At 32.9% G+C, this 144179-nt stretch overlaps 6 protein-coding genes, 4 long non-coding RNA genes and 1 pseudogene across 21 annotated transcripts in view; 6 read left to right on the top strand and 5 right to left on the bottom strand.

The window, feature by feature from the left end:
• Positions 1-18803, top strand: part of LOC148625287 (tumor necrosis factor ligand superfamily member 6-like) — a 23807-nt gene extending 5004 nt beyond the window's left edge. For both annotated transcript variants that reach the window (XM_088568754.1, XM_088568756.1), the window contains exons 2-5: positions 6856-7265; positions 8095-8128; positions 12610-12714; positions 13884-18803. In XM_088568754.1, the coding sequence (XP_088424880.1) occupies positions 6879-7265; positions 8095-8128; positions 12610-12714; positions 13884-14287 (930 nt within the window). In that variant the 5' untranslated portion in view covers positions 6856-6878 and the 3' untranslated portion in view covers positions 14288-18803. The remainder of the gene's footprint in view (positions 1-6855; positions 7266-8094; positions 8129-12609; positions 12715-13883) is intronic.
• A 17143-nt stretch (positions 18804-35946) lies between these two features.
• LOC148625286 (uncharacterized) lies at positions 35947-38294 on the top strand. Its single transcript, XR_015919895.1, has 3 exons — positions 35947-36112; positions 37396-37471; positions 38101-38294. It is a non-coding gene; the product is annotated as an uncharacterized LOC148625286 (long non-coding RNA).
• An 11771-nt stretch (positions 38295-50065) lies between these two features.
• LOC148625284 (uncharacterized) lies at positions 50066-63395 on the top strand. Of its 2 annotated transcripts, none has more exons than XR_015919893.1 (4): positions 50066-50155; positions 50370-50422; positions 54662-54704; positions 57242-57339. XR_015919893.1 is itself a non-coding variant. In XM_088568753.1 (4 exons), exons 3-4 carry the CDS (start codon positions 54689-54691, stop codon positions 62908-62910), a joined length of 420 nt encoding a protein of 139 aa, XP_088424879.1. In that variant the 5' UTR covers positions 50086-50155; positions 50370-50420; positions 54661-54688; the 3' UTR covers positions 62911-63395. The 2 variants fall into 2 exon arrangements, 1 of the variants encoding a protein (XP_088424879.1); XM_088568753.1 differs by lacking the exon at positions 57242-57339 and adding an exon at positions 62507-63395 and having other exon boundaries at positions 50086-50155; positions 50370-50420; positions 54661-54704.
• Positions 52523-59861, bottom strand: LOC148625285 (uncharacterized). Its single transcript, XR_015919894.1, has 3 exons — positions 58139-59861; positions 57375-57513; positions 52523-54200 (listed from the first exon to the last, which is right to left on the bottom strand). It is a non-coding gene; the product is annotated as an uncharacterized LOC148625285 (long non-coding RNA).
• A 4385-nt stretch (positions 63396-67780) lies between the features above and the next one.
• On the bottom strand, positions 67781-88401 carry LOC148625283 (uncharacterized; annotated as a pseudogene). Its single transcript, XR_015919892.1, has 6 exons — positions 88178-88401; positions 78799-79306; positions 77621-77809; positions 73013-73060; positions 71984-72142; positions 67781-70547 (listed from the first exon to the last, which is right to left on the bottom strand). The product of XR_015919892.1 is annotated as an uncharacterized LOC148625283 (transcript).
• Positions 88402-88557: 156 nt separating this feature from the next.
• Positions 88558-95683, bottom strand: LOC148625282 (deacylase AADAC-like). Of its 4 annotated transcripts, none has more exons than XM_088568750.1 (7): positions 95622-95683; positions 93172-93384; positions 92421-92516; positions 91313-91433; positions 90271-90334; positions 89578-89699; positions 88558-89242 (listed from the first exon to the last, which is right to left on the bottom strand). In XM_088568750.1, the coding sequence occupies exons 2-7, from the start codon at positions 93310-93312 to the stop codon at positions 88584-88586; spliced, it is 1203 nt and encodes a 400-aa protein (XP_088424876.1). In that variant the 5' UTR covers positions 93313-93384; positions 95622-95683; the 3' UTR covers positions 88558-88583. The 4 variants fall into 4 exon arrangements, with proteins under 4 accessions (XP_088424876.1, XP_088424878.1, XP_088424874.1 ...); XM_088568752.1 differs by having other exon boundaries at positions 95627-95656; XM_088568748.1 differs by lacking the exon at positions 95622-95683 and adding an exon at positions 94739-94881.
• A 2237-nt stretch (positions 95684-97920) lies between these two features.
• On the bottom strand, positions 97921-102211 carry LOC148625281 (uncharacterized). The gene is made up of 4 exons (XR_015919890.1): positions 102033-102211; positions 99476-99578; positions 98864-98939; positions 97921-98160 (listed from the first exon to the last, which is right to left on the bottom strand). It is a non-coding gene; the product is annotated as an uncharacterized LOC148625281 (long non-coding RNA).
• A 36-nt stretch (positions 102212-102247) lies between these two features.
• Positions 102248-108722, top strand: LOC148625280 (uncharacterized). Its single transcript, XR_015919891.1, has 4 exons — positions 102248-102387; positions 105605-105710; positions 106221-108234; positions 108572-108722. It is a non-coding gene; the product is annotated as an uncharacterized LOC148625280 (long non-coding RNA).
• LOC148625279 (monocarboxylate transporter 13-like) lies at positions 107963-122590 on the bottom strand. Of its 3 annotated transcripts, none has more exons than XM_088568744.1 (6): positions 122403-122590; positions 114141-114338; positions 112907-113050; positions 110734-110880; positions 108979-110088; positions 107963-108160 (listed from the first exon to the last, which is right to left on the bottom strand). In XM_088568744.1, exons 2-6 carry the CDS (start codon positions 114334-114336, stop codon positions 108018-108020), a joined length of 1740 nt encoding a protein of 579 aa, XP_088424870.1. In that variant the 5' UTR covers positions 114337-114338; positions 122403-122590; the 3' UTR covers positions 107963-108017. The 3 variants fall into 3 exon arrangements, with proteins under 3 accessions (XP_088424870.1, XP_088424871.1, XP_088424869.1); XM_088568745.1 differs by lacking the exon at positions 122403-122590 and adding an exon at positions 118739-119812; XM_088568743.1 differs by lacking the exon at positions 122403-122590 and adding an exon at positions 118334-118357.
• Positions 122589-129388, top strand: LOC148625278 (uncharacterized). 2 transcript variants are annotated; one of them, XM_088568746.1, is made up of 4 exons: positions 122589-122770; positions 126030-126143; positions 126914-127021; positions 128298-129388. In XM_088568746.1, exons 1-4 carry the CDS (start codon positions 122678-122680, stop codon positions 128592-128594), a joined length of 612 nt encoding a protein of 203 aa, XP_088424872.1. In that variant the 5' UTR covers positions 122589-122677; the 3' UTR covers positions 128595-129388. The 2 variants fall into 2 exon arrangements, with proteins under 2 accessions (XP_088424872.1, XP_088424873.1); XM_088568747.1 differs by lacking the exon at positions 122589-122770 and adding an exon at positions 124756-124953.
• Positions 129389-131667: 2279 nt separating this feature from the next.
• LOC148625277 (uncharacterized) lies at positions 131668-141842 on the top strand. Of its 3 annotated transcripts, none has more exons than XM_088568739.1 (4): positions 131668-131969; positions 135888-135993; positions 137129-137288; positions 139445-141842. In XM_088568739.1, exons 2-4 carry the CDS (start codon positions 135922-135924, stop codon positions 140713-140715), a joined length of 1503 nt encoding a protein of 500 aa, XP_088424865.1. In that variant the 5' UTR covers positions 131668-131969; positions 135888-135921; the 3' UTR covers positions 140716-141842. The 3 variants fall into 3 exon arrangements, with proteins under 3 accessions (XP_088424865.1, XP_088424867.1, XP_088424866.1); XM_088568741.1 differs by having other exon boundaries at positions 131865-131921; XM_088568740.1 differs by having other exon boundaries at positions 131872-131979.
• Positions 141843-144179: the final 2337 nt, after the last annotated feature.

The raw sequence follows: 144179 nt of genomic DNA, 5'->3' as shown, positions 1-144179 counted from the left end.
CGCAAATCTGCCACCAACTTGTCCTGAATGCTGTCTGTTTTATTAAAAACTTCTTGGGCTGTGACAGAGAACACCTCCTTCATAATGAATGGGAAGGCTGTACTGGCAGACTTGGCTAACAACTCCAGCTCCCGACCTTTCCTTGGTTGCTTCTGAATATCAGTGTGCGGCACTGGGATGATAAAAAGTCTGCTGAAGTACCTTTAATGCAAAATAGGAGTCAGTGAATATTACTGGTGTCAGTTTTTCGAATTATGATTTATTATTTTGTCAGAATTGCTATGGTTAGAATGAGACCACTCACTTTGTTGCATGTAAATTGGTGAATTTATCAACTTATTGACATTAAAGGTTTTTGTATTATATCATATTAGAATACAGAACTGTTGGATTTTCTAAAATTGGGTCAATTATCCATTCCTGTCACATGAAATGAGTGATTTAAAATATATATATGGGCCAATATTATGATTAATGCATTATTTTCCCACCCAAATGGTCCATGCCTCCCTACTTTTTGACTCATTTTATACATTATAGGGCCAGTGGCCTTTGATTTCCTCTTAAAGTGATCCCTAGAATACCCAATTACAATTTGCAAAAGAGAGAGAATAAATTACTATATTTGGATTACTTAATGCCCAAGACACTCATACCATTCTAATTGCCACCTTACCTTATTAAGTTGCTGAGGTCGAAATCGGCTGTAACAAGGCAGCCAGAGAGTGGGGGTCTGGGATTGTCGGTGGACTTCCCTCTGATTGCTCTCCCACCAAGGTCTACGGACAGCTGTGCCACATCTTCTTCTGTTGATGGGTCATCCCAAACAAATGGCAACCGTCAACCAGTTAGTAATAAAGGGGAGGGTACACCTGAAATTATATCAACTACAGACGTAATGCTGAAAATAAAAGATGAAAAGATATCTTGTTTTGTGAATTATTACAAGGAGATAACTGTACTCTGCTTAATAAAATAAACACATTTGTAATTGTATTGATTATGTGTCAAATTTATTTGAATCTTTGTTTTTAAAGCATATTAATAATCCAGTGAAAAACTTCTTTACAAGTTCACAATATCACAAGTCATACTTCAGTGTAACCTTATGGTTACATGAATAGGGGGATTAGATGAGCAAGGAAGGCAGTCTGCATATTTAAAAGTTGGATGTCTCAGACTAGTCAAATTCGATTCATACTTGTAATTTACTTTTGCCACTGGTCCATTTGGACAAGTATCTTTTTTTTATTCTAATGGCTAATTTTTAGCTTGGCAGGACAGATAGTAATCAGCAATAAATTCTTGTTAACAATAAATCGTTGAGTTGTTTAGAGAATAAGTAAAATTATAAACTATGCAAGTATTATTATATTTTGGGCTATCAACTCAATTTTCATACTGGTGAAAAATTTTGTATACTTGTCCTTCAGACTATTTGCCCAAAAAAGTTTTCAGTGCATAATGCAACGTGAGAAAATGAATGTTAAGACTTCAAAAATAAGATTGTTTTATAAATAAGAATTGATCATTTAAAGCCATACATGGAATTGAGTGAAAATGATTTATTTCTCTCATCTCTTTTCCTCTTTTTTTAAATCAGTATAAATTAATTGCATCAGAATTTAATCATATACAATGATATGTAAGTACTATAATATACCTGGAAGCAATATGAGTTTCGGTGCAACCATTTAACCAAGCAGCTCATGAAGCTATCAAGGTCTTTCCAGCCATCGGTTCACCATAAAGTATTGGTATGTTGAAGTTACATAGGTGCTCCACTGTCCACTGGTAGTTATTAATACTATACATTGCTGACCAGGCTAGGAGTGCTAGGGCAAGGTTTGCTTGAAGGATTTCCTCAGCAGCTGTTAGAAATCTTCTGAATGGCTCCAAGGATATTGGTTGGTTGATGTGGTGATAGCAATCTTCTTTTGGCATTAACCTGAGGTTGAACTCTGGAATCCATGCTATTGGACACTCTAGGTGGCCTGTGACAACATTTTGAGCATAATATAACATTATATACATATTAAGGTATCAGGTTTCTGATTGTTTTCCTTTGCATTTGTGTATTATGTTATGAGAATATTCTTCATTCTCTATTTGAAATTCTTAAGTTAAGAATAAGAATCTGTATTGTGCATTCGTAGATTTCGAGAAGGCATTTGATACTGTAAAGAGAGACGCCCTTTGGCAAAAAAATGATACTTAAATGTTAATGTAAACGGGAAAATGTTTCGAGTTATACATTATATGTATCAAATTATCAAATCTCGTATAAATTATAAATCAGACTATTTCTTAGCGAGAGAAATGTTATGGGCTTAAATACAATAACTAGTGCAATTGAAAAAGAATTGGAATTATTTTAAAAACTTTTTGTCATTATGGCTGAATCGACAAGTGATCTGCAATACTCATTGAAAAGATTAAAGGAGTACTGTGACACATGGAAATTAAGAATTAATGTCGACAAAACAAAATTATTAATTTTTTCACGAAAAAGACAAATAAAAAATATGAATTTTGTCTACAACAATTCTGCTGTAGTAATCATAAATAACTTTAACTACCAGGGTGCATATTTTTATAAGAGTTGAAACTTTACAATCTGCAAACAACATTTAGCTGAAAAGGCAAATAAAGCCATGTATAGTCTTTTGCAAAAAGGTCGAGTCCATAATCTTTCAATTAAATGCCAGCTGGATCTGTTTGATAAACTTGTCAAGCCAATCTTACTGCATGGTTGTTAAATATGGGGCTTTCGTAATAATGAAATTATAGAAAAAATCCATTTGAAGTTTTGTAAACTTCTACCGAAAGTTAAATCAACAACGCCTAGCTCCATGGTTTATGGGGAACTAGGAAAATGTCCTTTCGTCTTAGATATTAAAGTAAGAATGCTTTCTTTTTTAATGAAATTCTTAAACGGTCCAGAACAAAAATTTAGTACCATGACTTATAAGCTGATAATAAACCTACCAAACACGATATCTTTTTCGTCATCTTGGCTTAAAGGTATTAAAAACATTTTGAATGAATGTAGCCTGCAATACATATGGCTCAATCAATTTGTCTACAATGGTAAATGGCTAAAAAGCACTGTTGAAAAAACTCTTCATGACCAATTCATCCAAAGTTGGTATTCAAATATTGAAAATGGTGCTAAAACATTAAATTACTGACTATTCAAAAAAGATCATGGTATTGGAAAATATTTTCATATACTTAATGATAAAAATATTGCAACGTTATGTAAATTTCGACTCATAAATCATAAACTTCCTGTTGAAAGTGAGAGACGGAAAAACATATCAAGAGATAACAGAATCCGCCCTTTTTGCAGGGATGGAGATATAGGTGATGAATGTCATTATATACTAAAATGCATGTCTTTCATGATTGATAGAAAAATATTTATAGATAAGAAGTTTTTAATGAATTGCAATGTTTTAAAGTTCAATAAACTAATGAATACCACAAAAATGTCTGCACTATCAAGTTGTGTCAATTTATTAGAATTATCAATAAAAACATGGATTCTCTCATTTAGCCATTTACTCATCACCCTGATTGTATCCATCTTTTTATATGCTACCTTGTATTTATCTCTCTTACTTTTTTGTTACTATGTCATTTATACTTCAAACTTCGTTCATCACTGTATTTATCTTTCTTACTTTTTTTTTGTCTGTTGGTTATTTGTACTTCAATCTTTGTTCCTCAACAACTGTACATTAATATTGTAAAATGTGCACGTTTATCTGTATACCAAAGTTTATTCATAGGTTTAGCAGAAGTAATGTATATAACAATTTTACCTGTACCTATCTTGTAATATGGCTGGGTTTATATTTTATGACCCTTGACCCACACCTGAGGCTGTCCAGGTAATTTATCATTTCCAGTTCAATACTCGTATGTTTAATTGAATTAACAGATTAATTTTAGCAATTAACAGCTGCTTCACAGTTTTGCATGGGCTTACAGTAAAGAGCTGGGCCTAATGTAGAAGGAGAAATGAGCAAAAACCTCTCTATGTTTGTGATCATTTCTCCCATTTGTCTTTGACAGGGAGATGTACATTGACAAATAATTATGAAACATGATTAACTATATTATATGGCCCTGAAAGAGCCTATTTTAGAATGTGAAAATCTAGTATTTTTACCCAAAGCTCTGATTGGCAAAAGGTCACTCCTTTCTTGTAATGATTCTAAATAAAGTATTATAATATAATTTAAAGTTTTTTTTATGATTTAATCACCAGTTGTGGAGGTTTATTTTTAGTTTGACAAACTTGATTTAATACAGAAACACAACTTTGTAGAAAATTTAAAGTAAAAATTGAAGGCTTTCAATAGTTATGGTTGAACAAATTAAAAGTTCTGTAGAATGTTTTCCTGTTGTCAATAATCTAAAATCTCTACTACACAAAAGGTAGCCTGTTTCATTAAGTGAATTAAATATTGAGTGTGTCCATAGCCGTTCTTTAGATTTACAACCTTAGCTAAGTAAATCAAGAACTATTTTCATGTAAAAGGGTCTACTTGTCCTTCTAAAAGTGATGTATGACCTTGAGCTGACATTTTTCATCACAGTGAAATTGTTATCTCTTTGACATATTCATCTTATCCATTCTCCTTATATTATGTCGTTAAAAAGGGAAAAAAAAGAAAGGAAATTTTACTTTGTACAACCTTCAACACTATCATGCAATCTACGGTTTGAAGCTGTTAAAGACAATACATAACTGATATTCAAAATTGATCAAAATGAATTTTGTCCTTCAGGCCAAGGGAGCTCCCTATTTGTATGTTAGCATAATAAGGTATTATGCCAATGGAAATCAAGCAAAACAACTTTGAAAGAAAAAACTCATTGCACAAATTTTTAACATTTTTGTAGAAATTTAATGAATCAATTTTCGTTCCTCTTGTCTATATCATTTTTGTAAGCAATTAAGGAATTAGACCTGAGATTAATATGTCAAATGTCACAGATGGATTAAAGTTACTCTCTTTTAATTATTATTGTTCAGTTGCTTAATTAGAATGACAAATGTTTTTCATCTTTCATTTAATTAATATCTCATAATTAGCATTTGGCATTTTTCGAACAAATGTTAATATTGCTCAAATACATATCAGTCTTGAGCAATTGTCAGTTTTGGACCATAAATAGACTGAAGAAAGTAAACAAACAGTTGATAGGGTAAAATATAGAATAGAGTTAGAAACAGTAACAGTGAAGTTAACATCAGTACAGAAGGAATACAGTAGAACCTACAGAGTCATCTAGTTCCAGTCACTCCGAATCATCTGTAACCAGCTATCTGCAAACGTTACTGATTCATTAGACTTCCAAGGAACAGATTCCAGTACTTGCCGGATCAGAACTTAACCTTCTGGACTTTATCAAAATTCATTCAGATTTGGATTTAGTGAATTTAGACGTTGTTAAAATTTGAAAATTAACATTATAGAACCAGAAACTGTGACAATCTTAATAGTGCATTTTATATTTTGGTTACTGTTGGCTTGTTGAAACTTCATTTGTAGTTACTTTGCCACATATCAGTAAAAGAGTCTTAACCTACACACATACCCCGAGTCACTGGAGCCAAGCATACAGAGTTAGTTCCTCTAACCTCATGCTCAACTGGCTCTTGGTGACAGATATATATGTAGATATAATTATGGTAAGATAAATATGAAACATTTATTACTCAATAAAAACTGAAAAACTGTCCAAGGAAAATATTAAATCTTCAGATGTAACCCATGTAACCATTGTAACCAGTGTAAAGAAAAAAAATTATGAAAAAGGTGAAATGAAATTAAATTTGTAATTATGTGTGAAGTTGGATGTATAGATCTATACCTGTCAATCCTCCCACATTAGAGGGGAACTCCAAAACAATCTATGAAAAAAAAGAATCTTTCTCATAATTTTGATATGTAACATTTGTGGCAATTTTGTTTGTTAAAATTACTGTATTTCTGTAAAAAGTATGAAATAATTTAATTTCTACATAAAAAATTGTGTTCATGTAAAACTCTCCCACATGAGACAGTGTCAGTTTTTGAACTGTTAAAAAAATTTACAGGTTATCATATCTCTGAATCAGTATTAAAGATTAACATTCAGTTTAATTATTTAAGAAAAAAACAGTTCTATATACGGGAAATGCAAATTTATAATTACTTTTTTATTTTACATCATGTTATCTTTGAGATTGAATGATTTGTACAATTTTTACAAGAATCAAAAACCTTCACTGCTAACAGCATTTTTCATTATTTTGCTAGGTCGGCTTCTAGTGAAATGAACATAGGATTAAAAAAAATGCATCTTTTATAAATTCTAAAAAATATAGTACAAAAGTAGTGCATACATGCATGTAGAGTAAAACCCTGATTTAATGTCCCTCAAATTATCATTGAACCTGCATATCATATATATGGTTGAATTAGGTTGATAACAACCTGTCAAGAGGACTACAATATGCTGTCAGAGTAATTAATATATTGTTGTGCAAATACACTTTTATTTTCTTTGTAATAAAAATTTACAACCCCAGACTGATCAGTTTTCATTCTGAATAAAGTTGGATAAATAAAATTCATGTTGTTTATTTGATCAACATGTCTACACATAAAAGAAAGCAAAATATTTTGGATTTTTGTCAAAGAGAAATTGTAGTATATGCTGCTAAACATCATTAAAGCACACAGCATGGTATTGTCAGTATGCCCTTATCTGGTATACATGTAAGGATATCAGCCTGTAGGGTATTTTGAGTATGCCCTTTTAGGTTCAGTAATTGATTGAACAAAATTTTTTCAGGTTCAACACTCAGATTCTAAAAGATGTCAAATGAAGGAGAAGCAGCACCCACTGACACCTTGCTTCCAAGTGGAAACGATGGAGGGAGGACAGAAAATAAAGAAGTGATTTCAAGCAAAAAAAAAGAGTCAACTAGATACATGAAGAGAACCACCTTAGTTATTCTTTTGGGAATTCTTAATGTTTTCTTGTTAGCCATTCTGATCTTTATAAGTGCTTTCTTTGCTAAGGATAAATCGCAGAGAGTTACAATCAACCCTTCACAGACCTTCTGTTTACCATGTAATGAGGTTTCTATCCATCCTGATGATGATCCAATCAACTTTCAGTACTTTACAGAGCGTAAGGAAAATGGCAAAGAAATATGCTGTGCAGATCATGGACAATATCTTGATAAACTAATGCAGTTGGTAGGTCATATTTTCTTTTTATTTGGAATTTTTGCATTTGTCAGTCAATGTTTATTATTAAACTGATATTCCTGATGAATGCTGAATCTTACAATAATACTAAATCTGTGTTATTCAGTGCAATATTACACATATACATGTACATATGTATGTACTAGACAAAACAATGATAATGTAACATAGATTAGTGATTCTATAAGCACTGTCATTAAAGTTCTGACAATGTCTGATGCAACACTTAAAATAATAAAAATACTTAATTCCTTTAATAGTCTCTGTTCCACGGTAAACATTATCTGAATCTTGGGATTGTTTGATATTATAACAGGGCCTAATCGTGATATTGATGACAAGGTCTTAGAAGAAGTTTTAGTAAATTCTGAAAAATAACTATATTGACATTTTTGTCTTTGCAATCCATTATACATATATGTACATGTACGTCTCCATGTCAAAGACAAATAGGAGAAGTGAGCACAAGCAAGAAATGTTTGCTTATTTCTCCCTTTAGATTAGGCCCAGCATAAACAGGTTAGAAAATTTTAAGACTTCACTTAAATCATTCAGTCTTTATGGTGCTTTGGATAGTTTAACCTTTTTGTTTATAATACAAGGTAGTAGTTGAACTACTCACAGAAATTATACAATCATATTTCGGTCATTTCCGCTACACTAAAAAATTTTAAAACTTTTTTTTTTGTAACTAGAAAGGCTGAGGAGTTTGATTGGAAAAATATTCATTGAATACACACTGTCTCTTATATATATTGATAATAGTGATTAAATGTGAAATGAGGTCATTTTAAATATTTTTGGGTTTTTTTTTCAGTATGTTGAAAGAAAGCATTCCATTAAGGCTTCAGGTATGTATTCATTAGCATTTGTGAGTATGAACAGAATTTTGGTTCATCTCGTAAAAAAATTCAAAAAAAAAATACTTAAAACTTTGATAAATTTTATTGATATTCATCTTGGAATAAAGGAAGTATAAGAAGAAATTCACTGTGACTAAAATGAAAATTACTGTTTTTTTAATTTTTTTAATTTGCTATTTATATGCTTTATTTATGCTTTATTCTTTTTTGCAATAAAACCATATACATGGTAATCAGTTTTAAAATCCATGTCATAGATTAGATATTCAAATATGTGAATTTAACTTTAGGGTTATATTGATTATGTTTGCCTTTAATTAGCTCCTACATATTATTAGTTAATACATGTACCCACAATAAAAGTTTACCAATTTATCAAGAAAATGTTTGTGCAATGTTTAGCCAAAGTGCTGAGTAAAGTATTTTAGCTTTCTTGTTATTTATTATACATGTAATATAAAATACAAAATAAAGACCAATCATAAAAATTGCAAATATCGATATGCTTTGCACATGTTTGAAGGAGTAACCTTTCATCAGCAGCATTAGAATCAAAGTTATAGGAAGATATCAATCCAAAAAATATTGTATACACGAAGTATCTAAAACCAAATTCATTGAAATTGGTTGCCACATCCATCACTGAGAGGTTCTACCATGTGCAATACAAGGAATGAAGCCTCAGTGTTTTAGATAAGCTTTGAAATTTATAATACTGCAAAATTTGATAAATATCATTTATAAGATGAATAAAATCTGATATAATTCAGGGTCAGAGAAGTCTGACTACTAGATTGGTGAATACCCTTGGAGACCTTAGGTCCACTAAGCAGTGGCATCGATTCAGTGGTTATAAAATACAAAAAATACCAATCATATATATTGCAAATTTCAATACGTTGTACATCTGTTTCAGGGAGTAACATATCGTTAACAATTTAAATGCAGAATGAAGGTTTTTAATATTAGCATTTCCATTAAAAATGTTGCATTTTTTTCTCAATAAAAGGGAATGGGGGTACTTAAACCGCTGCTTAAAAAGTGGGAGTTAACGGTATATAGGGATAATTCTGTTCCATTTCTGATGTGCAGCTCCTCTCAAACTACTGAATTGAATATGATGAAACTTTTGTGCATTCTTTATCACATAATGAAATTGTGCACCTTCTATTTTGTTTTCTCCAAATTAGTGACTTTTGGGGTTTCCTAAATGGTTTCTAGTGAGGGGAGCTAGGGATACTCACAGTTTTTCCAGTTTTTGAAAAAGTAAATATCACTGAAGGTTTAGGTTCAAAAACTATCTGAAATGATGGCACTGGGTAATCTTGGTTAGCACAATAATCCAGGTATGTCAGTAGTATTTTAAGTAGCAGGTAAACTGATGAAGATTTGCAAGAGTTCAATCATTTTTGAAAATAGAGTAGCCTTCAAAAGATAAGCTAGTTGCCATCCAATTTTGTTGGTTGACCTCTTCTGATGACATCCCTAAATACTGTACTTAATTTGCAATAAGTGATATACATGTCTGTAATAACATTCAAAGTCTATCAGCCAGTGACTCATACTAACAATCAAGATTACAGTTTGTCTTTCATCATAGAAATAATGTATGTCATATACCTACTGAAGGTTACGATTGTACCTAGGCCGATAGGCTATTTCTTTCAGCTTTTAAGTGATAAAAACAGTTTGAAATTATTTCCAAATATAATCCATGTTTCATTCAATTACTAATAAAGTAATGAAGCAAAATATGTTTAACAATGACCAGTGCTAGTTTGACATCGCTAAACTGAAAAAAAAATAAAAATACATGTTTGGAAACATTTCATCCCCAAAAAAATATTTAAAAGATCTACCCTGTTCTTAGTTCTTAATCTTCATAGCATCAATTACAAGAAGACCAAATTGATTTGTACCAATTCAGGTATAGAATTATTTAATTTCAGTGAAACTTGTCTAAACTGAACTTCTTCAGACTTAAGGAGGTAGACACAACTTTTAAAAATCACTGGAAAATTTGTATTCAGCATTTTACATCAATCTCATGTAAGCATTTAAGTAACTTGGGTTGATTTTATTCTGCTTCAAATAAAAGCTTGTGAGGCTTTGGTGAAATTGATTATGAAACAAACATATCACTGATTTCAAGAGTTATGTCCCTTACCCTAGGTCTACCACCTTGAGGAATTGTTTGGTTTATATATAGACAGGTTAAAATACAATTAAGTAGCACTCCAGCTAAGAATTTTTCATATAGCCCCTGTTCTTGAAACTTTTGAAACTTTTTTATTTCACTAAAAGGCTCCACATGGAACATAGTAGTACAAAATAAACATATATACAATTATGAACAATGTTGAACATAATGAATGAACACAATAGGAAGGTAATATCATTTGAATAAAGACATCACTATCTTAATAAATTTGGCAAGGCCTGTTATAGTAAATTTATCTTCACAGCTCATTAATTTCCTATAGTTAATGGTATTTGGACTGTCAGGTATGTATTTTGGCAAGAATCTACTTCTTTCTTGAATAAAAAAAGTACAATTGAACAGATAATGAAATTCATCACCTAATTCTTGTTTGTTACAAAGATTACATATTCGTTCAGATCTATCAATGGCTAAGAACCTGCAAGATTCTATTGGCAATTTATGACTAAAACATCTGAGTCGACATAAGTTATACAATGAATCTTGTGGTAATACAGTTAAATAATTTTCAAAACCAAAAGTTGTCTTGTACATCCTATAATTAGAACATTTAGAGGAATTGTATACTTGATCTTTCCAGTTTTCAACAAAAGTGTCAAATAATGACTGTTTAACCTTTTTGGATAAATGAAAATTTACATCTACATTCTGATCATTCCAAATCTGGATATTACCAGTCTTAATAAAATATTTTTATACAGTTTAACCACTTTGAGTGATACACATTTTCATTATCTAACTTGCATAAAATGTTGTACAAAGTATAGGAAATTTTTTTATGTTTACCATTTAATACGTTCCCAAAAACCTATCATTCTTGCACTATTAGGAATATACATAGGTATTCTACCAAGTTCACCATATATCATACATGTTGGTGTACATTTTTTAACTTTCGATATATATTTGCAACATTCAAAATGCAATCTCTCAATGTTATTACATGTATTATCTTCATATCCCTACACTCAAATCTGCTCCATACATCAAAATGGGAGCGATCATTGAATCAAACATTTGTAGTCAAATATCTATAGGTAAACATAGTTTTCTTGATTTGCGTATTACATAGAACATAGCTTTCCGTACTTGTTGTACAAGTCAGTCTTTTTTAGATTTAAAACTCCTTTTTCTAGAAAATTTAATAGCTAAATATTGAAATTTATCAACCAGAGACAATTCTTCACGTTTAAGATTAAATCTAATATTTCCAACATTATGATTCTAACAAAAAATAACAACTTTGGTTTTCTCAGTATTAATCTTTAAATTCCAAGTCTGACAATATAAAAACATTGCATTCAGAGAAGATTGTAGTTCTTCTGCAGATTCGCCTAATATTATAGTGTCATCAGCATATAACAATAAATATAACTTAAAGTATACCTCAATTTCTGAATCGTCAAACACCAAATGTGCAATATTACTAATATCATTGAGACCATTATAAGAATGTGACTTAAAATCAACCAAATCATTAAGAAATATAGAAAACAAAAGGGGTGACAAATTTACCCCTTGTCTAACTCCAATATTTGAAGTAAAAAAATCAGAACAAATAGAACCTTCTTTAACACAAGATCTGGTATTCTTATACAAGTTTTGAATAACAATTAGTATTTTGCCATCAATAGATGTACATAGTAATTTTTGCCATAACATAATTCTATTTACAGAGTCGAAAGCTTTACGATAATCAGTAAAATCACAATACAACTTTTTTCCTTCGGAATAAATATAAATCTATTAAACATTTAAGGTTGAATATATTATCTACAGTGCTATACCCTTTTCTAAAACCAACTTGTTCCTCATATAATAATCCTAAACTTTCTACGTAATTAAACAATCTATGGTTGAGTATACATGTAAATCTTAGAAGATACAAATTATATAGAATGCACTGTAGATTTAAAAATTAAGGGAGATGACTCCACAAATGACCCTCAAATACAATAGAATATATTGGATTTTCAATGTGGATTGAAGAGCAGACAGATTGAAATGAATAATTACACATTTCATAGTATAGACCCATAAAACAACTTAATTACAAAAAATAGAAATACGTGCCTTTTTTGGGGTGTATCACATATTTCAGATTTTGCATGATTCTTACGAAGACAGCTACTTAAGCTGATATAAACGATGTTAATAAAGTGTCTGGTTAAGAGAGGTTTTCAGATTTTTCAGGGTTGGTTTTAGAAAGGTCTTATTGTAGATTCCAAACTGTTTTCTTTTTTTGCAGAGGAAAACACTCAACAGTTACAGGCTGCCTGTAACAGCAAGATAGGAGACTTTATGCCCCAAGTCATGGCTCGAGTTGCAGGGATCAAAAGAACCCGACCAGAGGGTGAGTTAGTGTAGTGGTTATATATATATATATATATATATATATATATATATATATATATATATATATATATATATATATATATATATATATATATATATATATATATATATATATTGTATATCATGTATATATGCATAGGGAATTGCCAATAATTTGAAACCCTTTTTTAGTCATTTTAAATTAATTTTTGGAGAAAATGTTCAGTGAAGCAGCAAAGAGGAGTTTCCTGAAAAGAACTGATAAGTAAATATAAAACTAATGAATAATATCTTTTTAAAATGTTGCTCTTTGACATTAGAATGTGTAAATGGAATATGATGGACATAACATTGCATCAGGCAAAATTAGAAAAATAATGAATCATGGTTAGAAAAACCATGTGAATTCAACAATGTCACATACATGTACAAGTGTAGTTTATGATCTATTGAAAACAATTTGACTGTTCATTTGTCTTTGAAGTGTCAGATGATGCAGAGAGTTTCAATAGAATGATAGCGGGGAAGTGAGTTATCTCCATTTGATGATGAAACTGCAGTGCATTTCATATAATTTATAGCCAAATTACTGGCACTTAAAAATGACAAGAACATTTGTGCATTTAAAGTACTGGTAACATTTTCAGCAAGTATCATGGAAAGATTTGTGTGTTTTTTCCAACATGATTCACCCACTTCCTGGTTCTTACAGTGAATAGCACTTAAATGTTACTGCACAAGAGGTTTTTTTTAGGAGAGTCTCAATTTAATCATCCAATACAGAAATGGTTCTGTCAGACTTTTTATATGTTTACTAGTAGTTGAGTAGTTAGTTATACTGGAATTGTTTATTGTTTTCAATTTTCAGTTATTTGTCTTATGCTGCTTCATTGTTTATAACCGTTATGTCTTTTTTGTTTTGTGTCTTGACCAATTATTGTGAATGTTTTGGTACAATAAAATATTTGTATTTGTATTTGTGTAACTGTTTGAATCTAATATGGTATTAGTGTGAAGTTACTTTCATACTTGATACCACTGACACTTCTTTTTATAGATGACAGGGCTTTAATGATAGTAAAGCCCCTTTATTAACAGAAACAAGTGCCTGTGGTTCATACAGACTGTTTGTAGTCTGTGTGTTACACATAGTTGTAATATTTTAACAACCAATTATTTTATTTACAGGATCCTACTATGTGGTAGATTGGGAACATGGGTCAGCTAGCACCACTCAGTTCATGCAAAACATCACCTATGATGACAATACTGATGAGTTTGTCATCAATAAGCCTGGTTACTATTACATCTATGCACAGATAACAATGAGAGTTACTGCTGTAGCCCAACAAAATCCATCAAAAAGTTTATGCTTCAACATTTACAAGAAACCCGTATCAGGTAACCCTGAAAAGTTATTGGAAAGCAGCCGCACCCAATGCAAGTTCCAAGGTGATAAATCACAATCCACCAGTTATATTGGAGCAGTGTTCAATCTTAATAAGGATGATAGGTTGATGGTTAAAGTTAGTGATGGAAACATTTTAGAAAAGTCAGAATCAAAGAGCTATTTTGGACTGCACATTATATAAACTTAAGGATCAACATTATTTGAACTACAGTGAACTCATTATATTATCTCAGCCTTAGATAAACTATATTTAATAATGATTTGCCCCAGATTTAAAAAAAAAAAATTGGTTATTTTTGTCATTTAAATGTTTTGAAGGTTGTTTGAACTAGTCTGAACTGCTGAAAAATGACATCATTATGAAATGCTGTCTGACCGACAGACATGTCTGACGAAAATTCAATCAGTCTGACAGAAATTTTGGAAGTTTTTGATTGCTTATTAAAGAGAAAAGGATCAAATTTGGGTTTTGGTCTGACAAGTTGGAAATCGATTTCATAAAGACTGAAATGATGCTTTATTAAAGATACTTTTTAGAAACTTATCTTTTTTTATCGGGGTAATTTTCTTTTAAACACAATACAATCAACTCTGCATTATTGAGTGTATTAGTAAATGCACATTAGTATTACGAGAAGATACAGGAAATTCTTAAGTAAATGTAATTGTAATTAAAGGCTGAAAATTTATATGTATTTTTTCAATTGTTTGTCAGATAAGTATTGTAGAACATATTTTTAATGATCACAGTAAAGGTGATTTGTCAAAGTTTTGTAAAACTTTTGAATTCTGAAGTACACAATATTTCATTTTGTTCTGTAAAATATGTTTATATTGACTCAATATACAGACATAATATCTATTAGGTTTTTGTTAGTGTAGCTCATTAGAGTGAAATTTTGATGGAACATGTATAGTGGTTTAACCTATTTTCTGGTGCAATCACAAATTTGAGTTTTTTTGTAAGGAAGAACAGGGGCTTGCACGTGTGGATCATACGTCATCAAGATAAGGTCAAGAAGTATTTACATAGATATTCAAATCAGTTCAAAATTCCATATATGGTATATTATTCATTTCATAAGTTTGTCATTATGATGTACTGTGTACCCTTAAATTCCTTGTATCAATTAAAATTTAATTAATATTTTAATATTGATTTCCAACCTAAATTAAAATAATCAGAACTGATTAATGGTCTGCTACATATATGTAGGAGACATTCCTCACTATGATAATTAAATCCTTGCATGACTAAGAATTTCACCTTTGCACCAGAGCTGTGTTAAATAAAAACAATAATGGCAGCTGATGGCCTTTGTCATTCACCCATTTCTTAAGTAGACCAGCATTTACAATCAAAATAAATTTTCCAACATTTAATTTTAAAATATTCAGGCTATGTGTATAGAAACAAAACATGTCCATCAGTTGTTGTTTTAAATTTTTATCAGAGACATGATCTTTTGACCAACAGAATGGGGCAAACCACTATATATCAAGATTCTGCACTACATACTGAAGCAATTAAAAAAAAACATATTTAGTTGTCACTTTATTGTCATCTATATATATATCATGCTATCAAATGAATTGTTGTAGCAAAATGGGCAAATAAAAAAAGATAGAAGTTTGCCTGCAAATTTTGTATTGTTAATGGAAAAAGGTGTAGAAACCTCATTTGTAAATAACATCAATATCTATATTGTTTAACGCTATATATATATTCTCAAAATTTGTCCTCTTTGTTAAATACCAGAATGTAATACCAGTTTCAACTTTGTTATTAATTGGTCATAGTGTAATTTAAAATATAAGCTACGTTTTTTGTTATAATTTTTAAGTGTGGCTGTTTTTTTATTCACAATAATTTAAATTCACATCATGTTTTTTTATTGGATTTCTTTTAGAATTCTATTTAAGACTTTTTCAATTTCATATTCAGAGTGTGACAGTAGTAAAGTAGGAAATCAAAGTTGTATATATAGTTCAGAGAGTTTGGTACAACATACAAAATAATTTCAGCTGTAAATCAAAGCTTGATAAGCGAAGAGCTAGAAACATTAGATACATGTATGACTTAACCTACATGTACATGTACAGAATTGAATTTTTATGTATAAATTAGAAATCCATTCATTTATAAGGCATGAATGGCTGTGTACATGTATATTTTTCCTGTTTACATGTGCTATAAGTGCTACTGATCACAGTAAAGTTGTTTGTTTTGCTACATGTATTTTGATAGTATATATATGTCATTTATATTGGCTGATTTTTTTATTCAATTTTTAATCCAGTAAAACCTAACTGATAGGTATACCATAAAGCATCTATCAAAAGACGTATGATAATTTTTTTCCAGCTTCTTTTATAGATGTTAGTAAGTGCCATACAGACAGCATGTTATCTTGGTATAATTCTGTTAGTTGTTTAACTTTAAGAAGTAAATTACAAATGAAGAGATGATCAATGTTAGGATCCCAACATGTTATGTATATACACTTACATAAACTGGCATTCATTTTAAATATTAATGACATACCCTTTGTGAGGAAAGGCACAATTTAACATATTTAAGGTGATGTTATTTAGTTAAACGACACTTTCAAGCAGCTGTTTTAAAAAAAAATGTATTCTTTGTTGATCTAGGTGTGCATTTTCATTTTAGTGGTTTTCAAGGCGGTTTCATTTTATTTTAGTTCAACTAGTTGTTATGTTCTAGTATTATTTGTAAGTGCTTGGTTGTTACAATTTTGTATCCTGTATTGTGACAGGACTAATAAATTGAAGGGTATACGAATGTCCACGCGGCATATAAAAAATAATTTCTACACAATAAGAATTCTACCATTTATTCATAAAGAGCCTTTTTCTTTTCTTAGAAATTTCTCATTAGCTAAATTTTAGTATACATTACCATGTGCTCATTTGATTTCTATGGAAGTCACCCTTAAGCTATACTAGAGTATGGTTACTAGTAGTTATAAACAGGAATGTTTGGTATTGTTGGTTACTTTGTTAAATTAATTTGATCATTAATCCATTCACAATAGATAATAAGTTATATAAGATGCCATTTTTGTAAGCTCACCTGGCCATAGGCCTGAACAAAATGATTGTTTTGATTTTTGATTGGTTAAAAACATGACCATAGAAAAATAGAACATAGGGATCAGACAGTAGTTTTGTGCGTATATCTCCAAAACCTTTAGGTTTAGCTAATAATATTGTACAATCGCTGAAATTATCCTTATTATGAGGCCTACAAAAGTCTCCAAGGGATCAAAGTTGTCAGATGACTCCATGTAAGAGTTATTGCTCTTCAGAGGAGAAAAATGACATTTTTGTTCTTACAGTTTTCAGCTAATATCTTGAAAACTATGATAGATAGAATGAGATTTTCAATTGCTGAAATGATTCTTATTGTAAGTCCTACAAAAGTCTAAGGATCAAAGTTGTCAGACAATGCCATGTAAGAATTATTGCCCTTGAAAGGCAAAAGTCATGTTTTTAGCAGTTTTCAGCCAATACTTGAAAACTATAATAGATAGAATGAAACTTTCAGTTGATGAAATGATCCTTACGATAAGTTCTACCAAAGTCTTAATGGAGTCAAAATTGTCAAAACAACTCCTTGTTACAGTTACTGCCCTTGAAAGGCAAAAAGTTAACCAGGTGAGCAATTCAGGCTCCTGGGAGCTTCAGTTTATACGTTGTTGTCACATGAATGGAAAGAAAGAAAGGAAATATTTGCACAATTGTAAGGTAGACATTTGTCAATTTGATAAGCAGGACTTTTTTATTCACATTCTTACATCAAATCATTGTAATTGGAAGTGGTGTCATGTTCATATTTTTGGTACAGCAATAGTTGGCTATTATTGTTTTAGTTTTAAATCATTGAAAATGAAATTTCAGATCTGATCGAATTTTTATGAAAGAAAAAAAAACAACCGTATCCTTTGTATTAGAGAAAACAATTGTTTTCCATTGTTGTTCCTATTTATAAGCTTAAGATAACAAACTTAAAGCCCACTTAAGTTAAGTGTCTATACATGGGTGATAAGCAAAATGAAAACAAGAGCATCATTCAGAACGTAACTTGTACTATAACACTGTACATGCTCCTTAAATTATGTCAAGTGTTTCAAAAAATAATCTTAAATCTATTTTGAATGGGATTAGGGAAGTAAAACGAACCATATTATGTTAGCCTTTTTAGTCAGTAGTATTATTTTATTCATTTTTTATTCCCACAGTTTTTATAATAACTCAAGAAAAAGTAACTTTTAATTTAGTTTATTAATATTCACAGCATGTTATTGAGTTCAGAGGAATAAGTTGATTTTCTTAATTAAGTGGCAATTCCCTGTTTTTTTATAGGGACTCTATAAATAGACTACCCTAAAGGAAGTTTAAACTTTCTACTGGACATATGTTAAAATACATTATAATTAATCATCATATCTGTTCTGAAAGTTTTAGTCCTTCTTAATTAATAGTCAGGAGTTAATCAGGTGATTGTCATTTAATTTAAAGGGAGCACTATGCCATATCCCTCTTTTGCTGTATGCTCTGTAGGGTGGATAAGAAGTGTATTTCTATTTATACTATTGAAGTCAGTGTTATTCTATCATGCCTTTTGTCATATTAATTTTTTGCAAGTGTGATATTTAATAAAGCTTTGTACTGTAGTAGCTTTTTTTTAAAATAGTCAGATTATTACTGGTAAATTAGTGTGCATTGTACCTCATAAAGACAGCTGTTCATTATAATCACAACAAAGGAAGTTTTTTGGGGGTAAATAGGTTTCACCCTGTATGTCTGTCTGTTTGTCTAAGCTATTTTCTAAGCATCTTGTAACACAGTATGAAACTTCTGTCTGTTTGTCTAAGCTATTTTCTAAGCATCTTGTAACACAGTTATGAAACTTAATAGGGTGTTATATTATCATGTGGAGATGTGCATATTGTCTGTAATTTATGTTTGAGCAAAACTTGTAAAAATGACAGCTGTTGGAACTTAGGCTTTTATTCAGCAAATTCTGTTCTGATGTGTTGTCCACAACTCTTCCCCAACGACTTGCAGGATTGTTATAAAACTTAATGGAGTATGAGATTACCATATTTGGATGCGCATATTGTCAGAAATTTTTGTTGGAACAAAAATTGTAGAATGTAGAAATGTTGACCATTGGAACTTACACATTTTTTCATCAAAGCAGGCAACAGTTCCTCCTTTAGGACTTGCAGGATTGTTATGAAACTCAACGGAGTGTTAGATTACCATATGGTGATGTTCATATTATTAGGAATTAGTCATATTCTGTTATTGTGTGGTCAACAAAAAAATAGTTCTGATTGCTGTTTTGAGTCACGCGTTCGAGAAATGACAATAAATGTGCGTCAAAAATGTGTAGTCTACCCACCATAAAAAATGTGTCAAATATAAATCCGATGTCCACATTGGTCCCCAAATGTACTAGGTTCAACAGGTTGTGAGGGTATTAGTTCCGTTAGGGGCAATGTGTAGTTTAACACGTGTGTATGGATCTGTCAAGTCGGGTACATTAAGGTGTTCATAATATTTAAATATACATATATGTGAAAGTTTACATTAAAAAATGCAAAATCATTTTATATCAAAACGTAGTATAGCATGCTAGTTAAATGTAAAGTCCAGTATAATTCGCGCTGAATTTTTCATTTTTATATAATATTGCGGTTGTATAATGGTGTCATGCCGTATCTGTCCGTATTAACCATATCGTGCTGTCCATATAGTCTATGCCATCGTGCGAAAATACTTTGTTTTCATGAAAATATATTGATTATAAGTTGGTTAATATTTGTAAAAGTATAACAAGGTTTCAAACAACAGAAGATAAGTTTGCATAAATTTTGGGGTTTATGGTACCAACTGTTTTGAAATTGGTGGCCAAAACAAGTTTTCTTAGAATTTTAAGTACATTTGTATGCAACCCCAGTAAAAGCATATAGATTATGGATTTCACAATATTCATATCATTAATGTATGCTTTCGGATTAAGACTTGAACCATTATGAAATTCTATTATACCCAGTTTTCCAACTAAAAAGTAGGTTGGTGTAGATTTTGGAAATAAAAGCAACAAGCATTTTTCTGACGTCAGGACAATAACTTGACATAAATGGATCTCTTTGAAATTGTTAAACAAGATGACGGTCCACCAAAGGAAGACTGATTTATTTTGGAGTGTGTGACTTGATTATATGCGGAGTAATAGGCCAGAAACAAGTATCTTCTTGATGACTTGATTAAAATGGACCACAAGGTGCCATACACAAAAAAGAATGTTCTGAATGGAACCATTTAAGGGCCGGGGAGGCTAAAGAGGAGCCACTTTAGTTCCGGTTAAGTCCAGTAACCAGTTGACTGTGACAAATGTTTAATCACCATTAAAATTCAAAGCTAGGTCTAGGTTAATTGGGTTTGACCTCACCTTGCTAAGCATATTATGGTGTATGATGAAAAACAGATCATGTTTGATTTTCAGCTCAGTCACAACATTCTATACAGAATTTGGATTGATATTACATACGATGAGGACAACTTTTTGTACAAGTTTTAACTATCACTTAACTTCTAGTAGTCTTTTGTGCATTTGTGCATTTGTGTAACGTATAATCAATTTCTTTATTTCTGTTTTAACAAGGGAAACTGACGTGTTTTTAGGCGTGTTTAATTGTGTAATATTTTCCCCACTGGCCAGATTTAAAAGGGGAGGGTTGTGCTTCAAGTCAGGAATTTCTTGCCTCTGTATGTATTGTTTTGCTTTCACTTTCAGTTTTCTTTTATGTTCATGGAGTAAATAAGGACAATTTTTCGCTGTGCCTGTATATAATGTTTTTGGGTTTGCCCTGTTTTGTGTGGGTTTTCTCGTCAACCACTGAAGACCCATGAGAGCCCTTGAGCTGACATTTTTCATCTAAGTGGGATTGTTGTCTCTTTGACATATTCACCACATCCATTATACTTATATTGTGCTTATGATTAGCATATATTTGTTATATTTGGCATGGAATTGTAAAAAAAAGTTTTGGGAAGAATAATTTCTAATGGAGATTCTGTTAGTAAACATAATCTTATTGGTTTACACCATTGTCGTATATCATGCGATCTGAAAAACATTTATTCGTTTTTTGCTCAAACTTCATGGTTCTTACGTCAAATTTTATTTCCCTTCTTAATTAATATTATATAGCTTCAGACAGGTTTAATGTAATGAAGCGAGGATGTACTTATTTTGCTGCTGGAAGTGAAATAAAAAGTATCCACTGTCATGCGAAGTGACGTAGAAATTGAAGGAAAAAAACAAAGGATATGACGAACAAAAAACCAAATAAAATATGCACTCAAAAAACCTTTAAATAATTAGACAATTAACTAGAAGACTCGACAATCAACTGTTTTACATGAATCAGACGAGGCTTTAAGAAAAAAAAAACATCTGTTTGGTTTGATTAGCTAATGCTTTGTTCTAAATGATACGCGACAAGAAGACAGTGATAAATGAAAAAAAAAATGATGAATACAGAAGCTACATAAATATATAAAAAGTTTTAAGTAATTTCGACCATAATAATTTTAAAGAATTCCGAAAACTGATCAATAAAACAGTTATGAAGTAATTATGAACATGTCCTTGTAACGTATGCGAATAAAGTATTTTTTTACAGAATTTTTACATGGTTTGTAATGACGTAGGTCTCTTTCGGAAACATATGTTGTCATCTCCACTTCTTTTCTGGCTTCTTTTCGGTTATTTTCGGTCGTGGTATTTTTATTGGCGTAATGATATTCCCAGAATCGATCCAACCTTTTAATCGACGGTATGGTAATGAAGGTAGTTTAAGTTTTCGCAATCGTTCTTGTATGATAAGTTCGAAAGACCCGGCACTTGTTTTATTGCTCTTCGCTGTACATTCTCAATTGCATCTATGTGGATTTCTTTTTCAATTGCGGACAAAATACTTGATGTTGTGGTCTGACCAGCTCCTGATATTATAATATAATCATTTTCACAAATTTATTTTTTCCGTTTTTTTTTTCTAAATTTTTCAGATTGTTGAATTTATAGGTTTTGGCATATATGTGTTTTTCAAATGACAGATTGGTATCTATTATTACACCAAAGTCCTTTTCTGTCTCTGCATATTTTATCGGTGGTAAATTATCGTTTAAGGTTTAAACTTTATGGTTTACTTTGGATATTTCCATGCCCACAACTTTGCATTTCTCAGGATGGAACACATACTTGTCGGTACGTACGGCAGTGAGTTGTGGCAAGTCGTTGATAGAAAGGTCAAATACGCTAAGTCCCGGTACTGAGCATTGTGGTACTCCATTCGTTACCTTTTTCTCTATTGAAACTGAACCGATGTTTTCTAGCAAGTAAGAATGCCTTGGTCCAGGTAAAATATTTTCCATATTGTAGTTTATGTAGTAGTCTCAAGTGCAGAACTTTGTCAAAAGCTTTCATGTAGTCACAATAAATAACATCATAAAACACCTTTGTCTAGTATTAAGGTCCATTAATCTTAGACTTGAAGAATTTGAATTAATGTGGAACGACAACTTATAAGTCCAATTTTTTTTTTTATTAAATGACCTATTATTCTCCTTAGGATCTATGGTATTCTCTCTAAAGATGATTCCTTGAGTTTACATATAATTCCCGTCAAACTGACAAGTCTATAGTTTCCAGCGATTTTCTTGTGTCCTTTTTTAAATAGGGTAGTAATATGAGCGCATTTCCAGTCGTTCGGTAGTTGTGCCGTGTCTATAAATGTTTGGAATTTGATTGTGCATGTGACTGTGCTAATTTTCTTCATTACATAAGGGTGATTCCCGTACGGTCCAGGTGATTTTGAAATATTGAATGAGTCTAGTTTCTTCTTTTTATTAAAGGTAGCACATATTACTTATCTATATCCGGCATTTCAGTGTCCGTTTGTTTTCTTTGTAAATACTGATTTGAAAAACGTTGGGGAATGGTTAGTCTTCATTTGATGAACAGGTTGGTATAGGACTGAGATAGCACGGTCTTTTGTGTCTATCTCTTTTCATATTTGACTAAATGAAGGATAATAACAAAACTACCAGACTAACAAATTGTAGGCACTAGTCAAAAGGATGTCAAAAACGAAAGTTCGTATGGTAATGGCAATGTCAAGATCAAATAATAAAATTGTCATCGGTCAATCTAGGTAAAATCAGTAGTCAAAACAGTACAATAAATATAAACAATAAATTAAGTAAATTTAAAAGGAATTTAATAAAATTGCAATTTGCTAATCCAAGAAGACACCAACTTCAAATTACATGATGAAAACATAAATATACATAAATATACAAGTAAAAACTACAGAAAACCAAGTTGTTGACATTATGAAAATCCATCAACTTTAATCTGTTTATCAGGATCAGAATACCTCTCTATGAGATATGGATATCGGAAATAAAATATTTTTGGGGCAGCGTATCATACGTACTTTTTTATAACCGTAGTCCAAAGGCCTTCCTCTCAGACAATGATGACGTATTAACTACCATCCCATATAAATTTCAGACACTGCCTTGGATAAGGTGATTCGTGGTGCAGATAAACCGACGCAACAAACGATGCCTTTTTGGTCTACATATGCTATACTTTTGTATGACAATGGTCTTTTCTGTATTTAGATCTGTACTTTTGATAAAACCACACATTAACTTCCCACTGAAATATCAACCAAATTAAGAACAACTCTTACAATATGCTAATTTCTTGTACAATCTACATCTCAAAAGCGCAACACCTAAATGAAAAACTAAGATAGTTATTGTGGTCGATAACTGATTTTGAATAAGAAATATATATGAATTTGGTGGGTTTTGACATGCATGTATCACCTCCCGTTTGATATTTATAAAGACTGCTCCTTAAGAAGTATAATAGTTGCTTCTGGTGGAATACCTATACAAATGAGAAGCATAAACACCATATGCACGAAGACATGGTTTATTACTGGAATTAATGATTATTACACTGTGTGTCAGCATAATACATAATCTATAAAACAAGATAAAAATAAAATATGTTCTTTTTATGCAATACTCTGTTTATTTTTCCATGAAATTCAAAAGTAAGTAATTGTATATATATTTAACTATACGATGAACTTTATTTTTAAATCTGAACAGAACGTGTCACTTTTAAGTAGAAGTCAAGCTAAGAATCATGCAAAATGTGATATTTGATGTGAAAGCCTATATATTTTCATTTTTGATATTTTGTTTAAATAACTTAAGTAAACAGCCAAAAAAAAAAAACATATGAATTTTCATAGAACCCTTATTCATAAGAGATTTAAATTATACAGAATGTACTGTACGATTCAAAATGAAGGAGACAACTCGGAAAATGACACTAAAATACAGTAGAAATCATTGGATTTTCAATGTGAATTATCTCCTAAGAGATTGGATTGAATGATTATACCATTCATCAAATAGACTTATAAAAGCAACTTAATAACAAGAATAGAAATGTATTGCCTTTTTGGAGGGTGTATCCCAAATTACAGAATTTGTAAATTCTTAGCTGGAGTGTAGTACTACTTAAACATGCATCATTTGCTTATCTAAACATTATCTTTTGACTACATAATTCATATTTTCAAAAAAATGCGAAAATGATTCTTTTCTTTTCCTAAAATACATTCTCTGAAATCATAAGTTGTCGTAGTAAGTTAGAGTAAGGTATTCATTTGATGCTTATATTTTTGTGAGTAAGTCAATTAATTGCTTTATTTCAAATTTCGAAAATCCAAGAAATGTATGCACTTGAAATTAATTTTATATATATTCAAGACGTCTTATTATTATTTATAACTTATGATTATTATTCTCTGATTATTATGACTCACAAATTGCCTGCTTAAAAACGACGATATTTTATCGGTCAGTGTTAAGTTTGTGTTACAATAACCAACTTAACAGATTTGTAACTCTTACTATACATAGAATATGCTCATATTTAAATAATAACACATATGTCATTGTCAAGACAAAATATGTTGAAGAATTATTTGAATATATTTAGCTTATTTTTGTTTCTCTACCAAACCTGATCAACCATAAAGTATATCATTGACCTGGACTATTTTTCCGCTGTACTTATTTGCTTGTAATCTTCTTTTTTTCAAGTTACTTTGAAAATAAGTTTTCATAATGTCGGGTAAGTGTCAAATCAGTCATCAAATATTAGACAGGCCAAGAATGAGTTCTTAGTACCTTTGAATAAGGAAAATACCTTTTTTTTTTCATTTTTCTTTTTGTCATCTTAACTTGTCATTTATTTATAACCTTATAATTTTTGATTACCATAAGTGAAATAGAGGGGCAGTACAAATTCAGGGGGACATGAATGACTTATTCGACTTCCGTTAATGCATATATTTTCCTTAAATTGTTTACCTATTTTGTGTCATATTTATGAAGTATTTGGTCTGATTTAAATACCCTATTGTCTTTATCTCAGTTGTATTAATATTAGGCTAAATCTGTTTAAAACACTTTTTTCAATGTAGATGATTGGTATTTTTTGTAACAATTTTTAATTTTGATATCCATTAATTTTTTTAAAAGCTTTTTTTGATTATTAGTTATATAATTCCATTATGTGGGACACATCTATTGGAAGAAGAGACATTTGAATCACAGAACTACATAGTGAACCTGTATTATTTCAGGAAGTGATTGCGTTACTGTGTACCACCATACAGACAAAACGTCTGCCAAAAATGATAAAATCTGGAAAAATATTACAGTCTACTAATGAAACTAATGATGCCGTGACAGGAATTGGGACGTACGTAACAAGATATGGACCAGATAAGAGTAGATCCGACATTGCGCTAAGCAATCATAATGGCGGGTCGAATTTTTTCAAATCCAAAACTAATGAAGAAAAAAACAGATCTGGCTATCCAAATGAAACTTCCGGAAGACAAAGTTACTGACTACAGTCAAGATTTCAAATGTAAAAGACGCGATGTGTATCTATTCAAAGGGGATATCAACTTGCGAGAAGTATAAGACTTCAAAATAAATGTCCGTAAAACAGGCAGCGACGATTACAAATCACATAGGCTCGATTTTTAAAACATATTCTTAAGTTTTATGGTCGTCATCATGAACTCGTGGATCGTTATGATGTATTCATCTGCACCATGAAAATTGATTTATTCAAACGGGTCATAGTTTTCCTTTCCTCGTTTGTCTACCCCGAACTTGACTCTTTATGAGCAACTCTACGGGTCTTTCTAGAAAAGCAGAGGATGCTTACCCTACCGGTGCACCTGGTCCATGCTGCCAGTTTTTAGTGGAGTCCGAGTTGCTCATTTGCTTTTGTTACTTTGTATGTATGATTTTAGTTACTTTATGTTCTTTGTTGTGTATATTTGTTTTCAATGTCTGGTATTTGTCCCTGGATTGCATTCTTTTGATTACCGCTATAACCTAGGTTCCCTTGATTACTCTAGCAAATAATATTACAATCATATGCTAACCAGTGAGGTTTTGCATTTTTGAACCGAATGAAAGTTAAAAAAAACATGCTTTATAATTGCTGCATTATAACATGGTTCTTTGTTCTATGTCATATGTAATTTTTTTAACTTAACTTTTATTTAGTTTTTTTTTATTCCTGTGCTTGTTTACTCTGAAATTTCTTAATTAAAGATACATTTCCTCTCCTACAAATCAAAATGAACGGCATGAAAAGCTCAAAGCTGAAAGAAGGCTAACAGTCTAATTGTAAACTGTGTTCTATATTTTCCTCTTAATTCAATTAAAATAAAGCAATATATTTGTATGTCTACTATTATGATTAAGGTTGTAAATTATACCATGTCAGAAATATGCACCAAAAATGACACGAAAACAAACATTTTCCTGCATTACTGAAACTATGTGGAATTGATTCAAAATGAACCACAAACACAAAAGATAGGCTTAAATTATTTTTGATGTTAGGGATTAACCTGCCTCAAAAAGGGTCCAGAAGCAGGCATTTTTCTGGTGGCCTGACTAAAACTGGATCTCATCAAAACTATACTAATATGTGTCTCACCTCAAAAGAAAGAGTAGATTGATATTTTGAGTTGTGATTTGAACAGTTTATTTTTTAAATAAAGAACCAGACAAAAACACTCTCTTGATGTCTATGGATCTTTTTTGAAATAATTGACTTGCAAATTCTCATACCTTACGGATGACTGGGTTCAATTTTTATGGTTGTTCCTTTAAATGTTTCAGAATTAGGACCCAAAAGGGGCGAACAATCTCAGTGAATGAATCTATTTAAAATCAAATTACAAGATTTTCAACCACAAAATAAAAAAAAAAGTTCTAATGATTTAGAGTAATTGCTCTAAGTCTTTTAAAAAAGGGGGACAGCAAAGAACATTTTCTACAAATGAATAGAAGTTTAATTACTATTATTTCATTTTGATATTTTCAAAAGCTTTCGGACTGTATCAAGTTCAGACAACGTTTTCTATCGCGCTATGGTGCTTACGGTTAGACTCCTGGAATCCTGGATTAGGGTTATGTTGCTACAAGATTGAAGTCATCACTACAGAAGTTTTATGGTGGTCATCACGAACAAGTAGATCGTTACGATATATGTATCTGCACCATGAAATCTGGTTTGTTGAACGTGTCATAGATTTCGTTTCCTCTTTCGTATACCCCGGACCTGACTGTTTATGAGCAAATCAGAGCGTGTTTCTAGAAAAGCACCTGGCCCATACTCCCAGTTTTTAGTGGAGTCCGAGATGCTTAGTTATTTTATGTTTTTTTGTTTTGCTTGTCTTTTTCCATATCAGGTCTTTGTCCCTGGATTACATTATTTTGATTTCGGCCAGAATCTTGGTTCCATGGTAACTATTTATACAGATTTATTTTGATTTTTAACAGAACCCCAAATTTTTAATTGTTCTCCAGATATGTGGTATGGTTCTTACCCTTTATGTTATGATGTAAAATGATTTTTTCTTGTGATGGAATGTTGTACCAGAAACCATTTTGGTAATTTATTGTTTAAAAAATGTGATCAATCATCTAATCTAAAATATTTTAGATCGATGGTAAAGGAAAACTATTGACCAAACTTTACGACAAACATGATGACTTTTCATTCAGAATTGTCAACTTTCCTTTCGTCTGTGGCAACATTCCTTCGGCTCCTGCGTATGGAGTGTTCATATCACAACTCATACGTTATGCCAGAGCTTGCCGAAACTACGCAGACTTTTTGTATCGCGCTAGAAGTCTAACAAATAGGCTTTTGGAACAGGGTTATGTTGTTACAAGATTGAAGTCATCACTACAGAAGTTTTATGGTCGTCATCATGAACTCGTGGATCGTTATAATGTATCCATCAGCACCATGAAAACTGATTTATTCAATGGGTCATAGTTTACCTTTCCTCGTTTGTCTACCCCGAACTTGACTTTTTATGAGCAACTCGGCGGGTGCTTCTAGAAAAGCAGAGGACGCTTACCCTACCGGTGCACCTGGTCCATGGTGCCAGTTTTTAGTGGAGTCCGAGTTGCTCATTTGCTTTTGTTACTTTGTATGTATGATTTTAGTTACTTTATGTTCTTTGTTGTGTGTGTCTGTTTTCCATGTCTGGCCTTTGTCCCTGGATTACATTCTTTTGATTACCGCTATAACCTAGTTCCCTTGATTACTCTTTTAAACAGTCATCCGAAGTAACTACGAAATTCTCAAATTGAAGACAAATCAAACTTGAATGATGGAGCCTGCGGTTATCCATAATAACTGTATCTCCTGGTCTAAGAATTAGTTTACCACGCAAACCCTCATCAAAAACATTCGTAAAGAAATTCAAAAGGTGTAAACTATTAGAAGGTCCCTCAACTAAATCGAAATAGTCAAGCCCTGTTCTACCATGCTAGTTGAGTCTAAATGTTGCATTAGATGCATAACGTTGCATCACAACAGCTGGAGTCCCAAGTAATGAATTAACATATCTCCTGTTTCCTGCAGTTTTCATGAACACTTTCATCAAAGAAATGCAAATTAAAAGAGTTGATTGTGGAAATGGTGTTTATAAATTATCAAAACTTGTTTCAACTGCAATTGTTTGAGACTCTTTAGCTGTAGCTTTAATCCATTTTCGAGTAAGGAATAAGTCACTTTTTAAAGCCTTGCAAATTGATAACTGTTTTGAACAGCTATCAACAGTACACATTTCTAAATTAATAAGTCTTTTTTGTATCTTATGTAGATGAATTTGTTGGTTGTCTTTCTTTTTAAAATGAGATGCATTCAATGACTTCATTAGTCATGATAGGTCTATCACATAGTTTTGGCTTTGGCTTTATATCATAAGTATTTTTACACAGTTCAAACTAAATCCAGTTTGTTGCATTATATCTATTATTATTGCACCATTTTTATTTAAATGCCTTAATCTCATTTAAATTTTAAACAGCTCTTATTTTATTCTATTTTTTTCACGAGCAAGGGAAAATCATCTCTTTGAACAAAATGAGAGTAATTGTTTTTCAAATGAACCAAACTGGCCATACAAAATGACATTTGTTAATTGACATATTGAAGTCAGTATGACAACAAAAAATGAAAATATTAAAATGAATACTTTAAAATGCTTTATCATCCCTTTAGAAAAAGAATAATTAATTTAGTCCTAAAGCAAGGACATAGATGGTCTTAGCTATGCTTCTCAGTTTCATTTTTTAATTCACTGGTTTAGGATTAAAAAAGGATTTATCTATCACTGAATTTTCAGGACAACTTGGTCCAGAATTCATGAAGTGTAAAATGTGTTTATTGAAAATGAGTTTAAAGACAGTAGTTTTTTGAAGGCCATGGATATAAGTTTATACTTAGATAACCCTCTTCATTTGGGTCATACAAGAAAAATTCAACTTGCCCTTAAAACTTTGATCAGTGCAGGTACCAGTAAAAATTCAATTTTTCAAGAGCCTAAAATGTGATGCAAAAGAAAAGTTGTGCTCTAGACCCAAGACACAAAGCAGATGGGAATAGGGGAAATAAAGCATGCAAGTTCCCTGCCTGTGCTAATTGGAAAGATTGTGGTAAAAAAGAATATAAAAAGGAACTAAAGCAAATTGAAAAAGAAATTAAAGCACTAATTAAAGAAATAAAAGAAATTGAATTAGAGATAAACCAGGCCCAAAACTTCAATGTAAGATTATCATGTTATTTCATTCATGTGATAAAGGAAAGACTTAGAAAAACTGATAGAAAAAATATGTAAACAGTAATGTTTTAATGAGAGATACTATAGCTCTTAAGGAATTCTATATGTGACAGTCTAGAGTCAAATTGTTAGATCAACCAACGGTCCCTTAAAATCATGAGGTAAATTTTCAAGGGTGAATGATTAACCTGTAATTAGGTCACCTTGCCACCCTCTATTTTAACAAATGGTATGGGTCAGTATTTTAACTCTCTAGATTGTACTGTAGTAATAACTTGAGTGATTAACTGTAATTAGGTCACCTTGCCACCCTCTATTTTAACAAATGGTATGGGTCAGTATTTTAACTCTCTAGATTGTACTGTAGTAATAACTTGAGTGATTAACTGTAATTAGGTCACCTTGCCACCCTCTATTTTAACAAATGGTATGGGTCAGTATTTTAACTCTCTAGATTGTACTGTAGTAATACCTTGAGTGATTAACTGTAATTGCTTAAAATAAAATAATGCAATAGCTATAGGTCAACCCAAAAACATTTCCAACTATACTGTAATTTGACTAGGGCTAACTATTTAATTGGTACAAACAACCACCTCTTGAATTAACTTTTTAAAGCTTTTTTTGTGGTATGGCAACTTCTGTTGCAATTTCATAGACATTATATTTATTTTTAAAGAGTAATCAAGGGAACCAAGGTTATAGCGGTAATCAAAAGAATGTAATCCAGGGACAAAGACCAGACATGGAAAACAGACACACACAACAAAGAACATAGAGTAACTAAAATCATACATACAAAGTAACAAAAGCAAATGAGCATGGACCAGGTGCACCGGTAGGGTAAGCGCCCTCTGCTTTTCTAGAAACACCCGCCGAGTTGCTCATAAAACGTCAAGTCAGGGGTAGACGAAAGAGGTAAGGAAAACTATGACACATTGAATAAATCAGTTTTCATAGCGCAGATGGATACACCGTATTGATCCACGAGTTCATGATGACGGCCATAAATTTTTTGTAGTGATGACTTCAATTTTGTAGCAACATAACCCTGCTCCAGAAGCCTATTTGTTAGACTTCTAGCGCGTTACAAAAAGTCTGCGTAGTTTTGGCAAGCTCTGGCATAACGTATGAGTTCTGATATGAACATGCAGGCGCTGAAGGAATGTTGCCACAGATGAAAGGAGAGTTGACAATTTTGAATGAACGTTTGTCGTAAAGTTTGGTCAATAGTTTTCCTTTACCATCGATTGCTATGTGTAGGTCAAGATATGAGGCCAACTTCAAAGTTTCTGTAGTATCCTTTATCTCAAGTTCTTTGGGGTAGATGCGATGTATCAACTCCCGAAATTAGGATTGTTTAAAGATAATACGTCATCTATATAGCGGAAACTGAGATTAAAGGATCTAGCTAAACGATATTCTTTCTTTCGGATCAGATCAGCTATAAAGTCAGCCTCATAAGAATGAAGGAATAGGTCAGCATGTAGAGGAGCACAATTTGTTCCCATTGGAATGCCGACCGTTTGTTGAAAAACGCGTCCACCACACTGGACAAATATGTTGTCGATTAAAAGTTCCAGCATTTTGTAAACATCTTCTTCTGTATATTTGGAAGATGATTTGGAATTTTTTCTTACAAAGTATGAGGAATCTCTACCAAGAACTATATATTTGTATCTAGGTGTACCATCTTGAAAAAAACAACAATGCATAATGTTTTTAAGTCGGGATTTTAACTGAGTATGTGGAATAGAAGTATACAGAATTGAAAAATCATAGGTTTTAATGCTATTATATTCTGATAATAGTCTTGAACTGATTGTCTCCAAAAGATCTTTCGAATTTTTCAGGATCCACATTGATTTAATACCACTACGGGAGTAACAAGTGTTGTAGTAGGACTGCAAACCCTCTTTGCAGCTGTGAGTATAGAAATTAAAAGTTGTGAAAGAGGTTTAGTGGTACATTTTGCAGATCCAGCTATGTAACTTTGACTGTATGGATTAGTTCTTACAATACCAACTGGTCAGTTTAAATGTCCCGGTAGATTTGTCAAACAATTGAATTGTTAACCAGATTGGTAACAAAAGACTGTCATGGTTGTTGGAAAGTCACTGTAAAAAAAATTCTGGTTTAGTTGGAGTGGCTAATGCCAGGTCCTAAATAATACAGGACAGGGAGACAATGATTAAAGGAGAAAAACTGTCCTAACAATAAAGACAGCTACTATAAAATTATAAAAAAAAATTATCACTGTAACGTAAGCAATCTCGCAAATAAACTACTAAGTGATTACGGAGGATGAAACGTTAGGACATTTGATGAAAAGATCCGGTGTTTAGATGAAAGCTGACATTGCAGGGCCCCTAGTGTTCTTTATCTCAAGTAATATTTGACTAAAAGGTTATAACAGCATAATTTACCATCTACTATAGAGCAAGCAAATCATTGAACAAATTTCAATATTTGGTCTTTTTTTTTTCATTAAATTCTCATAATAAGAGAATCGTTATTTTAAGAAGTGAATATTGAATAAACAAAACGTACCACTTTACAAATATTTCTGTTGGAAACATGTCATGATTGTTTATTTAATAAAAGTCTATTGGTTACATAACGTATCATTTTAAGAGATGGGAAAGTACTACTTTTCATTTCCAAGAACAAATCCTCTTAAATCATAAATTTCAGTAAAATTGCCACTCACAGTTAAGGTATTCATTTGGTAGGTATGTTTTTTTGTTACTTAGTCAATCAAGTTTAATTTTTAATGTAATAAATTTAAGAAATATATGTATTTGAAATTAATTTTACAAGACGTTTTTTTTATAACTGATTTATTATTATTTTCTGTTACATTCATCAAGCATCTACTATTTGTGAGGTTTTTCATATAACTTTGCATCCTGCACATAATTTCCGTTGCATTTGACCAATGATTCTGCCGGTTTTAGCTGGTAGCAATTTAATGCTGCCCATTGAGGTTGAATTTACCGAATACAATTAACCGTAATAGAAGCGAGAGTTTCAGTGCGCTATAGACCTGGTTTAAACCACCTTTCATTTATTTTGAAACGCCTGTACCAAGTCACGATTGCGATGGTTTCCAATTCATTCGTTTTTGCTGAGAGCAAATAATAAGAAAAATGAAAAGCAATATTTATAAAGGAATCTTACAGTTAAAATTTATTGTCAATGGAAACATTTTGTGTTGAAATTTTCAGATTTCTCGTTTAGTAGATCAAAAATATCCAGAATATTGGAAATCATGTTGATTTGAAATTGTCTGAATATAAAATGAAGCTATATTTGTCTTTCATTCCATACATTATGTCAATTGTAATCATTCTATTAGTCAACAGATATCAAATTGAAGCGTCTGGTTTTTAGAATTAATGTACCACTTGCTCTATAATCTTCAATATTCTTTTGCGCTAAGCACAGGATTATGTTTATTGTAATGTACAAAGGTAATTAAAGTCATGCCTAATTAGAAATTGTTTAAAAAAATATTTTCTCCACGTCCATAAAATTTATTTTAAATCATTTACCTGTATCTAATTGTTAAATGTTCACAAATAAAAAAGTATATAAATGTAATGGTAATAAAACTTATATGTATTAAAAAAAAATTGATGCACTTGCCTACAAATTAAACGTGGTGATTTTTTTCCGACGCAGTCGGTATAGGTTCGCTTTTTATCCCTTGACCTTAAAGACGCTCATGTGTGGAAACGCAAGTCGCCTGATCGCACATCTGTTTCCCGATCGGCCAAATACTGATAACTTAGTGGCGTTCGAAAAAAACTGTATCGAAATTGTGTGCCATGTGTTATTTTCTTGAATGAAATGTAGAAAATTATTAGTAAAAATAACAAAATTTTACTGCGTCGGCCATCTTTTTTTTTTTTAAAGTTTCACAATATGACATAATGGAAACTTAAAGTATTAAAGATTTAAAGCACTTGTCTACATTGAAACTGCTGACTTTGCACCATTAAAATAGCATCTCAAAATGGATCTTTCTAGCATTCAGCATGGTCTTGTAAAAGGACACATTCTAAAAGAAATTTATATTAAAATCATACAATATTCCCAAATATTGCCTCCTTAATTGTTACTCTCAAATGGCACATTTTGATATTTTCCCCCTTAAATGCCTGAATTAGGCTTCTCAAAATACCCAGATAAACCTCTGTGTAAAGACCCGACGCAATGTAATTGCAAGTATTTGAAAAGTAATTAGTAATTGCATACATGTGAAAATACAAATTACAAATGTAAGAGTAATCAAGGGAGCCAAGGTTATAGCGGTAATCAAAAGAATGTAATCCAGTGATAAAGACCAGACATGGAAAACAGAAATACACAACAAAGAACATAAAGCAACTAAAATCATACATACAAAGTAACAAAAGCAAATGAGCAACTCGGACTCCACTAAAAACTGGCAGCATGGACCAGGTGCACCGGTTGGGTAAGCATCCTCTGCTTTTCTAGAAAACCCGCCGAGTTGCTCATAAAAAGTCAAGTCCGGGGTAGACAAACGAGGAAAGACAAACTATGACCCATTGAATATATCAGTTTTCATGGTGCAGATGGATACACCATAACGATCCGCGAGTTCTTGATGACGACCATAAAACGTTTGTAGTGATGACTTCAATCTTGTAACAACATAACCCTGTTCCAAAAGCCTATTAGAGTTCTAGCGCGATACAAAAAGTCCGCGTAGTATCTCTGGCATAACGTATCAGTTGTGATATGAACATTCCATACGCAGGTGCCGAAGGGATGTTGCCACAGATGAAAGGAAAGTTGACAATTCTGAATGAAAAGTCATCACATTTGTCGTAAAGTTTGGTCAATAGTTTTCCTTTACCATCGATTTCTAAGTGTATGCTGACTTCACAGTGTCTGTCGTATCCTTTATCTCAAGTTCTTTTGGGTAGATGCGATGTATCAAATTTCCCGAAATTAGGATTGTTTAAAGATAATACTTCATCTATATAGCGGAAACTGAGATTGAAGGATCTAGCCAAACGATATTCTTTCTTTCTGATCAGACCAGTCATAAAGTCAGCCTCATTAAAGTGAAGAAATAGGTCAGCAAGTAAAGGAGAATAATTTGTTCCCATTGGAATGCCGACCGTTTGTTGAAAAACACGTCCACCACACTGGACAAATATGTTGTGGATTAAAAATTTTATAAACATCTTCCTCTGTATATTTGGAAGATGATTTGGAATTATTTCTTACAAAGTATGAGGAATCTCTACCAAGAACTATATATATTTATATCTAGGTGTACCATCTTTTTTGGAAAAAAAACGATGTATAATGTTTTTAACTGAGTATGGGGAATAGAAGTCATAGGTTTTAATGCTATTATATTCAAACTTGTAAATTTGCAAATAAGTAAATTTCAATACATGCAGTGTTTTTTAAATTACCTAAAAAATTACCTAAAAAAGTAGGAATTAATTACAGCTTATTACAATTACATTTTCAATTATCCCAGGTCTGTTATGAGTACACCTGACTGCAAAATGCATATTAAGTGTTCAATTTTAACCGGTCTAATTATTGTAATCCATCCTTCCAGTATTCACCTCATAAAACGAATTAATCACGATGCCACAACAGCAATCATCCACCGTTGTAGTAACAAGTTCAAATACAGTAGAGAAACGTGAAAGGTATAGTATAACAAATTATCATATAGATGAAAAATAAACATCCTACACAATAATCTCACCTTGAAAAGGGGAATTTGTGTTTGTAATTTTGCCATACAATCTTTTATGTAACAAATATTTTAAAACATATTATATTTGCATGCTAATCAATGTTAGTTAATTGAAAATATATGTGTCTGTGGATTTCCAAAATGACAGAGAAGAATAATCTTGTAATTGGTATGATCTACCATCAGATGTCACGAATAAAAAAGAAGAAGTTATAGGTGACCGGAAAAGGCATACTTCTTTAAAAAATTATACCAAAAAGCTATTTCAAATCATTCACAGAGTGAGTTAACACTTATTACTGTACTACTAATGCAAAATAACCAAGTCATCTAAACGAGAAAATCAACTGGAGAGCATGTTTGAAATGATACGTATTTTTTAATTTTTTTCATAAGAAATGAATAATAATGCCATAATAAATGAAATAGACAGAATGAATTTAATTGAAAAACATTTATCATCACTGTATTAACGAAAAATTACGTATAAGATAATATGATTTAAGGCTTTGCCTATGATAAACGGGGCTTATTCTATGTTTACGGTGCACCACCATGTTGCTAGGGTAGGTAAAATCAAGACAAAAAGACATTAGAAGGTGCATACTTCTGGTCTTTTCTAGTCTTTATTTCTACCCAACACATGTTGCTATGGGCGAAGTCTCATTCGGTAAAGAGAATGTGTGAGAGTTTCATCTAGGAACGCTTAATATATTTTTACACAGTCAACAATTATCATTAAATAAATGAATAAATATAAAAATTGTTTCCATCGACGTATTTCAAGATAAAATAGACCCTCTGAACTAACTCCTGTGTCGACAATTTTCGACTTCCGTCAGAATATTTTTCAGTCATTCATAGTCTTACATTCTACATATAAAAGACGTCCTTCACGACGTTCCGTCCATATTAGTTATTAGTCAAATTTGTTTCTTAGTACAAACTTGATATATGAACGTGTTGATACCAAAACCAAATCCGAAATGTTTTCCTATGCTGCAAGAACAAAATTAACTTAATATTTGTTAAAAAGTGTGAAGGCTGATTAAACCCACAATTTTGATCGGAAATGCCTGTATATAGTCAAGACCATAGCGTTTGTTTCCGCTCTGTCGTCATATTGCCATTTGTTATTCAGATTTTTACATTTGCCTGGAGTATTTGCCTATTAGTGCGGCACTTTAACTTTTTACAAAATAGTCATGTTATTTATTATCGTTGTTATTACAGGTTTGCTGATAAAATATGTTTGAATATAGTTATATCTCTGTTTTGCCCTTTTTGGCCAATTATTTGGTGTTGTATGGTAAGTTTACTTTAGAAGGTATTGCTTTTTTTTCTATTTTTGAAAAAAAAGGAAATTTATAAATAATATGAAAGGAGAAAAAAAATTGAGAAAACAGATGATAATGACAAGAATGGTTGAGAAGATGAGTGTTTGGGTTAACTTTTTATCAGTTGACAATCATAATCATCTAGGTTTTGTGCCCCATGGTTTAAACCTTATTATACCTGCAAACATTTCTATACTACACAAGTTTAAATTTAAATCATAGGATGTTGCATACAATAAAAATCAAGGAAGCCAAGATTCGAGCGATAATCAAGAGAATATATTCTAGAGATTAAGATTAGACAGGGAAATTTGACACACACACACACAAACACACACACACGCCAATTTTTTTTTAAAAACTAAAATAGCCTAAATATCACTTTAAAAAAAAGTAAATGATAACCTGGACTCAACTAAAAAACTGGGGTAAGCGTCCTCTGCTTTTCTAGAAATACCCACCGAGTATAGAAAAGCAGAGGAGTTGGTCATAAAATGTCACGTACGGGTAGACAAAAGAGGAAAGGAAGACTATGACACGGTGAACAAATCGGTTCAAATACACCAGATGTCGACTATAAAGTTGTGTTATTTTGTTTCAGTGTTGTTGTGAAAAATGATTTCATTGTGGCAACTACGACCAAAGCTCAAGGGATAACAGCGGATCGCCATTTTAAAGTCTTAATTCATATTCTCTGTGTACTGTTCTTGTTGTGATTCTATGGTCAAAACATTGAGTACTTGTTTACATTTTGTATTATTTTAGATCTGATTCATTTTCTATTAAAACCTTTCAATAAAAAATAGTTTTTATTAATCATGAATTACCGTCTTTAGCGTTACTTCCAGATATGTCTTGAAATGTTTGAATGCAAGTATTTTGCCAATTATAATTAAAATTGTGAATTGTTGATTGTTATATCTTGATTTAGAAAAGAAGGTTTTTTCTGGTTTGGAGAAGTAATCAAGGAAACCAAGATTCTAGCAGAAATCAAAAGATTGTAATCCAGGGACAAAGACCAGACATGCAAAACAGACAAACACGACAAAGAACATAAAGTAACTAAAATAATACATACAAAGTAACAAAAGTAAATGAGCATCTCGGACTCCACTAAAAACTGGGAGCATGGACCAGGTGCACCGGTAGGGTAAGCGTCCTCTGCTTTTCTAGAAACACCTGCCGAGTTGCTCATAAAAAGTCAAGAAGAAAGAGGAAAGGAAAACTATAACACGTTAAGCAAATCAGTTTTCATGGTGCAGATGTATAGATCGTAAAGATCTTTGAGTTCATGATGACGACCATAAACTTCTATAGAGATGACTTCAATCTGTAATACATGTAAATAACATCACAGTTGACATTCGGTCGTCATTATTACAGTATTACATCAGTTGAAAGAAAATTTTAGGCAGTAAGATCAATGGAAAAACGATTTGATTTAAATATAATAGTTTCTGTCTTTAGGTGCCTCTATAACCAATGCGCTACATCAAAAATTAAACTCATCAGAATAGAACTAGCGTTAATGTCTTTTTCTATTTTTTTTCTACAACAAATAATGGAAAATATTTCATTCTTGGTGTACAAATATGTTTTAAATACATTTACAAACAGCTTTTCAAAACATTGCTTTGTTATCAGCCCTATGTTGATATCATCCCTTCAGGCAATATTTTTAAAATGTTATTAACGACCAGTAATGTAAAATGTGTATCCAATGGCATATTCAATATTTAACCAAAAGCCTACGGAAATCGAAAACTTATACAAAGATGTGGTATTTTTTTAATATGGACTTTTACTTCTAGTGACATTTGTCGAATTTAAAAGCCTGATTTTTTGCTTACCTCATATTATAGAAGGATGTATAGTTACCAGATATTAGTGAAGTCCGACTCACTCATTTACCTTTGTGTCTTTGTGGTGTATTATTTTAGTTACTTTATGTTCTTTGATATGTTTGTCTGTTTTCCATGTCTAGTCTTTGTCCCTGTATTACATTTTTTTTCATTTCCGCTAGAATTTTGGTTCACCTGGTTACTCTTTATGCGCATAAAGTTAATAAAAGTCATAAAATGAGCATTTTATTGGCCCCGAATACTGACCTCAGAGAAACTTTATTGGTTCTCAAATAGTTGCATTGGGTTTCGACATTGTTTATGGACAAACTACCGGGACAAGGTACAGTATAGGAAACACTATTCTATAACTTACTATTCACTCAATCATTAAATCACTGACAAAAATATTAGAAAATAATGTTTTCAAAACTTACATAAAATGACTTTTTTGCTTACTTCCAAGAACTTGACATTTTCTGAGCAACTCGGCTAATTTCTAAAAAGCAGAAGTCGCTTACCCTATCTGTGCACCTGATCAATGCCCCTAGTTTTATTGGAGTCCGAGTTGCTAATATACTTTTGTTTCTTTGAATGTTCTTTCATATTCTTTATTGAGTGTGTTTGTTTTCCGTGTGTAGTTCTTAGTTTTGTGTTGTACTATTTTGATTTTAATTCCACTCGAATCTTGGTTACCTTGATTACTCTTTTTTCTTTACATTATTTCGCCAATAGAAATGTCCGTGGAGATGGGGTTATTTATTTAAGAACGCAACATCTATTCAGTCACGTCTTCTACAAAAATGCAAGTTCAAGTTTTTTTTTTTAATACCGGAAGAAATAGAGTGCTATTGTTATTTAAGTGGTCTTGTTATAGCCATGCCGCTTTTTTGCTATTTATAGTTGTTTACCGACATTATGTTGTTCAACAAAATAATTTCACCCCCTTTTAGCTTTTTTCTCTCTTAAGAAAGTTGTGTATTGTTATATGGTGGGTATATATTATTATCATTTCGAAATTAAAGTATCTTATTTAGCAGTTATTTGTCTCTTTCAAAAAATGATTGGTTGATGGATTGGTTATGGTGTAACGTCCTATGGCAATGATCGCATGCATTTCAGGACGGGAACGATTGACCGGTCAAACAGGCGGCCCTCCTATGTGCATAGTGTATGAATGTTTTTTGGGGTATCCTGCGAAGAAGTGATATGGGGATTTTTGATCCGTCGAAAAACCGTTACTAAAAGTAAGAACATAGCGGTCAGACAGTAGTTTTTCCGCATATATCTCAGTTAGATTTTACCAAGTTGACCTTTATCGACGTTTTTTTGCTATTATTAATGTTATTTCTTTTTAAGTCGCTAAAATTGTTAGCGACTTCTTGCACTCGTAATTTCAGTACTTAGTATTCGCATATAATTTGCACAATACTTAGTTATACGCCACTAAATGCTGCAGATCCTCGCCGTTTTTTGACAAAACAAAGGTGTTCAGCATGAGATCTACCTGTGGGCAAATTTTCGTTTTAATTTGTTAAGTCATGTTGTAGTTTTTGTCATTATTCGACTTTTTGTTGCTCTTTTTAAAATTATTTCTTTAACAAAAATCATCTCCTCTGACACTAATTAATCAATTGGAACCATATTTGGTTTGCACATTTCTTTGGGTATCCTTTATAGAACTGATGTGATGATTTTAGATCCGTCTGCCATTCAAAAATAGAACATAGGGATCAGACAGAAGTTTTTCGCATATTATATCTCCAAAGCTGTTCGGTTTAGCAATCTTTTTCAGTTGCTGAAATGATCTTTGTTATAAGTTAAAGTCTCCAGGAATTTCGGATTGGCAAATGTTTGCATGGTTTTGACACGGACTACAACGGATCGGTACATTATAATACAGTTTAGTAAGTTGTTTGATCTGTAGTGGAATTTTAATCATGCAATAAACTTGTCATGGATATACAAGTCATTCTTCAATTGATCACAAATGACTACTGTTTCTTTACTTATAGGTACAAAACTAATACAGGTAGCCACGTATGATGCCGGAATGTATCCGTGGCTAATCCGGCGAGGTGATCTGTGAATGTGTTACGAATATATTCAGGTAAATAGGCTATTTCCTACAGCTTTTCATTGATAAATACAGTTTGAAATTATTCCCAAATATAATTCATGTTTCGTTTAATTCCTATTTAGTAATGAAGCAAAATATGTTAAACAATGACCAGTGCTAAAGTCTGACATCGCTAAATTGAAGATATTAAAAATACATGTTCGGAAATATTTCATCACAAAAACAATATTTTAAAGACCTATCCTGTTCTTAGTTCTTAAGTGTAAGTGTTTGTAAAAATCAGGCGAAATGGGACAAATCACTCAAGGATACTTGGAAAAGACCATTATTTGATCTCTGAATCACTGGCTTTGAGCAGAAATTTTTCAATAGAATCTTAGAAAAATGGTTTTTGAATGAGTTATCCGCTCTTGAAATGTTCATTTTCAGTGCATTTAAATGAAATTCTAACCCAATGGGCCAGAATGATAGGGAAAATCTTGTCTGTTTTCCTAGATTCTGATTGTGCACAATAGACAAATTACATTATCAAAATGATGGGTTTTTTATACCATGTTTCACCTACTGCTTGATTCTTAAAGGGACTGACACTTAACTTTCAAAGCATCAATTACAAAAGACCAAACTCACCTGTACCAATTCAGATATAAGATTATTGAGCTCAGGTTACTAACACTTAAACACAAAGAACATCATCTCTGCATTTCAGGTACCAGTAACATTTTGAATAAGTATCATGGAAAGACTTTTGCCTAGTTCTTACAGAGGATAGCCTTTAAATGTTACTGCTCAAAAGATTTTTTTAGAATACTCTCAATTTAATCATCCAATAGAGGGACATATCTGTCAGACTTTTTAGATATCTTAGTTGGGCAGTTTGTTTATTGTTTCCAATTTATAGTTATTTGTCTTACACCGGTTCATGTCAAACTGTTTAAACCTAATATGACATCGGCGTAGAGTAATATTCTGGCTTCATACCACAGGCACTTGTTTCGTTCAATGATAGGGCTTTACTATCTGATTTTTCAAGTGGTACGTGTGGATAGTAAAGCCACTTTATCAACAGAAACAAGTGGTTCACACTGACAGGTTTTGATCGGTATGTTACATAAAATTACAATATTTTCATAACCAACTATTATTTGCAGAGCCTATCATGTGGTCGATTGGAAATATTGATCAGCTAGCACCACACAGTTCATGCAAATCATCACCTACGAAGAGTTTGTAATCAATAAGCCTGGTTACTATTACATCTATGCACAGATTACAATGAGAGTTACTGCTAGAGACAAACAAAATACATCCAAAAGTTTATGCTTCAACATTTACAAGAAACCTGCAGCAGGTTACCCTGAAAAGTAATTGAAGAACAGCCGAATCCAATTTGCCATTTCCGAGGTGACCAGTCAGAGTCCATTAGCTGTATCGGAGCAGTTTTCAATCTTAATAAGGATGATAGGTTGATGGTTAAAGTTAGTGATGGAAACATTTTAGAAATGTCTGAACCAAAGCTGATCTGATCAGAAAGAAAGAATATCGTTTGGCTAGATCCTTCAATCTCAGTTTCCGCTATATAGATGAAGTATTATCTTTAAACAATCCTAATTTCGGGGATTTGATACATCGCATCTACCCAAAAGAACTTGTGATAAAGGATACTACAGACCCTGTGAAGTCAGCCTCATATCTTGACCTACACTTAGAAATCGATGGTAAAGGAAAACTACTGACCAAACTTTACGACAAACGTGATGACCTTTCATTCAGAATTGTCAACTTTCCTTTCATCTGTGGCAAAATCCCTTCGGCTCCTGCGTATGGAATGTTCATATCACAACTCATACGTTATGCCAGAGCTTGCCGAAACTACGCAGACTTTTTATATCGCGCTAGAACTCTAACAAATAGGCTTCTGGAACAGAGTTATGTTGCTACAAGATTGAAGTCATCCCTACAGACGTTTTATGGTCGTCATCATGAACTCGTGGATCGTTATGGTGTATCAATTTGCACCATGAAAACTGATTTATTCAACGGGACATGGTTTTCCTTTCCTCGTTTGTCTACCCCGGACTTGACTTTTTATGAGCAACTCGGCGGGTGTTTCTAGAAAAGCAGAGGACCTTTACCCTACCGGTGCACCTGGTCCATGCTCATTTGCTTTTGTTACTTTGTATGTATGATTTTAGTTACTCTATGTTCTTTGTTGTGTATGTCTGTGTCCATGTCTGGTCTTTGCCCCTGGATTACATTCTTTTGATTACTGCTATAACCTAGGTTCCCTTGATTACTCTTTGCACTCCACATAATTTAAAACTTAAATGTTGACATTTGTTTAACTGCAAAAAAACTCACTCTATTATCTTAACCTTGGATAAAACTATATCAGGAACTATTTCCATCAATTAAAAAAAAAACAATATTTAGGTTATTTTTGTCATTTAAATCTTTAAAAGATTTGAACTGCTTAGGCCTGCTGAAAAATGATATTTTTAAGGGATTCATCTTTTTTCTATTTGGGATATTTTCATCAGATTTAAATTCAACAATACAATCAACTTTGTTTCATTTAATGCATTTCCAAATTGAATATAGATAGAGTAAATCTTAAATGATGTGAAATTGCAGTTGTTGGCTAATGATCTTTATATTTTCTATTTTGTCAGATAAGTACGATAGAACATCTTTTTGATTATCACATTCAATGTGATTTGTCAAAATGTTTTTAAAAACTTTTGTCATAAATCTTAAGTACACAATATTTCATTTTCGTCTGTAAAATATGTTAATATTGACTCAAAATACAGACTAAATGTCTATAAAGATTACATTAGTTTTGCTTTTTAGTATGAAACTTTGGCTGTTGTAACCAGATTCAGCAGTAAAATAGAAAATATGATTGTAAATAACATCAATGTCCTTGTATTGTATAGCTCTATATTAATTATTAACATATGTCCTTGATAAGTAGTTAGATAGCTTCAATAAAAATTAAGGAAGTAAACCTAAGGTCAGGGACGCAACTCTTAAAAATCATTTGAATTCGTATTCAGCATTTTACATCAATCTCATTTAAGCATGAAAGTAACGTGGACCGATTTTATTCGCCCCGTGCAAGTCCGGGTGTCAAAAGAAAAGGCCTGCAGCAGCGCTAATCTTGTCGTAAAAGGCGACTAAATAGTGCTCAGGAACCTTGCCGGGGGCTAGGCGCTCTGCCCACGGAGCAACTGGGATGTGCGCCCCAGGAGATGGAATGGGGTACCCCTGGCGTGTAATATGCTTGGGTTATCAGGCTATAATACGGAAACCCTGACCGCAAACCATAGTGGTGCACCGTGTTGGGAAAGATGCCACGTTCCTCACACGTTAAAGATCCCTGCTGTGGTATTCGATAGTAGGAACCTTTGCACTCTGCCAAAGGAAGCTAAATAGCCCGACCCTACCCATCCCTCCCTTTCATCTTGTGGCAATCAAAATTTGTTGACCCTATTATCCTGATGCCCCATCCCACTTTTTATTTCATGTTCATCGTCTGAATATAGCTGAAATATTGCTGCTCGAACGTTAAACCCCAACAATCAATCAATCAATCAATCAACCGATTTCATTCTGTTTCAAAAAGAAGCTTGATAGGCTTTGGTGAAATTGAATATGACACAAATATATCACTGATTTCAAGAGTTACGTCCCTTACCCTTGGTCTACCTCTTTAAGTAATATATTTTATCATGGTGACATATCTGGCTGGTTTTAACAATATATCTGGATTGGATTTTTTTAGAATGCTATTAATAGAAAGATTTTTTTCGATCGCATATACATTCAAAAGCATTATACATCGTTTTTTCTCCAAAAAAGATGGTACACATAGATACAAATATATAGCTCTTGGGAGAGATTCCTCATACTTTGTAAAAATTAATTCCAAATCATCTTCCAAATAAACAGAAGAAGATGTTTTCAAAATGCTGGAATGTTTTATCAATAACATATTTGTCCAGTGTATTGGGCGCGTTTTTCAACAAACGGTCGGCATTCCAATTGGAACAAATTGTGGTCCTTTACTTCCTGAAATATTCCTTCATTCTTATGAGGCTAATTTCTTAGATGGTCTGATCCGAAACAAAGAACATCATTTAGCTAGATCTTAGATGACGTATTATTGTTAAACAATCCTAATTTCGGGGATAAAGGATACTACAGACACTGTAAAGTCAGCCTCATATCTCGACCTACACTTAGAGATCTATGATAAACGAAAAATTATGACAAACGTGATGACTTTTCATTCAGAATTGTCAACTATCCTTTTATCTGTGGCGACTTCAATTCAGCACCTGCGTATGGCGTGTTCATATCACAACTCATACGTTATATACGTTATGCCAATCTTGACGTAACTACGCACACTTTTTGTATCGCGCTAGAATCTTACAATTAGGCTTTTGGAATAGACTGAAGTCATCACTACAGAAGTTTTATGGTCGTCATCATGAACTCGTGGATCGTTACGGTGTATCCATCTGCACCATGAAAACTGATTTGTTCAACGTGTCATAGTTTTTCCTTTTCTCTACCCCGGACTTGACTTTTTATGAGCAACTCGGCGGGTGCTTTTAGAAAAGAAGAGGACGCTTACCCTACCGGTGCACCTGGTCCATGCTCTCCCAACTTTTAGTGGAGTCCGAGTTGCTCATTTGCTTTTGTTACTTTTTATGTGTGTATTATTTATGTATGTATTATATTAGTTATTTTATGTCCTTCGTCGTGTTCGTCTGTTTTGCATGTGTGGTCTTTGTCCCTGGATTTCATTCTTTTGATTTACGCTACAATCTTGGTTCCCTTGATTACTTTTTGATACAACATACTGAATAATATTAGGCTAAAATGTTTAGCTGTAAGTTATGACTGATAAACTAATTATGAAAAGTGCATCTAAATGAACAGTAGTAGCTAGATTAGTTTATGCATAACCGAACATTTGTAGAACTTCTTTCTTTAAAAAGAAGTCATTTACTGTGAGGAGGCTAGATAAGAGACTATCTAAAAAAACATTAGATATGACTTGATCAGTTTAAACAAAAGAATTCGTACATTCGGAGAGCTTGCAACAGAAGTGCATTCTTTAAAAAAAAAACAATTTTGATACTAGAACAATTAAAACATTTTACAACATGTTCAAAATGTAGGTTGGTATTGAATTTGGAAATAAGGACCACAAAGGGACAACAAACAAGCATTTTTCTAATGCCAGGACAATAGCTTGACTTTAAGTGAATAGATCTGTTTAAAATCGTTATACAAGATGACGGACCACCAAAGAGGTCTGTGAGTTATTTTGGGTTGTGTGACTTGATAATATTAAGAATAAGAGGCCAGAAAGAAGCATTTTCCTAAAAACCTGAATGATGACTTGATTAAAGGGAATTTATTTTTCTGAATTATACCACAGGGTGCCATACCAAAAAAACCTGCCTGTGACAAATATTTGTTTAGGTTTGTTTAATTGTGTAATATTTTCCACAGTGTTCAGATTTAAAAGGAGTAGAGTTGTGATCATACCAAAGCACTTCAAGCCGACCGCATTTTTAAACGTGTCCTCTGTATGTATTGTTCTGTTTTCACTTTCAGTTTACTTTTATGTTGCTGTTGTATATAAGGGCTACTATGTCGCTATACCTGTGTATAATGTTGATTTGGGCCAGCTCCAGCCTGTCCTGTGGTATGAGGATCATTGAAGACCCATGGGTGGCCTAGAGCAAACATATTATTCATCCAGGTGAGCTGTTGACACATCCATCACTTCCATTTGGGTTATATTGTGCTGAAGATGAGCATAGATTTATCAAATTTTTGCTGGGAATCGTCCTTAAATCTTTTGTTTAGATTACTTTTAACGGAGATTCTAATTGCTAGCATAATATTATTGATTTACACCGTTGTCGTGTATCATGCGATCCGATAGAAAATATTTCTTCGTTTTTTTGTTCAATCACGATCCATAGTTCAAATTTTATTTTATTTCTAAATTAATAATATATAGCTTCAGACAAGTTTAATATCATCCGAAGTGACTTAGAAGTTAAAGACAAATTAAAACAAAATAGGATGAACAAACAGAAAACAAAAACCAAATAAAATATCCACACAAACGAAATTAATAATGAAGAGGTAATTAATCAGAACACCCAACAATAAACTTTTTACATGAATCAAATGAGCCTTCAAAAAATCAAAGGCTGAAGTCTTCAAAGTCGCTCTTTGTCAAATTATCTGTTTCACTGATTTTTGATTACTTTTAACTTCCGAAAAGTCACGAATGCGATATGCTCTAAAGTCGGGTGACTTCCGCTAGAATCTTGGTTCTCTTGATATGATTATTCTTTCGTTACCATGATGACACGAATGTTTCCATCAAACAACTGGTTACCGGGAACCAGATTAAACAACTGGCAATAGCTATATATAGATTCTAAAGTCGGGTGACTTCCGCTAGAATCTTGGTTCTCTTGATATGAATACTCTTTCGTTACCGTGATGACGCGAATGTTTCCATCAAACGACTGGTTACAGGGAACCAGATTAAACAACTGGCAATAGCTATATATAGATATCAGAACCCTGTTAATGTATATAGCCTATATAGTAAATTATAACAACCCCATGTGTCGGGATGGGAAACTGGGTAGGAAATGTTCAATGCCAACCGATCATTTCATCTTTTAATGTAAACTTCCCGTTCTCATCTAAGGAAAAAAAGACGTAAAACACATGTGTATGATATTTAAGAGGTACATTATAATTATGGTAAATCATATGCGAATGTAATGTACTGAAATTACGGGTGCAAGAACAATATTAGCGACTTAAAAACATCTGTGGTTTGAGTAGCTAATGCCTTTTCTAAATAATTCATGACGAGAAGACAAGTGATAAATGAAAAAAAAATTCCATACGATGAATACAGAAACTACATAACTATATATAACTCTTAAGTAATTTCGACCATAATAATATTAAAAGATTCCAAAAGCTAATCTAAATATCGGCCATTAAGGAATTATGAAAATGTTACTATAACCTGTGCAAGCTCGCGAATAAAATTACTTTAAAGGATTTTTTACAGGATTTGTAATCACCATCGGTCTCCTTGGGAGTCCTCTGTTGTCATCTCCACGCCTTTTCTGGTTTTACCTCGGACATTTTCGGTCGTGTGCAATTTTTCGTGTATTGATTTTCCCTAAATCAATCTATTTTGGCTTCAAAGCCATGATGGATTCCGATAAACTACTCCAAATTTCAATTGTTTTCTGATCATGAGTGAATGAATACTTTCTTATTTCCATTTTTGATCTTTCCTTATGTAGTTTGAGATATGGTATCGGTACCGGGTTGAATGAAGTTGGACATGTCTTTGTCGTACTTCCCTATTCAGTTCTTGTGCGCTCTAGATCGGGTGTAGGATAAGGAGGTTAATTTTAGCTTTCGCAATCTTTCTTTGTATAATAAGTTCTAAAGTCTCGGCACCTGTTTTTTTTTTTTTGCTCTTCCCGGTACATTTTAAAATGCATCTATGTGGGTTTTTCAAAATGCGGACACCATACTTGATTCGCATACTCGAGGTGTGGTCTGACCAGCGCTATATGTAGTAATATAAATATTTAAATATCCACTCGTTGTCACTTTCTCCAGTTACAATGATCCGTTGTTTTCTGCCAAGTAGGAATGTCTGTGATAAATTTTCGAGAAATTTGGTATTACTAAAGTTTATGTGGTTCTCAAGTGCGGAACTTCATCAAAAGATTTCATGAAGTCACAGTAAATTACGTTATTACACTTGCCTTTTTCTTATATTTCGGTCCATTTATCTTAGACCTGAAAAGTTGAATTACTGTGGAATAACCATTTATAAGTCCAAACTGCTTTTTATCAAATAGATGAATATGCTTCATATGGTCTATGATACCATAGTAATATGAGAAAATTTCCAGCCGTTCGGTAGTATTACTGTGTCAATATATGTTTGGAATATGATTGTACAAGTATCTGTGCAAATATTCTTCATTACATGAGGGTGAATTCCATAAGGTAAAGGTGATTTTAAAAATATTGTATTAGTCTAGTTTCTTTTCTATTAAAGGTGGCACATGATCCTTATCTATTTCCAGCATGTCAGTTTTCTTTGTAAATACTGATTTGAAGAATACAATGAAAAGTAATCCAATCAAATCGTCTATGAGCACATGGAAGAATATTAATAGATATCGGAAAAAATAGAAAATTAAAGATGAACGTTGGGGAATGGTTAGCCTTCACTTTATGAACGGATTGGTATAGGACTAACATAGCAAGGCCTTTCGTTTCCATCCCTTTTCATATCTGGCTAAATAAAGAATAGTATCAAAATTACCAAACTATAGGCACTAGTGAGAAGAAATAGTCAGAAACGAAAGTTTATATAACAAATGGCAATATCATGTAAAAACCCAAAAAGTTGGAAACCACCGCAATTAGTTGTATATCTGTTAATAACATGATCAACTTTATTTTTAAATACAAATATAACGTATCTTTTAATAAAAAAAACATGCATCGATTGCTTATATAAAATTATCTATTGGTTACATGATTCCTATTTTTAGATATGGGAAAATACTACTTTCTTTTCTTAAAAAAGATCCTCTGAAATCATACGTTGTCACTGCTAGTTTGAGTAAGGTATTCATTTGGTACGTATGTTTTTTTTTTTTTTTTTTTTTTTTTTTTTTTTTTTTTTTTTTTTTTTTTTTTTTTTTTTTTTTTTGTGTGCCTTAGTCAATCAAGTAAATTTAATTATCAATATCCAAAAAAAAAAAACTAAGATATGCATGTATTTGAAATTAATTTTATATATCAGAGACGTTTTCTAAAACTGATTAATCGACTTATTATTTTCTGTTACAGTCACATTTTGTCGACTGAAAAGGAACCTTATTACATTCATCTACCTTTTTTTGGTGAGTTTTTCATATTATTTTGCAAACTACACTTAATTTTCGATGCACCACTGTCTCTCCCGATTGTGGCTGGTGGCAATTTAATGCTGCCTTTTGGTGTTGAAATATACCGACAATAATTAATCGTAATAGAAGAGGGAGATGTGGCGTGCTCTGAAAGCTGGTTTAATCAACCTTTTATTTATTTTGAAACGCCTGTACCCAGTCAACAAAATAACGATGATTTCCAACTTTCCGGTTTTTACACTGATATTGTGTTTTGTTCAACGGACTAAACTTTTGATTATTCATTTTAACAACTGCGGAGATTTTATCAGTTCGATTATTTTATTGATACCATTTATTGTCTGTGTAATTATATTAAATTCATCAAATTTGATAATATAATTCATTGGATAGTGTTTTCAAATTCATGCAAAATGGAATCTGATCGGCTGATCAGAAAGGTCATCAGAAAAGAAGATATAGTGGAGTATTGTCAAATCTTACATGCAGTAATTGAATGAAAAAATTGAAAGATCTAGTTTTTATCAGATTGAAATAAAATACATTTAGAAATATACGGTATGGAAAACGAGACCTCAAAAAACAAAAACCCTAGCAATATGAACTTACACCAAAAAAAAATGGGAGTTACAGCAGGTCCTCATTTAGTGTAAGCATGTCTAGCCCCGCTTGCAACTCATATTACCTTACAAATGAGTAAAATTCTATAAGTGTCTAGCTGCAACAATATAGCTCCCCTGCACATGTCAGCTCGTGGTAAAACAATCATGAAATGGAGAAGCCGTGATTTATTTCTTAAATCAACGTCATCACGTTTGTCATAAAGTTTCAATTTCAATCGTTCTATTTCATCTGTATATAACTTAAGGTCTACGAAGCAAACGAAAGTGAATCAGTTGTCTCTTAAATTTCATTTTCACTTTTTATTGTCAGATGTAGTTATACATATATGTAAACTTTAATAATATATCTATTCAGAGATAGTACTTTGTCTATATATGTTAGCCCATGCCAGGACGTATTCGCTACTGTGAAACAACGTGTTGCTACGGTATAGGTAAGGTTTACTACGGAAAACCACGGTCTGATACGATTAAATACGGAATCTTCATATCGTCCTATCTTGCCATGGCACAGATCCCACAGGAGAATTTATGTAATGCTTGAGGAAAAATCTGTTGTTTTGCGTCGAATGTATCCAGGTTACCGCCACCCTGGACATCTACACATCGTCCATGTTGAGACCATCTCTCCAGGCTTCATGTATGACTTAGTGATCAATGTCTTCCTGATCCATAAGAGGGTTCTGATCACCAGGATATCTCGCCCTCATAACGTTGTGAAGGCAAACACAGGCTAGGGCAATTGCATGAACTGTATCTGGCTCTTGGTTCATGACTTACAGCAGACAGCAAATATTTGAATCTATTTGCTAGAATACTAAAGGCATTTTCTACTACTCTTCTTGTCCAAGATAAACGATAGTTCAGACCCCGCCTGGAGAAAGACTTCATAAGCCATGTCTTTATGCCAAAGGCCTCTTCTGCAATGATTAAATATCCCTTTGTTTTCATTACCTGGCAGAGCTGATGCAGCTGGCATGACAATTAATCCCCTTTCAATAGCTTTCTTCAAACCACATTGATTACAGGACTGAACGTCAGAGCACCCACCTTGTGCACCAATATTCACCCATCGAAATTTGTAATCGGCGTCGACGAGAGCCATCAAAACTTATGAATGATATCCTTTGTAGTTGTTGTAAAGGGAACCTCCCTTCGGAAGACACCGTATGGCTACATGTTTGTCATCCAGAAAATGCTCAGCCATAGCCTGCCATTGTTCAGTCTCAGTAGGGGTCTGGATAACGTCCTCGGCATATACTGAAACTATAGCCTCGCAAATATCTCGAACAATACCACTTGTTGTAAGCAACCCGAAAATCAATAATCGGTAACTGTCCTCTCAAGCCAAATATCTCAATGTTATCGCCAGGATCGATGGATTGCCTATACCAGGTGTTCTTCTTAGTAATCCTAGGACCAATGACATGAAGAAGTTCCTAAAACATTTGTGGGTCTACCCTCACAACTTTCTTAAATGCTGCCGGATTTTCTAATCTACGTTCATCCATTAGGGCCTCATACTGCCCATGGATAAGTCTTCGGAGAAGCCAGTCCCTAGTCCACCATCATCTCCATTGCCTCCGGTCCTCCCTACATGTGTCACCAAGGAGCTTAGTCATAGTTCTTGCATTTTGAGTCATATAAACATCAAGAACAAGCCAATTAATTGAAATGTGAGTTACTGATGGTTCACTTAGGATTGATGATCTACTGTATCTAAGACAAAACAAATATTTATCTTTGATACTGCATGTGCATGGTATTTACACAACTTTCTGGTGTCAATTTGATGTCAGTTTAGTGGCAGTTTGATGCCTGCCAGTGTTGTCATATTCTTATGACAGTGCTCCATTGAGCTTACACTGGACCGTTATAATCCGTATTTTGTCGGGATGCAATGTAATACACACATAGTAAAACGTAAAAATCCTTGGGAAACCTTGCTGACCCTTACCAATCCGTCATTCAACGTAATGGGGTTATACCTTTCCGTTGTACGTTCGTAGAACTACGTACTCTATCCTTAGCAATAACGTAGTGTAACCGTGCTAGTACGTACTTATTCGCTGGCCCACAGTTTATATATAATTGCTCCACATTTTGGAATTCTAGGCCCACTTTAAGGAATGTGGAGATTCGGCTTATATCATTGGTTTATACGTATGGACCTTTTAACGACATGATTGATTAAGAGATCTTTCCATCCTTACCAAAGCCTATATTCTCCTAATTACTTCCACTGCAAAATGCAAACATGGTTGACATCGAGGAGAAAAATATAATAACGGGATGGAAAAGAACATACTATAGCTTATAATTCGGGGAAATAAGCCCATAACAATCAGAATTAACAGAATATATGAATTTTAAATACAGATGAGATATATGAATAAATAGATAATCAATGCTGGGGACTGGTCGACAGCCTGGGACTGACTGGACACGAGGGACACGAGAACAAACTTTGTTTTGATCTTTAGAGAAAATTCTCATAATAATTCAAATACAATAATACAAGTACAATCTATGGTTATGTATAAATTGTCATATCGTGCATTTGGTCACGAAAGTTTCGCTTGGTTGGAATTATGCTGTGATTATATATTTTTTTAATAAAAATCTGTTGGTTACATATACTATATTACTTAGAAGATGGGGAAACTAGTTCCTTTCATTTCCTAAATTAAATCCTCTGAAATCATATATTCCAGTTTAAATGCCACTTACAATTCAGGTATTCGGTGGGACACGTTTTTATGATAAAGTTAATCAATTGAAAAACCTCCTTCTATTGAGAAATTTCATAAATGTCCTTTTACATTTTAGATTGTTGAACTTATCCATTTTTTGTCAGCAGTATGTTCAATCATCAATACAATACTTTAGGAAATTTGTAATTTACACTGAAAACACTATACATTTTTACTTGCTAAGTGTTAATAAACATCTTGAAAAGACTTATGCGCTTACTTATATAAATGAATGTGACACAGGTTCATGCATGTATTGGTCATGCTGTATTTCGCAACCAATCAGTTGATGCAAATGCTGGAGAGCCAATGGTCCCCGAGTGTCCCCGAGTGTATTTACATGACCAGTAACCAAACGTCCCTGACATGATTTATCTCACTGATGATAATTGAACTCTGAAAATTTACAAGATTAAAAAATTACTAAAACTTCATTCCATATATTGCACTTTAAAGAATTTGTCAGTTATGGATGCAATTGGTTTTTTTTAAGTTAGACCTTCCTTGGTATTTGATTATAATGTTGTTGATGAGAGAGTATGTCATGAAACATGTGTACAGCATACCTATCAACATTCTGTAATCTGTAAACTTAAATTGCAAGTGCATGTTACCGTTGTGTTCTGCGCTTTTTGTGTTACGTTTTACTTGCGGGAGGTTGGAAATTTAATTCTAATTCGGAAATGACATAGGAGAGACAAGAATAAAAACGGGTGTAGATACAAAAAGTAACACCCTGACACTAATAAAACATATTAATCTGAACATATCGGATTCGACAATGTGATCAGAACTGTCTTATTTTTATTACTCTTTATTGCATACCATGTATTATTATAATTATTTCCTTACTACAGGTTTAATCCATAAAGAGCATCTGTACAATGGCAGATAAATCAGGTAAGTCAATCAGTACTGCTTGTTAACATCTGTCTTAACAACTTATTATCTCGATATGTTGAATCCATATCTTAATATTGCGGTAATTTGTAAGGTTGACAATAACTACGTGACACCGTCGTTAATATTTGCTGCCCCTAATTACCAATGATAACAAACAAATATTGGTTAAAAGTTTTTTATACTACTGCACAAATTTTGCGATCGTACAATGGTATTGTGCTGTCGTCGTTATTGTTTTCGTGCGATAACAATAGTTAATTGATCTTTATAAAATGTTATAACAAATTAGGTTTTAACAACCAAATGAAGGACAGTTTTGATTTTTGGGGTTATGTCCCAAAATGTTTTAGAATTAGGGACCATAGCATTTTGTATATTTTGTACATTATATAACTCCAGTTACAGAATAGGAATGTACATGATAGTGTTTCATAATATTCTACACCGCAAGAGTCAGACGGGAATGGATTTAAGGGATGAAGATTTGATCATTTTAGAAATTATGGGCCAAAAAGGTGTCCATGCATTTTCCTAATGTCCAGACATTAACGTATTTGACTATTAATGAAGTGATATCTTTGATATTGTCTAACAAGATGCTACATTACCAAAAGAAGACTGAGATTGATTTTGGGAGTTAAGACTTTAACCACTTTGGAATAAGGGGCCAAAAAAATGGGCATGAAACAAGCGTTTACTTGAGTAAGGGTGGATGGATCATATATAAATTTTACTACAATGTGTCAAACCACAAAAGGAGGACTGGAAAAATATTTGTGGTTGTGAGTAGAGCCAAGTAAGGATATAGTACCATATAGGGGCCAGAAACTACAAGGTCACATACCACAAAAGAAAGGTCGGGGTTGATTTCACCGTGCACCACTCCTTTTTCCTAACCCAACCATGAACTTTTTGTATTTTTATACGCCTTTCATTAATTAAATAGATTTCTCGCCATTGAAGGCTCTATTTGGTCCCTTCAAATCAGTGAAAAACGCTTGACAAAACATTGGTAACTCTATGTTCCGAACTAATAAGCCAACTGGATGAACAAATGAAGAAATTCAATATGTATATGTATTCTCATTTTGCAAAAAATGACATGAAGTAAAATACGATAAAACTATAACGAATTAAATACGACCGCGAAAAAAATTGCGGTCGTATAATGGTATTGCGTTGACGTCGTCGTCGTCTCCCGTAGACATTTTATGTCAGGACAACTACTTGAGTATAAGTGTAAAGAACTTTATGAAAATGTACCACTAGGTGTCATACGAAAAAAACATTTTCGTAATGTCCGGACAATAATTTGAGTAAATATGGAGAGACCTGTTTCAAACTGTACCTTATGGTGTCATACCACAAATGGAAGGCTGGGATTAATTTTGGGGATTATAACTTGAACTGTTTATACTTCAGGGGTCAGAACAAGTTTTAGCGTCATGATATGAACATATCTTGACCCTTAGTGAAGGATCTCCTTGAAATTGTAGTAATGCAAAGGGGTTGCAATAATTAATTTTGGGGGTTATGCCTTGATCTGACAAGGAATGAAGGGCCAAAAAAAGGGCCAGAAACAAAAAATTACTTTAGAAAGTGAATGGATCTTCTTTTAATTGTACCAAAGGTTTCATACACCAAATGAAGGCTTTTGATAGATTTTTTTGTTAGCTAATTAGGACTAGAGGGCCAAAAAGATGCAACTGTAGGTCTGGTCAAATAACTTTCATGTGTCAAATACTTAATCGCAAACAACTTAAATGGTGTGTCACAACTGTTCGAGCTACGCCCTTTGAATCATTTTGTTGAAATGTGCTTAAGAAATATATTAATTTTTGTTTTGATTTTAACGTTTAAAAATATTACAATGGACAATCTAGGGACTCTTTAAACACAAATGGCAATAGTAATAAGACCTATATTGCTACCACTGCTGTCAAAAAAGAAAAAATCCAAAAATAATAAATATTTGCTATCCTCTTTGGTCTCCCTACCAAAGATGATGATTGTGATCCACCGTCTATGTATTGGTGTCCTAAACTCCACAAGAATCCATACAAACAACAATACATAGCTGGATCTACAAAGTGTACGACCAAACCTCTTTCAAAACTTTTAACTTCTATACTTCTATACAACTGTCAAAAAGCGTCTCCAGTCCTACCACGACACTTGTTGCCCCGACTCAAAAAAACATTATACAGTATTGTTACTCCAAAAGGACGGTAAACTTAGATACAAATTATAGCGATTCCTCATATCTAAAAACAAATTCCAAGTCATCTTCAAAATATAACGAGGGCGTTTTCAAAATGCTGTATTTTTTATGGACAACATATTTGTCTAATGTAGTTGACACTTTTTTCAACAAATAGTTGGCAATCCAAAGGAAAAACATTGTACTCCTCTACTTCCTCACCTGTTCCTACACTCTTATGAGGCTGACTCCAAAAGCGGTGACATCTTTTAGCTAGATCCTTTAATATAAGTTTCCGCTATATAATTTACGTATTACAGTTAAAATATGCTAGTTTCAGGGATACATCACATCTGCCAAACAACTTGAGATACAAGATACCACAGACACTGTGAAGTTAGTTTCATATCTTTACCCATACTTGGAGATCGATGGTAAAGGAAAACTATTGACCAAACTAAACTGACCTTTCATTCTGTATTGTCAACTTTCCTTTCATCTGTGGCGACATCTCTTCAACACTGTATACTTCTATTCCCCATACTCAGTTAAAATCCCGACTTAAAAACATTAAACATCGTTGTTTCTCCAAAACAGATGGTACACCTAGATACAAATATATATACTTCTTGGTAAAGATTCCTCATACTTTGTTAAAAGAATAATTCCAAATCATCTTCCAAATATACAGAAGATGTTTGTTTTTCAAAATGAGATTGTAGTCATCACTACAGAAATTTTATGGTCGTCATCATGAACATGTGGTTCGTTACGGTGTATCCACCTGCACCATGAAAACTGATTTGTTCAACGTGTAATAGTTTTCCTTTCCTCTTTCGTCTTCCTCAGACCTGACTTTTTATGTGCTACTTGGCGGGTGTTTCTAAAAAAGCAGAGAACGCTTATCGTACCGTACCGGTGCACCGGGACAATGCTCCCAGTATCTAGTGGTGCCCGAGTTGCTCATTTATTTTTGTTACTTTGTACTTATATTTTATTTGTTGTAAATGTCTGTTTCCAATGTCTAATCACTGGATTACATTCTTTTTATATTCGCTAGAATCTTGGTTCCCTTAATTATTCTTTCATTCTTATAAAACCGGGAATTTAAAAAAACAACATTCAAACTTGACCATCCCTGAATTTACAGTTGTGATTAATTGTTTAATGTCGAAGCAATTTCTGGATTAAGAACTTCAAAATTTTAGATTAATCATAACGAATTACCTACCTGATTCTCTTCATGCTGAAACGCGCATAAGGCCATCACCAGAACCAGAGTCTTCAAATGTTGCCTGTCCTGGGACCAATGTTGCACTGGTCTCCATGTCCAGCCTTTGTCTCTAAGCTCCTATCCGCCATGTTTCTCTTGGTCTGCCTCGTTTTCTCTTCCCTGGTGGCGTCAATCTTATTGCAACCCTTTTGGGATGGAATCTGGGCGCTTCGTACAGACATGTCCGATCCATTTATATTTCTTTCTTTTGATTACGTGTATATATCAACATTTGATACAGTTTGTCGCCAAAAATCACGCACAATTGTGCCGAGACATGTAGTCTGAAACACATGAAACACAGGAAGCTTGTTTATGGTGGCTGTTGTTGTCTTTCACCATTCAGTCCCACATTGCATTAATCCCAACACATTGCTTTTAAATATATCAATTTTGGTTTTTATACTGATCGTGGTGGACGTCCAGTTGTTATTTAGCATTACTTGCTTAGTTATCTTTTTCCCAATTGCTATCTTGCGCAATAATGCCGAGGTAGACAAAGTCGTTTACTTTCTCAATGCCAGCCGAGACTAAGTTTACGGCTTCTTCAGATGTTACATTAATCTTCATAACCTACGTTTTATTGGTGTTGATGTTCAGACCAATCTATTTGTTATAATGTTCATATCATCTGTTTTTATCAAGTGTATCGATGGAGATGAGATAAAAGGGCATTGATATCCGCAAAATCCAGGTCTGTTAAAGTCGTTCCGCATATAACTTTGGAATTAAAGTCAACATATAACATTCTGGTGATAGTTAGCTTGTCAGGATTGCAATAGTGACTGGGGAATTTCCATAGTGCTAAACGCTGTATACCGTCGAACGCCTTCGTGAAGTCGATGAAGTTTACGAATAAACAAATAATGTAAACTTGAGACATTTCTTATCGCTATTTGTCTAAAGTGGTTATGTTTATAACTCTTTTAATCAACCAGTCAGTCTTCCTTCTATAGTTTGAAACGTTGTGGTAAAATACCATAGAGATCAATATACTTTAACTCAAGTCATCACAGGGAAATCTTGAAAATGCTTTCGATTTTAATGGCTTAACGGTTCAGGACAACTTAAAAGTAACAATGTCTGAGTGATTGTATGTAACCTTGCAATGCAACTGAACAGATTTATATAGGTTTGTTCAAGGTATTGTGGCATCTGACAAGTGCATGTATTTGCCCTTTTTTCACATTCATCGAGGCGAAATTTGAGATAATTTCTAATATATTTTCAGCATGTAAAACCTACTGTCTCAAAAAGCGTTTAGTGAACCAATGTTATTTACACTTTGAATAGTATACTCTAAAGGAGATATTGGACAAGTCCAACATGTTTAAACTTTCAATTTTCTTCCCTTTATTATGTGGACGGCTCTGACTCTGTGTTATATTTTTCTTTGTACGTGTTATTTTGGTTTTATGTTCTTTGTTGATACGTCTTTTTCCCTGTCAAGTCTTTATCCCTGGAATGTATTCTTTTGATTACCGCTCGAATCTTGGTTCCCTTTATTTCCCTTTGCACATAAATGCGTACTTCCTGTCATTGATTAATTTGACAAATATTAGATATAACTTTTTACCTGTTGAGCTGTCTACAAAAGAATGATTTGATCTTTTATCCATTTATTGGATTCCAAAACTCTTCATAGCTTGATCTGCAAAATTATTGCCAAACCTCTTTTGAAACTGTCAAAATACTTAGGACTGCCAAAGAAGGTCTTAAGTCGTATAACGACACTTGGTATCTCTTTAATGGTATTAGTTAAATGTGGATCTCAAAAAATTAAAAGGACATCTGTTAATCCAAAATGTTAGATTCTTCTCGGAAAATTATTGCATCGAGAGTTTATGATTTATCAACTCTTTTTACCACCTTTTTTCCATATTCAATTATATAATCTCGACTCAAAAGCATGGTACATCGAAAAATGTAAAAGAAAAATGGAACCCGTCGAGACAAATACATTATATTTGGTTTAGATTTTCCATATTTTGTAAGAACACGATTTCAAATCATTTTCTACATATCCCGAAGAAGTTGTCAAAAGGCTTGAAGCTTTTTTGTTCAGTACTATAGACGGTGTCTTTCAGCAGCCGGTCGGCATTCAAATGGAAACAAATCGTCCTCTATTACCCGCTGACCAATTACTTCACTCTCATGAGGTTGACTTTATCGCTAATCTTATCCAAAAGAAGGATTTTATACATCGTATTTACTCAAAAAGAGCTTGAGATAAAGAAGACTATAAACACTATGAAGTCACTCATATCTAGACCTACGTTTAGAGATCGGTGGAAAGGAAAATTCTATGACCAAACTAAATGTCAATAGCGATGACTTCCCGTAGTGTCGAATTTCCGTTTCTTTGTGGCAACATCCCTTCAGCATTTGCATATGTAGTTTTCATATCACGGCTAATTAATTATGCCAGAACTTGCCGAAACTAAGAAAACTTTCTTTACCGCGCTTGATTTCTTACAACCTTCTGAAACAGAGGCATGGTGCTTCAAGTTATCACTACAAAAAGGTTATGGTTTTCATCATGAACTCTTGGCTCGTTATGGTATCATCACCATGAGTACCGATTTGTTCACCGTGTCATAGTCTTCCTTTTCTCCTTTGGGTACCCAGGACGTGACATTTTATGAGCCTCTGGGTGATTGGGTGCTTCTAGAAGGAAGTGGACACTTATCCTACAGGTGCACCTGGGCCATATTTCCAGTTTCAGTGGATCCGGGTTGCTCATTTACTTATGTTACTTCGTGTGTGTCATTTTGGGTATTTCATATTTTTTCTTGTGTGATTATTTTCATTTGATTATGACCTTTTATATTACCGTTTAAACCCCGATTCCCTTGATTTCCCTTGATAGCGAATCAGCAGCGATATAGGCCAAATGTGTTCCCCCATAGGGTTTCAATGGCAACTTTGTTTTAACTGAGACACCTGGGCAACAAAAAAACTTGATAGTTTCCAGAAAGCAAATCACTAGCTTAGATATCCATCTAGTTAAATCAAGCAGAACCACAGAATTTTAAAGTTGAAGCCCATCCTTTTATCAGTCCTACCAAGTTTAGTTACTACATGTTCGGTATTAGAAAAGATATATTCAAAATGTGTTTCTGCATAAGGTTTCAATGTCAATTTTGAACAGCCGCATCTTTGTACCCACTGAACTCTCAGAGAAAAAAGGACAAAGAAGTAGATAATTTGCAGAGCAAGTATATTGAAATAAATAACCCTATTATTTTTTTTAAATAGAACCTGTGGTTTCAGAGGATTTTTCTCCAGGCCTCTGTTTTGTCTGTCATCAACAATATTTAATGTTTCTTAAAAGTATTCAGTCCACTTTTCCAATTTACTTTCTAATGCTATGACTCTTTTTGAAGAAGCTGCTGTCTCTGCTTCTTTGTCTTTGACTCAATGTACATATTGTTATGACTGCTTTGGTTTAACGACTTAATCACTTCTTTGTCTTTGACTCAATGTACATATTGTTATGACTGCTTTGGCTTAACGACTTAATCACGTCTTTGTCTTTGACTCAATGTACATATTGTTATGACTGCTTTGGCTTAACGACTTAATCACTTCTTAGTCAATTGACTCAATGTACATATTGTTATGACTGCTTTGGCTGAACGACTTAATCACTTTTTTGTCTTTGACTCAATGTACATATTGTTATGACTGCTTTGGCTTAACGAGTTAATCACTTCTTTGTCTTTGACTCAATGTACATATTGTTATGACTGCTTTGGCTTAACGACTTAATCACTTCTTTGTCTTTGACTCAATGTACATATTGTTATGACTGCTTTGGCTTAACGACTTAATCACTTCTTTGTCAATTGACTCAATGTACATATTGTTATGACTGCTTTGGCTTAACGACTTAATCACTTCTTTGTCAATTGACTCAATGTACATATTGTTATGACTGCTTTGGCTTAACGACTTAATCACTTATTTGTCTTTGACTAAAAGTTATCATAAGCAACTTAAAAATTATAGAAAATGTAGTAACTCTCCTTTCTCTTAGATACCCGCTAACCAAGATGTTTTCTTTTTCAATTATAAAAGAAGTTGTCAAAATCAATATTGAATATCTGTATGATGGTAAAATGCCTGAAACCGTGTTAAGTAAATAAAGCCAGGTTATTTATGTTCAAACTAGTGTGTTGCAATCAGAATTTGTATGTTGTCTGAATATCGAAGGCAAGAGTAGGCATAACATAAAAACTTCAGTTTGATGAACAAGTTTTTTTTAATGAATTTTTATAAAGTGAAACGTTTTAAGTGTAAATTTATACTTTTATATTTTGACAGATTCAGATTACGTTTCTTATTTCCACCATACAGATAAAGAATCAGCAAAACAGATTATTAAATCTGAAAAAATATTACAGTCCACTGATACTAAAAATGATGCAGTAAAAGGGGTGGGAACATACGTTACTACTCATGGACCGGATAAAGGCAGATCTGCTATTGCAGAAAACAACTATGATGGAATAGCCAAGTCCAAAGTCAACAAAACAGATGTGGCTTTTGAAATGAAAATTCCAAAAAGTAAAGTAACCGACCATAGCAAATCTATGGGTCGAGATGTACATGTACACAAAGGTGATATCAACTTGCGAGAAGTAAAAGAATGGAAAGTTCATGTTCGTGAAACAGGAGGTGACAAATATAAGACATTTGAACCAGCTAAACAGGCCAAGAACAAATAACATCACAGTTGACATTACACAAATATATGTGTATATTGAATATTGTGACTTTCCCACATCAGATTTTGCCATTTTTCTGCATACTTTGCTGCTTTTGTGTGTGTTTAACACTGTATGTCTGATGTGCTTTATGTGTACTATTGACCTCCTTAAACTGAACTATTTTCCTCCATGTCAGAATTTTGTTAATTTAAACTTCACAGTTTTGACGATATATACAAAAACTTCTTTCTGATCCCTATATTATTTTTTAGTAACGGCGAACATTGTTTTTTCGACAAATCAAAAATCCCAACATCACTTCTTTTCTTTGCAGAATACCCTAAGGAGCATTCATAACAAGTTTGGTTCTAATTGGTCTAATAGTGTCAGAGAGGATGAGTTTTAAAAGTAATAACATTAAAAACTAAATATAATAGTTAAACACAGCGTAATATGATGTTCCTCATTGTTAAAGGGGCAATTAAAATCAGTTTCTACGCTTCCTTGAAATTTTTTTAATTTGATTTTCGAGTGACATCCATCTTGCATGGAAGCTATTTGTTTTTTTTTTAATTTGATATGGCCGATGGGAAGCCTTTGTGGTGTTCTATGTAATGTTCACCTTAAAAACCAAATGTCATCTAAATCGAGCATTTTTGAAATTTTTGACCACAGACAGATCTCATCCAGCTGAACACTTTAACTCCAATGCCGAACTTTGCTAAAAGAGTTTTGGAGCTTAATGCGTAAAACTTCTGTCAGACCCACTATGTACTATTTTTATTAACAGCAGGCATATTTTTCGACGGATCAAAATTCACCAAATCAGATCTATGCAAAATACCATAAGGAATATTCATACCAAGTTTGATTCTAATTGGTCTAGTTGTGTCAGAGAAAAGAATTTGGAAAAATGTTAACGACGAGGCCAAATGATAGCAACATCTCACCAAGTGAACAAACCACCGATCATGATTAACTAAACAATGCGCTAGTTGTTATATTCCAATGATTATTACTATAGTACCTTAATTTAGATTCTCGAAGAGTTTGCAAATGAGGGACAAGTAACGTAAACTCTTGCCAGGTCTCTGTGTTTCGACAAAGAATTGACAATATGTAAAAGTATAATTAAGAATATTTCATATGTTACTTGCTTAATTTTGTACTACATCATGTTAACCTTCTTTCGACTTGTCCAAAATCTAACTTGGTTTGTCCTGAGCGGGCAGGAAAATTCCGATTGAAGTACTTTTCGAAACGTTATGACTGACTGCACTGTAGGTCTGTAAATCCCTCCATTTTCTGACGAACTATGGCGACAAGTGCACATATACTTTTGGAAAAATCTAAAAAAAAAAAAAAAAAGCAGACGATTAAAATATAAAGAATTAGTTCTTAGAGATAGTTGGGCTCCCTCACAGAACCACCACCTAAGGCGGCTATTATCATATACAGTCTCATCATTATCAATGAACGGATTTAGTAGTGTAGTTTATAATCATCCGTGCATAAATTAAGGATTGTTTATCAACATGTTACGTTATAGTATACAACGTAACGGTACATACATAGTGACCATATATGGTCAAAAGTAACAAAATCAATGTGTTCCTTAATGTTTAATCAATATCTCATAAATGTCTGAGACCCATGTTTTTTGAGGGCATAGCACATTCCTATTTTTTTTAATGTTCTAGAGTGGACGTAGACTTTGGGGCGTATTTCTCAACATTTGATCCATCTAGTATAATAGAGGCAAATTAAGTGTCACTAAGATTGTCAATTATATGACTTCCCACTTTATTTTTATACCAACTATAAATGGAGCTCTTATACTTTGAAGTGACTTTAAATGAAATAAATTCGGTCCGCTGGTGCTGTTTTACAAATCGGACGATTGGTCTGTCAGGTACACATTCCATGTAGTAAATTACACTTCACAGATGCCTCAATGACGGACATTGGTTGTTGTCGTCGCAAGGCTAGCACGTTTTCTACCGAATCATAACTTCCACAAATACTTCCTGAGTTGTGAGTATACACTTATGTTGTCACGCCAGAATTGGATTTTCACTCAATATTTTTTTTGTTTTTGTTTTTGTTTTATTTTTTTTTATCTTTTATTAAATCTATGTCCAATTGAAATTCTTTTTAAACAAATAGGTGAATTTTAATAGATTTTTTTTAACAAACTGAAATAGTTAATAAAATGATGTTCAAATAAAAAAGTCTCCATCATAACGATTCATAATGATTTTCAACAAAATATATCAAGAAATGTGCGTTGAAATTTAATACTATAAAGCTAATAAGGACAGTCACAAAACTTTTTTTTTCAATTTAAATTGTGAAATATCTCTCAATTTACAAAGGTCCAACCAATTGGTCTTGAGGGTACATGTAGACAGGCTGTTTTATATAAGCCCTTTCGTTAATTAAAGTTTCAAAACATAACATCTCTGCAATATAACCTGAGGCATTATTTCACAACTGTCATATATATGACTTAATTACAACTATAAAAAATATTGTTTGTTAAATATACTGATTGACTAGATGACCATTTAAAAAAAAATAGTTTTTTTGAAAGATGAAGTATAAAAATCTCTTACTTTATCAGAGGAAACATCAAAATGAGCAATATAAATATGAAAAAGAAACTGAGAATATAAATCAGCAAAACCTTGTCCAGTTTGTGCCAAAAATATTAAATAAATACGGGGAAAATGAAAAAAGAAAATGGGTACTAATGGTGCATTAGTGCACATGATAGCTATAACATTATCACCACTTTCTCTCGCAGAGAATCCATACTTTTAAAGATTTATAAACATTTTTGATCCTAGATATGAAACGCCCGCATAAAAATAATTCTCAACTCAATACTTAGAACATTTAAAGAAATTAAGTTGAAATTGATAGATACGTTGAGATCTGTATAACTTGAAAATCTAACACACTTGGGATGGCACTTTTCACAAAATAATAATGATAATGAAGTGCAACTCTGATGTTTAAGTTTTGTCAATGTATTAATTACACTTTTACCAGGAAGTGGGTGGCTTATGACAAATCTTATTCACCTATTTCCAATCTCAAATTCCTTTCTCAAAGATGAACGTTGTTTTTTGATTTACTTCAACAATAAAAGTGAAATAAATCAAATAAAGCATTGAAATTCATTGAAAGAGTAATCAAGGGAACCAAGTTTTTAGCGGAAATCAAAAGAAAGCAATCCAGGGACAAAGACCAAACATGGAAAACAGACATTTACAACATGAACATTAAGTAACTAAAATAATACATACAAAGTAACAAAAGTAAATGAGCAACTCGTACTCCAATAAAAACTAGGAACATGGACCAGGAGCACCGGTACGGTAAGCGTTTCCTGCTTTTCTAGAAACACCCGACGCGTTGCTAATAAAAAGTAAAGTCCGAGGTAGAGGAAAGAGGGAAGGAAAACTATGACATGTTAAACAAATCAGTTTTCATGGTGCAGATGGATACACCGTAACGATCCACGAGTTCATGATGACGACCATAAAATTTCTGTAGTGATGACTTCAATCTCGTAGCAACATAACCCTGTTCCAGAAGCCTAATTGTAAGAAATCTAGCGCGATACAAAGTCTGCGTAGTTACGGCAAGCCATGGCATAACGTACGAGTTGAGATATGAAAACTCCATACGCAGATGCTGAAGGGATGTTGCCACAAATAAAAGGAAAGTTGACCATTCTGAAAATGCTCATTGGAACTGTGAATGAGTATGCTTGTGCGTTTTGAACCTCTGGTGCTCCTCTAGCTGTTGTTGTATTAACTCGGAGATTCGGATTTTTGCTTGAAGAATTGCTCTGAGCTGAGTCAGTCAGCAAAACTTTGTGTGTAATTTGCCTAAGATGAGTTAGGTCTACTTTTCAGCTGCTGGAATAATGCATATGTACTGTTATTTGTCATGGAATATTGGTGTTCGACAGTATCCATGCGGCACGGATGGTTTCAAGTTTTAGCTGCTGGATTCTTTGTTCTTGAAGCATTATTTGAACCGAAGAGTGTTGGTCATTCTGATATTTGTGGTTGAGCGGATTTTTTCATCTTCCATGAGGAGAACTTTATGTTTAGTTTCCTCTTTTTCTTTTTCCAACTGTTATATACTCTTTTGTTGTTGATAGTTGTAGTTTTAATGCTTTAGTTCGGATACAAGATTTACCACTTTCAGTTTAACAGTTTTTCGAAGTTTTTCAACCTCTTCGTTTTAGTTTTCACATGTTGCATGATTTTTTATGGACGAGATAGTTTCCTGCTTTTCTGACTATTAACTTCATCTAGTCGATGGCATTATGTTGGTATTTTTGCACTATTGAAATTAAGTTTTTTATCAGGCAAATGATTCTTAGAGAACGTTGGACCTAATACATAACTGTGTAATGAAGAGGAGACCGACAGGGACAGATTCATTTTAAGTTCAATTAATACAACAGTGTACTCACGAATCGTAATAAGTCATCAAGCATTTCTAAAAGTAACTCTGGTGAAACTCTACTACAAAAATTCTAGGTGATACTAATATAGCTAACAGAATTACAAAGGAAGACATTGAAAAGTAAAAATAGATACTCATGGTGAGTTGGAGTCAAAATATGTCAATTTTGACGAATATTCTAGATCATGAAAATACAACTGCAAATGCTCTCACACGAGAATGTATTTTTGTTTTAGTTTTATTCACCAATCAAGAACACTCAAGGGTAGAAATACAATACATTGACTACATAGGACGACACTACGGGCAACTCCCTTATTTTTTTCCTGCAACAATAGTGGTTGTTAATGCTTAACAACCACGACACACACACAGATAAATAGGATTATTGTCAGTGAAAGAGAACTCTTGCCCCAGAACTCAAAACACAAATCAAATGAATAATATAGACAAAACTATCACCCTACTCATTCTCCAATTCTAACCCGGTGATTAAGAATGCAACTGACTTTCTTCCACCGGCATATCTGCGGGAGTTTTCCTGTCATTTCATATTTTCTAAGGTTTCTACAGATTTCATGGGAAATTAAACGATTCTCCATCAGCCAATTATTGATTAATTATTCCACATTTTTCCTTGATACAATCAAGATTTTATCAAGCTTGTTAAAGCTCGCGTATTGAAAATTTTAATTTTACCATACCGAGTGAACAAATAATTGAAACCACTCATTTCTGAAGGACAGTCTATATGTAAAAGGTATTTGGACGTAAATTTATTCATAGAAAACAAAATAAACATTCCATCTTATTATAAAATTCAATCATTTTAATAATACCAGTTGTAAAATATTTTGTAATGAGCTTTTCTTATTGTGTCATACTGTCTTTTTACCCTACCTACATGTACTCCAATGAGAGGCATACCAACCTTAACTGTTATTTGATTTCTTTTAAGGTGATATTTGCTAACAGCAATAATAACAAATAAACCTATATTTATTTAGATAACTTCTTTCTTAGACAGAGATTTTCACCAGCCAAAGGAGGAAACCATACCGGATAATAAATCTCTATCCGAAATTTTTACTCGGATTCGACTCTTATCCTCAAAGGACCGTGAACCGTGAACTGCAGCTTGTTTCTGTTATTGATTTATTTCTTGTGTAATTCTGGGGGCAAAAAAAATCGTGAAACTACATCACTACCAATTAGTTCCTTTTTTTTTAATTAAATGTTAAGCAGAATGCAAGTCTCGAAAATAATTTGCACTTAACTTTAAATTAATATCATAAAACTGATCATCACATGATAATAAGATTTGCAGTAATGGTTCTTACAACCTGAATTGATCACCAAGAAAAAATAGAAAACTGGTGGCCATATCTGATCTAACTGATCCTTTATAGACTCCACACGACACCATCTCTGTGAAGTTCTTCATCAATTAAAAGTTTCTATCTGTTGTTATTTCTTTAAAATATGTTTATTGTTATTTCATTAAAATATGTTCAACTCAAAACTGCTAAGATTGTCATTTCCAATCTTTCGTTCAAGGGATACTCTTCTAAATATTTGATATATAACTTAGATCATTGAAAACGTTTGTAGGCCTTATAGTGGTTTTATTTCATCTGCTGAAGGTTTCCTTCTATCTATTATGTTTTTGAGATTTTAGCTAAAAACTGCGGGCAGCGTCATTTTGGTCTTTCAGGGGGAAGAATTCTCAAAAGCTGTTCTTTTAGGAGACTATACTATGAATCCACTGACTGGTTAGAAAATGTTCAATGACAGATGCAAAGTAATGACAAAACATCACCTGGACCAAAGGGTGGCCGTGGGCATAAATGAGTCAACTTCTCTGAGGATGTTTCCATCATGGTTACAGAATGAGCAATGAGCATTTGGAACGTACGCAAAAATAGTCCTACGCAGAAATTACCCCTGTTCCTCATAGTGCTGTGAAAAAAGTTCTCAGCTCATTTAAAAAATTTGAACAGTTTCTGAAAGGAAAAACATTTCTGTACATTTTATAGGTGATTTTGCTTCTTGTGATGTGAAGCCTAATCTCTATAATGATTTCTAAATATACCCCTATCTTGTGAAAACACTGGGATTTCCCATGCTATTTATAGACACTTCACTTCCGGTGACCAGTACTGCACTGCAAGTCTGCTAACCCCACATGCCATTCTGAGGATTGTGAGCTGACATATGTAGAATCATGCTGATATATAGTCCTCTGCAGGTTAAAGTTAAGGTAAAGTCCAGAGAAGCCATTGAATATTGTGAAATTAGCATAGAAGCCTATGGGAAGTGGAATTAGTGGTTTTTAGCCTCATAATATAAACAAAAATACAACTCATATTAATACTGCAACAAATGGTGGATTCGCAATGCCTTAAATACATCCATAAGCATCAATTAAAGTGTTCTCTAATGAGCTATGATAAAATGCATTACAGTCAACCAAAATTTTGATTTCTCCACTTTTCACAGTGGAGTCACTCATGCCCTCCACTGAGACTCCATCAAAGTAAAAACCAGGATAAACTTGCTCTATTTCTTTCCAATATTTTTTCTGCCCATAAATGAAATATTATTAAACTGCTAGGAACATTGAATATACCTTTGTGTAAAGACAGAAATAGTGAACTACAAACATTTCTTTTTTAAATAGTGTCTCCACTGTGGAGAGTGAAGACACTGTGACTCCACTCATAATATCTCCACTGTGGAAAGTGGAGGAATTACAATTTGTGTTGACCATAGTGTATACATAGGCTCTTTATGTATTGGCTAAAAGCCAACATTTGTATATCTTTCTAGAATTTGATAAAAAGGATTGATAACCATGTGCCAAACAACTTGGTAAGGATGCATCATCATGTATAAGATTTTAAAATCAAAAACCCAAGCATTCGTGTGAAAATCCTACAAATGTGAAAAAAATTGCCACCTTTTATCAGGTTACAAGCTAGTGACAATTTAATCCTCTTTTCTGTAAACATTCAAAATAAAAGGTCAAGTATGTCATTTCTGTCTTCTGCTTTCATAATATCATATATTTTTGTGTACTGTATAAGTGAATGCATATTCTCAACATTTTTCTTCTCTTTCATTGCCAAGAAATGTTGGTTGGTAAACTGAAGATAATTAAATATAATCTGAAAAAATAATTAAGTAAGATAAAGCAATGGCATGTCAATGTCTGTGAATGTCATGTACATATGTATAGAGCAAAGAAATATGGTAAATATTGTCATCAATATTTACAACCCATAGCTGTACTAATATAGCTGATGAGCACATCACAGATAAAGCTTTGAAATATGAGTCTGGCAATATTTTTTTTAATAATTGTTTCTATAAATATGTATGCTTTCTTTCATAAAAATATGTTTGTGACAGGAAAAAAGCATGAAATTAACCAAAAATTAAGGTTCAAGTAGAAAAGGAAGGAGTTTCTAGGTAAATATATAGCATGAATTCAACAAACACACAAGATCCATTAAGGTTCAAGTGGAAAAGGAAGGAGTTTCTAGGTAAATAAACTAAGACACATATTTAAACACTTAGCTAAATCAGTTAAGAAAAAGGAAGTTATTCAAGTCATCTTTAGCATTTAAAAAATAAAATGTTCTATCAGGTACAGCCTTTTATAATTGCAAAGGTTGTAACGTCTGATATAGATCTGAATGCTGATTGTGAATTAAAAATATTTAATGCAGCATTAATTTCTGCACAGTGAATGTGGTCAAAGAACCTAATAAAATCTTCATGAGGTGCAGCTTGACACAACTGCAGAGGTCAAACCCTGAACAGCCGGGGCAAGTATGAACACACTAGTCAACCCTGATACAGCTTGGGATTTTTATTGTAATGAAACATTTGCCACAGGATAAGAATTTGACCCTATCTGGCATTTATTTGCCTTTTTTGATATATATAGAAAAATTCTATAAAAATACTTGTTTTTTCCTATTTTTACCCCTAATACCAAAAATGGTTGGGGTCATAACATCCAAAATCAATATCAACCTCCGTTTGTGGTTTGAAATCTTGTTATGAAATTTTAAAAAGATCAAGCAATTAAAAAATACTCATGATACTCATGCTAATGCACAAAAGCCAAGAATCTAGAGACAAGGACAGCACCATACAATTAGACAACTGCAATTTTTTGCAGTTGTATAAAAATTTGAAATAGTATAACGAGAATTGATGAGATAAATATGTCAAAAAGACAACAACCCCAACGGGATGAAAAATGTCAGTTCACTGGTCTTCAATAAACGAAATGTCAACCCAATGGTTTTCAATGAGCAACAAAGAAACCCTCGAACAACAGGATAGTTGCCCCCATATACTCCAGCAACATAAAGTAAACTGGAAGTGAAACAGAAACAATACATACAGAGGCCAGGCCAGAAATTCCCGACTTGGGACAGACGCAAAAAATGTGACAGGGTTAAAGCAACTTAGCCTGATTACAGGGTTCATTTTTTCATTATGGTCAAATACACACCATTTGATTCAGCATAAAATTCAAATGTAATGAAGTTCATTAAAAGATACAATTAATTTTTTACACAATATATACCTTAGTCTTCATGCAGATTATGCCAAGTTTTTTTCGGCACAAATATTGAATAGTGACACTTTGCAAGCATTTCACAACCAAGCTGAGCTAAAACATTCTGATGAACCCTACTGTAAATCCATGGTGTTTAATTTCCTTTGTAATTATCTCTTGAACTGTCTGTACAAAATATCAAGGATATATATTTCTAACTTTATCACTATTACACACATGCAGTTTTGTGGTTACTGCAATTTTTTATGGTTTTTTTTTCGAGCAAAAAGTTTATCAACAATAGAAACATTTTAATTTTAATTCCAATTATAACAAGAAAACACAAATGATACTGATAACTACATTTGGTTATAATCTTTATTGTCTAAGATAGATGTTCTTGTTTTTGAAACTTTAAATATAACAAGAGACAAAAATAATAATAAAACCGTTTCCATCTTTTCTAAAAACAAAAACAAAACAAATTTTTAACTGTTCAAAATCCAAATATCAATTCATGAATGATCTATTTATTGTTTTGAACATTTACAAATTATTAATTACAGTATATCATTCCAGTGCAAACAATCACAAAATAATCCTGATAACATGGCTTGGCCTGTGTCACCCTCATTTTTTGTCAGCGTATAAATATCTTCAAATATTTGTATATTACATTAAGTAGGTTATAAAGCTACACACATTACCTACAGTAAGAACTCATTACAGCAAATGGCTAAATTTAATAGATAAAAAATTCATAATGTAAATTTGTCAAATTTGTCCATAATAAGAGATGCACATTTTCAGTAAGTATATGAAAAAAATTGCAAAGTTTGGATAAAAATGATTTAATAATGTTGGAGTTCACAAAGAAGGAACCCACTAAGTGTGATGGACAGACAGAGTCGAGTGGCTACTAGACCTACATACACCACTAGAGACTCATGTAAAAGTATATAGACTCTTTTCAACATTTGTTAAAGACAGAGAAACCGTACATGAATATCTCCTTCTGTGAACAAATACTGATTTTCAATCTTAACTGATACTAACCTCAGTTTCAACAGAATCTTTAGAGTCCTTAAATGCTGACATTTTAACCTGGAATAATAAATATTGAAGAATTAACAATTCACAAAGACTGTTTAATCCAGTATAATTCTGAATTAATGAAAAAGTATAGGAAGTAAACTCAAAGTTCTTACTGAGGCCACTTTCAAAACATTTTAAGTGGAGATTGAAAGCCAAGGCGTAACCAAGTAATAAGACAGCTGAGACCAAAAACGCTGTACAGACAACCAAGCACATTGAAGAAAGGCATGGATTATCAATTTTTTAGTTACTAAATATGATTGTGACTGTAATTGACCTGTAAATATGTGTACAGTAGATTTCACTTAATTGTATACCTGTTAATTGCATATTCCTGTTAATCACACAGAAACTCAAAGAACAAAAACATTTTCCATTTTGTCTATGTATAAAATTCTCCTTATCTGCATAACATAAGACCAAAAAATAAGAAAATTTCTTCTGCTGAAATATTTTTCAAAATTTACTAAAAAAATGGACCTAAACATAAAACAACACATTGTTAGTGAAATCCTCAGTTTTCCCAGGAAATTGGTTTTACAACAATATTTTCTGTTTTTTATTAGACACTAAGGCAGAAATCTAATTAGATTTGAGAAAAAAATATATTCCTCTTAAACATTGAAAACATTATAAATTTTCCATTAAAATCATAATTTCTGTTAATTGTATATTCCTGTTTATTGCAGCCCCGTGCAGGTCCGGGTGTCAAAAAAGAATAGGCCTGCAGCAGCACTAAGCTTGTCGTAAAAGGCGACTAGATAGTGCTCAGAACCCTAGCCGGGGGCTAGGGCACTCTGCCCACAGAGTAACTGGGATGTGTGCCCCAGGCGGTTGAATGGGGTACCCCTGGCGTATTACATGCTGGGGTTGTCAGGCTATAATACGGAAAACCTGACCGAAAACCATAGTGGTGCACCGTGTTGGGAAAGATGCCACGTTCCTTGCACGTTAAAGAACCCTACTGTGGTATTCTCCCGGAGTAGGAACCATAGGGCTCCACCACAGGAGGCTAAATTGCCCGACCCTACCCACCTCTCCCTATTTCCAGTGGCAATCAAAATTTGTCGACCCCATTGACCTTGTGTCCCATCCCTTTTTCATTCATCATCATTTTATGTTCATTTTATCATCAATTTCATGTTCATCGTCTGAATATAGCTGAAATATTGCTGCTCGGACGTTAAACCCCAACAAACAAACAAACTGTTTATTGCACATTTTTTCCTAACAAATAGGATATGCAATTAAGAGCCTGTCTATGAGAAAACCATGCAAAACTGAAAAAACCGTCCGAAAGTCATTTTGGTATTGCCGCAAATTTTATAATAGGAATGAAAGAAAGTTTTAAGACAGGAATCGACAGTATCAAAGAGTAATCAAGGGAACCAAGGTTATAGCGGTAATCAAAAGAATGTAATCCAGGGACATAGACCAGACATGTAAAACAGACATACACAACAAAGAACTAAAGCAACTAAAACCATACATACAAAGTAACAAAAGCAAATAAGCAACTTGGACTCCACTAAAAACTGGGAGCATGGACCAGGTGCACAGCACAGAAAATACTTAATTTTGATTACTACATGTATCTCGAAAGTGGGGACTTCCTAATTTTTTTTTACTTTTGTAACTTTCTAACAGGAAGCACATGAAGACCTGAAGAGATTTCTGTATTTAAAACCAGAATATTTTGTATTAGACCTTAATAATATCCAATTCTTTGACAAGTGGAACTGAATTAAGCAAGAGGCTCCTAGGAGAATGAATTGCTAACCTCGTTAAAGTTTGTATTTCAATGGAAATAAATTTAACAATGAATTGTCCAACAATTTTGACTCAAGACGACTTTGGTAGGACTATCATAAGATCATTTCAGTGATTGAAAGTTCCTTTCGATCTATTATAGTTTTCAAGACATTGGCTGAAAACTGTAAAAAACAAAAAAAAAACATCATTTTTCATTTTTCATGGGCAATAACTCAAACAAGGAGTCGCCTGACAAATCTGATCCCTGAAGACTTTTGAAGGCCTTATAATAAGGGTCATTTCTGCGATTGAAATAATTTTGCTATACCTAACAGTTTTGGAGATATATGCGAAAAACTACTGTCTGATCCCTATGTTCTATTTTCAGTAACAACTGACATAGTTTGATGTAAGATACACCAAGGAACATTCATACCAAGTTTGGTTCCAATTGGTCAAGTAGTGTCTGAGGAGAAGATTTTTGAAAGAAATAATATTTAAAAAAATGTCGAAAAAGGGCAATAACTCCAATATGGCTTAACAGATTAAAATGAAAATTTGACCATAGATATGTCTCATCATGCTGAACAAGTTTATTTCATTCAGAATTTGGCTAAACCTAACGGTTTTGGAGATATATGCGAAAAACTACTGTCTGACCCATATGTTCTATTTTAAAAAATGTCGGCCATGTTTTTCCATGCATCAAAAATTCCCACATCAGTTCTCTGCAAGATACCCCAAACAACATTCATACCTAGTTTGGTTCCAGTTGGTCAAGTAGTGTCAGAGGAGAAGATTTTTTGAAAGAAATAATATTAAAACAGCAAAAAAAAAAAAAGAAAAAAAAGGCAATAACTCCAACATGGCTCAACAGATTAAAACGAAAATTTGACCACAGATAGATCTCGTTATGCTGAACACTTGTACCCGAACAGAATTTAGCTTAACTATAACGGATTTGGAGATATATATGAAAAACTACTGTCTGACCCCTATGTTCTATTTTAGTCATGGCTGCCATGTTTTCCAACGTATCAAAATTCCCACATCAGTTCTATGCAAGATATTCCAAAGATTGGCAAGGAATATTCATATCAATTTCGGCCAGGTGAGCTAATAATCAATTTAAAATGTGTTTTAAGTAATCTGTTTATAATATAAAAAACAAGTTTTTAAGTTTTCTTATCTCTGCTGGAAGTATCAATACATTTCTATTTGGCATTGAAGATTGTTGGAAGGCATCCAACTCTCTTATTTCTTATCCAAAAGTCGGTTTTAGTACCATCAGGTCTGCAATAAATTATATAACTGTTAACCAACAAATGATAGATAACTTCTTACTTAACTTGTTTTTGTCTTGCAGCAACCAAGTATTAAAAGACAAAAAAAAAACAATTAAAAAAGCAGAAAATCAAGCAATTCTGAAAAGGATGTGGAGCACTGACAAGTATAAGAAGGGGCCTGGTCAAGTGATGTCCATTGATTTTCTATCAAATCAACCAGAACCTTCTAGTATATTGTATATATAAACCTCTAAACATGTTTAACATCACCAAATGATGGTAAAATTTACATTGAATATTTTGGATAACCGATATCCTTCTTCAGCATAAAACTAATAAAGTTCAAGATGAAAGCATAAATTCAGAAGCTAAAACATGCACGCTGTGGATGATTGGACCTTTATCAAAGGCACACATACGTAAATGATAAGGAATCAGAATGAAAACGAGAAAGGGGGTGTTTTTATCAACAAGAGGCTCCCAGGAGCCTGAATCGCTCACCTTCTTGAATTTTGCCTTTCAAAGGCAATAAATTAAACAAGAAGTTATCAAACAATTTTCACTAAAGATGTCTTTGGTAGCACTATCACAAGATCTTTTCAACAATTGAAAGTTTTTTTTAATATATCACAGTTTTCAAGATATTGGCTGAAAACTATTAAAAAAAGTCATTTTTCCCCTTTCAAGGGCAATAACTGTTACAAGGAGTCTGAGACTTTTGTAGTCCTAATAATACGGATCATTTCAGCTATTGAAAGAATTCGGATAAACCTAACAGTTTAGGAGGTATATGTAAAAAACTACTGTCTGACCCCTATGTTCTATTTTCAGTAATGGCGGCAATGTTTTCGACGAATCAAAAATCCCCACATCAGTTCTATGCAGTATACCCCAAGGAACATTCATACTAAGTTTGGTTTCAATTTGTAAAGTAGTGTCAGATGAGAAGATTTTGGAATGAAATAACATTAAAAATAGCAAAAATCATGGAAAAAGGGCAATAACTCCAACATGGCTTAACAGATTAAAACCAAAATTTGTAAACACTTTAATCAAAGTCAAAATTAGCTAAACCTAACGGTATAGGAGATATATACGAAAAACTATTGTCTGACCCCTATGTTCTATTTTTAGTAACGGCGGCCATGTTTTTTAACGAAACAAAAATCCCCACACCAGTTCTATGCAGGATACCCCAAGAAAAATTCATGTCAAGTTTGGTTCTAATTAGTCAAGTAGTTTCAGAAGAGAAGAGTTTTGTATAATTGTTAACGACGACGGACGACGACGACGACGACGGACACCAGGTGATGGCAATAGCTCACATGGCCTGTGGTCAGGTGAGCTAAAAACTAGAAATGAATTAGTTGTGGAAAACAATTAAGACAAGTCAAAGCATAGTAGTACGGCGTATTGATGTATAGCATGTAGTGCTGTAGCAGCCTTAGACCAAGACCTAAAAACGAATTATTTTTTCACCCCCTTTCTTGTTTACATTCTGAATCGAAAAAGATTTGCAGCATATACTTACTCAGCACTAAGGAAACAAATTTCTGTAAACTTCATGAAGAGGTAAGTAAATGAACATTCTTTTATGTAGATAAGACATGACTGTTCATCATGATTTATCTTTTCAAATGCTTCATTGATCAGCAAATTCAGCAATTGGATGGCCGGATCCAGGAAATCTATTACTTTACGATACCATCTTTCAAATAATCTGTAAATCAGTAAACAAGAAGAACTGAAAAGGGCTAACATTTGATTCTGCATGACGGACTAACATCACATTTGAAGTTACATCAGAATCTGAATGAAGAGATTTTCAAAACAGAAGTTACGAGAAAAAAAGTTATGTAAAATTGGTCCAAAATCCAGCATTAAATAATTCACCTGATGCCCTTAAAGTATTTTGTTTTAATCATACTTTTCACAATATCTGACATCCTGGAAGACATAGTTTATAGAATGCATTTTTTTCTTTTTAAAGTACTACATGTACATTTTTTTGTACATGTGCAAGTATCATGATCACAATCAGTGATGTAGTACTGTAGATAATAAGGATTTTATTAACATACATTGCCATAGTTAAACATGTCACTTTTGGTGTATGTAAGTGTTCGGTTTAGACAAATGTTTGGTTCATTCAGGTTCAAGATTTGAAGAGACTTTAAAAAGTGTCTGGTTTAGACAGGTTTTTTTGGTTTATGTAGAGTTTGGTTCAGACAGTTTTCACAGTGCTATGTGATAAATTTTTCTTACAACCTTATTGATGGATAATTTTCTTTTTCTTTGCACATTTATTTTTTAGTTCTCTGCTTTATAGCAGGAAAAGCAGGTTGCAAAAGTGTGGTCTAACTAACCACTTCTAAAGTTTTCATTACTTTACATCTTAAAAAGTGATTTTCAAAGTTTTAATTTGAATTCTCAGGAAAAATGACATCTTAAAGTTGCATACCAGTGCAAAGATTCGAAAATAAGGTTTTATGCTAATGGTACAATAATTGTAGAAATTCTTAACAAAATTTACTTAAATAAATAATACTGAAAATCCACATTTTCACCTTTTCTGCTAACTGACAGCATGGACACAAATTACCCACACATGCAAACAATATCCATACACTTTTGTAGTAAATTATAATATCATTTATTAGCTTTATTTTGACTACTTTTGATTTGAATACACACAAATTATGTACTTACAATGCATTGTACTGTGTTTTTGGTACATGTACTACATATGGGTCTTCATGAAATAGAGCTGCTTCTTCACTTCTAATCATCTGTGCAGACATTCTGGTTTTTCTTTTGACATCTGTCAGAATTTCTATTCCTTGTTCTTGTTCTGGTCGCACTGAAGAATTGCATGTCTGCCAAGCTTTTTCATTAATTGTAAAGTTCAATCATTTTTTGGTCCAACAAACTAAAGATTTCACAATTTTTGGCACATTATCTGAACTTCGTCTTGTCTTCAATTATTCTTTTAAAGTTTCTATTTCCACATTTTCTGAGGCAAAAGAAACCGACTTTAGATTAAGATCCTCATTCTTCCAAGATGAAGCAGGCATTGAAGATTTTTCAATTGGAGGACTAGTACTGTCTTCAGTTGATTCTGATCCCGATTTGGCATATTTTTTACGTTTCCTTGATGTTAGAGATGACATTGTACAAAAATCACTACATGTAAAACTAACTAAATACGTGTAGGTAACTGAAACAAAAACCTAAACGTAAGTCCCAAAAGTCTGAAAAGTTCATCTGCTCATACATGTACATATACATGTACCGGTAGTTTGAATATTGGTGGAGCAACTAGCAATATATAAATGTACCTTGAAACAGAGCTACAGGTATTTACCAGCATTTCTTTTAACGTATTATGTAGACAACATACTGTTACATACAAAATGTATGTACTATACTGAACTGTATTTCAGAATATTTCTACATCTGCATGTACATGTACATAATCTGTTGAAAGATACTTGTACATTGTTCAGCTATTTTAAGCAATACCAATTTGAGCAGCACTAAGGCAGAGATTTTTTTTTCCGAAGGGAAGGGGCCTGAGATTTTTTGTTGAGTAAGAAAAGCATGAAAATACTTTTTTTTGCCAGCAGCACAAGTTGAATTTTTTATTCAAAAATTTACATTGTTGAGTAACAAGGAACATTAAATAACATCAACATTATACAAAGCTAATAACCCCCATTCCCATTTGCTTTCTATGTAAGTTCATCTTAGTTATAAAAACAATAGAGGAGCCAACAAGGTAATTTTTTATAGGCTTTATACTAATTTTCAATTGTTTGATGTGCTATCAGACTTTCATGCAACATTTTGTAAAAAAATTATGGCATAATTAGGCCAAATAAAAATTAAGCCATAGCTCTGTTTCCTGTTACTCGACCAACTCATGCCATGACCCCTTACTGACATAATTTCAAGTTAACTGACAACAAACAGTATCACCAAACGACCTGGCATTTTACAGATATATGGTAGCACAGTCGTTTGAATTTTAGTGACAAGTAGTCAGAAAAGAGAGCCAAAAATTGCTATATATAGCAATATTTGACTCTCTTTTCCCGCTATTTGTCACTAAAATTCAAACTACTGTGATGGTAGTCAATGTTTGGTTTCCACAAAGTCCTGGTAATTAATAAGTTCTGTTCTATGAAATGTGGGAAAAAAATAAGTAAATAAAATAAAATCCCAACCTACCAACTCATTTTTTTCTGACATGTACATGTATAAATTTAATTGGCTTTCAGGGCAAAGATTTGAAAAATAAGGGTAATTTTATTATTTTTTTACAGATAATATGGGCTTATATCTACTTATGTGTATGACTAGAGCTGCAGTGGAGTCTGGAGACAATTTGTGTTGGATTACTTTTTGGTATGTTCTATAAGCTCAGATTGAATTAGCAGTGCATTGTGTATATTTCACATAACTCAAAACTTTACCGATGCACATTTGCAGCAAGAGGAGATCTTTATTCTAGTCCTGATAACATCAAATCAGAAAATAGCTCCGAACACTGAATCCCAAAATGGATTAAATAAAAGTTAGCCCCCCAATACGGTTACACATTTTCGTAGCTCACGATAATGAGATGTTTAGCAAGTATCGTTACCGTGATTGAATGGACTGAACTTTTACGACGATTTATGTATCTTTTTTTTTCTTTTATACAAATCAAAAGCTTTTATTTTGTTATTTGCTTTGGTTTGCCTCTTCAAGTTCTTGTTTATCGATAAGTGTTTATAGACAGGTAACAACGTTAACTTCCTCGATTTATTCATTTGAACTGTGCAGAATTTCAATTAGACAAGTTAAGATGATATTGAAAACTCATCTCAAATAATTGAAATACCAATAAATGTAATATCAAAAAGTAGTGTAACCATTAGACGGGAATGCCCTACCGTTATATACGATCAGGCCACAGTTTGTTTTACTAATCACGCTAAAGCTGAACACCACACGGGTACGTTCGATTAAAATAAAATTCGACCCTCAAAATGAACTTTTTATCAGGGTTTAGTAATCCTTTTAAGTGCAAAAATATGTCAATAAGTCTTATAAGAGGTAAGCTCGACTGACTTGACTTAAACCCTTTGCAGGATATAGATTGGCTTCGTCAAATGACGCTCGCTGATGCAATTTTTTATATCACGAGGCGACCAAGCAAAATAAAGATTAGCCTCCCATGGCCAAGACGGCATAGTTATTTGGACTAAGGTCGTTTATAAAAAGTTTTTTCTTCGGCCCTGGGCGACCTTGTCATTCAGACCCTCAAGTATTACCTTGTTGTTTTCCCTTCTGTTCTGTTGACTTTCTCCAAGAGTTTTAAAGTCTTCATCGCTTTCGTTATCCTTGTGAATTTCATCTCAAGGCCTGGTTTACGAAGGTGGTTTTTTACCTTCTTAGAGTGTCATATCCATGCCCATATTCTCCTTTTGGTGTGTGATTCTATGGAAACCTGGTTTGTCCTATACCATAATTCTTTATTTGTCACTTAATTTATCCTGCCATTTGATTTTTAGTATGTTCAAAGGCATCTGTTATTAACTTTTTGAAGCTTGTGTGTTGCTGTCGTACACCATTTCTCAGAATCAGAACCATATAATAATAACGATGCTACATTTTGGAATTAAAAACTTTAATTTTGGTGTTTTTGAAAATTTCCGTAGAAGTCCATATTTGCCGTAGGGTCTTAAATATAATTGTTGAACTTTTCTAATGTGGCATTTTATATCTTTGTCTGTACCCCATCATTGCTTACAATGCTATCCGGATATGTGAACCGGTCTACGTCATCTATCTTTTTAGTTCTGCTGTATTTAAACCATTTATTAGCATAGTCATTTTTTCTTGATTTAGTACACATCTTCATACAGAAAGAGAAAGTTATTGGATAAGGGAGCTAGGTACTGCAGTGCAAGTTCTCAATGTAGAGGTTTATGATGTGGATCTTTTCAACAGTTAATCTGGGACAAAACGTCCACATGATCAAAAACGACACCAGAAATCTAAAAACCATTTAGAGCCAATATCATTATCAAATTTCATTAACCTTCTTTTGAAATTTCAACAGCCTCTTGGATTACACAAAATTCGTTCACATTTGTTGTCCCTGCCTGTAAAATAGTCTTAAAAACCTTCGTGATGTGACACTTGACACAGGATGCATAGATAAATGTTCGTCTAAGTATATAGATTGGCGAGTATTGTTTGTGATGTGACTTCTATACAACCTGTCAGATAGAAGTTCCTTCATGACAACAACAGAAAGTTTCTGCACATTTTATTTGCAAATAAAGGTATCGATGCGATTAACATCATCAACATTCTTAACCAAAAATGAAGGTATGAAAGAAATATCGCTATACTTAAAAAATCAATTTTACACCAACACCATTGCCCGTACAATTTTAACGACAAGCAAGCGTTCGACGTGTCATAGTTTTTATTTCCTCTTTCGTCTACCCAGACTTGACTTTTTATGAGTAACTTGGCGGGTGTTTCTAGAAAAGCAGAGGTGCACCTGGTCCATGCTCCCAGTTTTTAGTGGAGTCCGAGCTGCTCATTTCCTTTTGTTACTTTGTATGTATTATTTGTGTTCATTGTTGTAGAAGTCTGTTTTCCATGTCTGGTTTTGTTCCAGGATTACATTATTTTTTATTACTACAAGAACATTGGTTCCATTGAATACTCTTTTTTGAACATTATTCCAAGTGAGAATCTCCAAAAAGTGATGCTCACCGCCCGAAGTTCAGAGAACTGTAACAAAGAAATCTACTTTTATAATAATAATGGATGCAGTTGAAGATTATACAAGAGCAATGAGGAAAAAGAGAGAGAAGGAACAGGAACCAGAACTTGATTCATTGTCATATTGGAAAAAAAACAGTTAGGTCTTGGGTACAACGTCACATCCACAACCTAAAACGTTAACACTGCGTGAAAGATGGACCAAATCAATGTTTAAGCACGTAGAATGTCTAACATTGTTATTGTATGTAAAACGCATTACTACGAATTCTTAATAAAAGAGCGAGGAATAAAAGATAATTTAAGTATTCCTACATACAAACACAGTACTTTCAACAAGGATGAAATTCCAGCTAACTACAAGTCCTTTATGACTTCATTGAATTTTCCTTTCAGGGAGAAGTCTGAGGACTAACCTTATTTGTATTTGATTCCGAAACTACATAAAAATACATACAAACAAACTTTAATGTACATAGCAGGGTCATCTATTTGCTGAGCAGAAGAGCTGTCTGCACGGCACACCAAAATGTTGATACTGTGAAACTGTTTACTCGCGTTGTGGTATTAATCATATGTGGATTCTATAAACTCCTTTAGATCTCATCCCTTTCATCGCTGAAGTTAACTCTAGAAAAACTTTTGAGTTTTCAACATTACATACAGACTTGCGGCACGATAAATTAAAAACCTGTACAAAGAAATCACCCAAAAAGGGTCTAACTCCAAGAATGGAAATTCTCACATTTTTTTTGTTCTAGGCTACGAATCCACATATATTGCCACTACAAATCAAAGTCTTGTCATAACAATAAGGATAAGAGGCTATATCCTTTAATTTTACATACAGATATTTTGACAATGTTCTCTTCATTGATAACCCTAAATTTGGAGGATGACTTCCGGTTTTATGTCACCTACAACTGGAAATTAAGAATACTAAACAGCCTTCTCCGCGTCATAATTACCTTCCCATTTTTAATTGGCCAAAAGATGTATTTATCTCCAACCAAGTTTGTTAGCATTGAGTGGAGTGTAATGACTGATGGTCTGTAGGAATTGATCGATTAAGCAGTTCTTTATAATGTTCTTTCAACCTGTCCAGTCGTGCTCTTTCATGAAAAAAAAATCTTGCTTGTTTTTTTTTTACTTTTTTTTCGAATGTTTGTTTAATTCTTGTAAGATTTCTTGTGATGTTGTAGGCTTTCACCTATTTCTCTTGTCTTCTTCTTCTTCGGCTTCCTTTGTTAGCTGTTGATAAATCTATTTTGGTTTTTCTTAACTGACTTTTTAACCACTATTTGTTTCTCGTCATACTTCTGATGAGCCATGCCTTTATTGAACTACTCTTACTATTATTCAAGGCTGATTTACAATCTTTCCTCTTCTTGATTCTTGTTAAAGGGTGTCTTAACTAATCCATTCTTTGTGTTGCCTTGTCTTTCTTCCTAACTCATTGACTCGTCTCCATTCATTCATTTCTCGTTTTTCTCACTGTTGATCACACTGTTTCTTCATCAAGTAAATCTTGAGTGTCAGGTAGTGGCTGGTTAAATCAAGTGATATTCCTGTTTAATGTTTTTCAATCAGTTCAAGAATATTATCAGAATATAATAGCATTAAAACCTATGATTTTTCAACACTGTACTTCTATTCCACATAATCCCGACTTAAAAACATTATACATCGTTGTTTTTCCAAAAAGATGGTACACCTTGATACAAATATATAGTTCTTGGTAGAGATTCCTCATACTTTGTAAGAAATAATTCCAAATCGTCTTCCAAATATACAGAGGAAGATGTTAACAAAATGCTGGAATTTTTAATCGACAACATATTTGTCCAGTGTGTTGGACGCGTTTTTCAACAAACGGTCGGCATTCCAATGGAAACAAATTGTGCTCCTCTAATTGCTGACCTATTCCTTCACTCTTATGAGGCTGACTATATAGCTGATCTGATCCGAAAGAAAGAATATCGTTTAGCTAGATCCTTTAATCTCCGTTTCCGCTATATAGATGACGTATTATCTTTGAACAATCCTAATTTTGGGGATTTGATACATCGCATCTACCCAAAAGAACTTGAGATAAAGGATACTACAGACACTGTGAAGTCAGCCTCATATCTTGACCTACACTTTGAAATCGATGGTAAAGAAAATCTATTGACCAAACTTTACGACCAACGTAATGACTTTTCATTAAAAATTGTCAACTTTCCTTTCATCTGTGGCAACATCCCTTCAGCATCTGCGTATGGAGTGTATATATCACAACTCATACGTTATGACTACGCAGACTTTTTGTATCGCGCTAGAATTCTAACAAATAGGCTTCTGGAGCAGGGTTATGTTGCTACAAGATTGAAGTCATCACTACAGAAGTTTTATGGTCGTCATCATGAAGTCATGGATCGTTATGGTGTATCCATCTGCACCATGAAAACTGATTTATTCAACGAGTCATAGTTTTCCTTTCCTCGTTTGTTCTACCCCGTACTTGACTTTTTATGAGCAACTCGGCGGGTGTTTCTAGAAAAGCAGAGAACGCTTACCCTACCGGTGCACCTGGTCCATGCTCCCAGTTTTTAGTGGAGTCCGAGTTACTCATTTGCTTTTTTTACTTTGTATGTATGATTTTAGTTACTTTGTGTTCTTTGTTGTGTATGTCTATTTTCTATGTCTGGCCTTTGTCCCTGGATTACATTCGTTTGATTACCGCTATAACCTTGGTTCCATTGACTACTCTTCCAATTACTAAACTGTTAAAGGTACAGAAGACTGTTAACATTTCACCGCCTTCGTTAGAATCACTCCCAGACCTCCTTTTCTCATTTTGAACTCATGTCCGGTATTATTCTTACCAATTTTCGCATTCAGATCTCCCACATCTTTCTTTATTAGTAAATTACATGTAGCTGTTGGTAAAAAATCCAATTCAATCGGTTCATCTGTGGCATTTGTTGGTGCATAAATTGTATGATAAAAACTTTTCTAAGTTTGGTGTTAAATCATGCTGCTGTGATGATATTGCCTTTCGTTCTATAAAACTTTTTGATGCACTCATAGATATCATGAATCCAATTCCCCCAGAACGCGGTGCTTTTTCTCTTGATGATCTGAGTATAACAATGTTTGACCTGTTGTTTATTTTATCAGCCCTGAATCCGTCCATCTGGTCTTATATAGTACAAGTACGGAGAGACTTATTGTTGTATTTGGTGTGTTTTGTTGGCTTCATATATTGTTCTTGCATTCCATATTCCAAATAATGTGTTGACTGTACTACCGGACAAAATAATAACATGACAATCCACAGTCGTTTTGACTGATACAAACACAAAATATTATCAATCAACACATTATCTGTCTATGAAAAATAACTTTGGTCTACAACAACGGTAAAAATGCTGCATCAGTCATTTTTTGCCAATCTTAACAAAATAAAATGTTTATGTAAATATTGTTGTCTACGTCGTCAAGACTTTTTACGTTAAGGCAGACCAAATATGTCCACCTCAACGCACAAAAACATTGTATTAGACATTTTGTGCCCTACTCAACGCTAGATTTGCTTTGATGTTTTAAAACCAAGTGTTTTGTATTGAGTTAGACAAATTGTGTTTTTAATGAACACTTTAAGAGTTGATATGGTCAATATACGATTTAGTTAAACGAAATGTGCGTTTAGGTAGACATTATTTGTTTTTTTCTCGGTAATATTATAACTAGGCATTGTCACTACAGTCAATATTTTAGACAGGGCTTGGGTGTTAAGAAGGACTTCTGCATTGTTGCTTCATTGCGGTTTTGACTTCAATGCTTCATACCAGAGATATTATTACTTATTCTTCCAATAACTTTGTTCGAATCGGTTTTCTTCGTCACGTTTCTGTGAACTTTTTTTTTCGTATAGAGTAGTTGGCCCTATGACAACCTTCTGTGTGAAGGGTCGGGTTTTTTTGTAGGTTTTTTTTATGCCGTAGACGATTGCTGTAGCTGACGAGATCAATCTACCCATTTTTTTGTAGATTTACTTCTACAGCTTTTGATTAAAAATCTTATCACAAGGCAGTGACTCTATTTGACCCATAATTTTGGACTAGATGTGTGCAGGCATCAGGGCATATTCACACATCGGTTGACCATGCATGCTATGCATCCAGTTACCGTCTGTCACATCGAGGGGGATTCCATGTCTGTCCTCATTGGTCTTGATGTATAAGAGGCTATAATTAGCAGGAAGACTTACGAACTAGCCTCACCTTTTCGCAGCACTTAGACAGCTATAGTCAATGATGAAGCTGTAAGGAAGTGTGACAAGCACGGACACCACACATCAATACAGCCATCTTATTTGACAGTTGTAAACTTGAAGATGCAATAAATAACTTGGGACAGTGTTTGATACTTGTATAAAGGCACGCCTTAATAATGAAATTATTTCGCTAAACTGTTTTCAAGATGATTAAAGTGATATCTTCGCTTATATCTTTTTTCAGCACTGTACTTTAGTGAAAATACCAGTTTACAACAAAAAAGACTTTTAATATGTAAAAAAAGTTACATGCATAATGTAAACTGATACGATGGGCTCAGGATTGCTCTAGTAGACCGTTTCAAAACCTCATACAATAAATCTGAGAATTTCCGGGAATGTACATGTATTGCACATTTTGACTAAGTCGCAACTTTTCCTAGTTTCGTAGCCTCATACAAATAGTATCAGCATTTTTTTCTACACAAGACTAATACTATACGTATATACATGTATTTATGCAATTAACAACGCTGTGTGGATTCAGAGTGGTAGGTTGGCCAGGAAATATCGGCCACATACTTCGACAAACTTAATATTTTTCCGAAAGTTACGCTGATAATCAAAAGTTTGTCTCTTTTTTTTCTCTCGATATTACACAGACCCCAAATGATACCCAAGGGCGTTATAATACCCCTCAGTCATCCATGTATTACAAATACCACATATGAGTGCAAACCGCGTCCAACAGTATTGAGTATATATGTTACTACGAAAACGACCATTAAACCAAGTACTGGAACAGTCAGCTGATGGTCAGTGTTACTCATATCGTGCAATTGATTACCTAACCCTGCGTTACGAAAGAATTGAGGGGATTTTAGTGGTTTATATTCACAAAGGCAGTCAAAGTATCTGCTAGAAGCAACGATGTCCTAGCTTTATATTGCACGAAATGAAGGGTGTAACGGATGTATGGAAAATGCTTTTTCAACTTAATTGTAGTAGTGTTATTTAAATATGACCAAATTTGCACATTACCTTTTTAATTGATGTGACAGACATTAGTAAAATCCAGACATATATAGTACACTGGAAGCAAAGTGATGCACAACCGAGTGGAAAGTCCCCATCATGGTGTGAGTACAGTTCATCGAGCCAGCAAGAAGCAAATTTATGACGGAATGCTTGCTATCCCAACCGTTGTATTTTTTGTTTTTATTTTGTTTTTCATGGAAAAGGACATTTCTCATTTATTCTTTCATATTTTCCGTATATTCTCTTGTTTCCGATTTTTGTAGGCTGCTTCTGCATTTGTTTTGTTTTCTTCATCTTTATCATTATACTTTTCGATTTTAAATTTCGCTCCTAAAGTGTTTCCTCTTTCATGACACATTTTCGAATGTTAGAAGATGTACCAATGAATTTTAAGAATTTATTTTTCAATCTACAAATTACGTCGTAAATAGTCAGAGAGATCGTCAACCGCTACTGAATGTGAATTATAATGAAATAAATTGAACAAATCATGCTCCAAACCTTGCCAGTATCTCAACTGAGAATCCACTTTAATCCTTCTTAAACGTTCGAAAAATATCAACCCGTCATCCCGCAGTGGGTCTATTTCCATCACTATGACGTATGTCCTCGGTAATTTCTTTAACATGTTATCTGTTGCCATTAAAGGCCATGCGTATGGATCAACCAAATTATTGTGTACCAGACTTGATAAAGTTTCATTTGGCTCCTCATGATTCTTTTGTAAACCACCTCTGACTTGCATTTTCTTATCTAGCAAACCAACGTTGACAAAACTTTCATATTTCTTTTTCATTTCAACTGAAACATGCTTGTTTTTGCATACGTCTTCAAGGCTTCCGTGGTCTTTAAATCCGTACATTATAGCAGTATCAGCCAGAATTTCTCTAGTTAAATGACAAACGCTTGACCTTCCACTAAATTCTCTGTGAGATGGTAAGTTAAAGTCAAGCGCTTGGAGGAATGGATAGATAAGAACCTGCAGTTTTACTTGGGGTAGGTTTGGTTCCATTTCGTTGGTCAACTTCATTGTAACTGCTGCAGCCAAATTACCACCAACACTATCACCTTAAAAACAAATTAAAATGATAAGATGACGATTGAAATTTTTGTTTAGGTGTATCAGTGGCGGATCCAGAAGGTATTGGACACCCCCTCTGGCTGGATAATTTTGATAATTTCAAGCAAAATTAAGGCAAAAATGAGCAAATAATGGTCATTACAACAGCTCCATTTCACGATTAATTTTAGATCCGTGTGTGAAACTGTTTGAAAGAATATGCATCAAGATATACAAACAACCAACACAAACAGTGTAACTTAAATTCTCAATTATGAATAGTATTAGAATATGGCTTTACGCGTAAAATCATTAATTCTGTTAACAATCAAATCAAACAGACCTGCTATACCAATCCTTGACCAGTCGACTTGAAATTTGTCAGCATTATGTAGAAAATATTTTGTTGCTTTTAAACAGTCGTTTAGTTGCACCGGATAACGGTATTTTGGCATAAGTCGATATCTGAAAGTCGGAAAGCGCTTTAAGATAAAACAAATATTAGAAATGCAAAAAAAAGGAAACTAGAAGACCATTTTACCACCATAAAGTTGGTCCTATGGACTACGCTATATTATAAAGTTGAACGGGCAAAACATCATTACTGTAATCGAACTTTCTTTCGTGGTGTATTTATTTTCACGAATTTCACGATTAGTAACTATTAGCAAAATAAGTACCCGCGAAAATACATATTAAACGTTTCGACAACGACAACTTTCAACATTCTCTTAAATGTTTGAAATTCATCCATCGCGAAAATAAGTACAGTTAGAGTATGTGATAAATCCCTTCCAAGTTAACACTGCATGCAAGTTCTCATAGAGAAAAAACTAAAAATCCATATACATCATCTATATATTTTTATGATTGATACTTAAGTTTTGACGATATTTAATTAACTGTGAATAGGAATGAGAAACAAATATTTCGATTACATAAAGTAACAGGTATTGTAAGAAAACGATTTTTCGTAGTAAAAAAAAACAAATAAAAACGTTTTTGTGTTTCCCAGATTTGTTGTAGCAAAACTTACTCTACAGAGACCACCACGATGTTGGCTTGTAATGAAATATTTCTCGTCAATGCGTCATAAAGTTCTAAAAATATAAAATGACTTACATAAAATATTACACCGACATAATGTATTTTGTCAGCGAGAACTACTACCCTCGCCTTGCACTAAAATAGAATTTACAGGATGGACAATGGCAAAAAGAAGATCGTGAAGATAAAAAAAAAAACGAATATTGTGAAACGCAACATTTGCTCCAACGTATAACCTTAATTTAAACTAGTTAATCCTTTCAGAGATCACTAAAATGTTTTCAACTAGTGTAAACATCGTGAGTCATAGAAATCGTTCCGATAAAATCAAATGTCTTTGTAGATGAAAACAATTTAGCCAAACAATTTCAAACTCTTGTTAAAATTTCAGGTCTCCTAAGATGAAAATTGATTGATTGTTGGGCATATTTTTGTGGCATGTAATTTTAGAATCCAAACGACTACAGGATCCTGATCTAATAACGATTATACTTTTCATTGAAAATTAATTACTCTGTAAAGTATACTTACCAAAAGTATGACCAAGTTATATATGAAATTCGAATTGCACCTGATAATGATACCACTTTCTCATTATGTTCTGTTTTATTTTTGCTTTATTTATCATACAAACAAGTACTTCCAAGCAAAGGTATAAACGGATTTTTGAGAAGTTCTCAACTAAACACTGTCGTTTTGTACGTCTGTGGTGTCTCCAAATGGGAAACCTTTTTATCTGGTATCGATAGTAATACTAACAAAGTGTATCCAATCTTACGTTCTGCTGTTTAACGTGTTGTTTTGGTTATGACATGTTCTTTGTTGTGTGTGTCTGTTTTCCCTGTCTGGTCTTTTTCCTCGGACTACATTTTTTAATTTCTGCACGAATCTTGGTTCCCTTAATTAATCTTAGACGAACCTCATACAGATCAGATGCTTTGTTCCTATTTTACCTTTATTTTGTCACTGTGAAAGATATGTCTACATTATTAGTTTGCTTCCTTACTTTTAGATAGAGGAAGGTTACTTACTGATAGAACCAAATTTCCAGCCACCACCATGAAAAAACATTAGACCTGGCAGTATTTTATCTTTGGATGATTTAGGTCTGTAAATTCTTACTCTAACATCATCAAATATTTCATCCGATGACTGTCGAAATTAAATGTAGAAAATGATAACTAAGGTTTTAGAGACAGTTTCTACATAAGACAGAAAATAATTGATTACTTGTAAGTTTGATGGAAGACATTGCATGAACCAGAATTGTTCACCAAAAAAAATAACAAATAAAATAAAAAGTTCTTACAAAAATTTAAGGAAGAGCATACATATTATACGGGGAACTTCTTCTTGAGAGATCATTAAAATTTGCATAAAATATATATCTGTATGGTAAGCAAATGGTATTCGTTTAAATGTACAAACTTTCTAAAATAAAATTATGGAAACAAATCTTATAAAGGGTCTATCATAGGGGAATAACACTGGGAAATGTTCTATAGCAATATAAAGATAATTTGGGACCAAATTATTTTCATGGTCCAATATTTATTGTTTAAAAACTTAAAAGCATGTAAATAGAATATACATACATTGTACTATTAATCGTTTGTCAAATTTTGAAATTACCTACAAAATTTATATGCATTTCACCAATATCTCGAAATCTATTTTTTGGTGATCAATGTCTTTACGTTTGTCTGTCCAACAGTCTGTGTGCAAACAATTAGGAAATTTTATGAGCAAAAATATTAACACAATAAAAAGTAACTAAAGAGTGTTGATGCTCCTTTCACTGTAGATAGCTATCGAAAGTCTCCTGCTAACCTAAAATGTATTGAAAAATTGACCAGGTATTTATCATCTCTTAAATGCTTATTTAAATGGATTAGAATATTAGGCTTATTTTACTTCATACTTCATAATAATCAAACATGCTTTTTGAATGTAAAAAGTTGATCAAAATATGGCTCAAAGCCTCGCTTTGTTCTTGTTTTAATTTTCTTCTTTGTGTTTATCTTTTCTTTCTTAAAGGGAAACGTTTTCTAAGTGCTTCCATTTACTTTAAACATATTAGTATGTCCGAGAGTCCAACATTTCTATTTAATTTGTTTACTCATTAAAAGATAAACTTACCAGAACACGGTCGTCCTGTTTTGGTTTAGGCACATGTTCATGAAACCTCGTTATAAGATCTATCGTAGAATAACCAAATAAGCTTATTAAGGATATCTGAAAAAAATGGTCTAATTAAGAATTGGCTATTATAATACTTCGCGCAATAAACAATATGCACATGGAAAATTTATGTTATCTTTCAATAGACAAATTTTTTATCATAGCCAATTCTTATAAATTAATTTGAAAACATATTTTTCTCCTTAAACATGAGAAAAGTAGCTTTGAATTTAACTGAATAAGGGCATGTCAATATTTTTTAACCATTGAGATATAACAAAATTATTTTAACCAATCAGATTACAGTATTTATTTCAAATTAATTCATTAAAATGTATCCATTAACAGATCATTGCAGGTACGGTAAATGATTGATTTTTATCGGACTGTTTACACTATTCATATTGTTATTTCTTCTTTGTCAATTGTTTATTCTATTAGATATTAATTTTTCCCACAATTAAAACCATCTAGGTTGTTTTATTCCATTTTGGGAGAATATTTACTTTTTTCTATTAATGCACCTCGCTTTTCTAATGGAAATGTAAAATATTATGTCTTCTTCGTTTTGATATTAAAATATATCAAATTATGATACTAAAACACCTACTATCTACCATACCTTGTTTCACTGATAAATAAATTATGTAATAAACATCAATTATACTTCTCACATAATAGTTTTATGAATTATTTAATTGATGCATACCACGTCGTCAGCGATACTGAATACAGCTAATGTTGTCATCTGATTGAATGGTTCTTTAGCACCAGGTATAAATTTTACGTATCGATATAACAGTATTGACAGTACTATTGGTGTAACCAGCAAACATTTTCCGCACTTCATTATAAGACTTGTTAATCATCTGGTTAAACTGATCTATTAAATCAAGTTATGACTCAACTGTATCAGACTAATCTGAAAATATAATGTGACTATAACAAATTTTGGGCCATACTTCCTAACCTTTCAAGCAGTTTATCTAGAAATATCTACTTATATTTTGACGTCTACTCTAGTATATGACCTAACATATGTAGCTGCTAGTCATTTTTGCACGAAGGACTATGCAGTATATGGGCTGCCTGTAAACATTCACCCCAACTTCATGATGATTTACAATACAGGTATCCCAATACCTCCTTTTTACGGCTTGTTCCCATTTCGCCTTAGCTGTCAAATTCGGTACATAAAATTATTTCCATTTCGCCTAGTAAATTCGGGGTGAACTAAGGCGAAATGGGAACTTGTGTAAACATGTAATTTTGAGTGCAAGTTGTGTTTTTGTAGTATTAAAACCTAATATACATATATATATATATAATTTTATATGTACATCTTTATATTGTTTGTTGGTATTTTTGGTCAATTAATTTATTTTTATTTTGTGAAGTGTTTAAATGGTATTAGTTGGGTTTTTGTCTTAAGTTTTTTATGAATGGCCTTTTTCTTTTTTTATGGATATTATTACAGAACAAAATTCAAAATAAATATGATATAACTGATCCCTTTGATAGAAATTTGACTCAGATAAGCACATCCAAATATTTATAAGCATAAAAGAACGGAGAGGCAAACTAAAATGTTCATACTAAACATACAACAAAGAATGAGCAAAATCATAATAAAAGCAGGATTCCTGCAGAACAAAATTAAAAACAACAGCAGAATACAGTATCAGGCTGAGGTCAGCGGCATAATAATCTGTGAACACGTCTAAATATTTGTGTACATGTTTAATAAGTACATCGATAGTAACTATTCAATTATATACATATACAGTCATTAGATTTGTTTTTAAAAAATCATATATCATTTTGTTGTTTTTTTAATAGTCCCTGAATTGTATGTGTACTAAAATATGAAATAAATTATATATATTTTATTAGTATCTTTTTTAAATGAATTTTATCAAGACAAATCATAACTTGAAAAGTATTCAACTATTTTAAATTAGCAGCTTAAAAAGAAAAAAAAAACCATAAAAATTGATTTCATAAGTATTTTGCCTTAATCATTGGGAGAACACCACATTAGTTTAGTATTTTGTTTTTACAACATAAAAATATAAAAAAAATTCCCATTTTGCCTTAGTATTTTTTACCTATTTGTACCTGTAATTCACAGCTAAGGCGAAATGGGAACACACCCTTTTTACGATTCATTGGTCTCCGATCAATACTCTGGTGTCTTATTTGCACTACCGAGGTGAAAAAAAAGACTTATTATACATAAATAAATACGATATGCGGTTAAAATTAAACAACATCACCTGCTGGTACTAAGTCTAGTTAACGTCAACAAAATACACATTAACACACAGGTCAATATTCAGGTCGTTAGGAGAGTAAATCCAAAAATAGTAGGTGAAGATACGCACTACTTCGATGGTAAAATTTTATGTTTATTAAAAGATTTTGAATGTTCCTACAGACCGTTCCTATATGTCATTACCAATTCATTGTGAACTCAGATTCCTTTCGTCCGAAAATGATTGAATTACCACCTTTCTTCAGGTACGAGGACACAATTAATCTTGACATATGAAAAAAATTCCACCGCTTCAAACTCAATAAACCTTCACCAATATTGAAAAATGTATAAAAGCAGATTTCTATAAGAGTGTCAGAAAAATTGACCATCACTTTTTTTTTTTATTTTTAGCAACTTTGCTTCGACATGAAAAGTGACCACTGCCAAATGTCCTATATTTTGATTTTCTTCCATAGGACAAAATCACAACTTCCACATAAAATTACAGGATGAAAAAAATATAGCGTAAATTTGTTCCGTGCTCTATATTTCTGCAGTAAACACTAAGCAATAAAGCTTATGACAGCAACAGAAAAAAATCAGGAAGAAACACACTAAAAAAGGAACTATATTCGAAAAGTCCAGGGGAATTAATTGTGGTCTCGTACCTTCGAATATTTGATTTGAATTGCAATATGAACTTCAACAAAAAACGAGGAGTAACACCAGGTGTTCCAGAAAGGTAATTAAAAGAATTAAATTGATACACAGGCTATAGTTTATCCAACATCGTAAGAAAAAGATTAGCAAAGCTCTGCATATCTATTATTTAATATAAAAATAATATTTAAATAAACTGGAAAAAAAGAATGTGATTGATGATATATGGAATTTGAACCAACCATACACGAATGGGGTACATCTGTCACCTAATAATCAGTTCTTAGGAATTGTGTGCTGTTGTTTTTTTTGTTTTTTTGTTTTTTTTTTTTTTTTTATTATTATTATTATTTATTTTTTTTTGTTTTTTGTTTTTGTTTTTTTTTTGTTTTTTTTTTTTTTTTTTTGTTCTTGTTAACGAACCATTACATGAATTTAAAAAGTCCGCCTGACACACTATTGTGGGATCCTACGGAGTGCCAGTCAAGATGGTGACCTTCATCCAGTGCTTTTACAGACAGTTTTATTGTTCTGTCCTACTGAACAACATAGAGACAGATTGGTTTGTGTACAATCTGGAATAAGACAAGGTTGTATCATCTCGCCTATCTTACTCCTGGTTGATATTGACTGGGTTCTGAGAAAGAGGAATAACATGGTCCATGTTCTCAACTTTAAAGGACCTAGATTTTGACATTGCTCTTCTATCATCTCGGGATAATTATATGCTAGAAGAAAAGACTCAGTCATTTTGCAAGCCAAGTTGGACTTCAACTCAACACACAAAAGAGACAGAATAAATGACATTTTACGTCCAAACTAAACGTAATCTAGAAGTAGATGGAATAGAAATTCTACAAGTCATTAATGTCTTTACTAAGGAACTGTCATAAACAGTTCACATTGACAGATATTAAAAACTGTCTGGCAAAAGCAAGAACAACATTTCATAGGCTACAAAACTATGATTGTATGATGACCCAAACAGTACAGCAGAAAAACTAAAATAAAACTACAACAGCAACTTGAAATCTGTTCTGCTATATAGTAGTGAATGCGGGAGAGTTGCAAAGGCAGATAGAGAGCTTCTCTAGTTTTCATCACAGTTGCCCCTGACGGATCTGCAGAATAGTTAGGCCTAATAAAACATCAAATAGCAACCTTGCAGAGTCCAACACAACGAATCAAAGAAAGGCGCTTCCGATGACTTAGACATGTTTTCAGAATGGAAAGGTTTTTTTTATGTTTGTTTGTTTCTTTTGTTTGTTTGTTTGTTTGTTCTTTTTTTTTTGTTCCCCCGTGCAGGTCCGGGTGTTGGAAGAATAGGCCTGCAGCAGCGCTAAGCTTGTCGTAAAAGGCGACTAAATAGTGCTCAGAACCCTATCCGGGGCTAGAGCGCTCTGCCCACAGAGCAACTGGGATGTGTGCCCCAGGTGGTAGAATGGGGTACCCCTGGCGTGTTACATGCTGGGGTTGTCAGGCTATAATACGGAAAACCTGACCGCAAACCACAGTGGTGCACCGAGTTGGGAAAGATGCCACGTTCCTCGCACGTTAAAGAACCCTACTGTGGTATTCTCCCGGAGTAGGAACCATAGGGCTCCGCCACAGGAGGCTAAATTGCCCGACCCTACCCACCTCTCTCTATTTCAAGTGGCAATCAAAATTTGTCGACCCCCATTGTCCTTGTGTCCCATCCCTTTTTCATTTCATCTTCATTTCATGTTCATGTTATCATTAATTTCATGTGCATCGTCTGAATATAGCCGAAATATTGCTGCTCGGACGTTAAACCCCAACAAACAAACAAACAAACTTTGTTTGTTTGTTTTTTTGTTTGTTTGTTTTTTTTTGTTTGTTTTTGTTTTTGTTTTTTTTTTTTTTTCTTTTCACTCAGAATTGTCAACTTTCCTTTCATCTGTGACAATATCCCTTCAGCACCTGCGTATGGAGTTTCATATCACAACTCATATGTTATGCCAGAGCTTGCCGTGACTACGCAGACTTTTTGTATCGCGCTAGACTTCTTACAATTAGGCTTCTGGAACAGGGTTATTTTGCTACATGATTGAAGTCATCACTTATTATTACAGAAGTTTTATGGTCGTCATCATGAACTTGTGGATCGTTCCGGTGTATCCATCTGCACTATGAAAACTGATATGTTCAACGTGCCATAGTTTTCCTTTCCTCTTTCGTCTACTCCAGAATTGACTTTTATGAGCAACTCGGTGGGTGTTTCAGGAAAAGCAGAGGAAGGTTACCATACCGGAGCAGCTGGTCCATGCTCCCAGTCTTTAGTAGAGTCCGGGTTGCTCATGTACTTTTGTTAATTTGTACGTATTATTTCAGTTAATTTATGTTCTTTATTGTGTTTGTCTGCTTTCCGTATCTGGTCTTTGTCCCAGGATTACATTCTTTTCATTTCCAATGGTATCTTCGCTCTCTTGATTATTCTTCTAAATACAGATGTAATAATCAACAATTCATAATTTTAATTGCAATCAGACATTTCCAGACATTCTTGGAAGTAAAGCTAAAGACGTTAATTCATGATTTATTTAGGAAAAAAACTACTTTATCAAAAGATTTTATACAGAAATAAATCAGATCTAAAAGAATACAAAAAAGTAAACAAGTAAATACTCAATGTTTTGACCATAGAATCAACACAAGAACAGTACACAGAGAATATGAATGAAGACATTAAAATGGTGATCCGTTGTTTTCCCATCACCTTTGGTCGTAGTTGCCACAATCAAATCACTTTTCACAACAACACTGTAATGAAATATTAAAACTTTAAAGTCGACATCTGTTATATCCATCTGCACCTTGAAACCGATTTGTTCACCGTGTCATAGTCTTCCTTTCCTCTATCATCTACCCGTATGTGACATTTTATGAGTACATCGGCGGGTGTTTTTAGAAAAGCAGAGGACACTTACCCATCGAAGCACTTGGTCCTCGCCCCAGATTTTGTTTACTTTTGTTCCTTGAACGTAAATTTTGGGCTTTTTCATTTTTTTTGTGCGTGTGTGTGTGTGTGTCAAATTTTCCTGTCAAGACTTAATCTTTAGAATATATTCATTCTTGTGATTACCGCTCGAATCTTGGTTTCCTTGATTTTTCTTTTATACAACATCTCATGATTCAAATTTAAACTTGTCTACTAATAAAAAGTTTGCAGGTAAAATCAGGTTTAACCCTTAGGGCACAATACCTAGAATATGATCATTGTCAACTGAAAAAAAACACTCGTCATATTTAGACGGATGCAAAGCTTGGAACTCTTTTGGTACTCTTCATGAAAACGTAATAGTTTTACTTTGTTTGTTTAATGCTGCTCAACCATTTTTGTCATGACCATCTGTTTCCCCAAATGTTTTGTTTTCTTCTTCTTTATAACTTATAAAATTACTTTTGTTTTAAAAAAAAAAAACCAAACTTGAAAATTAAGCAATGCCTTCTCAAGTAAACTTACCATAAAACACCAAATAATTGGCCAAAAAGGGCAAAACAGTGATATAACTATATTCAAACATATTTTATCAGCAAACCTGTAATAACAACAATAACATGACTATTTTGCAAAAATATAAAGTACCGAACTAATAGGAAAATACTCCAGGTAATGGTCAAATGGAATATAGTCTATATAACAAATGGCAATATGGTGGAAAACCGGAAACATGGACGTGACTTTATACAGGCTTTTTCGATAAAAATGGTGGGTTTAACCAAGCCTTGCATTATTACAGGCGCATATTATTTTTTTTTTCACAATAAAGGTATGAACAACATATATGTTAAGCATTATGATTTTGCTATTGGTATAAACACGGTCATATCAAGGTTGTGCCCCAGAAACAAATATTACCTTCTACGTAATGTCTCGTTAAAACAGTGATGAAAAAATGTTGTTGTTTTTTTTTAAGTGAAATTCTTTTTTAGTTGCTATGGCGATATCATTCGTTTCTTGTGAAATAAATAGACTATACTAACCTCGGACTTCGTCCTCGGTCTATATAATCTGAACAGGTCCATATTTAACGTATTGACTTCGTTAAAAATCCACAATTGATAAATACCATACCTTTCATGTGTCTGTATATATGTAGGACCTGCAGGCGCACCTGCTACAATAACAGTCGATTGCTGTTGTTGCATCATGATTGATTCGTTGTATTACGAGAATGCTGAAAGGGTGGATTAAAGTTTTAAATCGTATAAAAATCGAACATTTAATGATAGCCAGGAAAGCATGAAGAAGATTTGAAATCACATATCCTGAAATTAATTTATTCTACAAAATGATTTAACAACCTTACAATAATAGTTTCTATTCCTTTCTTTATTCGATAAAAAAAAATCTGACCTAGTTTATAATGTAGAAACATTAAAAACATTTTGTTACGAATTGGTGATATTCTGAAGCAATTTCAAAATACCCAATGGGGGTTGTTGTCTCTATTAACATATTCGCCATATCCCTTCTCGTTATATTCAGTGTATGCAGAAACCAGGGAGTGTATTCTCAAAACATCCGTTAGTTAGCTGGTCTGTTAATAAGGTCCAATGAATACTGATATTAGAACAATACGTAGAAAAAGGTCTGGTCATGAATGAAACTTTGATAAATAAAATTAATGATACAGGTTTCTCATTCATAAAAAACACAAAAAAAACACAAACCTTTTTTATAATCTGTATAATAACAATCCATTTTAACTTCTTACAACTTTTCTTCATGCATTTAAAAGTTACTTTTCAACTCAAATGCATCTCAAAAACTGAGGTTCCAAAAGTAAGAATTAATTTTTTTGCATCACAAATAATTATGATATCATCAATCAATTCTTCGAATGAACGGGTCAACTTTCAAAGGAAATTACTCACGAGCAAATGTCAAAAGATATTATTAGTAATAATGAAAAAATTTTTTGTCATTGTCTGATGATGATAAATTTATATTTTTATTTAACAATGAAATTGTATGTAGCTTAGTTGCCAAAACCTGCCATAGTATTTTTTACTGAGAAGAAATAGTATTTTATATTATTTATCTATGATACTTTTTATAAATCGTACCTTTTTTAACTGTATTTTAGATGTATATATTACCAGGTTCTCAATAGTCTCTCATAGTTCTTTTTAGAATTGCTCATGCATTTTAATTTGTATGTTTTATGTCTTATTGTTATCATCTTTTATATGAATGTATGTGGTGAGACTTTAAAAAAACTATTGAACCATGTCATTGTAAAGCCATTTAATAAATACGCCACAAGTTATCCTCGAAATCAGGGGCCATGTCAATGAAAGTATCCCAAGACATGTCTTAAGTCATGTCTTAGAAAGTAAAATTAGGATGGTCTTATGACACGTCGGGGCCTGGCTTGGGAGAATGAAGACCAAATCGATTGAAAAGAACATACATGTATATAGTAAAGGTTGAAAATGTGTTTCAAAAGACATTCAATGATTTTGTTTTTGTTTTCTTTCCTTTTGTTGCGGTTGTCTTTTTTGTTTTTTTTTTTGTTTTTTTTGTTTTTTTTGTTTTTTTTGTCTGTTTTGTTTAGTTTTGCTTTTGATTTTTTTTGCTCGTTATCGTCATCTATCTCATTCGATTAACTTCACCGATTTGTTATTTTTGTAAAAATCAGATTTTTTAAAAATATCGGACATTTATTCAGGTTTTAAAAACTCGCTCTACATTGATCAGAAACCAAGATCCTTGGGGATTTGTGAAGAAGTTTCGCTTAAATATGTTATTACAAGTATATTTTGTGTCATAATGTGCGGTAATATTTTGTATTTTTTTATAATTTTAGCGAAATAATTATTTGTATCTAACATAACTATAATCATCCTCAGATGTATGACACACTGACAAATAGATAAACATAGAACCCAGCGAAAAGAAGACGAAAAGAAAATGATTATTAATAAACCTCTTCTCATTTCATTCATCAATACATCAAGTCTGGCTAAATTCTACAACTTTCATTTTAAAAATTGTTAGATTTTCAAAAAACAGCTTTGCTAAAGCAATGACCTATTTTCAGATTTGATAAAATAATTCGGTTCACGAATTTTTTGTTTTTGTTTATTTGTTTGTTTGTTTGTTTTTGTTTGTTTTTGTTTTGTTTTGTTTTTTGTTTGTTTGTTTGTTTGTTTGGGTTTTTTCGTTGTTTTTTGTTTGTTTGTTTGTTTGTTTGTTTGTTTGTTTTGTTTTGTTTTTGTTTATTTAATATTTCTTAATTTCGACTTTTCCTTTGTTTATTTTACCTGCTATTGAATGCCAAAATGTTAATAAAAAACGAAACCGACAGGATGTGTAAATAAATGACAAAAGTGTTCACTCTATTTATAGTACACTTAATTAATTGTATCTACTGTTCGTCTTTTTCCATAGTAAGTGATATCATGAATAAATATTCTAGAGATAGTTTATCGGTCTTACGAATATATTTCAAGTGAGTAAAAATACAAATCATTAATAAGAGAATGTACAAGAACAACGACCTTATTCACTTGTTTTATCTGTATTCATTTTTTCCGAAAAACATTTATTTATACATGAAACACCCAAAACATTATAATTATTTTTGTGTAAAGGAAAAATTGTTACCCTGCATCAAATTGGTTACCTTAAAATATGCGTCTCCAAAGCCCAACGTGTATTAAGCCTGACCTAGCTGTTAGTGATCACACAACACAAAGGGATTGGTTTTATCTGCTTTTAACTGACCCTGGGTCACTAATTCATTCATTTTCCAGAAATCTTTTACAATATCGGGGATTTATACAGAGGTTTCGTTTTCCCATCGCTACTATCGCAATTGTACTTTCGCTACTCCTTTTTGTTGGTAGTACGGACAATTTTGTGTTTATTTTCAGATAAGAATAATCTTATCAAACGTTAACATGTCTGTTTGGATGGCAAGACGGTCTACCTAATTTTGCATTGTAGCGAATTGAATATCAGATTTTGCAGATCTGAAGGTAGTATTTCAGCACATGTTCAAAATAAACTTTCTGTCGAGAATGTAAAAAAACTAAAAGTAAATTTATGTATATAAATATTTTGGGAATTACTCAATAAAAATCGGTAATATATGATTTGTTTGATGAGCTTTAATTACTAGTATCTTCTATGATCTTTGAACGTGTGCACTTAAAAACGGTTTAATTATTCCCGATTGTCCAACATTTTAAAATTACATCTGTATGGAGTTCTGATTGTCCAACAACAGTTCTGATTGTCCTACTTCAATTGTTGTTAATTAAACAATGTATGATCATCGTTATAATTTGAAGGTAGCAATGAATTAATAATGATTTTGATTTGAGTATAAATTCCAGCAATGAAAATTATTTGATAAAATCATAATTGAAATATAATATATGAAGCTTAAGTGTACTCTTGTAATGAGTTGTAGCACTACAAGCTAATTGCATAATGATACGTTTTCATTCAACAAAAATGACAACTGTTCTAGGCTATACGATTAGCTGAATATAGGAAGCTTACAGAGCACTTCTCATAATTGATAATTGTTAATAACTTTTATAGTATGTGCATTGCTTTAACATACATGTATAATTTCATATTCATTTAATGAAACTTAAACATTTCAATATCACATGTATAAAAATCAAAGTGCAGATATTTTGCTATTTTCCATTAAAATATCTGAATACAAACAACGGCTATCGAATACAGAAACATGATTGATTGATTGTTGGTGTTTAACGCCCGAGAAATAGGAAGAGGTGGGTAGTTTCGGGACATTTTATTCCCCTGTGGCGGAGCGCACAGATTCCAACTCCTTGTGAATACTACAGCAGGGTTCTTTAACATGCGAAGAACGTGGCATCTTTCAAAACACATGTAGAATGCCAGGGTTTATGGGGCGCCGAATGGGATTCTTGTGTTTTTGTACTCAAAATTCAATTTTGTACAGACAAAAGTGAATTTTGTTCAACAAAAATGAATTCTGATTAACAAAATTTATAACATACTACAAATTTTCAATTTTGTGTCACAAAAGTCAATTCTGTGTGACAAAATTTGATTTTGTATCACAGAAAGTCTATTTTGTGTCACAAAATTGAATTTTGTCACAAAAGTCTATTTTGTATGTAAATTAGTTTACAGAATCATTTGCATTTTGTAAGGTTTCTCATTGGATATAGTAACCGCGGGTCTCGCAGACGCAGGTTTCCGATTTCTTCGAGCAACGCAGGGCGGTTAAGGCCGTTTTAAGTGAAATTGAAAAAATCGTTTAAGTTGCATTCTACACAGTAAAACTGTTTTGAAATTACTAAAATTGCTATTATACTTTTTCTATGAGATTTTTTTGATAGAACAGGTTTTAAAATACGCGATTTTTCTACTTTCGATTTATTGGGATTTTCCCTGGTGAAACACGTGATCATTTTCCAACATCTTTCAACTCAACTATAAAATGCTTTTGCCCGACCTGTTAATCGCAACCAAATTTGTTAAAATTTGACAAGATAATTTGTATTTATGTATTTGTCTTAAATTTTGCTGGAAAAAGAAATGAATCGTCAGATTAGCCAAGAAATATGTTGTGCGGTAAAATTTGTCAATCGGTCAAAGTCGGCGAAAGATTATTTTGTTCATTTATCCCTCACGATGTTTTTGCCAGATACAGATATATTCTTTATTTCATTCCGATTCTATTGATGTATGACACAAGCAATTCGGTTTAGCGGAACAGGTCGGGCGAGACGAAAAACCGACATAGGACGTGTAACTTCCGTTTCCCTTTTGTTTACAAATGCTAGCCCATGGAAACAGGAGTTCGGGATTCTCGGACTTTTACATGACTTTTGAACTAAAATCAGACTTCCGAACGGTATTTTGTGAAAAACCATGTCAGATTGGGGGGTCATCTGAATTTGTGTTTCGTGCACTCACATATGGACATATATTCCACCAAAAAGTAAGTGACACATTAAGGTGAATACAAAAGAACCTGAAAATCGTAGTTTGAGATAATTCCAAACCTTCTACAAAAAACACCAAACTATTTAAATTTTTCTCCATTGTTTTTTTTTATCAGCAGCTTGCTTATGAACTTCGGCATATTTGTCGCTAAATTAATGTTTCATTTGAGTATATTTTTTTTCATTTCGAACATGACATTTTGTTTTTATTTCAATTGTTAGCTATATTTTTTTGTTTTTATATTTTTATATGTCAAAAAATTGATTAGCAAAACGAACTAACATTGATGATATGCATTCATTATTGTTTACAATGCCGCCATGATGAAAATACAAATATTTTATTTAGCTCGAACACAGTTACAATAATGAAGAATTATGATAAATAACTTAAGTGTTTATCATATACCATGTATTTGTTAATTATAATTTGTCTAAATCATGTGCTGTAGTATAAGTAAATGAGTGCAGTTGAAATTACAGGAGATATGGTACACAAAAAACTTTCTTAAGCCTTATACGTGTACTGTATTATGTATACATGTTCCATAGTCCATACAAACATTTTCATAAAGACATGAAGAGTTGTCGTTGAGTCAATGACTGTTGATTTTCATTTAAATGAAACAGTCTATGATACAAACTTGTTGAACATGATGAGTTGTACAGTTACTTGATTATAGGATAACACAAACAAAACCTTACAAGAATCTGTTATTTGTGTATACAGTACCCCATATTTCATTTTTGAGAACAAAAATAAATTCATGTACAAGGTCAAGGAAACTCCAGTGAAACAAGTATTGCTGAATAGTTGACCAAGAGCAATCAAAAACAATATTTAATGTTCCATGGTATTGTACATGTAAGTCATATGAGAACATTTCATACATAACTTGAAGTAAACTACATCAATTATATGATTTGGAAATTAATCTAAACATTAACATATACATTTTTATGACCTTATAAAAGACACAATTTTCAATTTTTTAAGAAGTTTATCGTGCTATTTTTTTTACTTTTTAATAGATCCATAAATACGAGCTGTTGACTTACATTGTATATCTGTAACTAAGGATAAGGAACTAGTTTTAACAGTCATCAGATTTCCTTTGCACAGTATGTTGTCATGAACATGTACAATTATACCATAGTCATGACAGTATGATAAAAGTCTATCCATGTTGATTTTCAGTATCTCTTTCCATATTAAAAGGAAATATGTTTTGATATTTTCCAGAAAATTTTGGATGCAGCGGTCATGTTCACCTACCAATGATACAAGTTACCAGACAAGTCATACATAAAAGGAAGCTCTGTTCAAATGAAGTATGATAATAGACTGTGTAGGTATTTTAGGTTCTGTATACAATATTTTTATGCCTTGTTTTTTTGGGAAAAAATTAATATTGATTTGGGGTGTTCCAAATGTAGGAACCACCTCTTTTGTTGGGAAATGTTGGAAGTAATGTGGAAAATATTTGCAAAAATGAGGAAATAAATAGCTTGGACCCCCACTTTCAAAGTCTTTTGATTGTTCACTATAAACTCTCATTAGTCAATTTATTTTAGAAAAGTATTTGTATTATTTCTACATATGTAATGTAGATAGATCCCATATGTGTTTATCGCTTAAAATGTAGCACTACAGTTCCCTTGACACTTAAATGGAGGTTGTAACATAGACGTACTATTTTAACATAATGGGATGTTTTGTTTGAAAAAAAAAACATCCAATGAGCCATATAATGTAGGGTTTACTTAAATAGAGGTCTACTTCAATACAGGAATTATGAATCACAATAACTTTGAATATGAGTATTATGTATATTTATTACTGATTTTTATACTTCCAGGTCATCCATGGCATATATATGACTGAAAAGAATTCATACATGTAGAATTTAGATGATCTTCAATGCTGTTCAAATCTCTGCTTGCACTGTAATGAAAGCTGATATGAAGCTGAAGTTTGAAAAAAAAGATTTTCAAAATCATATTTCTTATGCAAATGTACAAGGTTTAAATGTGTTGTGCTTCAAAGATAAAAGTCACTTTCATACATGTATACAATAACAGCCATGTATACTTCTTGACAGTACCATCCTGGAATACAACCTAGAATTCCTTGCACTGCAAGCTGTCACTCTATCAACTGAGCTAAAAAAATTACTTCATTGTTTTCTGTAGATTAGGTTGATTATGGTCTTTTGTAAATAGTTTTACTTTATTTGCTTTTGGGCCTTTTTATAGATTGCTTAATGGTATGTGGTTTGCCCATTATTGATAACCATGTGGTGATTTCACTTGTAGAAGCTTAATCGTTACTTGCATGGTTTTTTGAATGACTATCTCATTGGCAAACATAAATGGTACAAGTATTTAGGTTTTCTACTTATGACTAGTGAGTGTTAAATCTTTCACTGCTTCTCAAACAAGTAATTTTGTGTAACAACTATTAATAAAAACAAAGCTGTTATGCACGTGGCTAATTACAATATTCGTTATGTTTCGGATAAGTTTACAGCCAATGAAATGAACATCTCGTTAGCGAGAACACAGCGTTACTTTATATCTTTATCGGGCATTTTTAAAGAACCCAAAGCTTTTCCGAGAGGAAATAATTGCCATGTTCTTGTGGCATATTTCTCTGTTTCCTTCCCCTTTCCCTATGATATCCCCTGCAAATGCTCAAATGATCTATCTTTAGATTCAAGACTATGTGACACAATGGGTTATACGATTACGATATCCGATATTTCTTTCACTTATGTGCTTTATTATAACCGTACACATTCGTACCTTATCCACTGTAATGCAGTGAATGCTTTAAGTTTGTAATACACGTGTACATGATGCTGCACATTTTGAATTAATTTGCATATATCCAAAGGATCTGTAAACTAATTTTAATACAAAATCGACTTTTGTGACACAAAACTGAATTTTGTCTCACAGAATTGACTTTTGTGACACAAAATTGAATTTTGTCGCACATAATTGATTTTTGTGACACAAAACTGATCTTGATAACAAAAAGATCATGTCCCATTCGGCGCCCCGTAGGGTTACTCATTCAAACACCTGGCACAAACAACCACTATTTAGTCGCCTTTTACGACAAGCTTAGCGCTGTTGCAGGTCTATTGTTTTGATACCCGGACCCGTCCGAGGCAATACAGAAACAACAAACCAAAATGATAATTGAGATAATCAGCCGATATGACATAAGTAAAAAAGCATCAGCTAACAAATACTGATGCAACAAACCAAAAGAATAAAAACCAAGACAAGTAGAGTACGAAGTAACATCACAAACCTAAAGCAACACCGATATATTTTTTTTATTCTTTTAATAAGCACCCCTTATAGAACCTCAAAATCATTTTCTAATGAACCAACATGTAAATTTCTTATCAAAACATTCCAAATTGTCCAACATTTTGTTTACCCTTTTTTACCTGTAATTTTCAAATGTTGGACAATCGGGAAGACACCTTAGAAACAACATTTATTTGAGAAATGTTGAAACTACGAAAATTTATATTTACAAATAAAAGTATCTTTCAAGCATGCTATTCATTCAAATAAATAATCATTAGAGTTTTCCTTTTATTTCGGTGAAGCATTAACATAATCAACCATTATTTTCATTACTCAGATAAACCCTTTTCTCGACATGCTTCAAGTTTTCTTGCTAAAGGTTCACAGAGCAAACAAAGAGTACCAAGTAGCAGACCTGATCCCATCATATAAAACGAGCCATGGTAGGAGCCTGTGACGTCACGAATGTAACCTGCAAAGTAACATCACAGTTTCATTTTACGTTAATGCACACATGTGTATAAAGCAATTCAAGTACCATTCTGTGTAAGAATCAGGCAATAGGCTACACATCATTATTCTCAATTTGGTCTTTTTGTCTAAAAAAATATTAAATTCATCTAGAAAACAACTGAAAAGTTATTTAAACTCACACTGAAGTATCTGTAACATAGATATTTTTTAATGCTTATATACTGAGAAAGTGTGAGAAAATTTTCCATCCATTTTCAACGAAATTTGACCAATCAATATCTTAAAATTGCAAACTTTACAAACACTTTGATGGTTGTTTCTGGAGGTTATCAGGTATAAATACTTGGACTATGCAATTAAATCTCTGCTTAGTTTTTTCGTGTGCCACATCTCATACACAATTTTCCAGATTCTAAGACAGAGAAGTAATAAAAAGGAGAAATGTATTGAAAGACAACACTTTGATATTTGTGATAAGGTAAGATGTTTGTGGTTTTAATATATTATTATTTTTACTGTTAAAATTTCAATACAAAAAAAAACTGAAGTGAGATGAAGATCACAAAGAACATGCATATATATTATCAGTAATAAAGCAGAATTCGGAAAATATCGTTTAAACTCCTTTCTGTCTTTAACAATAATCATTATAATTGTAAAGAAGAGTAGAGTTGTAAAGATGTATTATCGGACAAGTCAAAACAGAGGAAATAAATATTTAAGCAAGCATATAAAATTATGAAAAATAAACAGGTCTTTAATGCTTCAATGTTCTCCAAACAAGAGACTGGAACAAATAAGATGACTAATACTTACCTAAAACGAAAGAGTTTATCATTAGACTTGTTCCGTGGACAATGAAACAAATAGCAAGACCATCTGTTAGATTTTTCTGTCCAACTGCATCAACAATAAGTATTGGATATAACGAAAAATATACTCCACCGAACAGACCGTATACCACTGCGTAAGCAGCAAAACTCTCAAAAGTAGAATAAAACTGATTACACATTGCTGCAATACCGCTTATTAGCATAGAAATAGCGACTAGAAAGTGTCGTCGGATAAATCCTGCGTCGGCGAGCCATGCGACGGAAAATCTACCGACGAAGTCTGCCACAGCTGCAATAGTAATAAGTAGAGCTATTTCATCGTCTGGTATATTTTTGTCTTTTGCAAATGGTGGAATAAAAGTAATGGCCAATGCACTACCAAAAACACATAAAAATCCTGCACACATCGTAATCTGAAATTCATGATTTTTCAAAATGGCACAATTAAATAAATTGCTACAACGATGCCGTTCATCATTTTCTGTTATATTGGCTGTAGATGAAGATTTAGAAATTTTTATCACGGATACTGGCGACGCTAGATTAGCCATACTTCCGGTCAATTCCGACTTATTCTGACTTGCTAGTTTGTCTAGAACTCTATTCAAAGATATATTAGAACTCCATGTTTTAGCTGACGACTTGCTAATTGCCCTCTCTATGCATTTTGATTCGCCGTTTGTTTGATTCTGTAATGTCTCGATAAGCATTTGTTCACTTTCGTCGTTCAATACACCATCATCATAATGTTCGCGAACTTCAACCGATTTGGTTTTTATATCGCAGTTGTCTGTAGTAACAACAATCTCTACATCCTGTTTTGCACAATGTGTGAAGTTATCATTACCACTGGTGGACGGAAATGGTCGCATCAAAGCCCCCATTGCTGTAATGTTGAAAAGCATTCCTGATAAAATCATCAAAGTGCCTTGGAGACCGTATGTATCCAGTAAATATCTGATAACTAATGGAATAACAAGACTTCCAGTACTCCCGCCGACATTGGCTAAACTATTCGCCAATCCTTTGCGTTTTTCGAAGTACGTGCTCAATAATACTACTGCTGGACCATATGAAAGTGCAAATCCAAAACCTATGTAAGCAAATAAGACAATAATTGATTATGAATGGAGTCTCATATAGCTTGTATTCGTATTATTTCGCAAAAATAGCAAAAGGGGTCTGATACATGTTACTCGATTATCCCCCATAGTTTATCCTAATTGAATACTAGTATTCTGTATTGTACAGTCATCATACTGAATGAATGAAATCATTGATAAAACGTTTGAAATATTTGAAATGGGTATTTATGAGTTATAGAAGGCCGACCACCCTCGTCACAATTTCATCGTGATCAGACCAACAGCTTGGTCTTGAACGGAGGAAGTTAGTGGACGTGAACAAACATTTGCTACTTTCCGACAATTTTTTTGCAAATCTGCAACTTTTCAAACAAAACTACAATGTCAGTCTAAATGATTAACATTTGCAAACGATATAAATTAACGCGTCTTTATTTCAATAAACCATTTCTCGGTTGTTGCATAATATAAATGTCAGTTTAACTTCTCTGAAAAAAAGAACTGCATAAGTTTACAAAGGATGTGTATCAAGATACGATGTGAATTAATATAAACTTACTGTGATATTGGGGTAACTTACAGAGAAAATATATTTTACATTAACGGAAGAAGAAAACTTCAATAAATAAATTCAATCTTCTCGTATCTAATACCATTTAAAAGTCCATGGGAAAAGATTAAAAAAGTAACCGTAGGCGCCAAACTATTTAAGAGGTATCCAAGAGCTGCACAGAATCCTCCAACCATTATCAACTGACGATTGCTCAATCGTTTAGTCCCTAATGTCATCACAAAGAAAGCTAAAAAAGAAGAACAAATAATTTCTACCTATTTACTGTAACTTTGTCATATATCACGAACGAAATGAAAGTTTAGCAATAATAATAACTAGACATTGCCCCTAACGGGACTAATAACCCCCATAGCCTGTTGAACCCTGTACATTTGGAGATCAATGTGGACACACGATTCATATTGGGCTTAATTTCTATGGGGATAGACTATGCACTTTTGACACACAATTTTGCTGCCATTCTAAAACAACAAACTCCAAAGAAATCAGTAGTATTGTTTTTGTTGAAAACACAATTATAACAGAATATGACTGTAAATTATATTAATGTAAACATAAATTCCCGACAATATTCACACCCCACTATTGTAATCTAAAACTCTGTAGAGTTTCATTACAATTCTGCAATTCGTTGAGGCGGAGTTGCAGACAACACATCATATCAAGATTCGTTGAAAAAAAAACATGTCCAACAGCATCCTTTCTACAATGTTTGCAGAGCATAAAATCATGACGATTTGCACATCCAAATATGGTAATGTAACACTCCATCAAGTTTCGTAACAATTCTACAAGTTGTCGAGGAGGAGTTGAGGACTGCGTATGAGATCAAGTTTTTTTTCTGAAAAAAAAACACCCAAGTCCATCAGCCGTCATTTCTACAATTTTTGCAGAAAATTAAACCCCTGATAGTATATGCACACCTCCATATGGCTACTATTACATCCCAGAAAGTTTCATAACAATGCTGAAAGCTGCTAAGAAAAAGTTCCGGACAGACAGACGTACAGACAAACAGACAGGGTAAAACGTATTTACCCCCCAAACTTCGTTTGCGGGTATATGCTTATAGTAGATTGCTTATTATAGTGTCACATATCAGAATTACAGCAAATAAATTAAATCATATATTTATACAATTACAAAGTTCATACAGAATAACAATGGAATATAATAAAAGAACTCTTCCGATACCCGGCCAAATTTAACCTATGAGACACTGTTAACATTAAAAATACATTATTCATAAGACAAAGAAAGAAAATTGAAGGGAATAATAATAATGAATAATAATAAAAGTAAATAAATAAATAAATAAAATAATTATGACAAAAATAGAATTAAAAATAAAAATGTACATGTAATTAAAACTCATTTAAAAACGATGAATGGTATGATTTACAAGATTATTTCACGCAAGAAGTACACAACTGAAAAGCCTCAGTATAAGATAAAATAAGACAAAGCGAAATGAGAAATAATTCAAAATTTAAAAACAAAATTAAGGTATAATGCTACTAAAAACAATTTAAAGAAAGAAAAATGCGTATACATATTAATTATTTGGCTACGAGTGCCTTGTGTTTTCTTATCATATTGAGTGATGCTACACTTAAATCATATTGAAAATCACAATTTGTACTAAAAATATAAATGTCTTAAGATGAGAAAGGTCTAAATGATCTGTTTAAAGATATCACTTTACAGGCAATAAAACGCTTCGCAAGGTGCAACTTGATACGGCCGCAGAGGTACGTCAAAACAGGCAGAGTCGTGACAAGTATGGCCACAACCTTTATACTTGATGAAACTCTGAATTAGATTTAGATTAAATGTTTGACACAATAAAGATCCCTAGGGTTCTAATTTTGATTACAGAATCCATATACACTTGACAAATGTGCACAAAACAGATCAACCCCACTCTGAATTTTGTGGTTTGGAATCTTGTGATACAATAATACATGCTTTTGTGCGGAAAACAGAAACAAAATGTTTTTTTTTTTTTGCTTGTATGTATGTTTGTTTGTATGTTTGGTTTTTTTTTGGTTTTTTTTGTTGTTTTTCCTACTTTATAAACGGTTATAACCACCGAAATATTGCAGAATAGTGCCATACGGTACAATTTCATAGAGATCAATACACTTATGTTATTTAGCGAAAACAAAATCTCTAGGGAAAACAAAGACGACAGCGTCATGACATTATAAGGCCGAAATATTTCAGAGCTCGTATATGCAACAAATACATACCTGCGAAGCTGAAAACAGACGTCTGAACAGACAGAGCTATAGAAACCATAGATGCTGTTGTATTAAAAGCATGTAAAAACTCAACAAAGAAGAGCCCAAAAGACTTTAGTGATCCTACAATCAGGAATAATTCTCCAAAACACGCTACAAATATCAGAAAACAAATTATTAATTTTTAACATTCAATAGAAACAAAACTGCATTTTAAATTACAGTTTCGATACAGTAAAGGCTGTAGGGGTATAAAAAGCAAAAAAGTAAAAGCAAAGAAAAAAATCTGTATTTCTATTTAGTGAGCCTGCTCTTGGTGATAAGGCAAAATATTGGTAAGGCTAGAAACTACCATATTAAGATTCAATTTTAGTTTTTCAATTGTCTATATGTCTTCTGTCTGAAAAACGGCAAACATTGATATATTTCATCTTTCATGAACGGTAACTCCTAAAAGAGTTGTTTCTTACCATGGCTCCCTAATACCTCGTTAGGATAATTTCAACATTTGAAAGTTCCTTGCTTCTTCATCGGAAAGAAGCGAAAACCAGTAAGTTTTAGTCAAATTCGTCAATGGCAATAACTATGATATGGAGTCGTCGTATAAAATCGATCCAATGACTTGTGTAGCATTTATTACAGGATAGTTTCTTTCCATTTGAAATGGTTTTTCAAGAAATTGGCTTAAAACAAAAAAAAACAAACAGATTTTTCGCCGTAAATGTGCAATATGTCTAATAAGGAGTTGTCCTACACCTTGAGGCAATGAAGACTTCTAAAAAAAGTCATACCTGAAATGTTTTGCCTGATCAACATAATAGACACAATTTTTAAGTTGATACCCTAAGAATGATTGTTATTAAAACTGGTTACAATTACCAGATTTCTCAGCAATGTTTACGATGACGACGGCGACGGACACTAATTGATGACATAAGTCAGGGACGGATTCAGGCGGGTGTCGTGGCGGGCGATCCCCCCTCTAAAATTTGCGAAGCATGGGGTAGATTTAGGCGGTTTTAGATTGAAACTTAAATTTCTCGCTAGTTTTACCACAGAAGATATCTGCATTGCACCCACTCTAGAAGTTTATTTAAAAAATTTAACCTAAAAAAATTTTCGAAATCGGCGAACTGTGCTCTCCCCCAATATAAAATCCTGGATCCGCCCCTGTAAGTTGATATGAACCTGTTGTGCAGGTGAGCTGAAAGGTATTTCAGGTAAGCACACTACGTGAACATACCAAGTAAGATAACCCACGCCCACCCTCTATCTACAGGAAGATTTGTCTTCTTGGGATGTTTTCTTGTTAGACTGGTGTGATCTTCAATAGTGCCATCATTTAATTTCCCGTTTGCATCTTGATCTCCAGAAATTTCCTTTCCATGGGGAATGTTGCTGTATTTTTCATCCGTTCCAGTATGGTCGGTAGTTTCCATCGCTGAAAAGTAGTTTTCAAAGATTATTAGTTCACAAACAAGTATTCAATACAGATGTTTTCATTTTTTCTCTTTTCATGATTTTAAGAAATGATACCACACAAGACCTATGTAATAAACATCACTGTGACAATAAGCAGGCATGATACGAATATTGGCCATAGAGTATCATATTTAATATTGTAGTATTATAGCGTAAGGTTTTCCATATAAGCTTAGTTATTGGTCCGAGGCTAGCCATATTGGTGCGCTTTTGTATTTTGTGTTAAATCAGCAGTATAATCATATTTAGGGGAATAGTCAATAAAATATTATATACACTATCATATATCATGTGGTATTTTTGGTATTATGAGGCTGAGATGTAAATTTTTTTTTAATATAACCATTCGTGCATCCGGTAACCAGCATACATGTACATTGTATTTTATTTCTAGGGTGGCGTGTAGTTTTATCCTAAAGAGGCATAATGTTCATTATTTAAAAGAAAGGACATTTTTTATATAAAATTGTCGTTATATACACATTTCAAGGTCAAATTTGAGGATTCAGTGTTGGTATGACCTAAGACCAGGGGACTTGACATATTTTTTGTTTAAACATTAAAGTAAACTTAATGATGTCTTCTTTACTATATCAATTTTTATGGAGACAGGAAACCATGATTCGAGCAATAGTTGAGACATGAAGCCTTTGGACCAAAAAAGGAAGCTAAGAAAGCGGAGACTGAAACTTTAAATACTAGTACCAAATACATATCGAAGATATGAAGAGACGAAATCCATGGAAAAAACAATGTTAGGAACGTCATATTAATGACAACAGAAAACAAAAAATCGTACAAGGCAAAGCAACTGGAACCGCAGAGGTTGAACATTAAAAAAAACAAAATGAGGCAAGTATGGACACACCATTCAAGCTTGGCACCTATCTGAATTTTCATTTCGATTACATTTTTGACACATAATATGAATATCATCAACTTCAAAGTATCCCCTTCTTGTATGGTTTCCGTCACATCCCCAAAAATTCATTTAGGGGTTATGGCGCTTACTGATACAAATTTAAAAGGATACATAATCTTCTACTAAATTTATCACCTGGTTATCAAGAAAATGCTTGAGTCCCCTGAATCAATCTTGGAGCCATATACTAAAAGTAGTTTAATTTCAAAGCGATAAATTCACTTGTAGTCAACTTAAGTTTCTTTCTACCTGGAACTGATGTTTTTTCATCTGTCGACAAACTTGCCCGCTGTTACTTAAAAGATACCATACGAGTCTGTCATTAGTTTTTTTTTTCTTTTTGTTATTTGTATTTGCCTTTATTTCAATAAATTGCTTCGCAGGGAACAGCTTGATACAGTCGTAAAGGTCGAACCCTGAACAGTTGGGGCAAGTATGGATATACCATTCAAACTTGAAACAGATTCGAATTTTGACACAGTCAGGATAAAAAAAACTAGAACCGCAGTGGTCACTTTTTGGCCCTTATTCCTAAATGGTTCCAGTCAAAAACCGAACTCCCTGTGGTATATGGCACCTTGTGGTTCTTTTCCAAGCGATCCATTCCCTTTCACTCAAGTTATCTTCCAGAAATCAGAGAAAAAACTTGTTACTGGCCACTCTGTGGCCCCTTATTCTTACTTGGCTCAAGTCACAACCTCAAAAATCAACCCAGTCTTCCTTTTGTGGTATGCCACCTTGTAGTAAAATTTATTGAAGATCCATTTACTTTTACTCAAGTTATTATACAGATATAAAGAAAATACTTGTTTAAGGCTTTTTTGGCCACTTATTCCTACGAGTTTCAAGTCTTAATCCCAAAATCAATATCGGTCTTTCTTTGGTGGTATCGCACCTTGTAATACAATTTCAAAGAGGTCAAGCTTTTGTCAGGACATCAAGGAATTGTATGTTTAAGGTCCCTCTTTTTTGGCCTCTAACTTCTGAAAAATTCAAGTCTTTACCCTTGAAATCAATCCAAGTCTGACCGTTGTGGTATAGAATATTGTGGAACAATATCATAGACATTCCTACAATAACCAAGTGTCTACGGACGACAACGACAGTGCCATAATTATATACGACCGCTAAATTTTTGCGGTATTATAAAACCTTAACAAATGGAAGAAAACTAGAAATCATGCATTGAGATGGAGTTTATTACTTGAAATATACAATAAGGGCCCCTTACAGCATGTTTTGCGATTTTTTCCAAAACAAAAAGACAAGTTCTTGGGTAAAAGTAACCTAACCATAAAAAGACATTTTCGTGAAAATCTGTTAACCCTTGTTGGATTTATTGTCCTTTTTGACGTTTCTTTTCGCTTTTCGTATGTTTTTAAAACCTCAAGTGCCATCGTTTTGAAAATTATTAGGGATGTTGGCTTTTACCAAATATGGTTGAATTGTGTTGTCAAAATGGTACAACAGGTAGCAGGAATGATTCCAGAATAGAGGCCTCTTTAACGGATGAACCCTTTGTTCCAAATGGTAAAACTATATGATTCAGTTCTCCAGGTGAGCGATTCTTTTAGCTATCCCGTAATTCCTGAAAGGTTCAAGGTCAAATCCAGAGCTTCCATTTTAATTGTGCCATGACACCTTGCATTTTGATATTAAAGAGATCCATTTAGTTACAGTAAAAGTTTTTATCTTGACATCATGCAAATGTTTGTTTCTGGTCTTTTTTTTTTTTTTTTTGCCCTTAATAACTACACGGTTTCAGTAAAGACCCAGCTTTCTTCGGGTGGTTCTGGTATCATGAATATACTTATTTCTGACAATTTTTCGGCCCTAATTCCAAACGGTTGAAGTCGCGCCCCAAAATAAAATCCAAGCCTTCTGTTTGTAGTATAGCATCTTTATGTGAGATTTCATTAAGATCCATCGATTTAAACTCGCGTTTTTGTTCGGAAACCAAATTGTCTACAATGGACGACGAAAGAATGATACCATGATACGAATGCAATTTTATCGGTCGTATAAACATGGTACCATTTGGTTGTAGTTGGAAAATTGAAATGTTTTCAAAACAAATAAAAACTTCGCAACCAATGTTTAATCTTAATGGTAAAATTATAGAACATAATTCACCTTAACCAACCACTGACGCCTTAAACTAGAAGATGGTTTATATAAGTGCAAATTGACAACATTTCACAATCATCGGGCTTAACATTACATGAAAATTGCTTTTTGATGTTACAGACATTTAAGTGGCTTTTAACTATATATAAGGAATAATTTCTTTAAAAAAATAGGGCATTTAATTAAATTTTGCAGTTTTCAAAAGTTTTGATGCAGACATAAATTTATACTTCGGATAGTTTTACAAGTTCATGATAATAATAGAGCCTGCTTTTGTTTGCGGTGACATATGTATTTTCACATCCTAAGGTATCAATAGTTTCCATAAATAGTTTTTTTTTATTTTATGCTTTCGAAGTCCTGTTTTATGCTATTTTCAATATTAAACAGTACAAAAATGCACCCATACATTTATGTATACTCTCATACCTGGAAAGACTTGACTAATTGAAAACTGTAAAAGTTTGGTTTTTTTTTTGTTTTTTTTTCATTTTGAAAAATTTGAACAGGAAATTGTTACTAAGGAAATCTCTTAGAAAATGGATCTTTTTAGTGTTTGTCAACAGGACATTTAATGAAAACTCTTTATTATTTTAAATAAACGGGTTGAAACATTTACTAAAAGAATCCAAAACAATATAAAGAAGATTTAAAAACTTCAAGGTCAAATTTTCTGTTTTCAAGTTCATTTAAAAGACCTTAGTCAAAATTTCTGTTTTTATTTACTTTTATGTCCTGTCTTAATCTCAACATTTTAACCCATGGTCTTATTAATGGAAATAAAATATTATTTGAAGAACATGCTGAAGTTTCATCTTATTGCCATGGTAACTGCATTCAATGTCTAATTTTCCTTTATTATAGAGTTAATTTAATATTTCGTAACATTTAAAGAAAACACTCACCTGTGGGTGCAATTTTCGTAGTTGAAACACCAGGCTTGCTCATACTATCAAATATGCAACCCGACTAGTATATAAACACTGATGTTTATATAGTAGTCGGGTTGCATATTTGATTGCATGAGCACTCAACTGTGGTTGAAATTTGCAAGTCACTAAAAATAGCATTATAATACTAGTAATCTGAAAATGACCATTTTTATTTTTGAAAGGCATTTGACCAAGAATTTTCACACCTATATAAAAACCATGATAAATAATTTTATATATTAAAATGAAGGTGTTAATAAAAACGGAACAAATTCATTGAAAAAATTCATTAAAGGCTTCCAAGGAAACAGACGGCTGAAAAATGCATTGGATTACATTTCAGCCGATAGAGTTAAAGTAATTTAAATTGAAACATACCTGTTCCATTTTTGGGTAAGACACAAGTCAAGGTTTTGAGCCCACCTTCGCTTCCTCAAACGAGTGCAGCGAGAAGAAAAGAGAAAAAAATACCTTGACAAATTATTGGAATTTATAGAGCTAATGTAGAGAAAAATTTATGAGCAAAAATTGAGGAAGTGCCATTCTATAGCATCAATATAGGAATCATAAGGGGTGGTCAAATATGTAAGGATTTTAAGGGTAATACAGGGTCACTGTAAGCCTTACTCCATTAATATGCTAGCGCACAGGGGCTTTCTCCCACAATCATATATGCAGTTCGACTAGTATTCGTGTTTATATACTAGTCGAGCTGCACAATTGGTACCGAAGCAAGCTTCTGTGGATAGAGGTTGTCTGACAAGCTATTTTCTGACTTAGTGTCATCCTTGAGGAATGGCATTCAAACCTCTTACGTTGTAGGAGTACTAGAACCCCCGGGAATTGATTGAAAATTTAATAATCTAATATAGTTTTACTCTACAATATTTTCGTGGTATAGATTTTTTTTTCTGGTTGGAATTACCAATCATATCCCTTTCCTTGGTTTATCATTTACTTTATTTTCTCAAGTTGCAATCGGCTTATTTCCCCCCTGATTCATAAGCCATCTCAACCGTCCATAATACGGATGCTTTTGTAGGGAAAGCATGCTCTAGTTTTTTATTTCGTGTAGGGGTGGCCCAGCTCTACGCCAATATCACTGTCTCTTTCGTATGCACATTCTGCGTTTTTAAGTACTTCTCTGTCTAAGAGTCAAGCGAAGTGTATAAGGTGTGGCACATGAAGATATTTTTTTTACATTATCAAAGTATTTATGCCCCATAACCTCCAGAAATTACCATCAAAGTGTTTGTAAAGTTTGTCAATGAAAACTATTTATAGTCTGAACTTGACTTAGAGATCGTCGGAGACCAGAGTTACGTAACCAGGGTAGCACATTGCCACTTATAATTACCAAAATAACCGCGGGTTATTACCTCACAGAGTTCACTTAAAGATATCAATAAATCATATATTGATATCAATAAATCACATATTCATATCAATAAACGATTTTTTGATATTAATAAACAGGTAATAAATTTCACGGCTTGCCATACAAGTAATGTGAACATATATGTTAATAACTACATGTAGATGTACATGTTTAAAATAAAATAGTAAACATACATACTTGTACTCAAAATAGAAAATAAACTTTCGAATTGTTGAAATAATATAACTTAAAAGGTAAGGATGAACGGAGGCTACGTGGCATATTCATCACATCCAGTAGTTGATCTCGAACTATCAAAAAGTATTTCTATATAGCAAAACAAAACATATGAAATTTTGAAATGGAGACCCACACATCATTACAAATCATTAGGTAACTAGAAATCATACAAGGAATATTCTATATTAGGAAGATTTTTGTCTGGTACATGAAATGAATGACTATTTTTTTTAACTCATCACTTCAAACCACTTTAACAATATTTTTTTCCTGGTTATGAGGGGAGGTTGTATCTGGTCTTTGTTACCTGTTACATGTATTAACAGTTATTGAAACATGGATGTTCCCGTAAAGTACATATCTTTTATTACAGTTTGTTATGTTTTATTCAAGATAAATTTGAAATATTTCAGAGAAGAAATATATCTTATTATTATTCAATACAGAAGATAGAGATATTTAATGATAAAAACTTAAGAACACTGAAATATGGTAGATATTTATTTTTAATGAGGAAAATAACAACTGAAAAGTATTTGCTAAATTTCAATCAACCAAAATTGACCACTGTGGGAATATTGATCGGGTGGCTTAAAAACCAGTAAAAGGCTGTGACGGTTATTACCACTCAACCTTGTCAGGCAATGATTTGCTTATTTTTTCCTGATTTTACACGAAATTGTGTGTAAATATAGCAGTGTTTCCCAACAAAAGGAAGTTTCTGTATTTCTATGTCATGTGGTTAAATACATGTAAATTTTCATGAATTTACTTTTTAACGCTGTGTTTTCCTTGATTTCTTTTCAATGGTTAATCACTTAGACGTTTCACTAGATGAAGGAAGAAAAAAGCAAATGCAAAAACAGACCATTCTTTTATGTTACACTGTTTAAGCATGAAATAAGTGCTGGTACATGTATGTTTAGTATAAAGCAACTTTGGTGTGTGTGTCGGTTTCCATGTCTGGTCTTTGTCCCAGGACTACATTCTTTTGATTTCCGCCAGAATCTTGGTTCCTTTGATTACTCTAGAAATCAATGACAAAGACAAGTTTCAGCAAATTCTGTTTGAAAATTTAAAATATTGACTTTTTTTTTTTGTTCATTTAATCAAAAATGTATCACAAAAAACATTTCCTGTCATAGTGAGCACAAATAAGGAGAGGTTTTTTGCTCATTTCTCCCTATAGATTAGGCTTTTGTCCAACCGCCTCCGGTCCGCGGGATCCATTTCTATTTCATGTATCTCCAACCCAAAATTCAAATTGTGGATCCATTCACACTCCGAAAATTCATTTAATATCGGTAGTCAGTGATTCCCAGTGGATTTCATATTTCATATTTTTTAAGAAACGATGTATAAGTGTAAAGTGTAAAAAAAAGTATGACATAAATGTATACAGTCTGGACTACCAGAAGCAATAGTACAAAAGAATATCCAAAAACACACAAATAAACAGGCAGTATAAAAATGCATTGCATTAGAACAAATGGCTATTCTTTAAAATGACTGTTTTTGATCGGTTTATTTAGCTTACAATTTGGATACATGAATATTTTTATTTGGCTCAGTGCCTCAGCACTTTGATCATGATATTGGGTGGTCAAATTCAGTTGAAATGCACTATGGAAAAACTGATGGCAAATTTGTCCTGCGCTTTTTCTTTAAACAATCATAAAAAAATCTTCATGACAAATTGAAATAGCTTTCCAGCTGCTTTCTAGTCGTACTGTGAAAGTACTTCAATTCGTGGATACCAATTTTCGTGGTTTAGGGAAGAAACACTAGTTCGTGGATTTTTAAATTCGTGGTTTTGAGGATTTCAGTATACACGTCAGTGGGATTCTCCTTTTCGTTGGGAACCAAATTTCGTGGTTTGGTCTACCCACGAAAACCACGAAAATTGGTATCCAATGTACAGTAATACTTTCACAGTATTGAATATTTGAGGTAAGAAAGACAAAATTGAAAAAAAAAGGTGTGCCACCAATTGACAGATTCTTACACAGAGTAGAGTACTTGAACAACGTCAGTGTACTTCAAAGAATCAATAACGTGTAGTACGTGACTTATACATGTTAACACAATGTATATATATATATATATATATATTACTTCCCTCTATGCATGTACATATGTAATCTGTGAAACAATCGAAAGACCGTGTAGTTGAACTAAGATAACGTTATAGTTTTTTGTACTAAGCCATTGGTTCCCTTAACCTTCATGGTGAATATCAAACGATTCACAACTCTACGCACAATTAATAGACATCATATTATATTATTTATAGTTTTTCATATACACGTACAAAATTGATATCTTTGTTTACAAACACACTGATAGTTTGTTTACATTATATCATGTCTCTGATTTCCCTTAAAACAATCAACAGAAGATGAATCGATTAATTATAAGTCTTACCTTAGATATTGACACGTTTAAGGTCACCAAACCAAGGTTGAAATGGTCACAGATAAGAAAAGAACCACTTCCGAAAAAAATAATTACATGGGGAAAATAACGTTTTTGAATAAAAAGCAACATGTGCTATTTATAGTAAGACAAGTGTAACACTATGCATTAAGCTTCAAGTGATCCATACTGTCAAGATAATCTGGTAACGATAAGACAATGTCGATCTGACGTTTGACTCGACCAATGGTCGCTACTGCATGAGAACATAGAATACTTGTAGAATGACCTTTGAACACATTTCTCTGTCGTCGTGGATTTGTTTATACAGAATATATTTAAGTTCGGACTACCTATTATATGTTATAAGCTCCCAGGTAACCGTCTTTGATTATTTAGACAGTCAGTAAATTTTGTTGGAAGGCGACACATTAGACAGAAAGGTTAAATCAGAGCAAGTATAGACATTCCATTACGTGTACATGTTTTCTGTATATACTGTATATATGATTCGTGAATAAATTCTTTACTTCCTGTAGTGTCGAATCCAGAATGTCCAATGACTTAATTTTAAGTGGTCGAGTAAGATGGTAGAGTACAGTTTGGTTGCTTTATGCATGTGTACCAGAGCTGATTTTGAAAAGGGGGTCCAGATTTATTCCATAAAAAGGGGGCTCGAGGCTCTTACGTACACAATTCTTCTCAAATTTTGCACGAAATTAATCAAATTTTCCGACAAAATGGGTCCGACCCCAGAGCCATCCCCTCCCAAAAACCGCCGCTGAAGAGGCGGATGCAAATAATTACAAAGGGATCCAACTTTCTACACGTAAAATGTACTTATTGTTAACGAATTCGCATAGTTATTGATTAAAAATACTCCTTTCAAATTGTTTATTTTTACGTAAAAACAAATTCAAAATTTATTTGTTGAACACCTGAACACCTCAAAATCTAGGAGACGCAATGAAGTGACGCTCTGGAAATTTCCATTAACAAACTATATTATCCGAAAGTTATATCAAAAATCCATTGCGCCTGTCTTCTTTGCTATTTCAGATTTTTTTTCAAACCATCTGAAGACGAGTTTATCCTGGTCACTCAAAATTTTGATATGTATATTTGATGATTTAAACATTTAAAAGATTAATCCATCTCGGCGTATGGATTCTAATCGTGTAAAAATATATTTCTTGATGTCCTGCAACTTATAAAAGATGGGAAGTGAGAACAAAATATTTGCATTTTGGCTTAAATCGAGTAAACATCTTAGTTTCAAGGTAGAACACTCTCAGTAATTTGAATTGCTTGCTAGAAGGTAAAACTATCACGCCGACTTTAATCAATCAAATTTTGTATTTGCTTCCCATTATTGAAATTGGAAGCCCCCTTTTCCTATAAATAACATTCTTAGATGGTCGGTTACATCCTTATATCCCCATACTTTTATGGGAATGGAGGGAGATATCCCATGTCTAATTTTACATCGCATAAGTCCCTAATTTGTGTAAATTGACATACGCCGCGTTTTCTTGTACAATTTTCCAAAATGGATTGGAATTCCTTGAATTAACCAAATATTGAAAAATGGGAAAAAACAATTACACGATAACTTCAATTTTCTGATGTTGAATTTTTTAATTCACCTTTTACAGCTAAACGCAACTTACAAGGTACAAGTAAAACCTCCCCTTTTCCTAGTCACGCATACTATATCAAAGTCATTGTGGATATTTTTCAATAAGTTGTATAATTAATTAATTGTCTATAATTGTGATGAAATAATGTAAAGATTCATCTTCGCTAGCCAAGTGTTACGGCTCATCATCAAGATTCACTGCACATTAAACTTCCGATAATCGTCAGTCACTTATATATGACACCTACGGTGTTCCATACTTTTTCCCCCCAACAGATATATGGCAAAGCTCTCTCAATAAAAGCGCTTCTTTGTAAGGTACTGTCTTATTTACGGAGGAAATATTAGCATGCTTTGTTCATATATCGCGCATTTCATTTTTACTTTTGATGCGTGCACCAATGTTATCCGTGCGAAATATTTTCTTTCCTACTATATACTTTTTGTATACTAAGAGGGATGATAATTCTTTATTTTCATCAATACTAACATTCAATTTGCCCACCTGCACTTTGCAGAATTTAAACTCTTTATTTTTCAATCGCTTCGATGACCTACTGCCAACGTTTGCCCAGTAGGAGAGAAAGCTGCTTCACAAAATTGATATAGTTGTTTAAAATTAGATAAAATTAAAAATAGCCTAGTAGTTTTCTTTACACGCCTCTTAATTCATTATAATAAATTCGAGTGGATGAATTGGTGAATAGAACAGATTTAGAAACCGAAAAATGACTTTTATCCCAAGTGATTATTCGTCAACCAAGTTAATCAAAGGATTGTTTGGAAGCACTTTGTGGGTATAAATATACATACAGAATTCGGTATACTTTAAAAGAACACTGTAACTTCGAAGTACATTTACTCGCCATTATGGAATATTTTGGTCTGATTCTTGTCCTATTCGTTTGCTTAGTGCGACAGGTAAATAAGCTGTTTTATTTGTACAAAATTTATACAATATTGTTTTAAATTATTCTGAATGCATGTGCTTTTATATATTATGGATTATTTCTATGTATCTATTTTTAAGACTTGGGCCACGTAGACAAATTGGCATGATCCTCTCTCTCTTTCTCTCTTTTTGTGAAATAAAATTTATCAACACTAATTCGTAATTCCTGTAATAACAAAAATATGTTTTGAATGTATCACTCGATCTTCTTGTCAAAATAAATCTAACGAAAAGCTCTTCATTGTATAATTATTTTTTTTTAATTACTCTGAAATTGTAGTAATCTTTTCCGAAAAAAATTATTCTGGTTATTCGCTCTTTTGACGACTTGAACTTACATGATCATTGTTTAGTTTTCTAATCAAAATTTTGATAATTACCGGTACTTTTAATTCATAATTATATTTGTAACGATCATTTCGTTTCGTATGTATTTTTAAAATGTATGTACGTACGTACGTATGTATGTATGTATGTATGTATGTATTATTATTTTTATAAAAAGTATTGCCTTCATTGGATCTTTTTGTCAAAATGAATCAATCAAAAAGCTCTCTATTAAATTAACAGAAATTGTTGTATATGTATTTTGGAACAATACTTTTCCAGACTTTATGACTACTTACTCTTGTTAACAAGGGCTGACCCAGACCCGGCACCTGGCGCGCACCCACGCGTTTTTTTGTTCGGAAAATATTGTATTGAATCGTAACGGTGCGCGCCTTCCCGTTCTTCAATTCCTGTATCCGTCCCTGATTTACACGATCTGTGTTGATTTTTTATGATACAATGGTTATATGATAATTGAAAGCGATGGGTTAATTTTATGACCCTGTACTAAAGCTTCTTTTGTATTGTCTATCAGATTAAATTGTGTAAAGTTCTGTATTAATAAGGTTTTTTTTTTGCAAGTTTGACCTTTTCATTCGAGATTTTCATATGAATAAATGCGATTAAATACACACAGCCCAAAAAACCCCAAAAATTTCAAATTTTGTACACTTTAAAAGCAATTTCCAATTACTATTTATATGTTATTTAATAGAATGAAGGGAAAAGAAACTGGCAAATTGTCTCAAATCCGGCGGCCCTACAACCAATCAACATAGACAGTTCTGAACAACAGGAACCGCAAATGACATATAATGACGAAAAAACAGTAAGTATATTCTTTGGTTTATTATATATATATATACGTATTACCAGTACGTGGAAAACATGGTCAGTTCGATAGAAGACCTTCTATATTCAATTACACAAAGGAGTAAATCCAATGGAGTCTAGGTGTTCGCAGTTGTGCTACTCCTACAACGTAAGAGGTTAGAATTCCATTCCTCCATACCCCAACCAAGTCAGAAAATAGCTTGCCAGACAACTTCTAGCATTGCTGGAGTAGCAGTTATCCCAGAAGTTCACCCTGCTGGTGAAAGCTGACGGGAACTACTATTTTAAGTTTCGTCTGTCTTTCCGTCACGTTGGTCGTCCAGACTTTTAGATTTTGTTTATGATGTGGTTTACCTTTAAAATCATCTATGACAAAGGGATCTGATAAAGAAGGCGTGAAGTACAATAAACGATACATAATTAAAAAAATAAAAGTTGGTGAGCTGTGTGGGCATTAACAAAACTGGTTGGGCTTACGAAGGGTAATCGTGTCCTACTTTTCTTGTAGCTCGGTTCATCTGTCCGGGAAGATAAAAACCGCATGACAGGAAAGTTTTTACAGAGTTATTGCCATTATGGTCAAATTTTGTTATGGCACCATGATATTTGGTCCCGATTTCGACAGCGAGTTTCGTCAGCTTTGTCATGCATAGCTTAGACATTTTTGCAGTGTGTATAAAATATGTCGAATGGATAGAAAAGTTAGCCTTAGTTACAAAAAAAAAACGTCCAACAAATACTTACCTTGTGTTATGTGTTTTGTAGAGAATGACTGCAATACATGATTTAGATTACAATGCTTGTTTTTTGACTAACTATGATCCTGAGTGGAGCTTGAACGACGAAGAAAAAAGAAAACTTTCAAACTCTTTGGTATGTTTGTATACAACGTTACATGTAATTACTTATAGCAATACATTATATGTGACCACAAATGGAGAGAGTATAATTTAAGATATACAGTAGACTATTGAAAAAATTAAATTATCATTAAAATTTATGAATATTATCAAACTATTTGTGTGTTTTGAATCCCATATGCATTTGTCCATCATTTTTTTTTAATATTTTTATATTTTTTATTTTTTTTTTTTTGCCGTTTAGTACCATTCGTCTTCGATTAGAACGAAAGTAAAAGGGACAAATGACGATATTATGATATAAACTATGTACGTACTTCCAATCCTTTTTTTTTTTTTGCTATTCAAGTTAGATTTTTAGACGTTCAAGAGTAATCAAGGGAACCAAGGTTATAGCGGTAATCAAAAGAATGTAATCCAGGGACAAAGAGCAGACATGGAAAACAGACATACACAACAAAGGACATAAAGTAACTAAAATCATACATACAAAGTAACAAAAGTAAATGAGCCACTCGGACTCCACTAAAAACTGGGAGCATGGACCAAGTGCACCGGTAGGGTAAGCGTCCTAAGATATATATATATATATATATATATATATATAGCAAGAAATCGTTTTATTTCCAAAATAGACCCGTGCAGGTCCGGGTGTCAAAAGAATAGGCCTGCAGCAGCGCTAAGCTTGTCGTAAAAGGCGACTAAATGGTGCACAGAGCAACTGGTTGTGTGCCTCAGGTGGTGGAATGGGGTACCCCTTGCGTGTTACACGCTGGGGTTGTCAGGCTATAATACGGAAAACCTGACTGCAAGCCATAGTGGTGCATCGTGTTAGGAAAGACGCCATGTTCCTCGCACGTTAAAAACCCTACTGTGGTGTTCTCCCGGATTAGGAACCATAGGGCTCCGCCACAGGAGGCTAAATTGCCCGACCGTGCCCACCTCTCCCTATTTCCAGTGGCAATCAAAATTTGTCGACCCCATTGTCCTTGTGTCCCGTCCCATTTTTCATTTCATCATCATTTCATGTTCATTTTATCATCCATTTCATGTTCATCGTCTGAATATAGCTGAAATATTGCCGCTCGGACGTTAAACCCCAACAAACAAACAAACTATAGTTTCAAAATAGTTTTTTGTTTTTTTTTTTGACATATATTGTTATTTTACATTATCTTCGCGATATATCACTTTCGGACTATGATATTCTGCACCCCGCTAAGTGTGCACATTGTCGTAGAGCTCTCAGCTAATCATAATAAACTTGTCTATTCTTGTTTAAATTACAGGTTGGACAAACTATAGAATCGTCGATAGAGTTTTTGAAATTTCGGATGAAAGTTGGTGAGGTAATATCATCTATTTGCAAGAAACGCAAAATTTATTGGATGACAAGACCTGAGCTGCCGCCAAAACCACAAAAGCGTGCTCCAGTTCGTCTTCAAAATCCACTAGCACCTCATTTGATGGATCGGCCAGAAGTTCCTCCACGACCACTTGGGACTCATAACGCTCGTGGAGACAATATGATGGCACCACCTCCAATGCACATTGGACCAATTCCAGATAGGCCACTTTTCAATTAGAACCGTTCAGCATTCCCCTTAGATACTGCAGCACCTGTCCCCGAGAAATACATCGTACCAAGTAAACGACCATTGACAATTACAAACTGACAAACAAGTGTCATTTGGCAGTCGGTCGTAATTTGCCGAGTAGAATAGAACCATATAAAATATGCATATTTCCTGTTATTGTTCATGTCTGTATATAATTGTTTCGTTGCTTTGTTTATCTTAAAATCGTACATATAATAAACCCATATCTCATCTCTATTGTACTACTGTTACTTTTAGCAGACCGGAAGTCATAGACTTTTGAAGAAAAAAATACATTTTACACTCTATTTCAATATTGTGACTACAACATTTTTCGCATTTATATATCTTTCTCTGAATGCTTAGCAGAATGACACATAATGGAAATAGTTTTTTTCTCAATTTTAAATATTGATAGAAATAGTATTTTAATCGTCTCCAAAGGCAAATGGCAACTTGTTGTCTTTGACTGTGACATGGCATTGGTAATTTCTATGTCTGTTCCTTTTTCTCTACCTTAGGAAAAATCGAACTTTCATGAATAACATATTACATAAACATGATCACAATAGTAATTAGATCTTACTACGAATTTTGGAATAGTCTTGCGTCATGTGTCCTCTGTTTAAAGTCATCTTATAACATTTCTTTACCTTGCTCAAAATTGACCTGTGTAAAAGTAAAATTTGATGGAAATGCAGAAAGGCGGCTTGACAAGTCTCTGTTCTGAAACGGTTAGATGCATTCCTTTCTAAGTACAATAAAGTTTCAATATTTCTGAACTTATTCTGTTACTTCATTTTCTGCTACACAAACTTTTCATTTGCTCAGAAATAAACAGCAAAAAATAATAGAAAATGTTCAAACGAGCATTCCGTTGTGAGCACGAAAGTAAGAAGTCGTCAAATTTGGATTGATTATAGAAAGACAAACTGTATGATATACAGATTCGTACCCACAAGTTTATTAATTTCTCATTATGAATTACAATAAAGTTACAATAACAGGGTAGACATTCCAGGGGCAGTATATGTAGCACTTGTTTAAGATATAAAAAGATATTTCAGAAAAAAATACTTCTCTGCCATAATTGGCTGAAGATTTATGTTCTATTAAATGAAAAATATTAAAATGTAACTAATACCAACACTTTCTATTTTCTTTTGTAAATGAATAAAGAGATAAACAGTCGGGTCCCAGTACATTTTCATTATAATTTCAAATCGATGCAGTAATATATGAGTTTTGAAAGGGTTGGTTTAACGTCTGAAAGGGTATACCGTTAAATATAGTCCGTCCATAAGTTAAATTCCGTTTCTTCATACTGTCCCATCGAATTCGTCAATATGATTGAAGTAAGGAATGAATGAATGAATGAATGAATGATTGAAGTAATTTATTATGCAAATCAACCCTGTGAAAATTATAGATACGAAAATTTTATCAACAAAGATTAAACATATATGTCATAGAAGCTATATTTATAACAGTATCTTCGCTCTACTAAGAATTCAAGTCCGTATACCATCGCGTAACGAATCATTGTGTAATGTATACTCCATATGTTGGAGATGTTGGTAGATTGTCACTAAGAAATTGGAAGTTTACAATTGGAAATCTAAGTCGAAATCATAACGTTTGTCAGTAGTTTCGATTCCAAATGTCTATAAGTTATAAGGTCTATCAAAGCGGAAGAGATATAGTCAGTTATCCGGATTCAATTTGTAGTCGCTCCCTAAGGAAATCACCTGAGTAATCAATGCACTTTGATTTACGTGTATACAAATGTTTCATAGTGCTTTTGATAATTCTGACTGAATTGTGGAAATGCAGGATTATGCAACCCAGGATACCAAGATGGCAGATCGATCAATTAGGTGTAAAATAATGAAATAAAAGTGTGAATTCCATGCATATATCAGGCTCATTTTGAAAAAGGATGTTTATATATGCCTACAAATTTTAACTAACTATTTTTTATAGCTGTACAATGAAATATATTACCGAAATCAATGGTTGAAATTTTGGTTATAATGGGGAGTAAGGGAGAGTTCCAACGACAAATTTTGTCGGAAAAGAAATTTAGGAATAACATTGAGTATCTTCGTATAATTTCACTTTCGTGGCAATATCTATGGTTTCTTAGCTGTATAGAAATGTGTTACAACTAAATGTGGTCGTTTTAAAACCATCAGTAAATATATTTTTGTTTGTTTATAAATTATACCCCTTTGTTTATGTGGCAATTTAATGCATTCAGCTTAGACAGAGTTGTCTGTCTTAGTGGTCATTAGTGAATTACTTTGAACAATTGATGTAAAAATCATGATGTTATATTTACATTATTCACATTTATATGGATAATATATTTTTTTATTTTCAGCAAAATGTTTTAAGTGTCAAATCATGTAGCACTACTGATAATTTTGCATATTAAAATATTGCATAATACCATTTGATATGTTCACATTGAATTTAAAGATATTGTTAATAAACCCAATTAGTTGAACTAGATGAGTACACAATGATTAATGGATAGCTGAATATCTTATTTGGACTGATATTCATGATGCAGACTGCAGCTTCTGACGTATCAGATCGTTGAAATAATTCTTTGAATTAAATGAATTTCTTACTCTTTATTGATTAAACTAATTTTCTGTGTTTCAGGTAATGTGCGGAGGAAGATAAACTTTGGATTAAAATCGCCATACTGTGGACATATTTATGATAAAGTTTTAAGTCTGAATAAATATAGAAGTTAACTATATATTTATGAATGAATTTTAGCCCGGTCAATGACTATGTTAGACACGGCAAGTATTAATTGATAGACCCTGTAAGATAAATCTTTGTGTAATCATGAGACTTATTTGAAAGCAAACCTAAAAAAATTAGTCTTTTTAAAAAAATACAGAGTTTATTTTAAAAGGAAAATAATAAGGCCCCTTGATGCTTATTAAGACAGATTTTCAAATAGAAATATTAATTTTGCTTGCAGCTTAAATATAAATAAAAATATTCCCCTTGTGAAGCAAAAAATTTCATCCGGGTTGACCCCCCCTCCCCCCCGCTCTATGTAGTGTCCTTTATTATTTTTACGAGTCTCGCACTGATGGTACACGTATGGTAAAGCTCACGGTGCTCGCTGATTTAGGCAATGCCTACCCCATATTAAAGTACAAAAGTAAAAAGGTCCGTTTCAGAAATGGTATAACTAAATACCCCGAAAATCCTCCACACCCTTTGTGATGAGTTTCTCTCCCCTATACTGTAATACCCTTCAAAAATAGCTCGAATTTCAAAAGACGCAATGTAAACAAAATTACCAAAAAAAAAAATTAAAAAAAAAAAAAAAAAACAGTGAGTGCAGGTGACATATAATCGCGCTCTAGTTCTGATACTAGGTTTCACTTTGTTTTGTCCATGATGCATGATGGCTTTTGTGGTATTTGAAACATCCTATTGCACCTTAGTCCTTACAAAGAGTCATCAAGGGAACCACGGTGGATTATAGGCTATAATATAATATAGTGGTAACCAAAACAATGTAATCCAGAGACAAAGACCAGACATAGAAAACAGACATACACAACAAAGAATATAAAGTAACTAAAATCATACATACAAAGTAACAAAAGCAAATGAGCAACTCGACTCCACTAATGCACTATAAACTGGGAGCATGGACCAGGTGTGCCAGGAGGGTAAGAGTCCTCTGCTTTTCTAGGAACTCCCACCAAGTTGCTCATAAAAAATCAAGTCCGGGGTAGATGAAAGAGGATAGGAAAACTATGTTATATGACTTTGTGACATGTCTTATGCTAATCCCTTTTCGGATTCGGCGCTGGAGATATTTTTTGTTTTTTCGATGGTGGGCAAAACAAAAAATATCTCCAATGCCGAATCCCAAAAGAGATTAGTCTCATGCAATTGTGTACATGTAGGTAGATAATAAGAGTTCCTTGTGATGTCATCATTGACATGTACCTGTGATATGGTTTTGGTTGTCAAAAAATCCATTGAGTTGGCAATGGGGTGACAGGATAATTCGGACAAAAACAAAAATGGACCCTTTCAAAATTGGACTAGAAAAATTAAAAATGTGCCTGTGGTGTTCGTAGACATATATAGCATACAAATAGTACTCCAGCACAGAAAATTAAATTAAATAATCTCCTATTGTAACATCATTAGATCATGGCAATCACAAGGCTAGACATACCATACATACCTGTCACTTCATGTTTTAATTTTCCTAATAAAATACAATTGAAAAGTCAAGACAATAGGAGAGTTCTTTGTGAATTGTCATCACTTACATACATGTACCTGTGATTTGGTATTGGCTCATAAATTGGGAAAAAAATCCATTTTAAAAGTAGCATGATGCATCAACTTTGAATTGTCATAACTTTTTCATTTTTTAAGATTTGAAAAATTATTTTTGGTTTCCTGAACTTTAAATAAACTCTTTTTATCCATGGAATTTTTAAAATGAATATTCAGTAATAAGACTACCGGTATATTTGAGCATAAAATTTTAATAATAATTTTGTATGAAGATACAAATTGTAGAGATTTACATATAAACATCACTACAAGTTCATTTTTCAAATAGTTATAAGTTCACATACAAAATATGAATCATTCTATCTACATTGTATATGAAACATTTTAGAAATTTTTTAGAATCAAAATTGGATATAAAATACTAAAGTTAATATGAGTAAGGCATAGCCTACAACCGAGCATTGCACTAATGCATTTTTTTTGCATTTGTTAATGTTAAGTCACTGAAAAATGGGTGAAAGAAGTGGGATAGGAGAGGTAAAACAATTGTCCATTTAAAAAAAAATAATAACCGTACAGGATCAAGATACTGTAGACAATTTCTGATAATTTTTTCTTTGTTTATGAACTGCGTATTTTTATTTTAAATCAAAGGCTACTTTCACTTGGATTCACTTTGAAAATTTCTGCAGACTTATCTGATACCTATTCAGGTTGGCTGGATGTATATCTAGCCTCGCATGCGATGCCCTTTATAAAATTTTGAAAATTGGAATTGTAATCATGAAATTGATTATTTACACACTGTAGTCATTCATTTGCCAACTTTGATCCTTAATGATATGCAAATTACAAAAAAAATGTAGTGAATATGACATCATAAATGACAGTAGTGAACTCTCCTATTTGTGTGTTGAGTCTAAAGAACACATTTTTTCTACCAAAAAACATTAACAGCAAAGAAACAGAAGTTTGTATACATGATGAAGTGGAATAAGAGTTGATTGGTTCAATAAATCCTTTGGTCGTCTTGTTAATTCATCTGTATTGGAATCAGGCTACTCCACCCCCTAACACAGTAGTCACATGGTAGCATGTTCATCCAAAGTCTATATTATTACTGTCAAATTCACTCCATTGTCATACCAAAAACTTGAAAATTGGCAATCACTGCTTCTCCCCTAAGGATGCAACATATAGGCAATGGAGGGGTGAATGGATAGCTCAGGCTCAGAATTGTGTGTCCCAGTGGGGTGACATGTCTACCTGATGTCTGTTGTTTCTGTGAGCAATACAATTATTGTATTTAAGGCCTTATGAAAAATACAAATAACATAAATAAAATGTTCCAGACCTTTCAATTAATTCATAGTTATTTGCAATTCATTGTAATCAGATGTAATCATGATTACTTGCCAATGTAATCATTAATTTAATATAATCATACATTTAACAATGTAATTGTAATTTAATCAATTACACTTAAAGTAATCGGACCCATCTCCGATACAATACATAGTACATGTAGTTATAAAAGGACGGCAATGGCATAAAAAATCAACCATTTCAGGTTCAGAGTGTTGGTGTAAAGCAGGGCGTTTTACATTGTATATTGATGAAACATTCTCATTCTGAAGTGCATGAAATATCTGCCATATCAATGACATAAAACCACAATCAATCAATCCAATCTTTTCCTTATTTTACGAGTGAATTCAATGAATTAAAGATAATTGTTGTGGTGTTAAGGAAACTAAAAAAAAAAGATTGTCGAAGGAACTTCAGAATACATTTGAGATAAGAAAGACCACACAATTGAGGGTTTTTTTTTGTTTTTTGTTTTTTGACGAAAGGGATGATAAAATTGATTGCTGTAGTTACTTTAGGCCAAGAAAAAAGTTCTCTGTAAGGTTACCCTACCAACCCTATTTTTTCTGCCTATCCTAAAACATTTTATTAGTATTTTTTATGCTACTACATTATCATTTAAGTTGAGCACTATTTTAGTCAAGAAATCCTCCCATGAAGGTCTATATAAATTTTTTTTTTTTTAAAATGACTATATACCTACACTACCATCTATCTAAATATTTATTTCTGCACTCTTTTTAGTGGAGTCCCTATTTTCTTCCATGATGACTCCACCTTGTCTCCATCAAAGTAAAAACTAAGATAAAATTCCATTATTTCAATACTTTTGGGTATTTTTTCTGTATATGACTAAAATGTTATTAAAATTAAAGAATCATGTAAAATATTTAGACATGAAGGCAGAAGGAGTATTGTTTGTTTGTTTGTCTGTTTGTTGCAGTTTAACGCCCGAGCAGCAATATTTCAGCTATGTTCAGGCGATGAACATAAAGTGGATGATAAAATGAACATGAAATAATAATGAAATGAAAAATGGGAAGGGACACAAGGATAATGGAGTCGAGAAATTTTGATTGCCACTAAAATGGGGAGAGGTGGGTAGGGTCAGGCTATTTAGCCTCCTGTGGCTCCCTCTGGTTCCTACTCCGGGAGAATACCACAGTAGGTTTCTTAAACGTGCGAGGAACGTGGCGTCTTTCCCAACATGGTGCACCTCTATGGTTTGCGGTCAGGTTTTCCGTTTTATAGCCTGACATCCCCAGCATGTAACACACCAGGGGTACCCCATTCCAACACCTGGGGCACACAACCCAGTTGTTCTGTGGGCAGAGCACCTTAGCCCCTGGCTAAGGTTCGGGGCACTATTTAGTCGCCTTTTACGACAAGCTTAGTGCTGCTGCAGGCCTATTCTTTTGACACCCGGACCTGCACAAGTCGGCAGAAGGAGTAAACTGTAGACATATTTGAAATGGTGTCACAACCGACATAATCTCCACTGTAGACAGTAGTGTACATGTGTACCTTCTCTATTTTTTTCATCCAATGTAACTTTAAACAGACATATTTTTTTCTGGGCCTTGACTGACTTACAAAAAAATATGTGCCTTTTGTTTTTAGTTTCAGATGATGTAAAATAAAAAATACTTGTCAAATGGGGAAGCACAAGCAAGTTCACTTAGTAGAAAAATGTGATGAATGGTTATCAACCAGAAGAAAGAAAAAGGTACAAACATTATTTGGTTTTCTTTTATAGCATCACAAGATTTATAGATAGTTTTGATCTTAACTGGTACAATTTTTTCTGAAACGATTAAGTAAATTGTTACCAGATATGGTCACAAGTATCCTAGAGGATGGCCATAATCGCTATTTTTGATACAGGGTGGTTATTTATGAATTTAAATTTGTGTTTCAAAATCAAGAAAAAATATGTGACTTCCCTTCTGTATTTTGGAAGCAGTTTTGTACAACAACTGTTTTACTGCTAGAATCTTGCTTCCTGTGATTACTCTTTTTAAGAGTGATTGATTTTGAAAGGTTGAAAATGATAATTTTGCTGTTGTGACTTCTGTCTTAAAAACCATGATATAATATACATGTAGGTAGAAAGAAACTGGCAATAGCAAAAAAATATATGTCATAAGATCTTTTAAAAGAAGCAGGAGAAATTTGGCTGTCGTACTTAAATAATGTATAATCCTAAGCTCACAGATTATACATTGGTAATGGCCAAACTTTCTTTTAACTAAAAAAACAACTGAAAATTAGTCCTTTCTTGAATAAATTGTAATATAAATTGAAATTACAAACATGATGAGAATGAATTTAGGAAGATTATTAATGCTTATTATATATATATTGATGGCAGTGACAGTCAGTGAGTTATTGAATTTTCTGTGTACGTACAATGTCAGTAACTCACATTTGAAAAAAATGCTGTAATTTCGCTTCCATAATGTCTCCTGCCAAAATGTTACACTTTTATCTTGTCATTTTATAACTTTATTTGATGTCACTAATAATTTGAAATATCAGTCTGCTGATTACAAAATTTTTAATTCATTTTAAAATACCATTAAACTAAAATCTGTATAAGTAGGATGATTAATTGGTTATAGTGAATAACCAAAATATGGTTGTGCTAAGAATACTTAAGGATTTTACTTGTGCAAAGAACAAATTCCCTGCACTCATGATCATATTTTGGTTATTCTATCTTCTATAAGGGTGGTACATTGTAACAGATATCAATGTAAGAGAATGGAAGACTTTTTTAAAGTAGTGATGCTGTATATGTATTACTAATTAATATCAAAAAATTTATTCCCCTCTATACTCACTAAAGTATTGTATTTTAGGTTGTAAAAACTCCATCTTCCATTAAAAGAGCAAGTTTTTCCAGACCGCTGCGGAGCATAGGCAACATTCTCCTGGTCCAGAATAGCCCACCTCCAAAAGAACTGAAAACACACACCAAACAAAGTAAATTATCTAACTTCTACAACAGGAAAGAATTAGGTAAGTTAAAAAAAAAAAGAATCTCTTCACTTTTATTTTGTTTAAGGTAGATTATACAAAATGTATCTATTCTTTTCTGCCATCTTGCAAAATTATACAGACATACATATGTACATTATGACATGTATATATTTTCTATTAATTAAAAGTGTTAAAATAATTTATTTAAATAATCTAAATTAGTAAAAGGAATTCCAAAATAAAAATTTGTATGGTAAAATTACAAACAGTAATCATAAACAGACTCTTTCAAGGGGAGATCATTGGCTGGAAAACGTTCTAAAGAATTGTAATTGTAATTTTAGATTTTTTAATATTACAACTCAACAAAAAAAGTTTGTTGTGATCCGCAATTTTCTTTTGGAAATATGAAATAATGTCAGTGATGTGTTTCTTATATAAACTGATAAGACATTTTATATTTCAATTTTTTTAATAGTGAAAATTCCCTTCAGAATCCACATTATGTTGTAAAATATTGCCTTTATTAAGGCTCAAATATACTGAAATCAAGTTGAGTGAAAAAAAAATATCAATTTATAGATTCCTGAATTGGTTGATTTGACGACTTTATCATTAAAATTAATTGGAAATTTCCTTATCATTTTGAACCAAATTTTTGTGGTTTACCTTACCTATGAAAACCACTAAAAATTGGTACCGCACGAACAATAAAGCTTTTTCAGTATGTGTATTAACTATAAACTATATATCAGAGAATTAAACTTCCCTTTTATAAGCTCACCTGGCCCAAACGACCAGCTTAGATGTTGCTATCACTTGGTGCCCATTGTCTTCATCCTCAACATTATCTGTACACTTTTCTTCAAACATCTTTGTCGCTGAAACAACCAAATAGACTTTAATGAAAGATGGATTGAATGTTTCTTAGGATATCCTGCACAAAATTTGGGTCTAGAATTTTTATTCGTTAACAAAAATGGCTGCCATGTCTATTTTTAGAATACTAGGGTAATGCTACATACTGGTATTTCAAGGTATATTTCAAAAACTGATGGATCGAGAAATATGGAGGCAACTCTCCTTCTACAAAAGTCTTTGTTGGCTCAAAGTTGTAGGACAATTCCTTGTGAGACGAAAAATGGTCATTTTTGAAGTTTGTAGCCAATATCTTGGGCCTACTTCAATTTGTCCAACTCGGGTTACTCTAGTTGCAATCAAAATACCTGAGTTAGTCTTTTTTATCAACTCTCGAGTTAACTCGATAGCCCTCCCCTGATCAGGTTTGATCAAGTCGAGTAATGCGACAAGATGGCGACTAAAGAAACGTGAGTGATATTAGAAGATACATTTTTAACAATGTAAGCTATTTTCTGTGAAGAAATAGAAGATTAAGTGTACAATTATAAAAGTCACTTGAAAACTCTTTCACTTATATATCCATTGTCTTTCACCAATGTCCCATTCATTGTAAATTTCGCAAAGTTGTTGGACAACTCCTTGTGAGAGTTTATGTCCTTGAAAAGCTAAAAATGGTATTTTGTGCAGTTTGTAGTCCATATCTTGAAAGTATTTTTCATAGTAGATAGAAAAACATTTTCAATTGATGAAATGATTCTTACAATAAGGTTTACAAAAATCTCCATTGGGTCAAAGTTGTTGGATGTCACAGTAATTGCCCTTGTGAAGCAGAAAAATGATGTGTTATTGAAAACGATAATATGTAGAAAAAACTTTCAGATGATGAAATGATAAGATAAGGCTTACAAATGTCCTTTGGCAGAAGTTGTAGGATGACTCCTTGTGACAGATATTGCCCTTGAAAGGCATATAATAAACCAGATGAGCGATTATTGGTCCTCAGAGCTCTGGTATTGTAAATAGTTTAGATATTTGTTTTATTTCAGCTTTGATTAATTCAAGTGATTTACAAATATACATATAGGTTTTAGTAATCCAAGAACAGACCTGATTTGTTTTGTGTCTATGGGTCTTAAGAAGTTAAATTTGATAAGTTTGTCAGAAATAAAGCCTGCTACTATTATATTTATTATTTTCTTTCCATTTACTTGAGTCTTTGTAAAATGAATAAAAAAGATTGCCCATGTGATTAAATTAGTCGTCAACACCTTGTCATAGATATCTCTGAAAATTGTTCATGTTTTAATAATGTTTTTTTTTTCAAACCATTTTAGAAGAAAAAGAAGATAATGGTGGAAATAAACAGGTAGACAGTTCAGAAGATTTTCCTGTTCTGATATGTCCAACCTATAGGATGGGATGTGATGGTGACATTGATGAAAATCTATTTCTTCCCCATGAAGGACAACATTCAATTGATGGAGCGGGAGATCAATTGACCACAGGTCACAATGAAGAAGAGTTACCTACCCTGAGTAAGAAGTATTCTCCAGGTTTTCAAAAAAGAAAACTTCTGAAAACCAGGGCTATTCTGGATCAAGTTATTAATGATGAAGAAATCAATGAAAAAGAATATGTTTCAACTATACAATTAAGTTCTAAGGAGGAAAACTTGACAACTAGTGTTGCACATCCAAGGAATGAAGATTACAACACAGATTTCTTTCTGGATACTTCAGAAAGTAGTGACTTTCATGAACAAAGCAATATATCATTAATAGGTAAAGAAATAATTGGGAAATCCAATAAGACTATCCATTCTACTTCACGTATGAACTCTATGGACAATCTCTATAAAGAAAATGAACTAATGCAACTACCAACAATAAAAACTTCAGGTACTGAAAGTTTTTCCAAAGGTATTACTTTGCCACATAGGGAAATTTATACCATTGACACTGAAGTTGAATTGGACTCTGAGATTACGAACAGGAAAAGAGTAGACATTGAAGAATCACTGATAGTAAATGATGTAGAAACAGACCTAAAAGTTATCTCCTCGAAAAATGATCAAAAGATATCAGCACAAAATTTTCAGTTACATTCTACATATGTTGAAGAAGACAATTCTTCTCATGAATCAGAAGAGATGCAGATTAGTAATGTTGACTTAGACTTTGTGTCAAAAGACAACACTCACAGAAAAATCTACTCAACGAAACCAGTAGACTGTATTCTAAATGGTTCAGATTTTATGTCTGAACTTGAATTAAAGGTGAAATGGCCAGTAACTAAGTTAGATCTCAGTAGTGACTTGGACAGCTTAGAAAACTTATCAGATGAAATTCCAACCATAACAGCATCACATGTTAAACTGAAACAATCAACTCCTGATACACTGGAACCATTAAGTAACCATTCAAGGCATTCATCCAATGCTGGAGAGTCCCTTACAAACTCAGGGAAATTTAGCTCAGAGTTTAGCTTGGAATTTGATATCAGTTACATGAATAGTAGAAGTGATAGACAACATAATCTTATAAGTACCCAAGAGGCTAACAGGGAGCTGGAAAATTTTTCTCTTGATTCACAAATAGATATGTGATGCCTAAGTGTCAGTCTGGAGGTGATTCATGCTTGTCAAAAACCCACCAAATCCATTTTTATTTATAATTCGGAAACATTGAAAGACCACATAGCCAGTCTTATTTTTTGTTATTAGGTAGTTGCACTTTGGAGATATAAATTTTATAGGTTGTGTATGAAATTGACACTGTATACAGGTTGTCATTCCTGATTTGGTTTGATTTGGTTGCTTTTAGTGGGTTTTAAATGCATGGTTTTCTCAGAAATACAGATTTTAATACAGAAACAAATTATAGCATTTGTTGACAGAAAAAGCATTGTTTGTTGGGTTTTTCTACACCATGATTCACCTCTACCATAGGCAGTGTCTGAATTTTATATGGACTGGTTCTAGCTTAAATATAGAATCAAAGTTATCTCCCTTACAATTGTTTACACTAACGGAATTGATTGTTGATCAATTTGACCTTTCATAATGTACCAAAAAGAAAATTTATTTTGAAAGATAACATTAATTGATTTTAAATTATTTAAAGTACACAAATGTATGAAGAAATCTGTTTCAGCTCATAGCAAGTATAAATACTAAAGTAATCAGTGATATATGCCATGAAAATCAAAATAGTTTTCTTTTACACCAAGAACATTGATATTCCACATGTATTTGTTTAAATGTACACAGAGGTATTGAAATGATTTTATAAAAACTGGTTTTAGTAAAAAAATAATCATGATTTTTAGTCTCCCTCTGGTGCCAGTGCAATAAAAAACAACAAATGGATATAAATGAGAGAACAATATTTGTACAGTTTTATACACAAACACATGTATTTATTCATTTTTACTACAAATGTATATGTAATGAATTTATCAACCTTGGAAATGTTTCAGTTTCTTGTCTGACCTTTGAACTGAGGGTTCCAGAAGTTACATGAATGTGATAGTTTTAATATTGATGGTTTTTGATTTTATAAAGGTCCAACTAGAATATGATGTGAAATAAATATTGCAGAAATAGAACAGAAAATGTTAGGATGTTTTCTTTCTCAGGAAGCTCTTGAATCCCATTATAATAATTAGTATTGTTTGATCTTCAGTGGTCTATTGATTATTTGTATTTGTTTGAAGTAAAATGTTATCTGTATACACTTTGAAATTATTCCTTCAAAGGGAACAAATTAGGATGTTGTTCACTCAATCAGTCTGGCTTATAAAACTTATCAATGACGCCTGTCATTGCACTTCCGTTAAACATCAGGCAGTACACAGCCCAGGCCTTGTTCTAACACCCAATGTTTAAAAGCTTCTGGAAAACCAATGGATTAAAGTATTTTACAAACATGAATTGTAAATATCCTAATATCTGTTGGCGGTAATATACATGTTCTCTTACAGCATGTAATTCCATCTACATACAAGCTCCAGGACTCATGGTAGATTATTTTGTAGCTACTTTAAGAAGTGGCAGGTCCAGAAATTTATAAAGAGGGTTCCAGGCTAATTTTGCGCATTTTCGTCCAAATGTTTTACAAAATTGGCATCATTTTTAAAGAAAAGGAAAGTGTTCTGACCCCAGGATCCGCCCTACTCCTGAGCAATTTTAACGATTTTAAAAATTAATTGGAAGATTAAGTGACGGGCATGTACTAGTCTTCAACTAGAAAACGCTGGAATATTTTTTTAAACTTTCATATCTCCACTCGACGAGTGGATGGTAGGTGGTATGTTGGAATTAACCTTTGCCCTCCGCGTGAAATAGGTCACAATTATCTTGCCTCCGGTTGAATGGATGGATGTTGGACATACGTTGTCTTTTTTTACTTTCGTTTGGTATATTTTCGATAACTTAAGTAAAACATATTCGATCTTTTTTTTTATTTTAACACATTGTTCACAGGGACTTGGAAATAAGGGCTTAAAGTGGGGATAGGAATAATCATTACAATTGAAAGATGTTTTTAAATGTTCTTTTCGAAATTTTGTTGGAAGAGTTTTTTTCACAGAATAGGCTTTTTTTATCTCTGTATTTGAGTAATTGGGCCACGCTTAAAACAATCTAAAACTAGCTCTTGTACTTTCATCCACTTCATCCCCTCTTGAATGCTGGAACGTAGTGGATAAATTACAAGAGCTAGTTTAAATTAGATTGCGTTTAAAAAAATATTTTTGGTCCAATTTTGAAATCCATGCATCCGCGTATGTCCCATATGAAGGATTCAACATGCTGCGGTCGAATCATGCTGTACTCAGTGAAGTTTTTATTCATTATATAGAATGATAGAGACAATTTTAGTCTTAAAAATTTCGATTCCTGCGGGACGGATTGATTTTAAATATGGTATGTGGCTTTATAAAGATGGGGGGGGGGTATAATTTCTAAGTCTAGATCCTCCAATGCAATTATCGAAATGATTGTGTCTGACATGTATTTATGGCGGAAAAATCTAGGATTCCTTTTCAAAGTCGAAGCGAATATTATTTGCTTTAATGCCCACTACTGTTCTTTTCAATTGATGTTTCTGAACAAGTCATATCTGTATAAGACGATGTCATGTACTCTAGATATTTTATTGAGGAAAAAAATGTGTCCTAAATTTACCACCGTACACCGTCAATATTCTCAACAAAAAGTGTCTTGTTGGGTTGTGCTCTTGCTTGCATCTATTTCTGTTATGCTTTCTTTTATGCTGATGTAAAACCATTAACCCTTTTTATCCAAAACTTGAACGGTTAATGATTTATAGAACTTTCAAACAACTTTGGAATGATATTGGGATTTAGATTTTTCAAAAGTTTGGATAAATGATGTCATCATTTCTACTAAGTACTTGTATATCTGTAATCGATTAAAGGTCAGTTAAATGTAAAGTATTATTTCCTATAACAACACAAAGGTAAGCTTGGGCTTCATAGTTTTTTTCTTAAATCTGTGTTTATTAATTAGTACGACTGAGAATTCCCCGAAATACAAATCTAGTCAATTTCAGGGCAACGCGGCATCTTTTTTTTTTTTGTTTCGACATCTGACTTATTTATAGAACAAATGTTTTCCTAGGGATATTTTTAACGTTTTTACATTGCTATAGACCGCTTTAACGGTTTTGCCGTTCCAACATATACATGCTTTATTTTGTTGTTTTAAGAAGGGACTATATAATAGTAATATAAACTCCATGTTTTAAGATATTTGAGTTATACTTAATTGACATGCGTGTTGAGTTGTACAAAAGCTGAAGTTGAATTGAAAGATAACATAAAAACTTGAAGACGCTAACGCCATACCACTTTCACGCTGGAGGTGACACGAGAATAAGTATACGTCACGATAGTTGACGAATAAACCAACATAATTATCAACAATCAACTAAATTAATGAATGGCGTACAGACAGAAACGCTAAGGTTTGAAAATATTTTCTTCTATCCAAAATCAATGCTTAATAATAAGTATCAAATACTCCTCCGGGGATCATGTTGAAACGAA

The sequence above is a fragment of the Perna viridis genome, chromosome 2 (assembly GCF_037379345.1).
Source record: "Perna viridis isolate PV_CMFRI_1.1 ecotype Kerala chromosome 2, ASM3737934v1, whole genome shotgun sequence".
Taxonomy (NCBI): Eukaryota; Metazoa; Mollusca; class Bivalvia; order Mytilida; family Mytilidae; genus Perna; species Perna viridis.
Note: the sequence above shows the minus strand (reverse complement) of the source record. Positions and strands in the feature narration are given on the sequence as shown.

Coding starts and splice junctions, on each gene's coding strand:
- LOC148625278 (XM_088568746.1), top strand. CDS start 122,678: ATGACCTTTGAACACATTTCTCTGTCGTCGTGGATTTGTTTATACAGA. Junction 122,771..126,029: donor TATATGTTATAAGCTCCCAG/GTAACCGTCTTT, acceptor GTTATTTAATAG/AATGAAGGGAAAAGAAACTG. Junction 127,022..128,297: donor GAAAACTTTCAAACTCTTTG/GTATGTTTGTAT, acceptor TTTAAATTACAG/GTTGGACAAACTATAGAATC.
- LOC148625277 (XM_088568739.1), top strand. CDS start 135,922: ATGGGGAAGCACAAGCAAGTTCACTTAGTAGAAAAATGTGATGAATGG. Junction 135,994..137,128: donor CAACCAGAAGAAAGAAAAAG/GTACAAACATTA, acceptor ATTGTATTTTAG/GTTGTAAAAACTCCATCTTC. Junction 137,289..139,444: donor CTACAACAGGAAAGAATTAG/GTAAGTTAAAAA, acceptor AAACCATTTTAG/AAGAAAAAGAAGATAATGGT.
- LOC148625279 (XM_088568744.1), bottom strand. CDS start 114,336: ATGGAAACTACCGACCATACTGGAACGGATGAAAAATACAGCAACATT. Junction 113,051..114,140: donor GGCGTGGGTTATCTTACTTG/GTATGTTCACGT, acceptor TGATATTTGTAG/CGTGTTTTGGAGAATTATTC. Junction 110,089..110,733: donor TTCCCATGGACTTTTAAATG/GTATTAGATACG, acceptor TTGCTTACATAG/GTTTTGGATTTGCACTTTCA.
- LOC148625282 (XM_088568750.1), bottom strand. CDS start 93,312: ATGAAGTGCGGAAAATGTTTGCTGGTTACACCAATAGTACTGTCAATA. Junction 92,517..93,171: donor TCAGTATCGCTGACGACGTG/GTATGCATCAAT, acceptor CATTTTTTTCAG/ATATCCTTAATAAGCTTATT. Junction 89,700..90,270: donor ATCGTGGTGGTCTCTGTAGA/GTAAGTTTTGCT, acceptor TCCGACTTTCAG/ATATCGACTTATGCCAAAAT.